The sequence below is a fragment of the Scleropages formosus genome, chromosome 2 (assembly GCF_900964775.1).
Source record: "Scleropages formosus chromosome 2, fSclFor1.1, whole genome shotgun sequence".
Taxonomy (NCBI): Eukaryota; Metazoa; Chordata; class Actinopteri; order Osteoglossiformes; family Osteoglossidae; genus Scleropages; species Scleropages formosus.
Window position 1 is genome coordinate 864,891 of NC_041807.1, and position 135,932 is coordinate 1,000,822.

Consider the following 135,932-nt stretch of genomic DNA (forward strand, 5'->3'; position numbering starts at 1 on the left):
AGGGGCGGAACGCACACACACACACACACACACACACACACACACACACGCGCACAGGCTCTGCTCAGCTCACCAACCTGGCCAAGTGAAGATCTTACTCATCAGCACGGAAACGCGCGCTTTCGTCTCAGTTCATTCACAAGCCAAACACGCTGACGTTACTAAAGTTTTCCAACGGAAATAAGATTTTCCGAAAAACACGGAACGCGCCGACTGTTTTTAGCGCCATCGAAGACGGGAAAGGTGGAAGCGATATCTTTGATGCAACTGAACCTTGTTTTTCCAGCAGCGTCAGGTTCTGGTCCTGTGTGTATGCTCGCTTTCATATCAACCCATTCCCAGTTGGTCTAATTAGCAGCTATTTATTTGTTCACTTTATACCAATGCATTTCCCCAGGGCGGGGGTGCGGTGGAGCAGTGGGTTGGACTAGGTCCTGCTCTCTGGTGGGTCTGGGGTTCGAGTCCCGCTTGGGGTGCCTTGCGATGGACTGGCGTCCCGTCCTGGGTGTATCCCCTCCCCCCTCCAGCCTTATGCCCTGTGTTGCCAGGTTAAGCTCTGGCTCCCCGCAACCCCGAATGGGACAAGCAGTTCTGAAAATAAAACGCGTGTGCATTTCCCCAGACCGCAACCTTAAAATACGGCATTTCACGAACGCGCTGCGAAACAACTGCGATCATGGAACGCGAGCTGCTGAGTTAGCCAAGTTATCGTCTAATCGTGACAAAGGGTGGAACTGCTTAAATAAATAAGGTGCTGGGTTGACGGTGAGGCGGCCGACAGCACAGTGTCTAGCGCTGCCATCTTCGGATGTGAAGGTTGCAGGTTCGAGTCCCAACTGCTGGAGAACCCTGGAGCGAGGTGCTTAGTCCAAAGTGCTGCCGTAAAAATTACCGAGCTGTATGGATTAGGGAATCGCTGTGGATAGTTTAACCCTCTTGGCCATTCTGGAGAAATGCATATGCTACATGAATAAATGTAAACTTAATACAGAACTTGCGACCCAGCGGGAGTTTGACTCGACGCTGCCGAAGTCCACCACCGGTACAGGTGGGGTAGAAATGATGAGGCCTACTCTGCGTTCTCGCGCTCTCACCTTCGGATGTTCATGGGAGCCACGCCTTCCCAGGTGTTGGTTTTCGGGTTGTACCTCTCCACCGAGTTGAGGCAGCTGGTTCCATCGTTACCGCCGGCAACGTAGAGCATGCCCTCGAGGACGGCCACGCCGGCGCTGCTCCGGCGGCTCAACATGTTGGCGATGGCTGTCCAAGTGTTGCTCTGGCGGAGGAGGAGACGCGTTCAGCGCGACGTTCCCGCCGATCGTTTGCCGCGTGCCGGATAAACGAGGGGAAGCTGTAAGACTCTCGAGCAAACGGAACTATCCCGTGGACGCTGCAGCGGTGTCGTCTAGGAAAGGACGTCTCGCAACAGAGCCGCAGAATTTCAGGGCAGCTATTAACAAAGCACTTCGAAACAGAATTCGCCTTTTATGCCGAGTAATCAAAACACATATTCACCCTCCTCCCACAGCAGCGCACTGATTGTAAACGTGCTTCCTTTATTTAAAACTAAGGGCGGCAGCTAATCGCAGCCCCAGAAGTATTGCCGCAATTCAAAATCTGTTATTAAACTGACAATGGAAGGAAAGAGGGATTAAAATAGTGTGCAAGAAGGACGGTGCCTTCGCTGTTTGAGTTCACTTTGCTTTTATAATAATCGACAATGAGCGCAGCGAGGTGGTCTGCATACGCTGGCAAAATATCTTAAATTAGTATCAACGCGAGGGTGTGGTGGCGCAGTGGGTTGGACCACAGTCCTGCTCTCCAGTAGGTCTGGGGTTCGAGTCCCGCTTGGGGTGCCTTGCAACGGACTGGCGTCCTGTCCTGGGTGTGTCCCCTCCCCCTCCGGCCTTACGCCCTGTGTTACCGGGTAGGCTCCGGTTCCCCGCGACCCCGTATGGGACGAGCGGTTCTGAAAGTGTGTGTGTGTGTGTGTGTGTGGTATCAACGCAAGTCTGATCATACACTACTTGACTATATTGTCTCCGCAACAAACGATGAAACGGTTTTGATCGCTTCTCCTGGATTCGGGCGGGGCTACGCCAAACGGTAGGTGTCCGAAGGTTTCCGAGAGTCCGAGAAGTCGCCGACAACACACTCGTGTCGTTTGCTTGGGAATAACGGCGAGTTCCCTTACCTGTGGGTCATACTTTTCTACTGTCGCTAAGTGCGAGGAGCTGTCATATCCACCCACTGCATAGAGGTTGCCATCTGAAGCACAAGGATGGAAAACGATCTAAGAATACATGCGGTGGCACCGAAACGCCAGCTGAACCCGGAACGCCGAACGATTAAATGTGCGGAAACGCAGCGGCTCATTTTATACGCTCAAGCAGGGTTACCGCCTATCTCCGCGCACACCCGGACAGCACGACACGCTCCGGGACGAGACTTTAAAATTACCGCGTCTTAAGTGACAGATTGCAAAACAGAAAATGTGGGGTAAAAAATACTAAAGGTGTTTCCTACTCTAAAAAAAAAAAAAAAAACAGTCATTAAGAATTTTTTTTTGCAGAATGCTAACTGGTCACCGGAGGATGCAGTGGTGCAGCGGGTATGGCCTTTGCCTACTCTCTGGTGAGTCTGGGGTTCGAGTCCCACTTGGGGTGCCTTGTGACAGATTGGCGTCCCGTCCTGGGTGTGGCCCCTCCCCCTCCGGCCTTATGCCCGGTGCTGCCGGGTTGGGCTCCCGCTCATCGGGTCCCCGCTCGGGACAAGCGGTTTCAGACAAGGTGCGCGTGTGTAAACGGTCACTTTCAGTTAGAGCTGCATGCGACACTCACGTATCAACGCCTTCAACCTGCATAATGCGCAAGATTTTTACGGCGGAGTTTGTCAGATGACTCCTAACGGATGGCGGAACACAGACCCAGGGTGGCCACTCGAACGTATCTCCTCCTGGTGCTCATGGCCGCCACAGAGGTCCACGTGCCGGTCAAGGGGTCGAACCGCTCTGCGCTGAAAGGGCGAGAGAAGAGCTGCTCTTAGTAGTGCAAGACACAAGCCTGACTGCCATAATGTACAGACCTCGGCGCCAGATGGGGGACACACCTGTTTAAACACGAAGCCCCATCATACCCTCCCACAGCGTAGAGCAAGCTGTGCAGAACGGCCACGCCCAGGCAGCTGCGCCGCGTCCCCATGGAGACCTCCGGCTGCCACGCGTTGCTCACGGGGTCGTAGGACTCCACCGTGGCCAGGTCTGACGTGCCGTCATAACTGATTTGAATTTTTGGGGGCGGGGGAGGGGAAAGAAAAAAAGCATCAACGGCAGCAAATGTCGCAACCCTCCAAGAAATCTGGATCTCTTTACAAGTCGGTCATGACGACCTCAGCCACACCTTCAATCGCACAAAAGACCATTATGCCAGCTGACGGGGTATCCCCCGGGTGAGGGACGGAACGGTTCTCTTACCCACCGACCGCGTACAGTTTATTTCCTATGGCGGCCACGCCCACCCGTGCCCGCCGCGTGGACATGGAAGCCACCATATGCCAGCGATCCGTGCGCGTGTCGTAGGCCTCGCAGTCTCCGTGGATAGCGAACAGGCTGCCCCCCCCTGCGTGACAGCACGAAGAAGCAGCTGGCTGTTGGAATCATCAGATCACATCGTTTTACCTTCTTTACAGCGGTCCGAGGCGTAGCGGCTAACGAAGCGGGTCCGCGACCCGAGGGCTGACGGCCGAGAACCCGGGCAGAGCCGTAATTTGGCGCCGTTAAGAGGGACGCGAGCCGAAGAGCCCCGGCGCAAACGGGGGACGGCGCGAGCCCGGGCGACGCTTACCGACGGCAAAGAGCACGGGGCTGGCCCCCTCGCAGCGGCGCGGGCGCGTGCGGCTGTTGCTCAGGACCCCTCGCTGCTCGGGCATCAGGTGGTACTTGAGCGCTTCGATGAGCAAATCCTTGCACTCGGAGTGGTGGCGCACCAGCAGCTCCGTGTCCACGCTGCTCATCAGGAAGTCGCGCGTCAGCAGGGGCAGCCGCACACACTTCATGAGCTACGCGGAAGTGGGTTAAGATTCCCGCGTCACACAAACGTCGGCCGCACCGATGAGCTCCTGCAAAAACAGATAGGTGCGCGCACGTGCGACTAACCCTGGGAACGTGCTGCCGCCGGCCGTCGATGTCGTGCTTGACCCAGCTTAGCACCGCCCTGTACACTTCCTCCTCCGATGGCACGTTGAGGTTGTCGCTGGAGATCAGGTCCAGCACCTGGCCAGACAAACCCGAGCTGTCGATGCAGAACGACCCTCAAAACGCCCCCACCTCCACCTCCACCTCCACCTCCACCTCCACCTCGCGCAGCTTGTGACCGAAGCGATAAGGGCGTCCCGTGGACGGGGGTACGAGATCTCCGCGTCACATCTCAGGAGCGACCGGAGATGTCCGAACGAACGCGGCTACATCGACCGTCGCTTCCCACGCGCGTATTATTTTGAACGCTCTAGCGGCCTATTTCTGGATACGGTGGCAGGAACGTAGCTGGATGCGTTCTGAATCCTCCCAAAATCTCAGTGACAGGTGCAGCGTGCTATCAGCGTGTCAGTCGCAAGGACCGCTCTTCGACCTTTACGGCTCGGTGCTCCTTCCTCCCTCGCGCTAGGGGGCCACGGACCACCCAGTGGGTGTTACGAGCAGGCCGACCAATTTTCATCTGGCCGCCGGTTCGTACCAGCCGTCGTTACTCTCCGCCCGAACGCCGGCTCTAAGTAATTCGGGGAACGTTGGACCGCGACGAAAAGGCGATGACCGAGCAGCCTGGATGCTGGTCCACTATTCTTCGGCTGCTTTGCCTACGGCTTTTGAAAGGCCGCGTGCCGTGCGTCCGCATGAAACTGCGCATACGCTTTTTTTTCCGAGCGCAGCGGAAAAAAAGCCAGCGCTCGTGTGTGAGCGGGCACAGTCCGTTAAGCCCTGTGCATCTCATTCCAGCTGAGCCAGACACCAAGTTTAGATGGCATGCTGACTTCACCACCAATTACTCTGTGTCGGAGCACGGGGCTATAAATAGCGTCCTTTCAGCTCGGAGAGCCGCTGCGCCCCGATAACCCCTCTGTCGGCGCACAACCAGATGTTCCTTCCTTCCATAGAGGCTGAAGCGATCGCTCATTCCCTCACCGCGGATTAAAGCCACCGCATCACTTTAAATCGCATTACGGCGCGTGCGGCGTGGGACACAGCGGTACACAAACTGGACCTGAGACTGGAGGATCAAATCTCAGAGCAGAGCAGCCCGCATGGGTTCAGAACACATCCAGCTGCAAGGAAAATAATACTGTCTTATATGCGGATGAACAGCGTAATACCAATCCACTGCGTGATTTTACTTTGTATGGGTGGCACAGCAAGTAGTGCTGCCGTCTCACAGCGCGAGGGTGGTGCGAGAGGACGTGGGTTCGATCCCCGCTCAGTCTGTGTGGAGTTTGCACGTTCTCCCCGTGTCTGTGTGGGTTACCTCTGGGTGCTCTGGTTTCCTCCCACAGTCCAAAGACATGCTGTTCAGGTTCACCCATAGTGTGTAAGTGATGGAGAGTGTGTGTTCCACTGATGTCTGGATGAGTGACCCAGTGTAAGTAGTGTATCTAGCAGTGTAAGTCACCGCGGTGAATAAGGTGTGTGGGCTGATAACCCTACATAGAGTTCACTGGAAGCCGCTTTGGAGAAAAGCGTCTGCTAAATAAAGATATAATATTCCAGCCCTGGAAGTAAAACACATGAAGAGTGCATTCTGGGTACTATAGCCCCCTTATCCCGCTATCCGTTCTACCCTCGCTGTGTACCCGCCATTCCATTCCTCCTCATCAGGTTCGCTCCAACACCACCCCCCCCCCACCACCCCCCATCAATCCCGTACTACTCCACATTCCCCACACGTCACCCCACCTGTTTCAGTGGCAGCAGCATGAACTCCTCGGTCTTGGACACCTCCACGAAGTGCTGCAGCACGTACTTGTGCGCCGACTTCAGCAGGTCGCTGCAGGAGTGCGTGTCGGCGAAGCCGCGGATGCCTAGGCAATTGGAGGGGTCCAGTTGGCTTAGCAGGAACTTGCAACAGGCGTCCCGCACACCATTGAGCTGAAGGAGGCTTGCGGCCGGAAGGAGAGTCTGCAGGAGTCGGTAAGGTGCGACAGCACAGCGACACAGCAGACTGAAAGTGGTGAATCTGACAAATCGTTATTTTCACCGCTCAATCCCTTTCGGTACAGACAGCGAATCACGTTCGCAGCATGAATTCCACCGGCGACTGAGCCTCTGTGAAAGAGCGACAAGGAATCGGGTCTTTCACAGCACAGATTTCAGCACCGAAGAATCGCTTCTCAGAACTGGCAGCTAATTACGTGGCCAAGAGGTCCGGTTTCATTCAGCAGAATTGGAAGACGAAAATGCAAAAACAAAAAGCCCCCCGGGGGGATGTGGCGGCGCAACGGGTTCAGCGGCGTTCGCTGTGTGGTGGGTCTGGGGTTCGAGCCTTGCTTGGGGTGCCTTGCGCCGGACTGGCGTCCTGTCCCGGGCGTGTCCCCCTTGGCCTCGTGCCCTGCGCTGCTGCCGGGTTAGGCTCCAGCTTGCCGTGACCCCACTCGGGACAAGCGGTTGTTGATGATGGATGGATGCATGGATGGATGGATGGATGGATGGATGGAAAACTGCCCAAATGCACAGCAAAAACTTCCCTGTGTCTGTACTGGGAAAACACGGGCCTCAATAATACTTTCACGAGAGTTAACCCAAAGAAATGCATCATTCTGGTATTTGCTCAAAAACATCTTAAGGCAACAAAACAAAACAGAATCTGCGGCGCTCACTCGGTGCTTTTTAGAGTTCATTTGAACACGTGGGAATGGGAAGATGTCTCGCTGAACTTTTCCAGCTCTACCGTGTAAGTACGAGCCTCGGGGGACATGTCAGTGCGAACGCTTCATTACGTCTGATTTTTTTTTTTTTAAAAAAACACATATGTATGATAATAATAAAAAAATGGACCAAGCACCTCCTGCGGTCTTTTATTCGGAATTTTTCCGACCATTCGTGTGCTTGACGGTACGGTACGTGCCGAGTCGAAGCCGACCCATAGCGGCCGCTCGCGTGGTTTTCATGGCAAGTCAAGGGAGGAAGCAGAGGTGGGAGGCCAGGTCCTTCCTCTGCATGGCGGGGGAGGCAAACGCGGGGAGAAAGACGGGGCCGCCGCACCCCAAGCGGGACTCGAACCCCCAGACCTGCCACGCAGCAAGGCACCGGCCAAACCCACTGCGCCACTGTGCCGCCACACCCTTTCCTACTTGATATATCCATCAAATTACTGAATATCACCTTTTTTTTTTTTTGCTGAATTTGTGGTCACAAAATGAGTTCCATGAAACACGGGAGTTGAGAAAACGTTACACTTAATGTGACGCTCCAGTGTTTTTTCGAGCGACACATCACAGAAATGCACGCTGGCTCGCGTCTCTCACGGTCAGGTTTCGGCAAGCCTTCAAACCGGAACAGCCTCGGACCTCTGGCACAAGCTACGCAAACGAGCGCGCGGCACGCAAATGCATCGCTCCTAACGTGACGAGAGACGGGCCCACCTGCACGTTGCCCTCCCCCACCACGATTTCCGCAGTGTAAGCGTATTGCACCAGCTGTTCCAGGGCCTGCGGGTCGATGTCGTGGAGGGTCACGTGGGTTTGGCGGCTCTCCGACATCTCATCTGCACGGCACAGAAACGGGACCCGTGATTAATAACACCTCGGGGCCGGTTTGAAATAACAACGGGAACTACTTCTCTTTTTAGGAAGGGCTTATTATGGATGTTTACTACACGGAACATTTGCTAGAATTAAGCTCCTCGGGCAGAAGGGCCTCCCTCTCCCGTCTTCCCACCGTCGAGCGACGGAAGGACAATTTTTAGAGGAGATGCTCCGGGCTTCCGGGTTCTGCTGCGACGTGACGTCCGACGTGGCAATCTAGCCCTTTCCGCTAAAGTCTTTCTGAGAAAAAGAGCAGCGGTGAATTTATACGCAATCGCTGGTCATGCGAAAGCAGCCTTTTGAATGTTTCCCGTCGAGCAGATTTGCCTTAACTTGCTGAAATTCTTCGGAGAGGGTTAAGGGCGCGGGCAACGCTCAGCCGCGAACTCTCCTCTTTTGCGTAATGATGCTACCCGTCACTGTTCCGCGGAAGAGAAGAACGAAATTGGTTTCATACGTGAAGCTGAGAAAACGAAACGAGAGAGGGAGCGACCGCGGTGCGGAAAGTTTTAACGTGGAGCCGGAGGAGAAACGAGAGCGTGGGGGCACAAAGTGCACCGCACCGGGGACAAAACCGGGAAAGATATCCCGCTACAATTGAGATCAGGAGCACGAATGAGGAAGGAGAAACTGGGTTTCCTAAGTAGACCGACGGTGGACGGAAGGGGCGGCAGAAGGGTTGAGCGAAGGGCGGGACTTACTTGTGAACATGGCGTGGAAGTAGGGGCTGCAGGAGGCCAACACCACCTTGTGCGCCTTGATCTCCTTGCTGGCCACGTGCAGCACGATGTCGCACAGCAACCCGCGCTGGCGCATCCGGCTCATGGACACGAAGGAGTCGTGGTAGTGGCGCTTGGAATTGTGCGATATGCTGTGGCCATCGCGGTTGAGGAGCTGCATGCCGCCTTCCATCTTGGGGCAGCGGTCCGGGGCCTGGTCCTTGCCCGGCCTCGCTCTTGACAGCTGCGGAAAACAAGCGCGTTGCTTGAGCTGCGCCGCAAAACACACTTTCGCGAAACGTGCCGCCCTTCGGAGTCGACCGAAAGCGAGACGGTCGGTCCGGACTTGCGGGGAGTTCGGTTCGGCATCGCGTGAAGACGGTCGGGCGAGGAAGAGGATACGTTTCGGTCCGACGCCGAGATCCAGCTGTACCTCCCTCAAACACGGTGAAATCGACGACAAACAGACGCACGTCCGGCACAGCTTGGTTTTTAAACAACGTGGGCCGCTGGACTGGTTCCAACCTGAAGACCGTCGCCAAGCAGCGAGGCGACGCGTGCAGTTCAGCCGGGCCGACACTTTAACCGTTTGCGGTCACCTGCGGTGATGAACGAAGCTTAAGACCGGTGAAAACTAAAAAGCAAAAAAGAAATTTCTGCATTTCACTTATTTTGGAGAACTTCATGCATAAACACACAAGAAGAAACAATCTTTACTAACGACGGGGCAGCTGGTAACACGGTGGTTAGAGCTACTGCCTTTGGACCCAAAAGTTGCAGGTTTGAGCCTCACCTCTGGTTGTAGTACCCTTGAGCAAGGTACTTACCCTGAATTGCTCTAGTAAAATTACCCAGCTGTATAAATGGGCAAACAATTGTAACCTCGACACTAAGTCACTTTGGAAAAAAGCATCAGCTAAGTGTAATGAGTAGAAATAGACAATTTCATAGTTCATTAGTTACTTGACATTCAAAAATAAAGTCATGATGGTAGTTAGAGGTTGGACTGTATAGGAAGTGGAAGGGACAAGTGCTAAACTGCTGGTTCTTCCTCATATTCCCAGATCAAACCTTAGTGCTGATGGCTGTTTACGGGAACCGCTGTCCCCTGAGTTGCGCACGGGGCGCCTCCTCCAGGGAAGGACTGCTGTGCACAACCGCCTTACGCCGATACTCCTGCAGTTTATGAACGCGGCACCCGGGCCGCTCCGCATACGACCCAAGTCTGTGACGTTCGCGGACAATTTGCCCTACCTTACGCTCTGTGCCTCCTAGAATTTCTAGATCACGTGCTGCACCAGTCAGGGACATGAACCTGGAACCTCACAGTTGCCAGTCTGAGCCCAGCTCCCCCTCCCTCTACCGCTGCAGTGGATTTTACTACGGTACTTATGCGTAACTGATATAGTTAGAAAACCCAGCTGCATATATGGGTTAACTACTTTAAATCGTGGAGAAAAATGTCAGGTAAGAAATAAAGTAACCAGATTATGGGAGTATAAATAAGACCTACGGACCGAACATGTGGCGGAAAATCACTGCCATACCGTCCCTTATCAAGCGGACGCTACACATCGACTCTGACTGTACAGCATTTACCCTTGACCCATCTTGTTGAATGTCTAACTTTGAAAAACTTAATTTGGTTTTCGTACTAAGAGTAGAAAAGCACCAGGTGGACACACTTGTATATAAGTGAAATAAAAGAAATAAAGGTCTTCGCATGCTTGCTTCAAAAAATTCTGTCATGAACTGTCACTGTGAGCGTTTGACCAGCTGAACCCAGACAGCTACTTTATCGCTTCCGCCTCCATTGATTTTCTTTTTTCTTTCGGTAAAACGTCCTCGCTCGCTCACGTTAAACGCTTGCCCCGGTCGGGGCCGCGGTGGTTGGGAGCCCTGTCACTTTGCCCAAGCTGTCAGAAGCGCTTGGTAAAAATGAACCGGAGGAAGTTTCCAGGCCTCGACGGTATTCCTGTAACATTGCATTCCATGTTTTGGGACATCTTGGGGCTGACTTTTTTGCACATTGTTGATGAGGTTCTTGGCAGAGGCATGCTTACTAAGAGGATGAGGACAGGGGTGCTCTCCTCGTTGCACAAGAAAGGCGATAAAGTCAATCTTGCCAACCGGAGACCCTTCACTATGCTATGGACTATTCACCCTTCCGTGGACCCTTCGATGGACCCTTCACTAGGCTATGGACACAAAGATCATCGCGAAGGTCCTCAGCAAACGCCTGTAGAAGGTAAAGGTCAACCTGGTTCGTCGCAACCAGACGTGCGGGGTGCCCGGGTGTTCCGCGCTCTGGAACTTGCACCCGGTCCGGGACGCGATTTCCTGGGCGGAGGACCGAAAGGTCCCTCTTGCGCTGGTCAGTCTGGACCAGAAGGCATTTGACCGAGTAGATCACCGCTTCTTCTTTAACGCCGTGAGCAGATCAGGCTTTGACCCCAGTTTCCCGAGGTGGGCGCGTACGGTTTACACCAAGTTAGGTAGCTGAGCTACCATCAACGACTCTCTCGGGGGTGTGTGGCCCAGCTTAGCGGACTGAGGCAGGGCCGTCCGCTCCCCTCGCTCCTACCAGGAATCACTGGCTGGACAGGTTTAGAGGGGGTACATCACAGTTTAATGCATCCAAAGGCATAAACACCCACACAAAGTGAAGCGGACTGCTGTTAACAGACATCACAAAGAGGCCTGTTTTTAAAGATGACTGGTGAGCAGGTGGTCAGCCCACCGGTCAGTCTGACTCCCTTCCACCTGCAGACATCAAACGCGGTAGCTCCAGCATCCACCGCTTCGGTGTCTTTCCTCCGGCGTTCTCTCACCCCGAGCAAGCGGATGAGTCACTTACACTACGCTGTCTAGCAGGAGCCTGTCTCCAGCCTCCGAGTGACTCGGAAGGGCCCGTGGGCTGTCAGCTCTTCTAAGTGTATTAATGAAGTGCTTGCCGGGAGGACCCGAATCACAAATATCCATTCTGCGGAGATCTGGCTGCGGAGGCAGGTGCTACGGGGAGACGTGAAATGCGTCTCGCGATCGACACCATATCGATGGTTCCATTATGGATGAGCTGGACTGAAAAAAAAAAACAACTACACATTAGTGACATAATAAAAAAGAAACGGCAGCAACCTGTATAAGAGAGTATTTCATTAAAAGAATAAAAAAAAAAGATGTCATTCCAGACGAACAGCTGGTTCCCTTCGCTGAATTTAGGTTACGTTATGAGGGATCGCATTGCTGCACATTTTGGGTTCTCAATCCCCAAGAGGGATCTTTGCTCTGTGAAGAAGGGACTGCGTTTCCACCACGCGGAAGAAACGGAGCAGAACGCAGAGCCTCCGGTTCTTACGCGCTGTCACGGAAACGCCGATCGTGTCACCCGTTAACATTCGTCAGCGAAGCACTTTGCGGTACGAATGAAGAATGCAGACACGCGTCAGAGGGAACGTCCCTGAGGTGGCATCTCCAGGTGAACTAGGTAACTGACGGAACGAAATGGGGAAAGGTACCCCAGCTCGCAACGCAGACCACTACCGGCGACTTGACCAGAGCGGGTACGCAAGGATTTATACTATGGTATTTGATTCATATATGATGAATTTATACATCTTCTCAAGGTGAGACTTAAACGTAGCCATGCCGAGTAATGAGTTTGCTTATAAGCACAAATCCCTCTGCAAAGCTTTAATTTTTTGTTGCGAAACAGACACCCAAAACGACAACCCTGCCTTCGTTTTCGGTGTTCAATGTTCCCACCAACCACTTTAATAATTAGGAATGCAGTAACCGATCAGCGTCAGCAGCCGCTCGTGCCGGAGCCTCGCCCGACCCACCCTGGACGGGGCACCGGTCCGTCACAGGGCACCCCGGGCAGACCTCGAACCCCAGGCCCGCCAACCGTAAGACCCTACATCAGCGAGAAGCACTATGTTCAGAGCCATTACACTGGCCCTGTTTTTCAATTTATCTTGGAAAATGATTGATGTAATAGCTTGGAGCATTTAATATTTAATGGCCATATAGAGCCAGTAGCAGGAAAAGCTGGACTAAACAGAGTCTTACCGAAACTCTCCAGTCATATACATTAGTCCTTTTTGGCGAACTTTCCGCAAAATCAACTTACAGCGTTGCGATACTAACATTTGTTTACCAGTTTATGTCTCTGGGTCAATTTTACTGGAACAACTTAAGGTAAGCACCCTGCTCCAGGGTACAAGAGCAGCACACGGGATTCCAACCTAAGCCCTTCAGCTCCTACCACGCAGTACCATGCAATACACCCATTAACACCACTGCCGTGTCTTGTTACCATCCGGTTTACACCGCTGCCATGCAAACTGACATCCGCGTCGTAATAAAACACCTCTGCGGACTCACCGAGAGGGGAGAAAGAGAGGACCAGAATGATGACATTTATTCATTTACCCTTACTCATTTATGAAATGATGAATAATGAATGAATAATGATGAATAAAATGATGAATAATGAAAAATTAGACCAGAGACGCGGAGTCTTTACTGCCTGCTGGTTCCTACGTTGCCCTTTTTTCCCCCAGATCCCACTCAGTCCTGTGCTCTTTGCAGAAGCACTTACTGCTGGGTTCCACACACCGGACTGGAAGTGTCATCCAGTGGTAAAAAAATCAGGGAAGTGTCAGTCTGCAGGGGACATGCAACTGTTCTTTTCCTTTTCTCGAATGTCTCGTATATATGATCTACATGTTCAACGTGACCTAGAAGACTCGATTCTTACCTGGACTTTTTTTGCGACTAGACACGGTATCATGGTTAACATATTACCTAAATTGATAAAATGTTAATGTAAATTAAAAAATAAAGAAATAATTTAAAAAGAGCATAAATACTGCAGCACATCCTGAAGTATCAACGGGACCCTATCAATTAATGAGACTGTATCTTCTCAAAATCATACATTTTGGACCACGGGAAAGAAAAGACAAACTTCAGGGTAGCTGCGACACGAAGGTACACACATTGTTCTGGAATATTCCTTTTGCTTAATTTGGAAATAAAATAATTATTTCAAAGGGGGTTTTGAGAGCTAAACGTTTTACTAATGTGTCTAAACCGAATCAACTGATGTCGTGGAAGAACGATATAAACGATCGGCAGAATTTCATCTGAAAGTAATTATTGCTCTTCTATTTTTTTCATTTAGCTCATGCTTTTCTCCAAAGCAACTTACAGTGTTAAGTTTACAATTACTTTACACAGGGGGGTAATTTCAATGAAGCAATTGAGGGCAAGTACCTTGCTCAAGGGTACTATAGATGGAGGTGAGACTCAAACCTACAACCTTTGGATCTAAAGACAGCAGCTCTAACCCCTATACTACCAGCTCCTCCTTATTGTACTCATTCTCCATGACTTCATGCTATGCGCAGAGTTCATTGACACCAGTTACCACTTTCTTCCAAATGTACAGGACGGTAAAGACACTATTCTTCCACATGACTCATATCAAAGTCTTCAAATATTATTTTACCCAGTTACATGAGGACTGCGCCGACTTACTGACTCTAAACAAGGTGCCCCTTCTCCTTGCAGGATACCTCCCAACAATGCAATTCGTCGTGTGAGCTTTGGGAGATAGCTTTTCTAATTTACTGTCGTTATCATCTGTATCATGATATTCTTATTTATTATCATTAATTATTCATTCAGCTGATGTCCTTCTCCCAAGCAACTTACACTGCTAGGTTTGTGTACTAAGCTACTAACAATTATTATTGTTAGTATGACAATGAATGATATGTATCTGTATATGACAAGATGACAATAATACGGCATTAATATTTTCTACGAGACGTACGTTGCTTCGGAGAAAAGCGTCTGCTAAATGAATAAATGGAAATGTGTTACCCATGCATGTAAATAGGTCATTTTTACTGGAGTAATTTGTGGTGGGGGGGGGTGGTGGCGCATTGGTTGGACCGGGTCCTGCTCTCTGGTGGGTCTGGGGTTTCAGTCCTGCTTGGGGTGCCTTGCGATGGACTGGCGTCCCATCCTGGGTGTGTCCCCTCCAGCCTTCCACCCTGTGTTGCCAGGTTAGGCTCCGGCTCCCTGCAACCCCGTATGGAACGAGTGGTTCAGACAACGTGTGTGTGTAATTTGTGGCGAGTACCTTGCTCAAGGGCACTACAGCAGGGGCGGGGATTCAAACCCGAGTCCTCCAGCTGCAAGACGTCGGCTCTAAGAACCACGCGGCACCATTCTGGCAAAACGCTGCCATGCCGGGGTTGTACGGTCACTGCTGATGGCAGCACAGGTGCCCCTGAGCCGAAAAAGGGATACGTGCCGTGAAATATTCAGTCGCGCAGAACAATTCATTTGTGATTTATTACACCCGTACGTGTGCAGGCAGTGCTGCCCTCACAGTAGCTGTGCGGTTTTCATTTACAGCACCTCCGCAGACAAGATGGAGTTTTCCGGAGCTCTGTCTCCTACGGCGTGTGATCAAGACAGCCTTTACGCTGTCTTCATTCGGCAAAGCGAAAGTTCCCCAAATCAAGGTCACATCACAACTTGATTCTCAAATTTTTTTTTATTATTCCTTTGCAGCCAGTGGCAAAAGATGGAAAAATTTAATCAGGTTTAAAGTATTCTTTATGTTCTGAAAATGCACGTGGGAATGCAGCATGCAGATATAGTGTCCCTGCCAAGAAAATATAAACAACAGCGAAGAGTTAGAAATGCAATGGGCTTAAAGTAACTGAAATCCTGACATGTCACTGTGGGTACCTTCTATTACCGTCTTCATCAAAACGGTGAGAAACTTTGTCACGCAGCACATTGGCACTAAAATGTGTCTTTTTTTGGATTTTCGTATGCTGGTCGAGTGGGACACAGAATGCAGATGTGTTAATATGTGGTTAAACTCGTGTTGTTACCTAGCAGGAGCATCATTTGGCATAAAGCATCCTCCAGGATTTTGTGTGTTTCGCAAGGAAATCATCACTAGGAGGGACATCACGGGGACAGCTGGTAGCGTAGTGGTTAGAGCTGCTACCTTTAGACCCAAAGGTCCCACGTTCGAATCTCGTAGTACCCTTGAGCAAGGTACTTACCCTAAATTGCTCCAGTAAAATTACCCAGCTGCATAAATGGGTAAATAATTGTAACCGCAACATTGTAAGGTGCTTTGGAGAAAAGTGTCAGCTAAATTAAGTAATGTATATCATAAATTTAGTTTTTTTTACAGATCTGCCACCAAGCTTAGACTGTAAGAGCAAAGAAAACTGGTCATGCTATTATTATATTTTTATTATCATCATCAATAATAATAATAATAATAATAATAATAATAATAATAATCCAACCATTCTCAATAACTACATGTGTACCACAGGATTATGGTCATGTAAAGTGTGAGGCATGGTACACCCTGGATGGGACAGCAGAGCACTGCGGGGCAATCATGCATGTGTAACACACACACACACACACACACACACACACACACACACACACACACACAAGACAATTTAGTGACCAGTTGACCTGAAGCTCATCTTCAGAAGGAAACTGTTGCTCCTGGAGGAAACGTACACAAACAAGGAGAGAACACTGCAAACTCCACGCAGACTGAGCAACATTCGAACCCACAACCCAGGCACCGTGAGGCCTCGGTATTACCCACTGCACAACCGTCCCACTCCGCAAGTACAACTATTGTTATTACGCAAAGCTACCGACACTTGCGCCATCCTTTTGACTTTGAGTATTTGCTGAGGTCCTCCAGCCGAAGACCAGTCGCCTGCAGAAGGTAATCTCTGGCTCACGAGACCCACTCCTTACCCACAATCCCACCATCTTCTGACCCTTACACAGGAATCTGCTGCAGAAAACAGGCTAGAAAGTCATTTTGCCAGCTAGGGACACAATATTTTTTTCCATTTCTAAATCTGCCCATATGTCTTATCCTTGTAAAAATAAATCCAAGCGCATCTAAAATAAGCCCCACTCCCTCTATTTTGTGCATATGTGCGTTGAAACTGTTCCCGTGTCCAGGATGCTGGTTTGAGCCCATTTATTAGCGGTCATCAATCAGAATCATGTTTGGATTCAAATATTATATATGAACTATTAACCAATACCCCAAGAGAGAGGAGGCCCATATTCAAATTTGGTATTTATTTTGCTTGACAAAGTTCAGACTTTAATGAGCATTATCTAGGCTTTCACGAGATGATGATGGCTACATTACAGTAGCCGCAGTCTGCAGTTTTTGCTCCGACAACCTCGGTGTATCCAGTCACCGCCGGTTACCCATTTCAGTACGGATCAACGCAAGCACATCGCCACCGAGGGAGTTACCGTCTAGCGGCAGCGGGCCTGCAAAGTGCCTTACGTCAGGATTTCCGCTCGTCTTTGACACCGAACCAGGAGCGGTCCGCTCTCTGAAGTGCCGCACCGCCACACCAACCACACGCACGTAGACACACACAATTATGCAGATACACTAGAAAGCTGCCCTGGGACCACAGGAATATGTAAGCATCCAGAGGGAAGAGGCGGTTTAGATGCAACAGTCCATTCCTGTAGACCATCAGAGACATCCCAGTACAGACAATAGACATGTTACCCACCATCAACAGCTGTAAGACACGCTTGGCGAATAAGTGCCGGGTGCTTTGATGCAGCACTACATGTCAACGTAGCCCTTTACTGCATTTATTCTCCTTCCCTTCACTGCATGACCCACATCACAAATCCTAAGACTGCACATTTGCTGCTTCATACCGAACGCATGACAGAGATCTTGCATTTGCACGTGCGCCGAATTTGCTGGCGCGGCAGCACAGGTGTGTTCTTTACTTACATACATATGTCAGAGCAGTCCATGCATTGCTTGAAGCCCTTCTTTTCCCTTTCCCTTGGCACTTTCCTTGTGCGGTATGCTGCTGATCTTTGTGCTTTGTCCAGCAAATCAAAAACCAGTTACACAGCTGACACCTCATAAGCTACCAGCTATGTCAGATGGTCTCTCTCAACATATTTTCTGCTCATACAGCTGTCTTTATTGTAGTGTAGGCACAGAGCATCGCCTGCCTGTCAGTAATGCTCGCCTCCTGTGTTCTCAGCTGATCGGTCTGCAGAGCCACGCAAAGGGTTAAATTAGGACGCCTGCCCTTTAAGTCCGCCGTCGACGTCCTCGTAAACCGAAGAACTGCCCACATTTATTTAAGGTGGACTGCGTTAGGAACGCAGCGGCGCCAGGGGTCTGTCGCACAGCCACTGTTTGACAAACTACCTTAAGAAAGGTAATGACGACAACATCTGCGCAGTGTTTTCAAGGAAGCTCATAACCTGCTTTCTACTAGTGTAGTATTAACCTTAACTATCTATCGCGACACAATTATTCCAGCGCATCCACATGACATGAATATGGTCAATAATGATGGTGCTCTCGGTCATGGTTGGCCGTAATGCCGGTGGTGCCACCCGAATTTTGCAGCTCGAAGTACTGTTTCAGGAAACGCGTAAAAATAGTTAACATGACGGTTAGCGCACAATAATAATAAGAGCTTGTTGTTGTTATTTTCCTATAACTGGTTGCGAATGATTCCGGCGAAAAGCAGCAGCTGCATAACGCCGGCAAAGAACGAACGGGGCAGCAAGCAAGGAAGGAAGGAGGGAGGGAGCCCGCATACTAGTTCGGTCCGCAGGAGGGTCACACAGTGAGAGCCATTCGATTCGTCCAGAGAAAAACAACAGTCAGCTGAGAAGGGAGAGAGAAGAAGGGATAATAAGGATGTCAGTCACATCACGAGTTAGACGGGGGAAATGTGCAGTTAGAGGGACTAACTGAGCGCCAGTCGAGTCAGCGGAGGTCCTTCGGCGCCTCGTCGGCTCTGGAGATGTGATGAGGCGATCGCGGATCGGTCGGGTCGATCGCGCTTCTCGACAGACACGCTGCGCTCCGCCGGCTGGTCGCGCTACTGTCCTAGTTAGCTGCGGTGGAAATAAAGGTGGAAACTCACCCTCCCCCTCCGTTCACTAGTTACCTACTCTGGTGTCCTCTGCGAGGCGCTGGGGTTCGTTCGAGGCTGTGCTCCGGCTTGGAGCTCCTGCTCACTCCCTAGCGGGACCGAAGCGAGCGCTGCGCTCAGTGCGCCAAAGGCCGGCGGATCGGGATTATTGTGCTGTTTCTCGTCGCCGCCGCCCTCCTCCGAATCGCCGCGCTGCCTGTATCTCCCGCCCAGTGCTCGAAACACACACACACTCACTCACTCACTCTCTCACTTTCCCTCCTCGACGCAACACATCGCGGCAAAGCCTCCTCCTGTGTGCGGAAAATTCTGGCGATTTTTCACCTGCTGGGGTCGGGAAGCGTGGCCACAGTCAATAGGTGTTAACACGAGATGAAATAAATGAGAAAAACTGCATTGAGAGGGAATTAAACTCCTTTATTATTATCATGCTGGTGCCCCACAACTCCCGAGTCACTCAGTCTGCGGAATTGACATGATGTTCTTGGTGTGTGTTCGCTGTTTCCTCCCGTACTCCATGCCTGGTGTGTGGGGGGGGGTTGCCCTGTGATGGACTGGCGTCCCATCCCCGGTGAACGCCTGGAACAGGCTCCAGACCACCGTGACCCTCCATATGTCAAGTTCTCATAAATGATGGATGAATGGATTTCAGTTCCTTTGATGGAATATTTACGAAATATAACGCCGTATCTTTCCCAGGTGACATCATAGTCACAAACTCACAATACAGGCCTGAAACCCAAATGTGAACACCAGTGGAGATCAATGAAAAAAATAAGATACTTTGTTGTCACTCTCTGCAATACAATGGAATTCTGTGTAGCAACCCCCAGAAGAGCAGCGCCAGAAAGAACACTTGAGACAAACAAACAAGTAAACAAATAAATATTAGATTGAACTTTGGGCTCTTTAGTCCTTAGCATCCATTGACGGTGGATGTAGGGGGGTAACGGAGGCGGCGTTGGACAGGGAGGGTGTGATGGAGACCACAGCGCTGGGAAAGAAGAAAAAAAGAATAAGAAACTGCTCTTACTGCTGGAATGCAGCACATCTCCTGTTCATCGCACAGGTCAGAATGATGACTCAGGTGTAGAGTTCAGTGTCCTCAATCCTAAGTGACACACAAATTGTATCACAGTGGTTGCCGAAATTCGATTAATCTTGCTTCTAATTCTCGATGCTTGCAAAAAGTTTTGATTATTAAATAAGTGATAATGTTATTTTTCTGGAAAAATGTGCACACACACACATCTTTATTTGTGATAAGTATTGGGTCAGATTTTACCACCCAGCAAGCACTGGACTACAAATGCATTTTTTACTATTTTTTTTCTTTCTATGTAGGAATAGAAAGAAGGAGAAAGGAATGTAGTGCGATGCGGAATATTTTCAGCCCTTCCCTGACATTTCCAGCTAACATTTGGTGCATCAACCAAAAGACCAAATTGTTGTTGCGCTCCCTGTCCCAGTGTATTCTGGGAAATTGATGCTGTGTTTGACTTCAAGCATCATACTGTAGTTTCCGCTCATGAAAATGTTTAAATTGACACAGGGGGCACAGCAATCCAGAGGATCCTCTGGCAAATACAGAAAGTATGAAGATTATTATTCTGATTAAATAATAAAGGGCAATAATTATTCTGAATTTATGTAAGATGGTCTTTAGGTGGTCCGCAGAGAACCTGGCTTCTCCTAAAAGGCCAAATTTGGAAAGTTAATACAACATACAGTGCCGTGAAAAAGTATTTGCCCCCTCCCTGATTTTTTTTGCATATTTTTCACAGTTAAATGATTGAGATCATCAAACAAATTTTAATATTACACAAAGATAACCCGAGTAAATACAAAATGCAGTTTTTAAATGATGATTTCATTTATTAAGGGGAAAAAAGCTGTCCACCTACCTGGCCCTATGTGAAAAAGTAATTCCCCCCCCCCTTGTTAAATCATGAATGATCTGTGATTAACCACATTTTTTGGAAAGCTGAGTTAAATTTCATTTGCCACACCCAGGCCTGATTACTGCCAGACCTGTTGAATCAAGAAATCACTTAAACAGAACCGCTAAAAGATCTCAAAAAGTAACACATCATGCCACAATCTAAAGAAATTCAAGAACAGATGAGAACCAAAGTAATTGACATGTATCAGTCTGGAAAGGGTTACAAAGCCATTTCTAAGACTTTTGGACTCCAGCGAACCACGGTGAGAGCCATTATCCACAAATGGAGAAAACTTGGAACAGTGGTGAACCTTCCCAGGAGTGGCCGACCTACCAAAATTACTCCAAGAGCGCAACGACGACTCATGCAGGAGCTCATAAAAGAACCCAGAACAACATCTAAAGAACTGCAGGCCTCACTTGCCTCAGTTAAGGTCAATGTTTGTGATTCAACAATAAGAAAGAGACTGGGCAAAAATGGCATCCATGGGAGAGTTCCAAGGCGAAAGCCACTGCTGACCAAAAAGAACACAAAGGCTCGTTTCACATTTGCCAAAAAACATCTTGATTATCCCCAAGACTTTTGGGCAAATATTCTGTGGACTGATGAGACAAAAGGTGAACTTTTTGGAAGGTGTGTGTCCCGTTACATCTGGCGTAAAACTAACACAGCATTTCATAAAAAGAACATTATACCAACAGTCAAACATGGTGGTGGTAGTGTGATGGTCTGGGGCTGCTTTGCAGCTTCAGGACCTGGACGACTTGCCATAACTGATGGAACCATGAATTCTGCGCTCTACCAGAAAATCCTGAAGGAGAATGTCCGGCCATCAGTTTGTGACCTCAAGCTCAAGCGCACTTGGGTTATGCAGCAGGACAATGATCTGAAACACACCATCAAGTCCACCTCTGAATGGCTCAAAAAAAACTAAAGGAAGGTTTTGGAGTGGCCTAGTCAAAGTCCAGACTTAAATCCAATTGAGATGCTGTGGCATGACCTTAAAAAGGCCGTTCATGCTCGAAAATCCTCCAATGTGGCTGAATTAAAACAATTCTGCAAAAAAGAGTGGGCCAAAATTCCTCCACAGCGATATGAAAGACTCATTGCCAGTTATCGCAAACGCTTGATTGTAGTTGTTGCCACTAACGGTGGCAGAACCAGTTATTAGGTTTACGGGGGCAATTACTTTTTCACATAGGGCCAGGTAGGTTTGGACAGCTTTCTTCCCTTAATAAATGAAATCATCATTTAAAAACTGCATTTTGTATTTACTCGGGTTATCTTTGTGTAATATTAAAAATTTATTTGATGATCTCAATCATTTAACTGTGACAAATAGGCAAAAAAAATAAATCAGGGAGGGGGCAAATATTTTTTCACGGCACTGTTTGTGACAAAGAGAAATAGGAAAGTCATTTTTAATAAACTGCACAAGAGAATAATGGCACATTTTCTCTTCTTACTGTTTTATTTTCTTTTTCTGACTTGATCTTGCCCAAGTAGTACTTTCTTGACACATGGAGCATGTATAAATGGTGTTATACACTTTTTTTAGAGGAAGCAGGAAAGAACAATAATACACATTACAAATATATTCATGTAAAGGGATCCAAGGCACTTACTGGTGATTTAAGTGCTTAAATTTTAGGTTGGTGAATTTTGTGCCGTGGGCATCTTACGGCACACGCTTTATGAGCAATAGGAGGTTTGCTGAAAAGTTCAGCGGAATGGTGGCACAGCGAGTACTGCTCTTGTTAAATTTAAATATACTACAGCAAGACTGAAAGTAACTGCAATGCCCATCCCAGGTGCTCCCCTACTGGAACATCTCTTGCTTTTACTGTTGGCACTGTGGTGTTGGGCCAGAGCGATACTTTAGTTAAACAAAACTGACACAAAGGAGCCTTGGAAACAGTATTTGAATACAAGCAAAGCACACTGCCGGTGGAACAGCATCCCCTTATTCAGCAAACGTCTACAGAATCCAGAAGGCCTGAGAACCGGCCATTTCTTCGAGTCTGCTTTGTCCTCGGACGTTAACAAGAGACTCAGCGGAGCCAGGTAAGGATAAAAAAATTGGAGGCGGAGAAAAGTGCCGAACCATCCATCCATCTTCTGTACCACTTGTCTTAAAAGGGTCGCAGTGGCAGCAGGGAGAGCAGAGAGGCCCAGCCGCCCCTGTCCCCCGCAACTTCCTCCAGCTCAACCTGGGGGATCCCCAGCCGTTTCCAGGCCAACTGTGAGATATAATCCCTCCAACAGGTCCTGGGCTAACCTTGGGGCCTCGTCCCAGTTGGCCGTGCCTGGTATACCCCAAAAGGGAGGCATCCAGGGGGCATCCTTATCAGATGCCCGAACCACCTCAACTGGCTCCTCTTAATGTGAATGAGTAACGGCTCTACTCTGAGCTCCTCACCCCGTCACGGAGAGTGAGTCCCAGCACCCTGCGGAGAAAACTCATTTCGGCCGCTTGTATCCGTGATTTTATTCTTTCGGTCGTCACCCAGAGTTCATGACCATAGGTGAGGGTAGGGACGTAGATCGACCGGTAAATGGAGAGCTTCGCCTTATGGCTCAGCTCCCCCTTCACCACTACAGTCCGGTACAGCGACCGCATTACTGCTGCCGCTGCTCCCAGTCTGTGGCCGATCTCACGCTCCCTTCTTCCCTCACTTGTGAGCAAGACCCCACTATACTTTAACTCCTCCACCTGGGGTAAAAACTCTCCCCTTACCTGGAGGGGGGATACCATCCTTTTCCGTGACAGAACCATGGACTCAGACTTTGAGGTGCTGATCCTCATCCCCACCGCTTCACACTCGGCTGCAAACCGTTCCAGTGCGTGTTGGAGGCAACTTTCTGACAGTGCCAAAAGGATAACATCATCTGCAAAGAGCAGAGACGTCACCTTCCGACTCCCACACAGAATGCCCTCCTGAATTCGACTGCGCCTTGATATCCTGTCCATGAAAACCACAAACAGGAGCGGAGATAAGGCACAACCTTGGCGGAGTCCAACACCCACATTAAACGGGCTTGACTTAATGCCGAGTATGCGGACACAGCTTTCGCTCCGTATGTACAAGGACCGAATGACCCGCAGTAGTGGCCCCGGTACCCCGTACTCCCGAAGCACCTCCCACAGAATTTCCCGGGGAACACGGTCATAGGCCTTCTCCAAGTCCGCAAAAAACATGTAGACTGGATTAGCAAATTCCCATGCCCCTTCACTGATCTGTGAGAGGGTAAAAAGCTGGTCTGCTGTTCCACGGCCAGGGGGGTATCCGCATTGTTCCTCTTCAATCCGAGGTTCAACTATCGGCCGGAGCCTCCTCTCCAGCACCCCGGCATAGACTTTCCCAGGAAGGCTGAGAAGTGTGATGCCCCGATAGTTAGCACACACTCTCCGGTCCCCTTTCTTAAAGATAGGGACCACCACCACCCCAGTTTGCCGACCCATGAGGGGCAAATAAGGGCACACGTTTAAATAATTTAATCCTTTGTCTCTTTTACATCTCAAAACTCCTAGTAACAAAGAATTAGTAACACAGTCTTGCACAGAATTAAGGTTATAAAAACTCATATTCAGCTCTTTTAGAAATGCGCTCAGTAAATGATGCGTTCAAGTGCTACTGTATGTGCAACGCATGAAAAGTCAAGGCACCACAATGATAAAATTAGAGCTGTGAATGTGGATGGGCTGTTGGCACAAACACATGGGACATGTTTCAATTAGTACGAGCTCTTGATAATTTATGTAACTCTGATTTGTTGCTTTTCTTGCACAAGAGTGGGCGTTGGGTTACAAATACAAGAACGGAACAATGAGGACTGTGGAACTTTTAGATGATTATTACGTTGTTGATCAGCTGATCCAAAGCAAGTTACAGCATGCGATTTATTTATGGAGCTCGGCATTTTCTCTGCAGCGGTTCGGGGTAAGTACCTCGCTCAAGGGTTTGACTTCAAGTGGCAAATAGCGGTGAGTGTGGCTTTAACACCAATCTTTTCGGGTTTAAGTCCGCGGTGCTACCTGTCGCCAACCTAAATCATCCCTAGTAATGCTTTTGTTATACTGTTTCTCATACTTTTATACTCCTGTATAGCCTCCTGTCAGTTCTTACTTCACAAGTCTGCAGAATAGTAAATCAGATGAGCTTAAAGGTGTTGTAATGCGATACCTGTCCAGTTACCCTCACAATACTCCTTAAAATACAATTTGCCAAAGCTTTCCCACATGTCTTCTCTCCCTCTATTGGCTTCCTGTAGCTGTCCATGTCAAGTTCTAGACTCTGGTTATGACCTACAAGGTGGTCAAAGGATCTGTCCTCTGATGCCTAGAGGACCTGATCACTCACTACACTCCAACCAGACTGGTACGCTCCTCCACCTCTGGTTGCATAAGTTTTCTGCATTGGCTCCACTGTGGTGGAATGAGTTACCTCTCTACAACAGAATTCACACACAATGTGTGCAACAGCTTGTCCCGAGCAGGGTCGCAGCAAACCAGAGCCTCACCCAACAACACAGGGCGCAGGGGACACACCCAGGATGGGATGCTAATCCACCGCAAGGCACCCCAAGCACGGCTCAAACCACAGACCCGCCACACAGCAGGCCCTGGCCAAACCCACTGCACCCCCTCCTATAGAACTGCTGAAACCTTTTCAATGTTTAGGAAGGCTCTGAAAACCCATCTCTTTTGGACCTACTTTTCTCCTGATGATCTCACAGCTCACAGATAAATTTGCATCACACTGTCATGATCGTATTCCATCTCCTATCGGACTCAGTTCTATAGGCAGCTACTGGTGTGTTATAGACAGAAACAGCAGCATCACACACGCATTTTCAGAACCGCTTGTCCCATACAGGGTCGCGGGGAACCGGAGCCTACCCGGTAACACAGGGCGTAAGGCCGGAGGGGGAGGGGACACACCCAGGACGGGACGCCAGTCCACCGCAAGGCACCCCAAGCGGGACTCGAACCCCAGACCCACCAGAGAGCAGGACCCGGTCCAACCCACTGCGCCCCCTCTACAGGGGCATCAAAGAAACAAAAAACAGTGTTTCGAAAATCACGCATCTGGATCTACTCTTCACCTCTTGTGAAATGCACTTTTGTTTACTCCGAGTTGATGCATGTCACTTTGGAGGAAAGCATCTGGTAAATAAATAAATGTAAATGTAGACGGGTTGCAGGTTTGCAGCATCAGAGGATATACAGTACTGTGCAAAACTTTTAGCACTTGGGGAAAAAAGCTGTAAACTGAGGATGCTTCCAAAAACAATGCTCTTAATTAATCAACTTCCTACAAAGCCCAGTAACCATCCATCGTCAACAATCGCTTGGTGCGGCGGGTTTGGCCGGGTCCTGCTTTCTGGTGGGTCTCGGGGTCAAGTCCTGTTTGGGGTGCCTTGCAATGGACTGGCGTCCCATCCTGGGTGTGTTGCCTCCCCCTCCAGCCTTGCGCCCTGTGTTGCTGGGATAGGCTCTGGTTCACTGTGACCCCGCTTAAGACAAATGGTCTCAGACAGTGTGTGTGTGTGTGTGTGTGTATACTTTCTCTCTTTAACGACATACAAAACCCTTACTATAATACTATAACTTTTTGCAAAAGGAATGCTTGGAAATCTAAAACATGCGTGTAACACGCCGAGGCGGGCAGGGAGGGGGGCGGAGTCCGGGGTAAGCCAGCCGCAGCTGGGGCTAATTGCAACCTCTATTTCTCCCACCCTGGACCTGCCAGTGAGGAGGAGAGAGAGAGAGAGAGAGAGAGAGAGAGAGAGAGAGCGAGCGAGCGAGCGAGCGAGCGAGCGACCTAAGACAGCCACTACCTCAGTCCTGACCACAACCCCGAAGCACCACCCTGCTCTACCAGTTCCCGGTTCCCCCCTTTCCCCCACTGTTGTCTTCCCCTGCACCGCCCTAAATAAGGACGCCGAGAGGCGAGCGCCTCACCTGTCCTGCGTCCTCTGTCACAATGCTCTTTCCCATTGACGCTTATGGAGAAGACATTAAATAACCATCTAAAACAAATATTTTTGTGAAACATCCAAGTGCCTAAGACTTTTGCACAGCATTGTATACAAAATAAATTGAACATTTCGTGTGCCCTTATCATCTTCTAAAGCATTCTGAGCTCTTCAGCGATAGACTGGCACCAGAGTATGAGCTCTAGAGTGGTTTTCAGACCGAAAAACTTCTCTCTCCCTCAGTGTGAAGAAATGTAGTGCATTAGATGGATTGAACTGGAATCTGGTTTGGTGTCTTGGGGCCACGGTGGTGGAAATTTTATTTATCTCCCTTCAAATTAGTCCCCTGGAAGCTCAGAGAAGATTCCAACATTGACGGTCTAGTTGCTATAATATGTTTTCTGGTGGATTCATGTGCAGATCCTGTCATCTCCAGAGCGTGTTCTCTACTGTGTGATCGCGAGTGCCGTGGTAACACTTCCCTGCAGTAAAGAAGAAGATGACGGTACATTTTCAGCACCCAGCACTGCATGCTAATAACAGCTTTAGGGTTAATTAATGAAATGATTTTAAACAAAAAAAAAAGCATCCAGATTTGGCAGAGGAATTTAGCTGTGTCCCAGTCATCAGTTCTGCACTGAAAATCGATTTCACAAAGTCAGACAGATGAAGAGGAAGTTTAGGACCAGTCACTTCACATGGGAGTGTTTGTCCAGTCAAAATCTCTCTAGAAAAGCATGTAAATGAAGTGTATGTATTAGCGTGTCCTGATGGCTGTGACAGGGAATCCCAAAGAACATTCTGGTCTCTGTCATAAAGAGCTGCTCTTAATCTTGGCCCAGTCCTTCTCTCGACTGGACGTGGGTAATAATTCCACTTTCAAAAATCCTCTTCTTGCTTCTCATCCTTCTTGCTGAGAAAAGAGCCACGGCAGACTTATCATACTCTTTTTTTTGGTCACCGTCAGGGCCTCAGATCCCAGATACCATAAAATCCTTATACATACACAGACACACACACACTTTCTGAACCGTTTGTCCCATACGGGGTCGTGGGGAGCCGGAGCCTCACCCAGCAACACAGGGCATAAGGCTGGGGGGGGAGGGGCCACACCCAGGACAGGACGCCAGTCCATCCCAAGGCATCGGTAGGCTCCTGGTGTGTGTGTGTGTGTGTGTGTGTGTGTGTGTGTGTGTGTGTGTGTGTGTGTGTGTGTGTGTGGCACAGCAAGTAGTGCTGCTATCTCACAGCGCCTGGGTGGTGTGAGAGGACATGGGTTTAGGCCCTGCTCAGTCAGTGTGAGTTCGCATGTTCTCCCTGTGTCTGTGTGGGTTTCCTCCCACATGCTGTTCAGGTTCCCCCATAGTGTGTGAGTGACACACAGAGAGTGTTTTCCACTGATGTATAGATGAGTGATGCAGTGTAAGTCACTGTGGTGAATAAGGTGTGTGGGCTGATAACACTATGTAAGAGTTTGTTAGAAGTTGCTTTGGAGAAAAGTGTCTCCTAAATAAATGTAAAATATTCTGAATGCACACTTGACCAACATCATTGTATTAGTTACTCTTTGACTACCTGTAGAGAAGGGGTGCTGGGTTCAAACAAGTCGAAATGTGACCATTTTCTATCCCATGCTGAAAGAGAGCTGACACTGACATCAGAAAGAATGAACTCATTATTGGTTATGTTTTTTGCACCCATAACACATGTATACTTACCATATCCAACATTCTGACGAAAGTCTGTAAAGCTGAGGAGTTGCTCACCTTGAAAATATCGTTTCATATGAAAAACATTTTTATTTTTATTTTTGTTGAGCCTTTTTTCTACTGGGCTACCACTCTTGAGTAAGACCGTAAAGATGCAGAGTGGCGCTCGGCCCAGATGGGCACACCTGGCTCAGCCAATGAAGAAGTTATGAAGTTCTGCATTATTGCTTATGATACGCACTGCTGTGATTTACTGTATGTCTTCATGTAAAAATAAAAAGATTGTTTCTGGAAATGCAGACCTAATTCGTTGTTCAAAATCTGTTAGTAAGCACTCTGTTCACATAATGAAGAAGCCCTTTCTGTTATTTTTCAAGGGAAGACCTGCAGCGGTGAGGGCTGCTCTAAGCCCAGCTGCCATACCTAGTGTGGAACACCGAGGGGACTTTGTGCTCCTGTCTTAGTGATCAGCTTGTCTGGAGTTACTTACCTTCATTTACTGGATTTCTTTACCTTACCCCTTTGTTAGTCTACTACTGTCATCTGACCTTGGATCAACACTTCTTACTGCACCTGGATCCACCTTAACCCTGTCTGTTGTCAAAGACACCTGTTCCCCGGAAAATGGTCCAGAATCATTGTATCACTGTAAGATTATCATTATTATTGTTGTTGTATTATTGCAATATAAGGAACATCCTCCTTTCTCACACTAGTGATTCCTGTTGTCATATTTCATAAAACTCACCTGCTGGTGTGACTTTCATGTGACTGAAGTGAGTACTCTTCTTATTCTGCTATACACATCATTTACACACACACACACTGTCTGAAACCACTCATCCTAAGGGGGGGGGAGGGGGTTGGGGGAGCCAGAGCCTAACCCGGCAACAGAGGGCATAAGGCTGGAGGGTGAGGGGCCACACCCAGGACAGGACGCCAGTCCATCACAAGGCACCCCAAGCGGGACTCGAACCCCAGACCCACCAGAGAGCAGAACCCGGCCAAACCTGCCACACCACCGCACCCCCTTCACATCATTTACATTTACATTTATTAATTTAGCAGACACTTTTCTCTAAAGCGACATACATCTCACGAAAAATACAATTTGGTCACTATCTCAGGAGAAAGAGACGTAGCTGCAGATGTGTGACTCTTAAGTAGTTTTCCTTCTCCATATGCACCGACATTCATCACAACAGTAGTTGCATACAACTTTACGAGAATATTGCCACTTCAAATCACCTTCCAAGTAGTTTTTTTATTTACACATTTAAATACAATTTACATTTAAATACAAGGATGTAATTAATGGGAAAAAGAAACAGAACAGTGAGCCATGAGCCACTGTTGAGCCCTGAGCCACTTTCAATTGAGGTATGTGTTGGAAAAAAGAAGGGAATCTGCTCTTAAAAAAGTATTATTACTGTTACTATTATAATGTTATTAATAGTATACTGTTAATGGTACTGTTAATAAACTATTGATAATGTTCCTATTATTTTTTCTGCACATCCAGCTCTATTTCCAAATGAGATAAAGGTGGTGTTCAAGATAACCAGCAGGTGGCGCTGTTGACCAAGTCACAAATACTGTTCAGTGAGTGAGCTCAAGTCCAGTTTATTTGTAGAGCACATTTTCCAACTCAATGGTGATTCAAAGTGATTCACAGAAATAAAGAGGTAAGATAAATAAAATGCATAAAACAAAAATAGACATCAGTAAAAGCATAAATTAGGAATAAATACAAAAATTAAAAGAATATACATCTACATTTATTCATTTATCGCACGTTTTTCTCCAAAGCAGGGGCACGGTGGCACAGCGGGTTTGGCTGGGTCCTGCTCTCTGGTGGATCTGGGGATTGAGTCCTGCTTGGGGTGCCTTGCGATGGACTGGTGTCCAGTCCCCGATGTGTCCCCTCCCTTTCCAGCCCTACGCCCAGTGTTTCCCGGTTCAGCTCTGGTTCGCCGCGGTCCTGCTTGGGTCAAGTGGTTTCACTCTGTGTGTGTGTTCACTAAGGTGACTTACACGGCTAGATACACTATCTACAAAGGATCACTCATCCATACATCAGTGGAACACTCACTCTCACACTATGGGTGAACCTGAACAGCATGTCCCCTTCCTGGATCAGGGCCTTGGCGTGGCAGAAGGGCTTGTGTGATCTAGGGATCTCCAGAGCTATGTTGTCGGGAGCATTATGCTCCTGGTAGGGTCTCCCAAGGTGATCAGGTCTGGAGTGAAGATCCAGACTAATACGATCCAAAAACCTCCATGAAAAAAGTAAACAAGAGAACGTTTACCCTGCCCAGAATAGGGTCACCGGGATCTACCCCTGGAGCCAGGCCTGGGGGTAGTGTTCCTAGGCGAGCACCTGGTGGCCAGGCAGCCCACGTAGCCTGGCTGGGCTCAGCCCGAAAAGGTATCGTGGGGAGGCCATGTGGGCCCACCACCTGCTAGGTCCAGCATGGGGGTCCGGTGCTATGTATACCTGGCGGCGAGAGGGGGCGGGGTGGCACATGGCGTCACAGCCCCTCGCAACGAAAACTGGCTCTTGGTACATGGCACGTCACCTCACTTGGGGGGAAGGAGCCGGAACTGGTGTGGGAGGTTGAGAAACACCAACTAGATATAATTGGTCTCACCTCCACTCACAGTGTTGGCTCCGGAATCAAACTCCTCGATAAGGGGTGGTCCCTCTCCTACTCAGGAGTTGCGCGAGGTGAGAGGCGCCGGGCGGGTGTGGGGATACTCACAAGTCCCCGGCTTGCTGCCATACAGTTGGAGTTTGTCCCGGTGGGCGAGAGGGTCGCCTCAATACGACTTAAGGTTGCAGAGAGGAAAACTCTGACTGTTGTGTGTGCTTATGCACCAAACAGTAGTTCAGAGTATTCAGCTTTCTTGGAGGAGGTGGGTGGGGTTCTGAATAGGGCCCCACCTACAAACTCCATAGTCCTGCTGGGGGACTTCAATGCTCACGTTGGCAATGACTGGGAAATCTGGCGGGGGGGTGATTGGGAAGAACGGCCTGCCGATCTGAACCCGAATGGTGAAATGTGATTGGACTTCTGTGCTAGTCATGGTTTGTCTATGATAAACACCGTGTTCGAACACAAGGATGCTCATAAGTCTACTTGGTACCAGAGCTCCTTGGGCCAAAGGTCAATGATCGACTTTGTAGTCGTTTCTTCTGACTTGAGGCCACATGTTCTGGACACTCGGGTGAAGAGAGGTGCTGTGCTGTCAACTGATCACCATCTGGTGGTGAGTTGGATCAGATGGTGGGGAAAACTGATGGACAGACCCGGTAGGCCCAGACGTTTAATGAGGGTGTGCTGGAAACGACTGTCAGAGGACCTTGTCCAGAATGATTTTAACTCACACCTCCAGGAGAGCTTCTCCCATGTCCCGGAGGAGGTAGGGGACATGGAGTCTGAATGGATCCTGTTCAAAACCTCCATTGTGGAAGCAGCCAGGCGCAGCTGTGGCCAAAAGCTTGTTGGTACCAGACAAGGCAGCAACCCGAGAACCTGCTGGCGGACACCGGTGGTGAGGGAAGCCATCAAGCTGAAGAAGGAGGCCTTTAGGGCCTGGTTGGCTCTGGGGACTCCTGACTCGGCAGACAGGTACCAGCAGGCGGAAAAGGCAGCAGTGGCTGCGGTTGCAGAAGCAAAATCCCGGGCATGGGAGGAGTTCGGAGAGGCCATGGAAAACGACTATCGGTCGGCTTCAAAGAGGTTCTGGAGAACCATCCGGCAGCTCAGAAGGGGTCGGAGGAGTTTCGCTCAGGCTGTGTTTAGCAGGAGTGGAGAAACTCTAACCTCTGATGAGGACATTGTCGGGAGGTGGAAGGAGCACTTTGATGAACTCTTAAACCCAAGTGATATGCCTCCCTTACAGGAGTCAGGGCCAGAGGCTTCCGGGCTATCAGAGTCCATTTTCCTGGTGGAAGTCACTGAGGTAGTTGGTAAGCTCCACAGCGGCAAAGCACCGGGGGTGGATGAGATCCGTCCGGAACTGCTTAAGGCCTTGGATGTTGCAGGGCTGTCATGTTTGACACGCCTCTGCAATGTTGCATGGACCTTGTGAACAGTGCCCTTGGATTGGCAAACTGGGGTGGTGGTCCCTATCTTTAAGAAAGGGGACCGGAGAGTGTGTGCTAACTATCGGGGCATCACACTTCTCAGCCTTCCTGGGAAAGTCTATGCCGGGGTGCTGGAGAGGAGGCTCCGGCCGATAGTTGAACCTCAGATTGAAAAGGAACAATGCGGATTCCGCCCTGGCCGTGGAACAGCGGACCAGCTTTTTACCCTCTCACAGATCATTGAAGGGGCATGGGAATTTGTTAAACCAGTCGACATGTTTTTTGCGGACTTGGAGAAGGCCTATGACCGTGTTCCCCGGGAAATTCTGTGGGAGGTGCTTCGGGAGTACGGGGTACCGGGGCCACTACTGCGGGTCATTCGGTCCTTGTACATACGGAGCGAAAGCTGTGTCCGCATACTCGGCATTAAGTCAAGCCCGTTTAATGTGGGTGTTGGACTCCGCCAAGGTTGTGCCTCGTCTCCACTCCTGTTTGTGGTTTTCATGGACAGGATATCAAGGCGCAGTCGAATTCAGGAGGGCATTCTGTGTGGGAGTCGGAAGGTGACGTCTCTGCTCTTTGCAGATGATGATGTCCTTTTGGCACTGTCAGAAAGTTGCCTCCAACACGCACTGGAACGGTTTGCAGCCGAGTGTGAAGCGGTGGGGATGAGGATCAGCACCTCAAAGTCTGAGTCCATGGTTCTGTCATGGAAAAGGATGGTATGCCCCCTCCAGGTAAGGGGAGAGTTTATGCCTCAGGTGGAGGAGTTCAAGTATCTTGGGGTCTTGTTCACAAGTGAGGGAAGAAGGGAGCGTGAGATCGGCCACAGACTGGGAGCAGCGGCAGCAGTAATGCGGTCGCTGTACCGGACTGTAGTGGTGAAGGGGGAGCTGAGCCATAAGGCGAAGCTCTCCATTTACCGGTCGATCTACGTCCCTACTCTCACCTATGGTCATCAGCTCTGGGTGATGACCGAAAGAATAAGATCACGGATACAAGTGGCTCAATGAGTTTTCTCCGCAGGGTGCTGGGACTCACTCTCCGTGACAGGGTGAGGAGTTCGGACATCCAGGAGGAGCTCAGAGTAGAGCCGTTACTCCTTCACATTCAGAGGAGCCAGTTGAGGTGGTTCGGGCATCTGATAAGGATGCCCCCTGGATGCCTCCCCTTTGGAGGTATACCAGGCACGGCCAACTGGGACGAGGCCCCGAGGTCGGCCCAGGACCCGCTGGAGGGATTATATCTCACAGTTGGCCTGGGAACGGCTGGGGATCCCCCAGGTTGAGCTGGAGAAAGTTGCGGGGGACAGGGGTGGCTGGGCCTCTCTGCTCTCCCTGCTGCCACCGCGACCCTTTTAGAACAAGCGGGACAGAAGATGGATGGATGGATGGATGGATGGATGGATGGATGGATGGATGGAACAGCATGTCTTTGGACTGTGGGAGAAAACCAGAGCACCCAGAGAACATACAAACTCCACAGACTGAGTGGGGATCGAACCCATGTCCTCTCACACCACCCAGGCACTGTAAGACAGCAGCACTATTCACTGTAAAAGTACCAGTGACACAATAAAGGTCAAAGAAATCAATTGTGTATAGGCAGTAAAAAATGAAACAGTTTTCTTTAAGGACTTAAAAGTAGTAACATTGAGAGGACACTGTAAGGTGTATGACAGTCACCAGTATGGTAAATCCTATCACTTAAAATTTTCATCAGCATTGTAAATTACAAGTACTGTCAATCTTTTATTATTATTATTATAATTATTATAAATGGTTAAGTTTCAGTAATTCGTTACTTACACCAACCAAAAGTACACACACACACACACACTTTCAGAACCGCTTGTCCCATACGGGGTCACGGGGAACCGGAGCCTACCCGGTAACACAGGGCGTAAGGCCAGAGGGGGAGGGGACACACCCAGGACGGGACGCCAGTCCGTCGCAAGGCACCCCAAGCGGTACTCGAACCCCAGACCCACTGGAGAGCAGGACTGTGGTCCAACTCACTGCGCCATCGAACCCCCTCCAACCAAAAGTACTTTCATGTAATTTTTTTTTTAAATATCCAGTCAACCTGTTAGGTCTCCTGCACTCACAGTACAAAATTGCACATGTGGCTTTAAACTGACATTAAATATGATGACAAACAAGCTTCTGTAGTTGATGCTTATGATGTATGACCACTTCTCCGACCATAATTAACGCAAACGGGAGGCCATCCGTACATTTCGACGGTGCCTCTGTTTGGAACGGAGCGGAAGGCGGCCGGTTGCTGAAAGGGCCGCGCTGTTCACACTCTGCACAGGACCGCTGTCAGTGGGGTCCAGCACGGCGGATGGGTGTTTCCGAACAACCAGCGAGCAGCGGGAAGCCAGGAAGTGTGTGTGTGTGTGTGTGTGTGTGTGTGTGTGTGTGTGTGTGTGTGTGTGTGTGGGGGGGGGGGGGGGGGGGGGCGACACGTTTGTCAGTTGGTGTTCTATATTTAAAGAAGCCGCGTTGATGAGAGCCTTTCAAGCGCTTGGCCGCATGCCTGCGCACAGTAACCGAAAAGCAGCCTCGGGTGGAATCTGAGAGGCACAAACACTCCCCCCACCCCTCCACCCTTCGCTGCCCCCACCCCACCAAGTCTGTGGAAGGTGTGTGTCGGGCAGGCGGCACCTTTGTTATCAGGTGCGACAAAGGACAGCAACTGCCAGCACTTTCCATGACCCCACCCTGGATGTGTGTGTGTGTGTGTGTGTGGCTGCTGTCCATGCCCTCCAGCATCGGCTGCCGTGCGAGCAGTTCCGTGGGGGGTGGGAGCGAGGCGAGGAGGTCGCGCAGACCAACGGAAGGCCGCAGGCCGGAGCCTTTTTTGGGACCCGGTGCCTCCGGGGGCCGACGGTGCCGAGCTGCAGTGACCAAACTGCGATAAAGACGGCGGGCGACTCGGCTGCGAGGGGGGCGGGGGTGGTGGGCCTGCGGTTTCCACTTACTGTGACAGTGCCTCACACACCACATCCTCTCTGCCTGTGAGCTCGCAGCACCATAGAGCCCCCCGGTACCTGATACACACAATCGCACACACGCGGCCGCACACACATTCCGTACGCGCACCGAGGGCCACTGAGCCTATCTTGAGAAAATGAGTCACATTTCAGAAGCAGAGCAGCAGGTTTCCTACCCATCGAAGCCTCCCTGGTGCTCGTCCTCGTATGCAGAAAGCCGATAGGACCCCCTCCCACCCCCACCCCCACCCCGACCCCCGGTCCCCCAGTGCCCCTCAGTCCTATCGGCCCGAACCCAGACGTTACCACTTGACTCGGAGCGCTTCCCCTGGCCTCCCGCAGGCCGACACCACATCCGATGTTTACGCAGATGCTGGGGTCCGGGGCCCCGGCTGCTACACATCCCCCCTATCCCTGCGTGACCTCTGGTATGCAGGCTGCAGTAAACACGGGTTCGCAGCCCACAGACTGCGTGCTCCGGGCCTGCAGGAAGCGCTTATCTGCGGCGGCGCTACGGCCGCGTCTGTCTGCCGAAGCCCGACAGCGCAACCTCGGACAGTGCAAGCGTTTGTTTGTTTTCGTGCCGTTTCGGCCTCGACGGGGGAGCGCGAATGTGTGCGCTCGCCGCTTTTCGTTGCGGTTACCGTGCTGCGGATGAACGCAGATTAGGGCGAACAGCGTGAGAAGGAGGTCAAAAGAGTAATGCGGAGGATGCGGAGCTTTGCTCGCACTGACGTAGCAGTTCGCCGGGTGTTACGCGTCGTCCTACGCCCTGCCGCGCTCGTGATTTCGACCTCCATATGTCCGTCGGAGATCAGCCAATCACGGCACTCCGCGAACAAAGAGGGGCAGGTACAGAAGAAAAGAGCTCAGCATTCTATTATGGGTCATCGGGAGAGGATTGCAAATGAGACACTAATCTTCTCCTTGGCACCGTCACCACGTCCACCTGGAACAGTCCCACGGAGAGCCGCATCACTAGCATTTGTTTAGCTGACACCTCTCTACAAGGCATCTTGCAATGCTAGCTTCTTACATAAAGCTGCTTACCACAATTTAGCCATTTATACAGCAGGTGAATTTTTGCTGGGGCAATTAAGGCCGAGGGCCCTTTGTCAAGGGTTCTACAGTCAGAGCAGGGATTCGAACCCAGATCCCTCCAGCATGATGGAACAGCGCTGCCTACCAGGTTCCCTCGATTTTCCCTCTCTCCTATGCTCATACTTCCCAACAGAGTGAACTTCGTGCATGTTATTCGTTGGTCTCAGTCAGTTTCTGAGAAGGAGCGCGTCCTCTCATGCGTGCAACCTGGAAGTCGGGAGAAGTTTCACCCGTTTTGTAACATGGGAAGGGAGGTGTGGCACTGCGAAGCACTGTTAGCTGTTTCCGTGAGCAGTCACACGGTGGCCGGGGTGGGGGATCTGTGCTGCGGCCCACTACGCTCTGGGATACCCCATTTGAGCCCCCGGTCCTGCAGATGGAATTCTTCCCTCACTCACATGTCCCAAGATGACACACGCTTTGATCAAACTGTTTTTTATCTTATCTTATCTTTTTTGCATATGATTGGCTACAGCGTCATGAGAACGCAGTCCGCTGACAGCACCGTGCAGTAAAACATAGTACACGGTCAATAAGCGTGCCTGTTGTGGGGCCACAATACTACTAACTAGTAACTAGTAACTAGTACGAAATTATCCCTCCTCATTAGTGAGCGTGAGGCTCCATTGTTACCGGTCACCAAAACGCTGCTGAAATGATGAGGACAGGAAGCGGGGCTTTTAAGCGCGTGCCGACGGCCAAACTCCATGTGCGTAGACATCTCAGTCCGGAGGGAGCTGGGCAGCATTAACTTAGATGTTTATTTGTTCCCTGCACCACCACCGCCCCCCCCCCCCCCCCCCCCAACCCAGCCTGCAGCTTAAATCCATCCTGGAGGAATGCAAAGTGGCCAATTACCGCGCGCAGATCCGGCAGCTGTGCGGAAAGTGCCGGAGAGTGTGTCCCACGCCGCCGCTGAGAGACGCGAGGCCGGGCGTCTCTGGCGCCGTCTGCGGCGGGACCGTGTGCCAGGAACGGCGGGCGTGGGCGGGCCACCAGGGCAGGGTTCAGCCCGGGCCTGTCGAGGCAGCGCTCAAATTCGGCTGCGCCCAGGCTGTCGCCACGGCGATCCCGTGAGCTCCTCCCAGCTCCGCCGTGCTGCCGCTTCCAGTCCACCGCCGCTGGCTCCGGCCGCCTGCGCTGACATCACCACGCTTCCCACTTCTCCTCTCTTACTCATGTGTGAACGTGGTATTTTTGTTCCGAGCTAAAAATTCCGAAAGAAGCTCCCAGTTCAGAATTCGGAGCGATCGTCCGTCCCTCCGCGCGTCTCCTCATTTCACCTCGTCCCAGCGCATCCCATTGAAATTCCCTTTCATAGTTTGTCCCCAAACCAGGTAAACAAGGTAAAGTAAATCACCACACATGTGTACCACAAGCTGTGCAACATCCCATTGAATTACACCTGGTAGCATAGTAGTTGGTACTGCTGCTTTTGGACCCAGTGGTCACAGGTTCAAATCCCCCTTCCAGCTGTGGCACTCTTGAGCAAGGTTCTTACCCTTAATTGGTGTGGTAAAAATTACCAGGCTATGTAAATAGCTGTAAGTTGCTTTGAAGAAAAGTGTCAGTTAAATGAATAAATGTATATCAAGTTGAATCAGAAAGCTGATCCTCATAAGGCTGCCCCCCCAATTTTGCTACCTCTCCCAGTTACTGGAGAGAAGGCATGGCCATCACACCTTTGAGTACAGAACTAACTCTTTATTTATCTGCAGCTTCTTTATTTCGGTCCTGCCTTGTCCAAATTTGACATCTTTGTTGTCCTTTTTATGACATATGCTTTTGAAAAAAAGGACCGAGGAATCCATTGCTATCGGCTGATACGGCTCCACCTGTTTATGGGAGGCGGCACGTGGAAAATTGACGCAGCCTATAGCAGGAGACACAATCATTTTTAAAGCGCTTTTTTAAAAGTGCTCAGTTCTCCAACCGAGTGTTGAAATGTACCTTAGTGAGAAGAAGGAAGGCACGTCTTCACCACGAGCTCCCTTTATTCCCATGTGCATTTACATTCGGGACGGCACGGTGGTACAGCACCTGGGTGGTGCGAGAGGACAGGGGTTTGATCCCCCCTCAGTCTGTGTGGAGTTTGCGTTTTCTCGGAGTGCTCTGGTTTCCTCCCACAGTCCAAAGACATGCTGTTCAGGTTCCCCCATAGTGTGTGTGGCAGAGAGAGTGTGTTCCACTGATGTATAGATGAGTGACTCAGTGTAAGTAGAAGTGCTACATATTTGATTCAGGGTAGACGGAGGTTAATAACAGTGGTGCAGAAAGTGCAAAGTAGAAGAGCAAGTGGACATCCTGTCCCATGTCCTCGAAGCACCACTCTGAGTGGAACCCGTGAGCATGTGGACCAGCTGGGTCCGCGTTCCTCTCTCTTCCCCACATCCAGGGGCCTGCTGTGTATCGCTGCGCCCTGTTGTTGCTGAACAGGGTGCAAAGACGATACATGCGAGGGCGGCGCGGTGGTAGAGGGCGTAAAGAAGTCATGTGCTCCAGACAACAGGGCACCGGGAATTACAAAGGAAATATAATGGAAAGAGGAAATAGGATGTATCTCTCTGCACAACCACCCGCATGCGTCTTTAATCCCTTTACAGACGTAAATAAGGCTAATGTTGCTGAAAACTCTTAAAGCGTTTTCTGCCTTTAATGTGAGTTTGTGCGTGATGTTACTGTGAGAACACAGTGCTTGGAAAGACATTTTCCACTTGGGCTTTTCAATAGGATGAGATAGATAGATACACACACACACACACACATTTTCAGAACCGCTTGTCCCTTACGGGGTCACGGGGAACCGGAGCCTACCCGGCAACACAGGGCGCAAGGCCAGAGGGGGAAGGGGACACACCCAGGACGGGACGCCAGTCCGCCGCAAGGCACCCCAAGCGGGACTTGAACCCCAGACCCACCGGAGAGCAGGACTGCGGTCCAACCCACTGAGCCACCGCACCCCCGAGAGATAGATAGATAGATAGATAGATAGATAGATAGATAGATAGATAGATACCTCCAAACCTTCATCCAACTTCTTACTTCTGCCCCTCCACCTCCATCAATCTATCAATCAATCTCAACCCTTCTCTTCCTCTTTCAATCCACCTCCATCCCTTTTCTGCCATTTCTTCTTCCATCCCACCCCTTTTCTCTTCCCCCGCGCTCCTTCTTCAGCGCTCTGGTCTGCTCAGCGCTCTTTTATTTATTTTCTCTGTGGCATTTTAAAAAGCAAGGTAGCTGAGAGTCCAAGACATAATAAATATACACGTTCTAATTTATACGCAATACTCACTCGTTACATTTATGTACATTATGTTCATCTGTATGTAACGGAAAGAGTCAAACAATGGATGTGCCTCCTCTTAATCACTTTGCCCTGGGTTCTGTGCAGTCATTCCCTGGCTGATATGCTTTTTCTTTGAAAATATCTGACTGAAGCTGTTTTTATTTCTTTTAAATAAATAAAAAAAATAAAAAGATAAATAAATAAATAAAAATAAATAAATAAATAAAGGCTTGACGCTCTGCTCCGTGTTGCCGCTGTGATATATTATTCATGCTTGGCTTTCATGTTGTCTCTCTGACATCCTGGGCCAGGCAGACGCTGCTCCCCCCCTTCACCCCCCACGAGAGCCACACATCCGCTAGCGGTGTTCCACGAGCGTCACAGCTCACCCCCCCCAGCCCCCCCGCACTCACCACCCCCTACACGCGTCGCCCCAGGGAGGCCTGTGACTGGACTCGTACGCCTCCATTCCATCATTTGCTGGAATTTCAGGCGCTTCAGCCAAGTTGGTCGCTGGGGTTTGAGCAGAGCAGCCTTGACAGCCAATGCAGATGAATCAGCGGTTCCTGCGGGGGTTTGGTGCGCTCTGCTCAACACAGAATTTCATCTTCCACGGGGCCTTTTTGCCCAGCTGACTCGGTGTAGCAGTGCTGCTGTATATTTCTTATTTGGAGTTGAGGAAGTAGTTGCACATTTTGGTACTGACCTGTAGAAGTTCTGCCTGCTCACCTGCCCCCAAAAATAAGTACGTGAAGCCCTGCTACACATACAGCATCCGTTACAGCAACCGATACAGCATCCGTTACAGCATCCGTTACAGCATCCGATACAGCATCCGTTACAGCATCTACAGCATCCGATACAGCACCCATTACAGCATCTACAGCATCTGTTACAGCATCCGTTACAGCGTCTGTTACAGCATCCGATACAGCATCCGTTATAGCATCCGTTACAGCATCCGATACAGCATCTGTTACCGCATCCGGTACAGCATCCCATACAACATCCATTACAGCATCCGTTACAGCATCCGTTACAGCATCCTGTACAGCATCCAATACAGCATTCGATACAGCATCCGATACAGCCTACTTCGTTTTCCAGCTAAATTTCGAACTGTAAAAATCGGTACAATTGTTTCTTTGGATTGAAAGCAGTGGGGTAGCAGGGGGTCAGAAGACAGTTTAGCAGATGTGCACATGTAACCTGAGCATTGCTGGATCAGGCTCCACTCCCCTGAACTACTGTCATCATCTGGAAAAAAGTTCTTACTCTGAATTGCTCCAGTAAAGCAGCTGTTGAAAATGAGTGAGATTCTTCAGATTGCTGGATAAGCAGCCTAGTGACCGTTTGAACATCATTTCAGTAACAGTTACAGCTTCCAGCATATGTTACATCTAAGTTGCATGGTCTAAAATAAGGATAAAGCAATTTAACAGTCCAAAAAAGGATTTTTAGTTTGAGATTACAGTTTGTATATCGTTAACACATATTTTACTCTACATCAGACAGCTAAGACCAAATACAACCTTTAGCCCAGGTGCCCTTAACCGCTGTGCCACCTGGTGTCTGTCACTTCCAAATCACGGAGGGTTTCAAGGTGTCCTGCCAGTCAAGGCCAACACGGGCGTATAGCCATGAAAAACAAAGATCAGCATGACAAAAAGATCACTTTGACAAATGAAGACACTACATTAGGCCGTTGAGTTTGATGCATTCGGTCCTGGTTGTGATTACACAACTTTGAGCATATTTCTGTAAAAAGCCATGACAGTCATTTAGACATGAGTACGCGCAAAGCTCAGTTACACGTCTGCGTATTATTTTTTGCTTTCTAGTTTCTCTTTAAATGGTCTTAAAGTTTCTTTTAATAACAGGGTAAAACTGTGGTATCATTTGGGGGTAAGGAATGCATTAAAGTCTTTCCCATGAGAGATACTGCAAAAGACCTTTAGAAAATTCGTGTAATGGACAAGTTTTACGAAAGGAATCGGAAACAATTCTTAGAAGTAGCAAGTTCTACTCATTGATTTTCAGGCCACTTTGCTTGTTGAGGGTCAGAGTGGCAAAAGTTGAAGCAGGAAAGTCCAAACTTCCCTTTCTGTAGCAACAGGTTCTAGCCTTCCTGCAGGATCCCAAAGGTTTCCCCCGGCCAGACCAGGGATGCAATCTGCCCAGTATGTCCGGGATCTTCCCAGGGCTTTCCTCCCAGTGGGACATGGTTGGTAGACCTCTTGCAGGATGTGACGAAGAGACATTATGTAACTTGAAGCTGAAAACATCTTATCTGGCTCATCCTGATCTGGAGGAACAGCAACTCTACTCCAAGGGCCTCCCTGACCACTAAGCTCCACATCCTCTTACTGATCCCCACCATCTCTAACAGGAACCTCATTTCCACTGCTTGTACTTGTTGTTTCCGTCACTTCTGCAAGCTCAAGACCACATGTGAGGATGGGGATGCACGCTGAGCAGCGAACTGTAAGTTTTGTCCGAGGTCTCAGCTCCTGCTTCACCACCCCAGTTCTGAACGTTAGCAGTTGTTGACCCAACTTGTTGGTTTATCTCGCAATTTCCCCCTTCCGGCACTAAGAAAAAGGGCCCTGAAGTACTTAAACTGCTCCACCTGGGGTAGCTGGAGAGAACAACTTACTTTTTCGCTCATGAGGACCATCACTTCTGTTCTGAAGGTGCTGCCCTCCATCCTGACCACATCGCATTCAACTGCAAACCACTCTAGTGCATGCAGAAAATCACATTGTGACGAGGCTAACAGAACCACATCATCTATAAAACAGCAGTGATGAAACCCCGCTATCATCTCCAAACTCCAACTGCCCCTTGATATCCTGCCCACGAACACTGCAAACACAAGAGGAGACAAGACACACCCTTGGCAGAGTCCAGCACCGAAGGAGTTCAAATGAACTCGCGCAGCTCTTGCTCTCTGGGCCAAATGGCATGTAGACGCAGTCCTGATACCCACACTCATACCGTACCTCCCACCTGATCCAACTCACCGCTAGATGGTGTTTAGTTGACAGTTGGGGACTCATCTTCAGCCAAATATGCAGGGCCCACGGTCTAAGATCGGTCAACACAATTACAGTTTTGGTCATTGACTTATGACCAAAGTTATTGTGATCGCACTTGTGATCTAATTTGTCCTCTGGCGGGGTGTTTGTTGAGCCAGTCCATGACTTGCACCGAAGTCCAATAACAACTCACTGCTTGGGTTAAGATCAGGCAGGATCTGATCTCAGATGTTCGCCCCGATGACACCCGTACAGGTTTCTGCATTGGGACGACTTCCAGTTATGCAGCCCCCCGGCTGTGGGATAGTGAGAATTCCCACACCTGCACAGTGCCTCCCATGTGGGGCAACTGCGGAAAAGGTGAGAGACATACATCCCCAATCAGGGAGTCTGGTACCGGAGCCAATATTGTCTGCGAAAGTAAAGATCTACAGTATCTCATCTGTAATTTTCTCCCCCTGGCACAAAGTCCAAGTCCTTTCCTACCAGTATGGTCATATTCCAAGTCTCAAAAGCCAGTTTCCATTGTTTCAGTCTAAGCCATGCTGATCTGTCCTGTCTCTGCCTGTCACACTTGGTGGGTGGTGAGCTCAAAAGGCAGGCTCTTCTTTTGGGCTCTTCTCTGCCAGGCAGCCACAAGGTACTCGCTGGAGAACACAACCTCTAGGCCTGGCTCCAGGTGTGGGTCACAGCGAACCCAATCCGTTCACTATCCCACTATAACCATTTGGAGTATTTCCCAGAGTCAATGATTTGGATCGGTTTTGTCTTGACCTTCACGTCCGACCGCTTTAAGAAGATCAACCCCACCAGGCCCGAGTCTTCGAAACGGAGCTCTCCAGATCCTCAGTGTATTCCAGCCCCTCGACCATTGCACGTTTACAACCCATAGCGGGGCAAATAACACGTTTCTTGTTATTTTTCCAAAAAGAAACTGAGAGGCAGACAACTGGAGAACCGAATTAGACCTGCTCCTGGTGACGCAGCGCCTGGGTGGTGCGAGAGGACGTGGGTTTGATCCCCGCTCGGTCTGTGTGGAGTTTGCCTGTTCTCTGGGTGCTCTGGTTTCCTCGCACAGTCCAAAGACATGCTGTTCAGGTTCATCCATATCGTGTGTGAGTGACAGAGAGAGTGTGTTCCACTGATGTATGGATGAGTGATGCAGTGTAAGTCACTGTGGTGAATAAGGAGTGTGGACTGATAACTACATAGAGTTCATTGGAAGTCGCTCTGGAGAAAAGCATCTGCTAAGCAAATAAATGTAAACCTGTACACTGTGTTAGTATTGTCTTCATGTGTGCTGAGCCAAGTGTCTACTTTAGCCCTGAGGGTGAGATGCGACGGCTTTTTGGATATACCCTCAGCCACTTAACAAGACAGCGTTACTCCGGAATGAGCCAGAGACAGTAGGGGACCAGCGGCCTGGAAGAGTCCTCTTGAACCACGCACCGGAGGTACCTTTACAATAAAGAAGAACATCGCCGCAGTGCTGCTGTTTAATGTGGGTTCATGGGAAGGCATGGCAAAACGGCGGGAAGTAATCCCAAAAATGAGACAATCTGAATGGTCCTTTTTCTGAGGAAATGTGTGCTTTTTTAGTGCTGGGACCTTCTCTACTGGATGTTAATTGGCTGTAATTGCAATGATCGCCTCTACGTTGCGTGAATCAACAGTGGAGAAACTATGTTTTTGATATGCCTGGCCAGACCTTATTTCTTGCTTCCACTTTGCGTTCACATGGAGAATTTGGACTTCCCCGACATCAAACACATACAACTACAAGAAAGGAACGCCAACAACAGGAAGGAGTTTAAGGAGCACTTTCAATCCGAGAAAGACTCTTGATCATGAAAGGCCGAGATTCGAACCCCAGGGTGAAAAAATATGACACGAGGAGATTCTCCCGCAGTAAAAGGTAGTTTTTCACTCCTTCTTGTGCCTGGAGTGGGTCACCTTGTCAGTTATTTGTGGTCTTTATCTAAAGATGGGAAACTACCAATAGACCACTTTAACCGTGACTGTGCAGCTTGAGCGTAAATGCATCTAATTTTATACCCAGGATTTATTATCAACGATCGTTGAGCTGGAGCCTTTGTCCAAGGCAACTAGCAATGTTAAATTTTTGTTTCGGGCATTTTCGTACCGTTGGGTAATTTACATTGGAGCACCTGAGGAGAAGGACCTTTCTCAAGGGTCAGGATTGAGGATTTATGGCATTTAGGTCCGTCGACGGCAACGACCGTAACCCTATACTATGGTAACACCGGTGTGCTTCCAGAGCTGTTCTTCATGACCTTGCCCAGTCAAAGCAGATCCTTCGCATGGACGACGTGATGTTCGTGATGTTTGCGCCGCCCCGGCAATGACACAGATGTACGTACCGCAGTAATTCAGGTTGCGTACTCCACTCGAGGGCACAGGAGCAGTTTCTTTCTTGGGCACCTCCAGCCGTTCGCTCACGAGTCCAGAACTCTACCGCCGCCACCATCGCCAGCACCGCCAGCACCACCACCCCTTTGGAAGTCTCCTGTTGTTTTGTTTTGTTGAGAATCCATAAATGATGGGGCACTGCCTGGGGTGTTGCTGACGAGCATAAAGGAACCAGCAGGCACCAGCAAGCAGCCCTCAAAGGCAAAAGCAGCAGAGGAGCAGTGACACGGAGCTTCCTTTGACCGGCCCCTCTCCCCCGAGGGCGAAGGGTGATGTGCGAAGCAGACAAACAGGCCTGCGCCGGTTGGACGGCTCTCGGGGTGCGGCGGCTGCCAGGCTCCGCTGCTTCTACTTCTGCTCACGCCTGCCGTATTTCCCGGCCGCGGTTCCGGGCGCCAGTCGGCCAGGGCCAGACGAGGGGGGTTTCAGCGTGCGCTGTGTAGTTCTCGGACCCCCCACCAGGAGGGGCTCTCACATCAACCCTCCACGCCTCAGTCCTGAGGGGCGTCTGTCTGCTGAACGCGTGGCCTACGGACTCAGATGTATCTGCGCGCGCAGTTTGCACGTGTTCCTTGCTTTTATTTCCCACTTCCAGACACGTGCTGCTCATGTTTGAACCCCTGAAAGCGCAAACACGGAGGGTTTGGTTCGCATCCCTCTCGCAGCCTCCCGCCGAGTCCTCGTCTCACAGACGGGCGGAGGACTCGTCGCACCGTGTTCCGTCTGGGCGAAGCAGCGCGAGACACGGCGGGAGGCGAGGGCCTCCGGGCGAAGGGGACTTTGGGGGCGGCGGTCGACGCGTTTACGGTGCGTCGGCCCCGTGCCGCCGCGGCGTGAAACACGAGCCGTCGCAGAGGGGCCCGAGAGCTCGCCGCATGGCTGCCGGGGCCACGGCGCCGGTTCCTGGAGGTCCGTGTCAGCGCCGGGTCAAGCTCGGGACACACGTCTCTGCAAAATACAGCCCGGAGGCTTTCCAGAAGAAAAAAAAAGCGGCAGTTGGGGCCTGGGCTTGGGAGGTGGGGGCCGGGAGGGGAGGCGGGGGTTCTCTTCCTGCATCTGGTATCCATTGTGTGCGGCCCCCGCAAGCTCCCTGCGAGGCGGGCCCTCGCCCGCACAGGAAGCGCGCCGCTTTTCGCAGGCTTGGATCCTGGCGGGGGTCCGTAATTCAGAACAGTTGGCCGGGAGAGACGCTGGCGGCCCGCTCCCCCGCTCCCCTGCGCCCGCAGCACGCGGCTTAGCGCCCCCCCCCCCCCACCGCACTGATCCGTAACGCTCTGCGACTTGGCAGCGCGTCCCGGCCCGGCTGGTGGTAGACTGATCAAATAGTTGTCATAGATACAGCCGTGGCCGGGGGGGGTGGGGGGGGTGGGACAGGAAGGGAAAATGGAGGGACAGAGTGTTTTATTTCCATTTTCATGTTTACTAATTAGCCCTCCTGTCTTTTTGTGTGGCTTTTTTTTTTTCTCTCTCTCTTTTTCTTTTGGGGGGGTGGAGGGGGTGATTTAATCTCATGTAGATTTGGAGGGCAGACGTTGGTTACCAACTGTCGCCCCGACCCCTGTCTGGATAAGTGCAGGCGGAAAAAAAAAAAAAAAAAAAAAAAGGCGGAGTGAATGCCGCTCGGAAGTCGTCCAGCGAGTTCTCTGAAAACAATTAGAGGCTTTTCATGTAGCGCCTCCTCGGGGGGGGGGCGGGGGGGCGCCTGGCGGAGCGGCTGTTGCCGGGCTCCACTGCCTGTGGGGCCAGCAGCGCGTAATTAGAGATTCTGTGGCGGCGGCGGCGGCGGCGGCGGCAGTGGTGGCGGCGGCGGCGGCGGCAGGGACGGGGACTGCCATAGGGGAGGGTGAGCGACACACACCCACACCCACACCCACACACACACACACACACACACACACACACGCACACACACAAGGCCAGACTCAAGGAAAGGGAGATTAGGAGGGGTTCCCATATGGGCTCAGCGTTGCCTTATATTCCAGCCTTTCACTCGCTGCCTGTGCCAGTTCCTTCACCGCAGAGTTGGGCCCAGGCCTTGCGTGAGCCCGGGGAGCTTTTTCGTCTCTTTGGGTCGGGATCCCCCGTCGGTTCCCGGCACCGCGGTACCCGGAGCGAGGGAGCGCCCGCTCCGCGACGCCGCGCACGGCTCCGTGTGAAATCCTCCTTCAAAGGGCAGGAATTTCTCCCCCTTCCTGTCGGAGCGGCTAAGTGAGACGCGGGGAGTAACTAACGCTTTGGCTCCGGGATTAGGGCAGGTTGGGGCAAAAACCCGAGCGTCTCCGCCGCAGATGGGAGCGGCGGACGGATCGACGCAAATTCGCCCCGTTTACGCCTCGAAGTCGTCCGCCGCGCGACGAGTTTACTGTCTCGCAAAGGGACAAATATAGGCTTCCAGGCCGGTTTAGGCCGCCCTTAGTGGGTGTTTATGAGGGGCCTTTACAGAGAGCCGTTCAAACGCGCCGCTCTTTAAACAGACCGGGTCACGTTTGCGATGGAGGTGAAGCTCTCCCGCCTTTTCCGAAACACCGGGTTCCGAGGGGGGCCTCTTCCTCCGCTCACACGCATGGGGAAAGCACAGACACACACACACACTCATGGACTCGTACATGAACGTGATCATTTGGACTCGTTTCCCCCCAAACGTAATAATACTCGAAAACAGAGGTCCCAAACACCAAGGGGGTTCTTATATTCTGCTCTTTAGCGTGTGTTGGCCTCTGGCCCCGGGTTCGACCGAGGATAGGAGTCGCGCGCAAACAGGTTCGGTCGCCACGGAGGCCCGTCGTCGAGGAGCGGCGTGTCGAGCCGCTCGTCTCCTATCGGGCCCGGTGCGTATGGTCGCTCCCGGTGGGCTCAGATGGCTTCGTGGCCGGACGCACGTGACAGCGCTGACCTCGGTGCCACGGTGAACGAGGGCGTCTCGGGAAAGCGAAGCGTCCGCATTGTTGCGGGGCGCCGGGCGAAGGCGGCCAGAGGAAGGGATCTGTCTGATCCAAATTAAGCCACAGGATATTGTTTGTTTTGCTCACATTTCTTCCCCTTTCCAACCTCCTCTCTGTGCTTTTGCGGAACGGCACGGGAAGCGAGAGCACGGTCTCTTCCCGGCCGAAAGGTGGGGTGGACCGAGGCCGTGGGGGGGGGGCAGGGGCAGCGGCTGGACTTGGCGGCGGGATGCCGAAGGCATGCGGAGCCGGGGCTGTCCTGCCCGGGCCGGTGACGAGTCGCTTCCACCCCCCACCCCCTCCCCCCGCCTGCGTCTGGGCCTGGAACCACAGCTGGATTTGTGCCCCAGCCACGGATGACCACCCGTTCGGAGAATTTTCTGCGACCGCTCCGTCTTCAGAACAGTTTGCTAAATGTTTGGCCGCTGAATCCGGCAGCACCGCCGACAGGTTCAGAATCACTTGCTTGCGTTTGACTATGATGTCTGCTCCTCAACTGCTACGCCACCTGGCAGCGACTCATATTAGTACGGCTGGGAAAGAAACGTCCCTTTTACGGGCCTGGCGGTTCGTTCCAGGTGACCTACGGAGAGCAGGCTCCAATTTCGCGGCTTTCCTCTCATCTCCTCCTTACCTGTACGGCACTCTCTCCGGCGACAGCCGTGCCGTTCACCTCCTTCATTTTGGTTTATAAGCCCCTGGCTCGGAAATCCGTCCCAAGTCTTCCGGGGGGACGTAAAACTGCGGCTAATGCAGAGAGGGCCGCCGAGCGCTGAGGAGCGTCTAATCGAGCCGCTGATTGGTGTCGGGCAGGGCGAGCGGAGAGCAGGTGGAGAGGGCCTGAGGAGGAGGAGGAGGAGGAGGAGGAGAGCAGAGCAGAGCAGCGGGCACGGGGCTCGTCGGCTGGGACAGCGGGGAGACCTTTTGACGGCTTCTTCGGGGACGACGCGCCGGGGGGAACGCGCGCCGCCATTAGTATTCTGACTTCAGTTTTCCGGCTCAGCCTGCAGGGAGACCCGCCGGTGAGGCTGCAAACTCGGTCGGATTAAGGAGAGGAGGAAGCGCTCGGAGCAGCTGTGGGGGCGCAGCTCAAAGGAGTCGCCTGGGAAGAAGAACCCAACGGAGGCCAAAGGCGGCGTCCTCGCCGTGCGTGGCGCGCCACACGTGTACGGTTTACAAAGCCAGACTCCATACATGCGGAGCGGAAGAGCTCGGACAGCTGGTGGCATAGAGGTTAGAACCGCTGCCTGTGGCCCCTAAGGTCACAGGTTTGAATCTCACCTCTGGCTGCGGTACCCTTGAGCAAGGTGTTCACCATGAGTTATTCCAGTCAGGTTACCCAGCTGGGTAAATCATTATAAGCAGCTTAACATTACAAGTCATCTGGAGGAAAGTGTCTCCTGAATGAATAAAGGGAGGAGTGTTTATGTGTCTGTGTTGAGTGAGAGTTACAACGAGGCCAGCAGGTGGCGCAGCGGTTAGAACTGTGGCCTCGCATTGGGAAGTTGCGGGTTTGAGTCCGCGCTCCTGCTGTAGTACCCTCGATTAAAGTGCTTACCCAGGATTACCGCAGTAGAAATTTCCCCGCCGTCTCAGGGAGTAACTAACGGTAAAGAGGGTTCGGTTCAAACCCCGCTTTTCAAATAGCCTTCGACAAAGGTGTCGGTTAATAATGAATGTCATGAGTGTACAGAGATGCTGTACAACACTAAGGGGGGGTTGGGTCTTTCCGGAACCGTGTTGACACACACGGGTCCTGGCTGTTGGAGGCGCCCCCCCCCGTGAAACGCACCTTTAGAAGGGGATAAAAATGAAGAATTTCTGCCGTTGGGCCTCAATGGCTGAAATGAAAGTTATTAACCGCTCTTTTAATTTTAGCCCAACACCTGGAAGTGTCATTCAGCTGGATTAAACTGTTTGCAAAGGTATCGAGGGCATGCGTAACGATCCGGAGGTGTCATAAACAGCGCACGTAATTACTGCGCGATGTATTCGGCTTTCGGATAGAAAGGAACTCGAAGGAATCGGGGCTTTGCTGCGAGAAACTTCTCGTGCGCGTCGCCCATCCCTCCGCGTGCGTCCGCGTGCGCGTTCACTCGCGTCCGTGCCTTGCTGACCTCGTCGAGGCATTTTTTAATAAAACGTCATCGCGAGGGTGGTAAACCCCGAAAAAACACACTGCGGTCGCAGATACGGATGAAAATGACACGAGTCAGTCGGCCTGTTTTAATAAAAGGGGCGGGAATTATTAGATTTTTAAAAATTAATTTTAACATCTTAGCAAGGTCTTTCGGGGTGTGATTATGAATCATTTACTGCTTTCGGCTTAGAGCCGGCAGGAATAGGAGCGTGCGTGAGTGCCCGGGTGTGCCGGAGACTCGGCGTGCGATTGCAGCCGTGTACGAGGGGGACCGCGGATATGTGCGCGAACGCGTAGGTGTGTGACGGACCCTGACCATGGGTATGAGACTGTGTGTACTTGTGGCTGTCTGTGTATCTGCGCATGACTCTGTATGTGTGTGTGCGTGCGTGCGTGCGTGTGTCTGTCCTTGCCTGGCTGAGAGCGGAGCAGAGGGCCCTGGGGCCTTGCCCAGAGGCACCGTCTGCCAGGCCCGGCTGTGATCGGCTGCCAGCCCCTCTCCCCGGGAGGCAGAGCGGGAACAGAGAGCGCGGTGTTCCTGCGCCAGCAATTCCCCCGAACGCCTCCCCCCCAAATCCATCTCCTCTACATCGCTCTCCTTCCCTCCTTCCACCCCTGTCGTCGTCAGCCTTTAATTCTGCGAAAAATCCAGGTGCCGCGCTTGTGAAAAGCGCCGGCCTCTTCCTCACCGCAGGGCGAAAGGTCGGATCCCCCGTCTCTACCTGTCTCTGCCTCTCGGATGCCCCCCTGAACTGGCGAGAGGCAAACTGTACCCAGCTTGGCCACCGAATGGGAAGCGCTAAAGGACGCGGAGGCCGCGAAGCGGGACGGCAGGTGGTGCGGCGGTCGGGGCCGTAACCTTGCGGTCCGAAGGTTGTTGGCTCAACTCCTGCCGTTTGACCCTCTACCGAGGCATTTACCCTGAATTGCTACGGTGAAAATAAACCATTGTGTAAATGATCGTAACATTGATTATCAAACGCTAGAAGTCACCTTCACAGCCTAAAGAGAGGTTAAGAATAATAACTGCCTGATGTGAGATGCGAAGGACAGTAAGGTCAGTATGTTGTCACCAGTGAAGTAGCACATTTGAGCACTTTTTCATAACCAAATATATATACGGAGCTGCGTGACAGTGTGTGAACCTATAGGGATGGTCATTATTCTAAGATAAAATATTAAAATCAACTTATAAAATGCCAATCTTAAATATTAAGCTGATAAAAAGAATAAATGATTGATTTACAGCCCGATTCTACTCACCTACTTGGTTTAACCAGTGCAACACGGGTGTTAAGTATTTTTACACCTGCACTACTTGCGTGTTTCTACTACACACGATTTCCTCTAAAGCAACATATGGAATCGGTCTTTACGCACCTGTTACGTCACATGAGAAACACTGATTCTCATTCAATAACCACACGCACCGGCTGAGGCTGCTTGTCCCAAGCAGGGTCTCGGCGAGCCGGAGCCTAACCCGGCAACACAGGGCGCAAGGCCGGAGGGGGAGGGGACACGCCCAGGATGGGACGCCAGTCCATCGAAAGGCACCCCGAGTGGGACTCGGACCCCAGACCCACCGGAGGGCAGGCCCTGGCCAAAACCCGCTGCGCCACCGCTCCCCGTTAAATAACCATTTCATGGTAAAACTAAGGGACAAAAGGGGTTCACACATTTTCAAGTAGAGCTGTACTGTATCAACTTTAATCTGTAATATCAGAGTTTAAAGTCAAGCTTGTCTGCCTCCTATAAAGATGAGGGATGTTTGGGTCTCTTGTCTTGCGTCCCTTTCTGTCTCTACCGGGCTCGGAAGGCAGTCCGCGTGGACGCAGGAACCTCCGACCGCCCACGGGAAAACTGCGTGCAAGCGTGCGAACGTTCATCTCCTAGCGTTCGCGTCCCCCGAGCGTTTGTCTTCGCTCCCTTTGTTCTGCGCGCGTCTTCGACAGCGCCGTCGTTTACCGCGGATGAGGTAAGCGCGAATGGTGCGTATGACATGGATAGGATGCGAACGTTGCGTGGCGAGGGAGGGGGCGCGACCGCGTGCGTGGTTCGGCGCCCGCATTTGGAGCACATGTGCGATCGCACACGTGTGAGCACGCTCGCGGGGCTCGAGCGCACGCCCACGAGCGAAGCTGCCAGCGCCGGCAGGCGTCCGCGGCAGACAGCGAGCGTCTCTCGAGGCCGGATCCTCTCCGGGTGCGTCTGGGGTTCGGGGCCGAAGGGGCCGCAGCCTTCCCGGCCTTCCAGTCGCTCCTGACCGGAGCGCGGCACCTGCTGCGACGTGAACGCGGCCCAGGGAATTCGCCGCCGTGGGGTCGATCCCAGAACCTCTCCGGCGGGGGTCGGAATGCGCGAACGCGCTCATAAATCAGCAGCCGTCCGTTGTAAACAGGTCCAAGGAAACCCTTTGAAAGGGATTCATTCAGCAGTTTATTTCGGCAGGGAATTCATAAAAGGAGGTAAAAACACCGAGGATCTGAATGGGAAACCGACAGACCGTTTTAATTTAACATTTTTCGTTTTTTTTTTCATACAAATTCATAACGGATTCAAAGATTTGCATAAAGAGCTCTGCGCCTTTAATTCCCCTGTAACAAAGAGAAAAAAAAAAAGAAAAAAAAAAAATAAGGTTGATCTTTGGCATCCGTTTAAAGGATGAATAACTTTATACCAAAATTATATACCTACTGTATCACATCCACCTAGCTACAACAGAAAAAAGTTATAAATATTTTTTTTTTCTTGGTTTTCATATGTATTTGCTAGGAAGCAGCATTAGAAGGTAGGGCTTTTAATATTACAACAGAATAAGTATCAAACAGAAGAGTTGAAAAACGTACCACCGAAAGTTAGCAAGTCATATTTTGTTCAGTTATGAAAAAGTAATGCGTGCAACTAACACTTAACGAAAAAGTACCACTTATGCAACCCTCAGGACAGCTCTGCCGTCTCTGCCGCGCGGCCCCACTTAGTCCGGAGCCGCGTGCTCGTGCGCTTCAGCTCGGACGCGCCGGTTGTGCGCGGTGCCGTCCCTAAGGCGGCCGCTCCGGCTCAACAGTTGCTCTGCCGGGGGGGGGGGTACGCCCGGACCGAGGTCAGCGCCGCCCGTCTCGCTTTCAGGCTGCTGCGAGTCCGCTTGTCCTTGTGTCCGACCGCACGGTCACCGGCCCGTTTTTGCCGCCAAGCGTCGTCCCTTCAGCAGGCGCCCGCTTGGCCGCGCACATGACACACAACGTTACGCTGGATCACACGTCCCTCTTTGGTATTGATCCACAGAATGCATAGTTGCGGAAGTCAGTTCCTCTATGGAGTGGCGTAAATGTTGGAGGGTGTGGACGGGGGGGTCCCATTTTCCCCTTTCACTTCCCGTTGTCATCGGGGTGTGGGGGAGGGGCGCCGCTGACCACTTAGCGTTCGGGTCATGAGCGAGCAGCTGCCGGGACCGTCTTCCTCCGTTCCCTTCCACCCGCCTGCCGAAGAGCCGCTGTCCGCGTGTGTGCCGCGCCCACGTCTCCGGAGCGTCCGCTCCGCACCCTCCCGCCGCGCCCCCCTCGTCTCCCCTCTCCACGGCAGGCGCCGAAGCTGTCCCGAGGGTCTGACAGCTCTCCGCCCTTTCTAAGAAGGTGTCTTCGCGACATCGCAGGCTCCGGCGGCCGAAGCGCCTCCGTTCTCCTGCTTGGGCGAGGAGCGTCCGGAGGGCGTGGCGCCGTACGTGGAGGGCGTGCTGCCGGCGGACGTGGGCCGGGTCTCGCCGACAGCAGGGTCTCTCTCGAGGGGGCGCAGGGCCGACGGGGGCAGCGGGAAGGCCAGCGGGAAGCTGTTCATGTAGAGGACTCGGCCGATGCGGCGCGCCACCTAGGGACAGGTCGCATTTCAGAGGCAGCCCTGGATCCCAATGCACCGAGAAAGATGCGCACGGAATGACGGAGCGCCGCGGCTTCACGCGAGCGACACTGCCAGCTCCGCACTCCCCTTGCCACCGCATCGTTTCGGCAGCTTCGCCCAGACGAGGAGAGGAGGAGCTGGGGAGCGTGCTCCGGGAGACGGCGCACTTACCTGGGAGCGGATCTTGAGCGCGGGGCCCAGTTTCAGGCCCATGTTATTGAGCAGGTGGTCCTCGGTGAGCAGCGGCAAGGTCTCCCCATCGATAGCCTGCTCCCGGAACACCTGGACAAGGAGAACCGGGACGCACGTCAGCCGAGGCCGTCGACCGAGAGACCGTAGCTAATTCCGCCCGGGGGTTTCGACGACTCTGATTGGACAGGATCGCACCGGGAGCTTTCTAGAAGGCGTAATGTAAATACGCATCCTAGAGCCCCTACGGCCGGAGATATAATGCAGGCATGAAGGTGACTGTTGTCATGACAACCACAGCGAAATGTTTCGCAGCGCTTCAAGGTTGCTCTCAGAAGTTTGGGGAGCGGAAACATCTTGTTAGTCGGGGATGTGACGTAAACCTCCCTCCCCCCCGCAACCGGCGCTCCCGCTCACCTGAGCGTACTCGCCGCAGCCGGCCAGGCCGCCTACAAAGCCGCACACCTCTTCCACCGTCCACTTGCTGATGTCTTCCACGGGCCCTGCTTCCTCGCCGTCCAGGAACACACCTCCCATGGGCCCTGCAGAGGGGAAACGCATCGCTTCAGAGTACGCCAGCGGTCCTGCTTTTCCCATATCAGCCAGGGATGAGGTCACCGCCCCTTCCTGATGGATGGGTCGCCCAGAGAAGGCGGTGCTTCTGCTTTTATGTGAACGGGAGGGAAATCGTGGCCGATTCAGAAAGCAAACACGTCTCTGACTACAAAGCGCAACCGGATCTCCGCGAACGCATCTACACGTTCTCTGAATGTATACATGGAGCAAGACCGAAGCTTTTGCGTTGTTTTATCTGGGATGTACGAGAAGGGAGTGGAGAGCCCTCGAGGGAAGCTGACGTATCCCACGCGCGTGACCACGGCAGAGTGAGGGACCCGAGCCGGACCGAGGTGCTCGTTTGGGCGGTGATCGTACACGGCTTCAAAACCCGTTTTAAACGGTACCCAACGTTGCTTCGCATGGTTGCCGTGCCGACCGGTTCAACCGGAGCAACTTACTCCTTTACTTGCTTATACAGCCAACATTTATACTGGTGCGCCCCGGGTGAAGTACCTTGCCCTTTAGCGCAGAAAATAAGCGCTTGCAGTAATAAACAGGTCAAAACCGGAATCAAACCCAATAAACGTTTTCCAAGAGTAACTGCTTTTTCCCATAAAACATGTAATAATTAACAAGAAGCGCGCTCCCACGTTTCCCGGCAGCGAGTGACACGAGTGTTTCTTTTCGCACGGGGCAAACGGAAACGCAGTCGCGGGGTCTTACCGGCGTGGAAGTAGGGGCTGGAGTACGGGAAGCCGAACGGGAACATCTGGGTGGGCAGCGGGGGCACCACCCCGGGGGGGATGTACTTGGCTTCGCTTTTGCCGATTCCAGGCGTGAAGGGGCGGTGGCTGGGCGAGGGGGGCCCCGCAGAGCTACAGGGGGCGCTCAGTCGTCCCGACGGCTCCCCCGGCTCCCGGCTGCCCTCTCCAGGCTTTGCTGCCTCTTTGCCCGGGCACAGCTCTGCCCTGTGAGCGTGTCCCTCCGCCTTGGCGCGCCCATCGAGCCTGTCGTCGGCCCCCTCCGCATCGCTCTCCGAGTCCTTCATCTCCTCGTCGGCTCCGTCCGCCGCTCCGTCGTGGGCCCGGCCTTCGCCGTGGAGATCCTTGACCTCGGAGGGGCCCTCCTGCGGGTCGCTGCGGCCGTGGCCCGCTTTGCGGGCGCTCTTCCGCGCGCTCGACTCCTTGGCCGGACCCTGGTGGTTCAAGGAGAGCAGCGGAGTGCTGTTGTGGCGCAGCACCAGCATGGCGTTGCGACGACTCAGCTCCTCGCGCAGCGGGTGGCCCTCGGGAATGTCGTGCAGGCTGCGCAGGGCCGGGTGCTCGGGGGGCAGGCTGGGGTGCAGGCTCAACGGCTCCCCCAGCAGCCGTTGCCTGTGCAGGCTCTCCAGCTCCTTCTGCCTCAGCAGTTCGGCCGACATCTCGAGCCTGCGGGGCGACAGCATCCTCAGCCGCCATCCTCGGCACAGGCCCTCGGCTCTCTCGGAAGCGGCGCGGCCAGAGCGCGCGTTCGCCTCGCAACAACCATCCATATTTATTGCTATTACAGTACCCCGCGATTCACGCTGGCAATTCTTGTACATTCACCCCGGCCCTTGCGCATCAGGTAAACGGAATGAGGAGATTTTGGCCTCCAGCCGTCCCACAATACCTTGCCAGGTTCTGTTTTCTCAGCATCTCCTGCTGGCGTGCAAACATCTCAGCCTGGGCGGGTTGCAGAAAGCCATATCCTGAAAGAGGAAGGAGCTCCGCATGTTTCCATCTCTTATGTATACCGTATATCCCGAGCTGCCGCTTTAGCACTCGTCTATAGGGCCGTGCGTGTCGCTACGTGCGTTTGCGTGCATAACGTACATCCTTTTTCATTCTGTATTGCATGAGGGGGAAATACGAGAAAAATTCCGGAAAAAATCCTCCGCTGTATTTGTTCTGTATTACAGCTGCGATACTCGTGCACATCTGGAGTGCTTCCTACTGCGTGTTCAGAAAAAGCATTTCGTGCACAATGGCGAGGGGGCAGGACAGCTCACCTGGCGCCTGGCATAAGGCGGAGGGCATGCCCAGGAAGGGGGGCCGCAGATGGGGTCCCAGGGCGATGTGGGGAGCGTTCTGAGGCGACAGCAGCGGCGGAGGGTGCGATATGTCCCTGCGGTTGGAATACACACAAGAGATAACATTTGAAAAAGGAGTAAAAAGAGAAATATTACTCACTCTAGCCATACCGTCACATTACATTCAAGTACTAGAGCCGAGGCCGTAAGGCTGGGGTGAGCACGGGGAGAGCGCTGCGCAGGAATCCTGGGACACGCCGAGGGCTCAACGCACAACGGAGCGAGCGTGCACCGCGTCACGCCCGTGCCGTGTCGCTTCTTTCCTCTCCTTTCGCTCTGCGCCTCGCAACAAGGGGACACCCTCTCCGGCCACAGCAGCGGACAAGGTGGACGTCGGCCTCGTTTCCGCAGCCGGAGCGGCCGTCCTCCCGCCTGGCCGGGTCGCAGCACTGGCACGGCAATTCGCAGCCGTGCCTTAGGAGAGCCATTAATAGCATTTCTTCCTCTTTTTTTCCTGACCGAAGCAGACAGTAATCTCTGGGTAGCGACACAGCTTCCAACTTTCCAGAGCAGCAAGGAACTGCCGGTTTTGGGGCGGGGGGGCAAATGGGGAGAAGGGCTTTTTCTGGACTTGGGGAACAAAAGCAGAGAGAAGGAAAATATGTGAGATCCTGGAGGTTTCTGGGGGATGGGGGCTGGGGGAGGGGGGGTGTGTGGATGAACGGGCTGCCCAGGGGTGTAGAGAAGGGGGCTTCGCCGGCACGTAAGAAGCTCTGAATGCGCCCTAAAAAGAGGCCAGCACCCCTTCGCCGACCGCACCCCTCCCCGTCCCCGCCCCAAACTCTCCCCACATCCCGACAACCCCACCCCCCTGCCGGCACCTCTTGCGCGGCTTTTTTTGTCTCCCCTCTTTATTTTTCCTCGGGCCTCGGCGGCCTCTGAACCAGACGGCCCTTGTGTGTTTTAATAGCCACTCGCGGGGGGGGGGGGGGTGGCGGGGGTCCGGGGGGAAGAACAAGAGGAGCGGCTGGGCGGCGAGGGAAGGAAGGCGCGGATCGATCCGCCCGCTGTTGAAATGTTAATGCTAATCGCATCGCCGCGCCGCCACTGCGCCACGCTCTGCTGGCAGCACCAATTAATCTCTGGGGGTGCGGAGGCGGCGGGGAGGGGGCGGCGCGTGACCTTCGGCCCGGGGCCGGCCCGGCGGACGACGCTTATGTAATTACACTGTGAGATGTGTAATCACCTGGCCTAATCCCTGAGGCCGCACAATTAGGCCCGGCCTGCCAAGCGCCCGGCGCGGCCCCGCGGATGAATAACGGTCAATTAGAGCTCGGCCGGCCGCGCCGGGAGGCGTCCGCTCCATCCTAATTAGCCGTAATCACAGGGAGCGACGGGCCGGCAGACGGCCGCTGCAGTTTGAAGGAAGCCATTCGGGAGCGAAGCCGACCGTTAACCGTTTCCCCGCGAGACGGGAGGCGGCCCCGTCCCTTTCGACCCCCGCGTCTCGTCAACGACCGGAGTTTGTCGCGCGGATCGCCGGCTTGCGCGTAAGCGCACGAGCTATATTAAATACATTATTTATACGTCTAACAGATGCTGCGGGAGACGCGTTAAAGGGAGCACGGCGAAGGCGGATGTGACAAAAGGTATGAAAACAGCAATCTCGAGAAGAATATGCATTTGCTTTCCTTATTCTTACCAGTTTCGCACTTTTAGCGCTAAGTGTTCAACGTGGCGAAGACGGGGGAAAACGCTCTTATCGCCTAATGTTTCTCTCCCATACGCGCGTCCCTCTGGTGACTGATCGCATTGCACTGTATAATTTATGCACTTACAGAAAGTTACTGGGTTGCTGCAGAAAGTGCGTGGAGCCATAGCTACTGCTCCTCGGTGAGCAACGGAAGCACTTTTCCATCGAACCGCTTTCCTCCCCTCTGAGTTCTTCCCGCCCTTCGCATTTTCGGAGCCTCCCGGCGACGAGGCGTAACGGCGCGCCTCCCGGCCTTTCCGGAACAGTCTCGAGGCAGGTGCGGCCTTCGTAGGAGCGCTCGGTCGCACGACGTGGGGGCAGCAACGTCCCGCCTCCCCCCCCGTTGCCGGAGAGCGCGGCCGCCCCCTCGCCCCAACCTCCCGGCCCCCTGCGGAGCCATTTGGCCCGTGGGGTGAGCCCACGGGCGGCCCTTAACGACGCAAGCGCGGGACGGATTAGGACCCCGATCCAAAGACAGGCATTTACACAGGAAACTCATTAAAATGTATGAACCCCCCCCCCGCCCCCCGCCCCCCGCCACCCCGACCCCGCAGGACTAGAGTGCCAAACACATTAGGATTTGCCTTGCAGATTACTAAAGGGGATCTGCTGTCTAAGCCAAGACGAACAGCCCGGCGCGCTCTCAGAATATCGATTCCTGCAATGATTTGTTTTTAACAATACGCTTTAACGGATAATCAATTAGGAGGAGGCGACATGAGGTTGGAGCCCCTTGGCTATGACTCACCGCTCGGTCCCGATGCTCCGCACGCAGCGTGAGGGGAGCAGCCGCACGCAAGCCTGTGCTTTAACCGTGTCGTTCCCGCATTCGTGAAGCGCAGAGACGCACGCGCTCGACTGTTTGTTTACCCGTCACCGTGGGGACGTCGCGCCGCAGTAAATGCTCATCTGAACCCGATGAAATGACAAACGTGAAAGTTGGCGAGGTTTTGCTAATTCTCGAAGCATTTTGTTTCACAGTGTCCAGAACACACACACACACACACACACACACACACACACACTCAGGCACACAAGCCCACGCCACAGTCCTGTGTGGCTAATTATTCTCTCCAGCGATTCCTGCGGCGGCCCTAAGACCAGCCCCACACTGCGCTCCCGACAGGAAGCCGGCATGGAAATTGGACACCCTCGTGCCGGGCGGCTCGGCCTCCTCCCGCCTAACCCATTATTGATACTCCTGCTCCCCTTGCCATATAAATAATCGACAGCCAATTACCCAGGCCGCTCCTGCTGCTGAGGTTTGCTTTGGGGGAGGGGAGAGCCCTGGGCCGTGAGGATCGGAAGGGGGGGGGGGCGCATGGAGATTCGCCGCAGCTCCTGACAGAATCACACCGAGCGTGTGTGCAGAAGGACAATGCAAAGGTCACATTTCATTAACGTGAACACCCATGTGCTCCCTTGGTTCCTCCATCCCGAATAGCATGTGGTGTTTCCAGAGCTCATGCAGTATTCATCCACGCAGGAGCTTGTGTTCATTATGAGCATAAAATATTTATGCCATTCTATTGGTTTTTTTGTCCTTTTCTCTGCTTTTTCTGAGGGTGGGAAGCCGTGAGGGGCCGACATATGTTTCTGCCTTTGTGCAGAGTCTGATTCCTCACTCATGTCAAGTGCTGGTTCTCTGCGGGCCGTGTCCGGCGATCTGGTCAGTCAGAGTGTGTGTGCGTGTGTGTGTGTGTGTGTGTGTGTGTGTGTGTGCGTGCGCGCGCGCGCGCGCTTCTGTTCACAGCGATCAGCAACCTGCAGGCTGTGTCCGACTGTTCGCACCCTGACTTTAGAGCCCCTTGGAGTCGCTGTCCAACTTCCCACGGACTCACCGCTCCACTCACCAGTCCACCCGATGAGAGCAACTTCACCCCGAATGAATGTCCTCGAGTCATTCCTGCTGAACTGCTCAAAATTTGTGGATCCTGTTCGGCGCGTGTGCGCGAACGCACGTACCGTATACACGAGTGTGTTTAGAACCATGTGACTGTGAGCGTGCGCGGCGCGTGCTTCCCACGGCACGCGCGCGAATGTCTGTACTCGTGCGTGTTTGCACGCGGCTGACCCCTCCGAGAGGCGCGTCTCTCTCTGTGTGCCTTACCTCTCCGAGAAGTGCGCGTCGCGATGCTGAGGTAGGCCTTGCTTGCGGCGCTGGCTCGACGTGCCGCCGGCAGAGGACAGGTGGCCCTCCATGGCTGCTGGGTTCCTCACCACGGCAGCGGCCTCCTGGCGCGCCCGCAAGAGATCTGATGGTGGGGAAAGCGGTCGGGGATCTTTCAGCGTTTCAGTGGCGGACAAACACGCAAATGTACGATAACGCGACGGAGCATCCGAACAATGGATATGAATGACGCGGAGTACGGAGCACGAGGACCACGGTGCACGCCGACTTCGAGACGCACGCCTCTATTTCCCATTTTGTGGTTACCCCCAATGGCACGCGACCGCATCGCGAAGATTTCGTAGTGGACGCTTCTGCTAAGCGAACTCAAATTCCATCCAACGTTTATTTTTCGCCAACAACGCCAAAGGTCTCCTGCAGTCAAGAGAGTTACTGAGCAAAGTAGTGAAATTACACACACTTTCACACGCGGGCGTACAGCGTTCTGTCATAGCACGTCTTTAAGGCCTCCGCAATTCTGAGGAATTCAAGGAGCAGCTAGGGTAGCTCGGGGTGATGCTCACTACTCCGTTTTGCCGGAGTGACACACCTGCGGTTAACACGCTGAACCTCGAACCCTTTGAGCGGCATAAAGTGTAGGATCGTATGAGACACAAACACAAGAAGTCATTAAGGGTAAGACCACGAATCTCCAGAAATGCATCTTGTTTCTTGGCATCTAAGAAGGAAGCAGCAGGTAGCAGAGTGCCTCGTTGCATGGCCTTTGACCCCAAAGGTTGCTAGCTCAAGGCCCAAACAAGGGGCCCTGTTTGCATGCCTTTGAGCAGGGTGCATTACCTCAACCGCTCCAGAAGTATAACCAGCAAGGCTGTACGCTGTTTTGAGGAAGGGTCTTGGCTAAGCAACAAAACAATATCTATAATAAGAAGTCCCTCGCAATGGTCTCCCACAGAGCTTGTAGGCAAGAGGCGGCGCTCGGGCGAACCGTCGAATCAGATTCCACACATCCAAGTGCGAGGCCTGCTCTTCGCTGGACTGGGACCCTGCGTTGCAGGGATTTACATTATTCTCTTTCATGTGCAACAAAACATATGAGTCGCTGCGCTACCTAGGGCCTGCGCCCAGAGAGAACCGCGCGGATGCGGTGCTGGGGGGAGTCTGAAGATCAGCTTCTCTCGGGGATTTCACATCGCGGCGAGGAACACGGCACGGGGTCCGGAGCACAGCAGCGAAGAGCCTCTGCTCCTCTCCGCAGGCCCCGCCCCTTCGCCGCCGAGCTTCCGGCGACGGTTCGGCGTCTCGCCTGAGCCCTCGCTCTGCCCACGACACTTATCGGTCGCCGCTGACAGCAAAGCCAACGGAGGGAAGGACCCAGCCACGACCTTGCACCACCTGGCGCTGCCCCCAATAAACAGCATCGCTCACAAATCCTCTTGGCGGAGCTCAGGTTTCCCGCGGGAGGGGACAACGCGGTGCGGCGGGAACGCGGCCGGGAGCCAACCGCAGCGCCAGCCTGCACCAGCGTGTGCCGGCACGTGCCGGATTCGGGCAAGCCGAGCGGATCGGATCATCGGCGGCACATACAAGCGTCCCAATTGCAGGCCGCCTGTTTGCTCGCCGTTCTGAACACACCGTAGGCTGGTGCAAGTAAGAAGAGCGCAAAAACAGCACACACACGTTTCATTAAAGTGGAGAAATTGTGGGCTGTTCATAATGGTAAACCCCCCCACCCCAGCGAAAGCAAGTTCGGGTCTGACGGTTCCGAAGCACGGGAGGCTCCCCTTCCAAAGAACCGCCCACCCCCCATCCTCCCCATGGCCTCCCACAATCCCCTACACCAGGCCCACAAAGCAAACACCTAACGCCCCCCCCAACCCCACCATCTCCACCGCAACACAGCCTTTCATTTCAGGGCCCCAACTTCAAAGGCTGAAGAAGGCGTTCTGCAGAGACCGGCGAGGGTGGGAGAGGAGAGGATGGGGAGGCACAAGAAGAAAGAATAAGAAAGAAGCTCTGTGTTCAGAGGGTCGGGGTGTCGGGAGGGGTGGGGTGGCGGCGGGGGTCTGAGGGGCAAAAGGAGGGGGCTGCTGGAGCGGCGTCACATCGACATCAAGAAGCCTGAAGGAGCCGTCCTGATCGATATTGGCCTTCTGGGTCTATCCCACCACTGTGGCCACAGGAGGACGACATACAGCACAGTCTCAGATAAGAGCACAGGCCAGTGAGAGGTTGTGGTCAACACAGGTGTGCGTGCGCACACACGGGAACTAAACCGTGAACACACTCCTCATGCGGGAACCGGTCCACCGTGAGATCGAGCAGAGGAGACTGGCGTTAACGGCAGTTGTCCCAGGTGTCCCGGTGCGGAGACACGCCGTGCAGCAATCACAGGCGGCACCGCGAGACCACACGGTGAGGACGGAATGACCGCGCGCGATCCATGTGACCACAGGAGAACAAAGTTCCCGTGAACAAGCCCAAGACTCGAGCGGTCTTCAGTGGGGGCAGAAGAGTCCGTGGGCTTAAACGCCACCAGATCCCGCCCGCGTGCATGAGCGGCAAGCATCTTCAGATCCAGAGGACAAATGCAATTAGAACAATTGTGATCGTTCCCCCTGGGCTTGCTAGCAAGCAATGAAAACACATTACTGGTCACATTAAAATCAAACTTTTATCTTCTCAAGCCTGCCGATTACACCAGAGCCACTCGAAGGAGTCTTAAAATTTTTATTGACGCCAATACCTTTCTTTTCAGGATGGAGCCTGTTTAAGCATGGCTGCCCTCACAATGTTTAAAATATTAAATGATATCTACAAATCCATATCCAGACTACGAACATCTGTTCAGCCCCTTACGTGCTGAGTCCTTTGTAATTGTTTCAGTCCTCGGCTCTTAAATGTGTACTAGTTAAGGAACGCAGAGGGAAAAAAGCAAACTTGTGGTTTCCATAGCGTCAGTAATTTAGAAGGCCGGTCTGCAGCCAATTAAATCAGTGTCTAATAAAGCTTATTCTCCCTCACGGCTCCTTTATTTACAGTGCTGCACCTTGTCGGTCGGAAATCACACAGACTGGCCTTGTGACACATGCGCGTCGGGCCTTGGGAACGCATCCACTAGTCTACGCTAAAAGGCCAAGAGGAGATGGGGGGGCGGGGGGTGTGAGGTCGCAGTGGTTAAGAAAGTGGAGCAAACCGGAGATCTGCAGGCTGAAATCCCCGGAAAGGAAATGCCGTTGGACCCTTCGCTACGGAATTGCTCCAGAACCGCACCGGTTGTCACGTCCGCGCCCGCAACACAAGCAACAACACCTGACTCCGCACTAGCTCGTGAGTAATCGCTCACCTTATAAAGGCCCTCTTCAGCTCCCGTACCGTTGCGGAATCTCGTTTGGGACAACCGCCCTTCCTCGTGTTACTACACTCTCGCTCTGTCCACGATCTCCGGTTTTTTTGACTCCTCGCTTCGTTCTCCGACCACGTCCACGGATCCTCGTTCCCGTCCCGTTCGCCGATCGACCGACCCCGTCCCCGGTTTCGAGACCTTGCCTCTTCCCTCAACGTCTGACGAACAACGCCGCGCTTGGGTTCAGCCGTCTCGGCTCCCTGTGTTCCGCGCGACACCAGTGAGCGAACGGGTCTCTGCGTCGGGTCAGACGTTTTCTTGGCTAAACAAAGTCGTGAAGAAAACCAGTGGCAGCCGTGACGGACGGACAAGCGTCTGCGCCTGTGTGAGGGGCTCGGTCCGTGCGGTAACCTTTTATGGCTTATGGAGGCTCCTCCCAGGGCCATCGGCTCACAGGACTCTTCATTCCAGTCGCGCGTCTCCAGTTCGGCCCAATTCCCCCCTGCGCACCGAAAGGACCCCGACGGCACACCTGTGGACACCGTCCACGCTGGGGAAACACAGCTTCCTTCTTCTGCCACCATTGCAAGTCCAGTGACTTTATCCACAGCGTGACTTTCAGTAATAAAAATCACCCTAGACCCGAGGAGGAACGAACCGGAGTGGTTCTTCAGCGTAAGCTGGATGAATCATATCATCAGACTACGTGTGCTGACACACAGCTCTGTGATTCTGGTCTTAACGGAACCCAGTTCAACACTCGCCAGTAGTTCCTCTTGCTAAAGTTATAAACTGTTCTCAGTTGCGTAATAGCGGAGGGTCGCATGCGTTCTTCTCAAGCTCTAGATCCGTCACTGGGCGCAGCGGGTGGCGTGGTGCTCAGAGCCGCCACCTTGCACCTCAAAGACGGGGCTTCTAATCCCACCTCCTGCTGTAGAACCCCTGGCGAACCTTCTTGTTCTAAACCGACGTGGTGAAAACGACCCATGTATGTGAATGAGAAAACCATTCTAAGCATCGGTTAAGCCACACACACACACATTTTCAGAACCGCTTGTCCCTTACGGGGTCACGGGGAACCGGAGCCTACCCGGTAACACAGGGCGTAAGGCCGGAGGGGGAAGGGGACACACCCAGGACGGGACGCCAGTCCGCCGCAAGGCACCCCAAGCGGGACTTGAACCCCAGACCCACTGGAGAGCAGGACTGCGGTCCAACCCACTGCGCCACCGCACTCCCCCTCGGTTAAGCCAATAAACAGTAAAATTAGTCCAAATAACAAATCATGACCAAGGCAGCCAGGTGGGATACTGAATAAAGTGAGTGAAATGACTCATACCCAAAGAGTTGGTCAGTTTCTCCCTTTGTTTTTAATCTCCATTTTCATAAGCGCAAGATGCATCACATTATTAAATGTAATCATTGCTTTGATTACATGCAACATCGCTGCCACTTTAACCCGAACTGACTCAAAAAGCATTGATACGAACAGCAGGTGGCTTCCGTGCTAGGAATAAGCACACCTGAGAAGAGGGACCCCGGAAAAGAGCCGACAAAGCCATCAGCGTAGCGTCACCATCACCGTAAGGAACGGTGTTCAGGGGAGGAAAGTCGCTTCAATACTTTTGTATAGTGCCCTTCCCAACAAGCTGCCGCAGGGCATTTAAAAAAATAATGACGCACGTAAGCGCAGCCAAACGCGTGTGTTCCACAGCACCAAACAGTGGTTAAAGGGTTTCCAAAGAGCTTTGGTCGGAGGCCTTTTCCAGCGCTGGGCAAAACGGAACAAAATGCCGCACCTATATACGTAACACATGATGCGTTTCTGCCGAGGAATGAAAAGCAAAGAAAGATACTGATTTTATAAGTGTTCTTCTCTTAAGGGAATAAAAAACAGTCTACCTTCACATCTTGGAAAGAATTACTTTAACTGGCCCCAAGACTTGTTCAAACGCACAACAATCTGAACTGTGAAAAGTCAGTCGGTTCCATCACCAAGTCTGGAAAATAAGTTTGCTATTAATACGGTAACTGCGGCACCCAAGTGAATAATAATAATAATAATAATAATAATACGTAGACCTGGTTAATTTACTTTGATTTCATTAATACCGTATATAAGAAATAAGTGAGATTTCTGAAGCTATGTGAAGAAAACAACGCTATGGAATAAACAGAGAGCTGAGGCCAGCCTACGGCTGTGGACAGGGGTTTGGTAGCACCCCCTACATGTAAGATTTGCGCACCAGCCTCAGCTGAGGTACACCGACGGGTACTTTCCTACGACTCCGGACCAGAAATCTATGTGCTCCGGCGGGCCTCAAGATGTAAAGTGTACCTCCCGTGTGAGGAGTCTAAAGGAATCGTTTTCAGGTCGTTCGCACTCCTCTTTTCTGGAAACTCTCATGACCACATGCACTACTTGAATTCAGAAGGGAAAACATGACTAAACACCTGTACCGGCACCCAGGGGATTTTACCTTCAGTCGAAGCGCAGCACCGTCGGGGACTCGGAGCCGACGTGTGCGGACCGATGCGCGGATAACGATGAACGGCGATGAAAGGGCGCGGCCCAACGAGTTTAAATCGGCGAACGCGACGCGCCGCGTTACGGGAGCGTCGTGTGAGCGGATAAGGCGCGGGGCTCACTCACCTCCGTGACTGGGGACCGCCATGCTGTTGGCCAGCTGGAAGAGGCGCTGCTGCTGCTCCTCATAGGACCCCTGCTCATTTAGCGCTGACATCATCCGCCGGTAATGCTCCTCCGGGGTCATGTGACTGGCCAGAGGCTCCAGTGCTGGGGTGTGGGAGTTCTCTGGTGAGACAAAGACATTTCCCCTTTACTCATCATCTCCACGTAGGCAGGACAAGAGCCGACAAACTGAACGCGGGGGACGGTCTCAAGTTTAGATGCACAGATGGGACGATGCTGGGAAGACATACTGTACATACATATACATTCATACGCATACGAAGATAGATACACACACGCACATACATACATATGAGCTTTAGTTCTAAGAAACCTGTGTGTGTGTGTGTGTGTGTGTGTGTCACAGTTCAGCAATTACACCAGGAGGGATATTTTTCCTATACACAAAAAGTTTGGCTTTGAGGTGCCACATTGGAGCCATACCGAAAATGGGGAGGGGGGGGACACGTAGACTGGGTGGAAAACCAAGCTTTGGCTAATCCCCCAGAAGGATGTGCGCGCGCACGCGTGTGTGTGTGTGTGTGTGTGTGTGTGTGTGTGTGTGTGCGCTAGCGTGCGAGTTTGTCTCTTTCTGTACGGGCTCGTGCGCTGCGGGGGGTGCCAGCTCCGCCGCTTAAAGTACGGATTTTCCACTGGGAAATCTGCTTGTTTCCCTCTCCCCGCTCAGCCCGCCATAATTCCGGCTCATTTGCGCTTTGTCGCTGTCTGCTTTAGTCGTTAAAGGTAAACCCTCACGCGCAGAGACCTGCTCCGTCTCCAGGTGCCGGGGAGTCGCTGCCCAGATGGATGCCAACCATTGCTACGGGCTACGGCCACTGGCGGTCGCGCAGGTGCCGGACAGCGACCGGGACTGGGCAGGAGTCCAGATGACAATCACAGCACATTAGTGCAGATCAGCACAAAATATGTAATCTGCACTTATCTGCTCATGTGGGCCAGCAGTCGCCCCCCCTCCACACACACACACACACACACACACACACTGGGAAACTTTACTGGTGGGGGGAGGGGAGAGGCCCTGGTTTCCGCACATCATTAGTAATGGCCGCTACAGTGCATCGACACACACACCCTGAAGCCGCGCACACGCTGACGTGATCACACGCCGATCGCTCACACCGACCGCAGACGCCCCCTCGGTAAGCCTCCGTAATAAATGCATTTTATATCTGCAGTATCTATTATTCACAGGCCTGAGTAGGGGAACTCATCATTCATTCATGAGGCAGACTGGCGTGGTCAGGGCGAGCTCGGCGTTGCTAGTCTGGCCACTCGCTCTCCGGCCTCGTGCGCGTGGCCCGTGGGCCAACCGCACCCCCACGACACCCTCACTGCTTTCCGCCCGGCACAACCGGCTGTTCCGCTCGGCAGCCCCCGTTCATCCGTGCCCGAGACTGCGACTCTCATCTGGGCAAAAAAGAAATAAGTAAAGCTATTTAAAATGTTCCCAAATCACTTCTCATCGGCACGATGGTATTCTGAGAAGGGTCGTGCGGACAGTGAGGATCCCAACAATCCGGGACCCGTCGAGCCGCCGAGTCCGGCAACCATCCAGCGACCACGGTCGTCCAACACCTGCGGTCCAAACCGAGAGCGGGCTTCCTAAGCGAAGCACCATATGGCTGATGGAGGGACATGAGAGGGATCTCGTGGGAAGGGTCTAGCATCTCACTGTGGGCCACCCAACATCTCCGTCTCACAAAGCGAAAGGTGAGCGCTGCATCCGTGCCATGTGGCATCACGGGTGCGTGCGAGTCGCCTCGTGGCGTTCCGCAACAGACCACAACAGGAGCGATTTGGTCAAGACATCTGGAAGAACATGTGTGGCCAGAAAAAAAACCACAGGTGTGGCTCACTTATATAAAAATTCACATATTCCGATTGAAAAGAATGCCTGACTGTGTAAGAAAAAAAAAGCTGCATAAGAGAAAAAATGCAGATCTGGCTTCATGAAGAGAATTCCTGCAGTCTGTTGATGCACGAGGTATGTACCTGTCAAGGAGGCCGGACGGCACACATCTGTTTTCTTGCCATTTTCCACAGCTTCGTCCTAGTTTATATGTAAATTTGCACCACCCTTGGTTACCAGGGAAACATCATTTAAGAACCTCGGTGACCGTACGCTAATTTAGCGTCCAATATCCATCGCCTGTTTCGGCAGCTGACCTTGGGTCTCGACGTCTGTGGTTATCGAAAAGTCCGATATAACCGAAACGCCGGAGCAAAATCATAGTAACTGCTCATTTTTGTGTTTAGCCCCCCTGCTCTGACCCCCCCCCCCCCAAGTAGGAGCACCTGAAAAGGAGGAGAGAAGCACTACGTTTGCTTTATTTTTAAGGATTTCATAAATCAGAGATCGCAACTGCGTGTATGTGTGTGAGACAATGACCACAAGTGTGTATTTATGCCCGCGTGTCTATGGATCATGTGTGTGTGTGTGTGTGTGTGTGGCCCACAGGAGGCGCAGCCTTCCTGTCCAGCCGACTCCTTCGGTGTCACGCTTTCCTTCTTTCACTTCCGTGCTTTTCTCGCTCGTTCACCTCAAGGAGCGAAGACGTGGACCCCCCCCCAGACACACGCGCAGAGACACACACACAGACACAGACACACTTGGGAAGCGAGCGCTCCTTACCTTTGGGAGACACGCTGCGGGACTTCTTGCTCTCCGAGGGACACTCGCTGCTGCTGCTGGGGGAACGGGCTCTCCTCTTGCCTACTGTGTCATCTGTTGGAGACAAGAGTCGACGTTGACAGTTGGCTCCGCGCTCCACACGCAAGAAGAGCAACCGATTGGCTCATCGCGCTTCGGGGAACTCTGCACGAGGAGCGTGAGCGCGGGGAGGACTCGAGAGCGGCCGTGCCGTCGCACGGCCCGGCTGAGTCAAAACGGGCCCGTGGCGACAGGTCTGGTGGTTAGTAGCGTGTGGTGCAGGGGGTGGGGGGGGTGGGTCTGCGGCTCTAGTTTCACAACCACAGTGTATTTCCCGACGCTTGATGCCCCCCTTCCGAACCTCACAACCTCAGCAATGCGAGACAGATAGAGCAGAGAGAGAGCGGAGAGAGGGGAGAGAGAGAGAGCAAAGAGAGAGCAGAGAGAGAGAAGAGAGAGAGCAGAGAAAGAGTGGAGAGAGCGGGGAGAGAGAGCAGAGAGAGACTGGAGAGAGCAGAGAGAGAGAGCAAAGAGAGAGAGCGAAGAGAGAGCGGAGAGAGAGAGCAAAGAGAGAGAGCGAAGAGAGCGCTGCCCCTGAGCCGAGAGTGGCCGAGATTCCCCACCTGTCACATTCACCTGCTGTGACACCTCTCCTAGTGAGTCTTATTCGCGCAGCTCGTGACCTCCCTCTTCTCTCTCTTTCAGCCTCTTCCGACTCGCTCTTTGGCTTTCTCCCCTTCTCCCAGCGCGCGCGCACACACACCGGAGAGGAAACTTCACTAACCCTGGGCTAACCTCGTTCTAACGCCAGGGAGAGCCCTTCGGTCTACAGCGAAACCCTCCTCCCCGAAGTAGATTCGGAATCAATACGTGGCTAATAAGGGAGAGCGTGGGGGCGCCGCGAGCATGGCACCGCACACGAGCAGGAAGGAAGGAGCCGTTTGTCATTGAATTCCTCTCTCTCTCTCTCTCTCTCTCTCTCTCTCTCCTTCTCTGAGCACTCCTGTTAAAGTCGCAGAGATGGCTTCCGCCCGTGCCGCTGCTCGACGGCGATGTGTGACCCTGGGCGACCGGGGAGCGACCAAACCGCACAGAAAAACAGGCACGCATCGGCACATGCGGTCACGCATCCCAGCGCGGCCCGGCGGGTCCTCGGCCTCCTCTCCGAGCGACGAGCACCTCCCCCCTCGGCGCGCGGGCCTTTGTGGGGCCGCGGCGGCTGCCGGGTGCCTCCGAAGAGCGTCGCGCCACTAATGATGCCATTTGATGTGCGCTCCCGGGGGAGGCGCCGTCGCTGCCGTCCCCGAAGCGCAGCCTGCTGTGAAAACCCGTGCTAATGGGACCGGCTTTGACGGCGCCGCCGCCCCCCCTCCCCCGGCGCCCGGCACAAATGGCTGATCAATTGTCCCCCCCCGCCTCATCCCAGCAGCTCCCTCTCCGCCGCCCGAAGCAGCCAACAAGGCACCGCCGCTGCTCACATGTTTCCGCCCCGCTCGGGAGCACTTCGCGATCGTTCGCGCCGCTCCACACGGAGGGCAAGCGCTCGCTTTGCCGTTGTTTCCGGTTGCCGAACGCTCCGGTTTCGCACTCGCCATGTCTCCGGACATCCGGCGACACGTTCATTTAGCCGGCGACTTCCTTCGAAGCTCCTTACGGAGACCCGTCCATTTATACGCCTCGGTCATTTTCGCTGTACCCCCTGCAGGAGGAGTGGGATCTGAACCGGGGAACACGAACATCGGAAGGCAGCGGCCTTAAGCGCGGCACTGGATGCGCACGAAACATGCGGCACGGCGACGAATAAATGTGTCGAAAAATGATATTTTCCGCTTTACGTTTGCGGGATGTGAAGAAACCATGCGCTACGCCATCAGTTGGTCAGATGGGCGATTCCTCCCCATCCCGGCCGCGGTATGCGGTGACAAGCGGCCGGCGACGGCGGGGCTTTGCGGAGGTACACAGGGGCGAGAACTCGCATCTTGAGCACGCCAAGGGAGGAGAGCGGAGCGGGGCCAAAAGCGGAGGCAGTAGCTCTTCTGCTCTGACAGGCCCGACAGCCCCTTTCCTCTCCTAATCTGTCATCTCCGCCTGGCATGGGGAAGGGGGGGCTGCCGCATGCCCCCAACCCCCCACGCTCTACGATCAATCTCCATATTAAGGCTGACAGAATGGTGCTAATAACTTATCGATCCCGGCGCTCGCCGGCCCCGCCAGGCCACTCAGGCCGTCATTGATCAGCCGGGGAGGACGGAGGGCGGGCGCTTCCGCCGGCCAGGTGGCCCCGCTGGGATCTGTCTGGGAGCGAGGGGTCCGGGGAAAAGGGGGGGGGGGGGGCTGTGGGTGGGATGCGGATGGACGGCGACAACAGTCTTCAAGAATAAACATCGTGAAAAAAACAAGCGCGGATAAAAAAGATGTGCTTCACGGTTCAGCGGAGGGTGCCGCTCGCAGGCGGCGGCGACAATGAACAATCACAGGGAAGGCAGAAGAGGGAGATAAACACGCGGCGAATCCCCATGACAGGCGCGTTACCGAGAATGCGCTACAGCTATATTTCCGAGCGCATCTCGGTCAGCCGCCTCCTTTATCTCGGGTACGGGAGGCGGGCGAACGTCGTGGAAAAAACGGACAGTGTGCTGTACGTACGAGACCGCATTCCTGCTGGAAGCAAAGCTGGAAAGAGGAAACGCAGACAGTTGGTAGCACGGTAGGCAGAGCGTCTGCCTTTGGAGCAGAAGGTTGTAGGGTCGATCCCCACCTCTAGTGGTAGTACCCTTGACCAAGGTACTTATCCTCGACTGCTCCAGTGAAAGTATCTAGTTGTATAAATGGGTAAATAATTCTAAGACTGTAGCCTTAATGGTGTAAGTTGCTTTGGAGGAAACTGTAACCTAAATCAATTAATGTAACATGGTATGGGGGTGGGTTGGTGCAGTGGGTCTGGGGTTCAAGTCCTGCTGGGGGTGCCTTGTGATGGACTTGCATCCTGTCCAGGGTGTGTCCCCTCCCCCTGCAGCCTTATGCCCTGTATTGCTGGGTTAGGCTCTGGCTTGTGGTGACCCTCCTTGGGACAAGCAGTTGTAGACTGTGTGTGTGTGTGTGTGTGTGTGTGTGAGTGTGGCCCAACATGGGTGATGCTCAGTGTTCTAGCTTTGAGCTCAAAATGCACAAGGTATATAATTGAGCCTCCTGCTCTGCTCTAAGGTTATGTTTGTGACTGAGATGAATGATGTGGGCCCTGCTGCCCAACTGCGGGGAAGCAGAGGAGGGGCGGCGATTAGGAGCGTACCAGTAACAGGGGTTAACTCGGCAGTCACATGATCCAATTAGCCCATAATGCAAAGCCCCCTTATCACACCCTCTACGCCTCAGTGAAAGGGTCGGGGTTCCGCTGAGGAGCATTGTCCCCCATGTGGAGCCGGAGCCTCCGGTGTGCGACGCGGAGTCTGAGAGCCAGACAACCCGGGGGCCCCGTCAGCCAATAGGCTGCGGCCGGGGGAACGCGGGTCGCCTCGGCCCCTTTCCGCCGACGCCTTCGTCGCGTCTCCTGTCTGGCTCCTGAAACGCAAGTACCGCCACGCCTCCCCCCCCCGACAGCGGAGAAGGCGTCCTTCACTCTGACACTACTGGGCACGTCGACATTCTGCCCCACCGGGGAGCCCCGATCCTCTTCCTTTGGCTGCATCTATTTGGAAAGGCGACTACGTCGGCCGCGCAAACGCGTCCTCGGTCGGCTGCAGGAATGCCGGGAAAGCATCCCCGCTCTCGACTGCGTCAACAAATGTGACCAAGCGCTTCTGTACTTGTTTGCGTTTAGCCAAGTGTATATATTGGAAACCTGGGGGCAGAACTGCAGGGAAAGGGTAGAAACGTGGAAAAAACTGGACCGAGAGACAAAAAAGCAAGCGAGTTATACAGCAGAAAAATACTAGAAGCTCTGTGAAAAATACCACTGGAATGAAACGGAAGGGGAAAAAAAAACAAAATATCCTGCATCACAGTCGAAATTGACTTTTCACTGGTTTGGCACGAACGCACAGCGGAAAGCTGCTCCATCAATTTCGTTTTGGGTTTTTGCGCAAGGAAATGTGAATGAAGATGACCTCTTACACACACACACACACACACACACACACACACACACACACACGCACAGATGTGCACCTACAGCCCCAGGAGCCGGCAGCAACACGTTGGAAGCTAAGCTGCCAAATCTCATTCTTATTTAATTTGTCTGTATCTGCCCATGCAGCATCCCTGCGGTTGCGTCACTTTATTTATTAATCAACGTGTTTTTCCAGAACCCGGATCAGGTCGCACATTTCTCGGATAAAGAGACCCTCAAATCTGCCCATCAAAATTTAAGATGCTGGACACGTGTCGGCGGTAGCGCAAGGCACGCCTTTCACACGGGTCGCATGACCGAAGGGTCAGCGGGCGCTTGCCGGCCGGCTACAGGGCACAGGCTCGGGGACAGCGTCTTACTGGCTGTCTTCTCCTTCGTGCATCCATACCCTCCCGCGTCCCCAACCCCGAGCCCGGTGCCGTGCCCCAGTCCAGCTCTCTAATTTCACCGACAGACGGAATTAGATGCTCCGGGACACCGGCTGATGGGATTGGACTTGTTTACAGAGACGAGGCGAGCCGCTTAAACGGGCTCCTAAATCTGGGTTTAATGTGCCAACTGACAGCTTCCAGGCCTCCTCCCTGGCGGCACCCCCGCGCCGCTGGTGTCTCCCCATTAACATGCATATCTGCTGATGGCGAGCGCCTTCCAGAAATCCCTCCGCACGGTGAGCGCCGCAACCCCTCGAAGCTCACGTCGGCAGCGGAACCCACCAGAGGCCGCAGAAGCGACCGCTCGTCCCGGGGCCACGAGGTGACCCGTGACCTCGACCGGACGCACCACCCTCATCGCAGTGAGGAGGGAGCCTCGAAAGCGCAGAGGGAAACGGCTGCGCGGTCCGCCGAGCGCGTCAGACAAAGTTAAATAGAGTGAGACGTACGTACGTCGTTCGTTCGTTTCTCTCCTGCAGGTCGAGCTTCGCCCGAGCATCGGCGATTATGTCGTATTTTCGTGATTATCATTTTTAAAAGGTACGAGGAGCTCACGTTTCGGGACGTGGGCATTTTTTAACCGCGTCATCGTTTCTCCTTCATCGACGCCTGTTCCTGCGGAAAGGTGAATGAGTCACTCGGACATGACTTCCAGGCTATCCCTCCAGGGAAGAATAACGTCAGCCGCTGTCTCCGAGCCACCATCTATCGCAGCGGCTCCGGGGCTGATCAATACTGCTCTTCGCTCGCAAATGCCGACCTGGTTATCCGTCACGCTCCGCTCGCCCACCGCAGCCACGGACAGCGGAACATTCTGGACACGGGTCGTCCTTCCCGCTATAAGTGGCTGTGGTGTCGAGCATTTCAAATCAATTGCTCCAAGGTGGGAATCAGACAAACTCCCAAAAATCTTCGTTTCCACTGGATGATTCATAAAGCTGTATTTAATAAGCTGTTCCGGTCTCTTTGACCAAAGCACCTTATACGTTCGAGTTTATGCATTATGTACAGTACTATATTATACTGTACCACACTATATTACAGAGTGCCATTTTATTTCTATGCAGCACAGTATATAAATTCCTATATACTTAATAATTCTTCCAGTACCAATTCAGCATAAACGCCACGACGGGAGGCAAGGCGACCGCACTAGCCACCGGTCTACCGGCTACAGCCTCGTCTGATGCCCAAAATTGGAATTTTAAATTCTTGAAGAACTGCTGCAGCGCTTCTTCCCGCAGCGCGCCTGGAGCTACTGGTGAACGCGCAGCCGCGCTCTGAAAACCCTTCTCCCTCTGAGCTTGAGCCACAGCTAAAAAGCCTGACAGATAAAAATCTTGTAATTAACACATTCAATTACCCAGCTCCTCGCTGTCTCTGTTTGGATCACACTGGATTACTCCCCCTAATAAACCTATTTATTAGGGGTGGGAATCTGAAACAAGTCAGCGGCCCTCCATCGCGAGCGAAAATGTCAAACGCACATTAAGTAATGAGCTAGAAGCGGACGCAAAGGGATGAGCAATTAATTAATTATGCCAGTTAGACCGAGTACGGCAAATTAAGGTGCTAATTTTAATAGGTACGGAAATGAAGAGATGGAGGGCGCGCCGCAGCTCCGATAAGGCACACGATTAAATAGTGCGTAAAGTGATGAAAACAAATCACAGCGATGCAGGAAGTAGGCCGGACAGGAAGCGGCATGCAGCGCTGCGGAGGGACGGGGCACCGTACCTGCTGCTCCGGAGGCGATCTCAATGCCGTTGGTCCTGATGATCTCGCCGTAGGACTGGCCCTCGGGCATGCCGAGCTGTCGCGTGTGGTGCAGGTTCGAAATGATGGTCGTCAGGTCACTGTCGCGGCTGGAACACAAGCAGCTGGGCGGTCAGCTCGTTGCGGGAGACAGGTTGCAGGCGACTGCGATTCCAGCGCGTGGAAAAATCTCCACTTTTTCCGACGAAAAATAAAATTCGACGTTAACGGCACAACGAAAGCAAACGGCCGCCGCCCCATTCATCACCTCGCAACTTTTCAAAACGGTACAAGTACAGTTGTCGCGTAATCGCGCGGAAGGGATCGATCCATTTAACGGTGCGCAGTGGCGCAAGGGAGAGGCGAAGGGCGCAAGTGCCGAACGGTCGAACTTACGGCGGCGCGGCAAACGGTGCCCTCCTCATCAACCGGGAGCACATGGCCACGGCCAAGCAACCTCGTTGCTCAAGTCCGCTCCCTTGTTTCCATGCGGAAGGAGAAATTCATACACACCCACGGTTCAAACGTTCCCAGCCAGGCACCGGTGTGCTCCGCAAAGGTATATATTTTCCCCAAGAGTCCCTCCGCCACCGGGTCCCCGGAGAGACGGGCTCTTCGGTCCCTTTCGTCCAGTCTTCTGCTAATAAGACTGCTCGGAGAGTCCCGCGCCGGTCCCCCGCGTCCCTCGCAGCGTTCCCAAACGGTGGCGCGGCAGAAGTTGACGAGGGCGACGCGCTGACAGCCCGCGGCTCCCACGCGGCCCACGAGTGTTCGCCGCGGCGGCGCTTTGCCTATTGTTATATAACGGACGGAGGGGCCGGGGAAGCACCGTCGCTGGATAAACCCTTCGTAACACGCATGACACAAGCACACGCGATAATCACCCTCAGGAACGTCTTCAGACAGGGGAAAAATGACAGACTACTGTCCCAAGCAATTTTGCGTCTTATCCTGACTTATCTTCAACCTTAAGAGACATTAATCAACACTCCGAGGATTCATAAGTGGTTTATGAGCTTAAAATGAAGTGCTTAGAGTTTTTTTTATACCATCCCCAAAAATCAATAAGAGGCAGGGAGGTGCACAGGACAAGCTTGGAGGAGCGTTATCTCCCGGAGCTGCGCGACGCCAGGCGGAGACGACAGCTCCCCGCGTACGTCGGGCCCGCGCCCCGTACCGTCCTCCGTGTGCGGCCGCACCGCTGTCCCCAGCGAGGATGCCGCGGCGACCTAACGCTTCGAGCTTCAAAGCGTCTGCCTTATTTCGGGTCTTGAGCCGATCGAGGACTTCTTCCGGTTGTCTCCTAACTCGCCAAGATCTGGCTTTGTGCCCCGCCTTCTCCTGCTGCGGTGCCCACCCTGCGCTGCCCTACAGCCCTGTCAGATGGCACCGCAGCAGGAGAAGGGCCCCCCGTCCCCTCTCAGCTCGCAGCCTCGGGCTTCAAACCTCGAGACGTTACCAGGAAGGAACTTGAATTGTCCAGGAAGTCACGGACCCCAAACGGTCTTTCTGTACTTCGAGGTGCAACGGGAGAATTTCGAGGCGCCTTCTCGGTTACCGGTCGGAGCAGGGGACCTTAACCCGGGTCCACGGATAGATCCGAGGGGGTCCGGGAACTCGGATGGGAAAAACGACGTACATCTTTATTTCACTAACCTCTTTCTGAAATTCAGCATTTCCTTCAATTATGGGTGGAGTTAACTTCCTCTTCTCCTTGTAGAACATCGCTGAGTAACGCCCCGCAGTTTCGCGTTCAAGATAAGTAACAGCCTTCGCGCTGATATCTTCAAAAAGTAAAACTGAATACCAACGGGCCCATATTTCAAATGCATACTTCTGTTATTTAATGTACTAACAAATAAGCACATATATTACTATGTTAAAAAATTGTTTTTTTTTTTTTTTTTTTATATATAATTGGCTTCTTTCGCAACCTTCTGTTTTTTATTTTATATGCTGTATGTGAACACAACACTCCGAGAAGGGGCCCATAGGCTTCGCCAGACTGCCGAAGGGGTCCGCGCCATAAAAAAGGCTAAGAACCCCTGTGCTGACACGGTGCTGTGCTCCCTTCACGGCAGAACCGGAATGCAGCCCAGCGTTCGCCGAAACACCTTGCTCTCGTGACTCCAGCACAGCCGAGTGGGGGTTAACCGCATCCCCTGCCCCGGTACGTTTTGCCACGGATCAGTGGGGGCTGATCCCAGATGAGGGCGAGTCAGCCCCGGTGCTCATGTGACGCCCCCTTCCCCCGGCCCCCACCCGCACTCCAGGGTTTAGGGATTAGGGCGAGATATGTCGGCCTGCCCGTCAGCCCTCATTAACACCTCTCTTACCCATCCCCTTACCCCGGCCCCGAGGTTCAAGCAACTGTGTCATGGGGGTATTTCCCTGAAATCTGATTACGCGTCCGATCTCCTTAACCAGCATAATGTTGTGCAATACCATCTGAGCTTTTGGGGCATATTAGAATGTATCTCAGTGTGGCCAAGAGCCCAGGGTTGGACACGCAGGTTACAAGGGGGATGTGCATCTCCAGCGCGTCCGCTGCTGCCGGCCACGGGGAGCCAGCTCTGTCCGCCCGCAGCCCCGCGGCCCCGCAGCGCCCAACAGTCGAGTGGCTCCACCGGTAGCAGGAGGCAAAACCACAGCACCGAAGGCCACAGATTACACGCCCCGGCACAGTAATGCCCGCCTATTACACGGAGGGCTGTTTTCAAACCCTGTGGGGTAATCAGCCACCTTCAGGGACACCACTTAAAAACAGCCTCCGCACGAGAAATGTCGGTCCACCGGAGGAGAGATCTAAGGACGTGTCCCCGGGACGCAGCCCTAGTCCTACTCTTTGTAGCCTTCGCATATTTCCAGTCTCATTATCTGCACGAAACTGAGCCTAAAAAAGAGTAAAGGTGCTACAGAGGAAATACTAACACTATATATAGGATTTCTTGATTAATTTAGAATTTCAAATCCACGCAAAGGCTGGCAGTAATTCAAGTTCAAATATTAATATCGATTATGCTAATAATAATTGCAAAGAAATGCGCGGCCGAGGAAAGTTGCCACCAGAGTGAGAGATTGCGATGGATTTTCCGCAGAGCTGGTTAAACTGGTTAAAGCCCTTGGAAGCGTCTCCGAGGATCATCTACTGACACCCACTTGGACCGCAGGTGCGTGACGCCCTGGCTCCGGCACCGAGGGACGCCGTGGAAAAGTCCCGAATCCCTCATATCCGGGGAGTAATCAGAGTCGGGGCTGCGGGGGAGACGGGGAGTGGGCTGGCACGGTAATTAAAGGCCGAGCGCGGGCAAACAACAGCCGCCGCGCTGCCGCTCCAATTAATTCCCACCTGGGGTGTGGGATGGAGGTGAGCTGTGCCGAGGGTTGTGTAATCACTACAGGGAGCGCACGACACACACTCGCGTTTCCAAAATAAAGAAGTGCTTCTGCTCGAAAAAGGCACCGAACGAAAATACGGAAAATGGGAATCGTTGGATTGAGCTCGCGGCGGCCGCCCTCGGTGTAGAAACGCTGCCGTTCGGCGACATCGAACCGTCACGCTGCCTTACTATCGCAGCCCAAACGCGTGAAAATAATAAAGCGCCACAGAGAACGAGCAGAGCCGGCCTCAGCAGAGTCTAGCACGCTACCTGTGTTTCGAAGGCGGCTGCCCTGGCAATATGATAATGCCATCCTGAACTTCCAGCCTAAGCAGCTTCTCGTCCCCAGGAGAGACCTCTTTCAAAGGATCTGTGCTAAGTCCCATCAGCAAGGGCACGGTTGGCCTGGGCTAATTAGCACACTTTCGCCGTGCTGTCCCAGTTCAGCCCGCTAATGAGGGGCCCGTGGACAGGCAGCCAAGGTCATCACCTGCGTCAGAAGAGGTAAGACCTGGCCGCCTGACTCAGCGCTCCTATGCAACAGGGTGGGGTCGGGGTTGGGGGTGCGGCGGCTTGCGGACGGGCAACTCCACCGAGAGCATTAAAGCCCTCTTATCAACAGGCGCACGCCGGTCACAGTGGCCATAATCGTATCCTTAGCCTTCTAGAGCCAACCGCTCCCGCGATCCGCACGCCGTCAGCCCCGGACGCTGCGCGAACCCTAGTCGGTCCCCGGGAAACACTGGCGCGCCGTCCCGTCGGACGCGTGTACGATCCCGACGGACAATTTCGGGCAGCAATAAGCAACGCCGCCCACTAATGCGTAACGGTCACTTGCGTAGCGCTAACGTTAATTGCTGCAAAAACTGATACGGCTCACTGACTCATTGCTCTGTGCCCGTTATGCAAAGCGACCTACCGGAGTTATACTTCTCCCCTTTGTTTAAACAGGCAGCTACACAATGGAGCAATTATACAGTTATCATTATTTCATTTCACAATAACAAAGTGACCCCAGCTTTTGTTGGCATAGGAATTATAGTGCATTTTCTATCATCAGCAATTTTCTGTTCAATTCTGGGCACTTTGCAGAAAAGTTATATTTGAACTTCAGCACGTCAGCGTCTAGACGCGCGTCCCTCCGCAGCCGTAGACACGGTCTGCCTTGTTGCATCGTTGCGCTTTTGTTGGGGGACTGCATCCGGAGAGAGGAACCTGCCCCCGGAAGCGACGCGCGGGCAGGCGGCGAGCGGAGCCGAGCGCAGGATACCAGCCGAGGCTGGCGCGCACAAGGCCGTGCCACCCCTCCGTTGCCTTGACTGGCACCGGGCTCTCGGGCGCCGATCGCTGCCGGGCGTGGCCGCCCGTCCGGACTGCCAGAGGGCGCCGGGCTCAATGTCGAGGATCTGCCGGCCTGTTTCGGCGACAGAGCGTTTATTCAAAGGTCGGAGGCTGATGGGGACGAACACGGCTCCGGCGGAGCGAACTAAAGAAGAAGCATCATCTCTCTCCGCTCACGGGTTAAAAAATATTTCAGGAATTTTCAAATTCTAATAGGGCCACTTAGCTGAAAAACAAACCGACGCTGGGCATCCGCAGCAACGAGCCACATGTGAGAATACCTCTGTGAGCTGTTGGATTTGTATTTGGGTTTTTTTTTTTTTTTTCCCCATTTTTCACCTCCGCCGCTAAAAAGGTTCCGTTCATTTCCTATCTGAACTGACAAGACTACCGGAGAGGAGGAGCAGGGAGGGAGGAGGGATGAGCGGAGGCAGAAACAGATAACCTATTAAATAAATACCCACAGGCTTCCCAGCTTATGAGGTCGTCCCCGCTGCAGGAGCGTGCTGCCGTGGAGGTCAGTCCAGCCCCTGCCGGCTGGCCCGGAGCGCCGGAGGAGCCCGATCGCGTCGCCCCGTGGCGACGATCGATCCGTCGACGGCGAGCGAAAGCGTCTCATCTGGCCGAGCTTCAGATTAGAAGCGTTCTCCAAAAACTAGCTTTTGGAAACACCGCCATTATAGGCCACTTTTGGAAGAAATAGTCCCTAATTATCCTTACAATAAAGAGAAGCAAAACGACTTCCCATGTTCCCAAACAGTAATTAGCCCTTCGTTTTTTTTTGTTTTTTTTTTTTTCCCAGGAGTTGTCGAGAGTTTGCTGGTTGCAGCACTTTATGAGGACGGTATTAGGTCTGTCGGGAGGTGTAGCCGACCGGGAGGAGCGGACTGCGGGACAACAAGAGCACCGCAGTCAGTCTGGGGTCCTACTTGAATGTATCTTCTATTTTTAATACAAAGGTCTGACAAAGACGGCACGATATCCAGTACCATAAAAGATTTTTCTTCCCGTAAATGATCTAATAAGCCTTTTAGGACACGTTCTTGCCCTTTTGAGATCTTCACTCTGAAGGGCAGCAGATCTGTCCTGGAAATCCGGTGCCGTGGAGACATTTGCGATGCCGGGCGCGATGACCAAATTGCTGGTTTTGAACGATCCCTCGGCTGTTTTTGACGACAACAAGAAACGAAAGTGCACCCACGTAGCGTTCTCGCTAGCAACAGCTGCTGCAGAGGAAACCCTGCACCCTTTTCTTTTTTTGCAAGCTGGAAGATAAGAGGGTGAAAAAAACATAAATCTCTTGTTTTTGTAGTTTTGGCATTTCATCCGCCCCCAGCGGTGATGTCGGCTGCTGGTTCCTGGAGGTAGGACCCGGGGAACCCCACGCCTTACGAGCCCAATTCTCAGCAGCCGCAGGCAGGGGAAGCCTTCCTTCGGGGGTGCCGCGTGAGGGACGTCGCACCGGGCGCAGGCGTATTGAAACTGGGTCTTTTCCATCGCCCGACGACACGGGACTACCCCCGCCCCCAGCCCAGGGGCATTCACCCTCTCGCCAGCCCGCCAAAGTCAGTCCCCTGCGCCCGGGTACGCCGTTCCGTCAGTCCGATGGCCCTGACACGTCTCGTTGGATCCGACAAAACGCTCGAGAGCTAACGTACACGTACCTCTTAACGCGAACCGACGGTACGTCCGTACAGCCGCCGGCACCGAAGGAGGCGAGGAGGTGTGAGCTCAAGACTCTCACCGAAGCGCTCTGGGACTAAGGGGTTCCACAATCTGCGTTCGGCTGCGTTACTGTACCACTTTGTGAGAAAATGAGATGTCTTTCCGTTGGCTACACAGTGGGCGCTGATAGAGCTTTTCTTAGAGTCCCGTCCACACCAATTACTGCGCCCGTGACGCACCCGACGCCCCTCGCCTTTGCGCGCCACCAAGTATAAATCTCACTTAATAAAATACAACAGAAGGACTCCTCTTCCATTATGCCAAGGCACTGCTATAATACAAAGGGATTTCTCATGCAGAGAATTCAGGAATCCGTTTTTTATTAGTCTTTTAAGGCCATTATTTAAAATGATGTGAGGTGTCACATGCCTGTATCACCTGATTCAAAGAACAGATTAGAAAGATCACATATTTTTACATAATTAGCAACTTAGCAGTGCACTCAGTCAGCTAATAGTCCGCAGTAATGGGGGAAAAAAAAAAACATTCTCTGAAATACATTGAAGGAACGCACCAATTAAAGTTCTCGAACCTCGAAAAACCTTTCAGTTTTAGGAGCCCATGGACTAGAAATGAAAACGATTAAAAATACATTAATGCGTAAATCTACTTACACTGAGAAAATGACTTACTGTTGATCTTGGTCATGGCGCACGGTGTCACAAAGCAACGCTCAGAAGGGAACATTTACATATATTTAGAGAGCTAACGCTTCTCTCCAAAGCGATTTACAACAAGTTACTCATCTGGGTAGTTTTTTTTCTAGAGAAACTGAGGGTGCGCACGCTGCTCAAGGGCACTACGGCAACAGGTGGGATTCGAACCTGCAACCTTCACGTTTGCAGCCCTGACGGCCACGCGACCGCCGCCCCCGACGGAGCCGTGACACGTACGGCAGCATTCCCGGCAAAGGGACCTACCGGCGCAGAGCAGAGCGATCCCCTCGGTCCCGCCTGGCACCCGGCCAAGTGTGGCCGGACTCTAGAGGCTGTGACAGGTCAGGGGCCCGGTGCCGCCGAATCGCACGATCGGTCCCGCGGCGAGCGCCCGGCAACCTCTGTAGGCGAGCGAGGAGAAGCACGCGGTGTGGTTGGGGCCACCGGCATGTCTGTGCAGACAGGTTACACCCTTCTACCTTTACGCAGGATTTATAGGTGCAGATTTAACCGGGTGTCTGAAAGGCAGCGCGAAGACGGCAGCTGCAGGCTCACTCCTCCCGCACGGAGAGCTCTGATCCTCCCGCCGGCACTCCTATCAGTTCCCCATCGGTACGCGCCAAACGCACCTTCGGCTCAGGGACTCGTAAAACCTAAGCGGCCGACAAACTGCTGCTTTCTACCGTTGCTTCCGCCGGAGCCCCGGCGTTTACCGAACAGCCAGGCGTGCGTCTTACCCGAGCGCAAAGGAGGTCCTAAGGGCGATTTTGGGAGTGCGTTCGGAGTCTTCGGGATGTCCCTTGTCAGCAGATGTAAATGATTTAATCCGTCAGGGTACCTCAGTAATTACTCAGGCTAGTAGTCAGCACTTTTTAAACTGAAGGCCGGTCTACACATTCCAGGCAGAGGCAGACAGGTACGTTTCGACCAATTTCATTTCGAACTTTAACTTACAATAGTAATGGCAAAAAACAAAGCAATCTAGCAGTTCCAAAATTGAGCAGGTAAAGTTTCCGGTTTCCTCTAGCCGTACTAATGCCGATTTACGTACAGGTATTTTAATTGGTGACATTAGGTTACAAACAGAGCCGTGCGGTGTCACCTTCCTTCGCCGGAATGAAAAATGATAGCAAAATCTAAAAGATCAATCACGTACGCAGCGGCACAATATTTTTATCGGCGCTTCATTTTTACTCGACGGACCACGCGACACCATTAACCTTGCCCTAAATATTCTGGGTGCGCATGCTGTGTTCTCCCCAAGTGCACCAACCTGCAGTGGACCAGACACTAATCGGCTGTACAGCTCAATGGCCGTTAACATTAATCTGGTTAAAAGATATAGTGAGTTATACAAAAGTTGACATCCCTTTGGGTGAAGGAGGAGCAGGCTGCAAAGCTAGTTTCTTTAAAAAAGTGCCAAAAATGTGATGACCCCCTGCCCAAACCTTAACCATTCGGCACCGATGCCGATAAGCAGCTCAGGGATGTAATAAACGGACATTTAAAGGCAGAACAGGATGACGTGAAACCAATATTTAACGTCAAAAAGGGATGATTTGACAACACTTACAACAGTAAATGTAGCAATGTTATGTATGACGCACGATACAACATAGCGGGAAACGATTACGTAGCAAAGGGGACAAACAGCCCCTTGTACGCCGCCGAGGGGTCACAAAACCATTCATAAGCGGAACCAGTCATTCATTCTCTTTTTTAACCATCGGTCGACAAAATCCAATTCGTTTCGACCGGCCTTTAGCTTACTTAGAGCGTCGTATTCGATGGCAATCTAATTTCATAGATTGAACATCCTATTATCCGTTTCGTTCAAGCCCACATTTAAGCAAAGCAGGGATGAACAGAGAGTCTCCAGAATAGACTGTAGACGTGGCTCCATCATGCCGGCTGCCTCCTAGAGGGTAACGGCCCCCCATAACGGCTCTAAGTGTTCTCTAAATTCATTAGCAATTTAACACAAGGCCGCTAGAAGTGTCAAGTAAAAACCTGTGCGATAAGGTCACTCAAACCTTTTCTACGCCCCACTTTTGTTTTTAAAATAAACGCGGCTTTAGCGTGACCGAAAATTCGGAAAACGTTTACTTCTATGAAATCAAGGGACATCATTCTGCAACGAGCCTAATCTTTCTCTTCCAGGTGTGCCGTTGAAGTTTTTATACATTTATATGTTTAAAATGACAAATACAAAGAACGCACGCATATTCAGTGGGGTACTGAGTATGAGAGTGTTGATTGCATTTAGAACCTAGAGCACAGGGGGTATAATAAATTTTTATGATGCCTTTTTGAACATAGGGAAAATTTTTAACACGTAATTCATCAATACATGCCACAAAAACAAAGTTGCAAACCAGAGCGCGCATTTTACGTCGAATAAATCATTTCTTCGGCGCTAAAATATAGCTTCAATATTAGGATCCTTGACTGTTCTTCATGCTGCGGGAAGGCAGCGTAGAGATGGGACGCTGTCCTCTTCGCCTGAACTCATTAGTGTCCCAGTAATGCAGTGCCCTGGAGGGTACCCCAGTGCATTGTGGGAATGTCAGTGGTACGTGAATCGGTGATTAGACACCCATGGTGACATCTTCCCAGCGCTATCCTGCTCAGCACATTTCAAGCCAGGGCCCCAGAGCTGCCCTCACTAATGCCTGCCCTGGTGCACCTACCCAGAGGACCTGGCACATGTCCACGCGAGAAGAAGAAGAAGATGCTACTTAAGAGGGAGGTTTGCGAAACCAAGCGGCCGGCAAACCAAGACGGACACATAAACAATTAGGCAGGGATGGGCGGAGTCCGGTCGAAAAGGCCGATGTGCCGAAAACGACGAGTGGGAATTACGGTGGCACGCGCCCGCCACGCGACGTGCGCTTCGAAATCCGCTCGTGGTTTGATATGAAGCACCTACATTTAAACCTGGGCAACTTACCACTTTGTTAAAGCGGTAGCCAGTTTAACACAGGTCTCTATTTCTGACTATTTGTACAGTATACCACCCATGTTGCTCAGCTCAGTTGTTCTGCAGCAGAAACTGTTCCTTCGCAGTCCTCAAACGCACCTCTCCATCAGTTCTACACCTCCCCACACTCTTGACTGGAGATGGCTATGTGTCTTACCTTCTTGAACCCCATGCACGGCCCCCATTGAAGAGCCTGCCATTCGGTGAAGATGTAGCCCATGGCTCATGGACATAATGTTCATAAACCAAAAGGGAAGGGGTGACACCTGCCCAGAGCGGTGCCTCAGTGACCACAGCTCCGATGTACATAAAGTGAAAACCAGCCCTAATGTGGACTATTGAACAGGTGACCTTGGGTTAATAATGGCAAATCAATAGTTGACCTTGACCCTTGGCCCTAAACCAGCAACGCGCACCAACTCTAGCGCAAACCAATAAGCAATGGCTGCCAACGCTAACAAATACCAAACTGGCAGGAGGCACCAACTTTGGTGTTGGCAAAGCAACCATGGATACCAACCCCAGCGCACACCAAAGAGCAGTGGAAACCATCAATCCGGTCAAGTTCCTAGACAATACCAGGCCTGCTGTAAACCTCCACGCATGAGGCTGTCATACAAAAGGAGCTCATCGAACCCAACTGACAACAAGGAATACGTAAAGCTGAGGTACACCGAAGGAAGTATTCCGCTTCTCCATAGTCCTCTACATGAAGCAGTGAAAGAGAGAGTTTTCGTCTCGGTGTGCGAAGGTTAGTCAAACGAGAATGCAGTTGGAAATTTCATCCCCGCTGCCCCTTCGTCTGCCACCACAGGACCTCTCTGGGGGGGATGGGTTGTGAGGACATTGACAAATATGATTATAAGATACATCACCATACTGCTGCGGTCACCAGGGCCAGGGGTTGCAGCTCGCCTTCTGATGAATTACCCCTTCATCACCGAGGACCAGGGGGCTTAATTGACCTACAGAAACAATTCTTTCACCAGGTCCGCCAGCACGCGGGTCACCGCACGTGCATTAGCGGATGTGATGTCCTCCGTTTTCACTATGTTTTCGGACGACTAAATCTCACCGCTTTATTGTCGCCATCCAGTTGCGCATGCTTAAAATGCATAAGGCGTATTTTATGTATAAGAATTCCTGAATATCTTTGGACCTTGGATCTTTGGGTGCGGCAATTACCCGTGTTCCCATCCTACCTGCAAAGACACACCCGGACACTTTTTAATGACTAAAAGTCGAAAGATCTCACAGAGCCCAATGTGTCATTAAGTTAAGTAAGAGTCATTAAGTGAACTGGCAAACTAACAGCCAAGATGCGGCCAGGTATTCAGATTGCCCTCTAGCTAGAAAGCCGACGCTATGACGGGCAATAATGAGCGAAAGGGACCTGCTTCTTTTCTTCACGTGGTGTCGACAGCTTTTTGGAGCATTTTCTTTCGGAAGGGACGCTTTGTATTCGTCCCCAGAGCGCTGCCGGATGGGGGCTCCCTGGGAGAGAGTCGCTGCAGCGGTTAACCAGCGCGACGTCTGGTGACTGCCGATAGCATCGTTGCCAGGGCGCCTTCCGCAGGCGTTTCTCAGAAGCCAAAGCATAACGCACATCTCTGTGTCGCACCACCTAAGCGCTCCAGCAGCGCACGTAACGCGAGTTTACCAGCCTTTCTTGCCGCTACATTCACTACAGGTAGTTGTCGAGGGTCCTGTGCGATCTGTTACCATAGTCACAAGAAGCATACGCAAACACGCTCGTACACGGTTATACACCGTTCAAGGTTCGCGTGTCCTGTCTAATAGTTCTAAATAACCCGACCGGAATCTTTCCTGTTCCTTCCAGTCAGTCGGCTCAAGCGCATCCTCCCGACCCTAACCCTCACGTTATTGTATAAAAATGTCTGCACGCCAGAAATTAAGTGCATTTCCTTGACTCTAGGAAACATTAATGTCATGTAAATGACGAGTGAGGACGCACGGAGGGAACACACCCCAGTTCACAGCAGGCTTCAGCACTTCATTCGAGGGTACGCTAAGTACACGCGTGGACACGTGCATCCACCTCCGTCGCTGGAAGTAATGGCTGTGGCAATGACCCCAGAAGTGCGCCGATGACCTCTCGGAGGTCACCGTGAAGCAACTGCACTTATGGCTTAAGTTGCAGTTTCATATCCCAAATAGAGAATATTCACTTAATCTCTCACACATACAAACTGAACCTGCTTGTCAAGCCAGAACCTAACCCAGCAACGCAGGGTGTAAGGCAGGAGGGGACACCGATCCGTCCCAAGGCATCTCAAGCAGGACTCGAACCCCAGACTCGCCAGAGAGCGGAACCCAAGCCAAACCCGCTGCGCCACCGCGCCCCCGTCACCCGATCACTTGAAATTTAATTCAAACCTTCATAACTGGGTAGCAAGTTGCTTTGGGAACAAGTGACTGCATGAAAAAATAAATGATTTAATGTCATGTTATGCTGTGTTTGGTGAGGTTTCGTAACTATAAGGTAAACTATACAAGGCGGGAAGCAAAGTTGGACTCTTACCTCTTTCTCATGATACTAAAGGGCAGCTGATCCTCCTGTTTGATGTCACCATTCGCCCTGTCGCTGCCCTCGCTGTCGTCGCTGCTGAAGGCAGAGGTCAGTTCCTTCTTGGGGATGCGCGTGGGGGGCAGGGGGACGGTCCGCTTCTCGGCCAGTCGACCACGGTTCTGCGTGCACGCGGAGGGCAGAGAGGGTCACAACTCGGGCCTCCGAGTCACATGTACATCACAGTGCTTACAGACAGCAGTCACAACACGGAGCGGTCGCGGCACATAACGCTCGTCCGCACCTCTCTGGATTTGCATCTATCGCACACATAATGACATCACTTACACACAGCATTTTGACTTTATAAAGCACCTATAGGCACAGCACTCATACACATCCCATAACACACAAACAGTGCTCATAATACTAACATGCAATGCTCATATCGCTGACACGCACCATATACGTAGCTTACACACGTAACACTTGGAGCTCGAATATACACGCACGTTGAGGCCTTGCACGCAACACCTTGATTTCCCCAGTTGAAATCTTACTATTTCAAAGTTGAAAATGAGAAATAATAATGTTATTGTGACAAAAAGCATGTCCTTGTGCGCTTAGATAGAGTTACTGAGCGAAAAATTGCCTATAAATCTATTACTGAGGTACACGTGTATAAACCGAATCAACTGATTGACCCAACTGTCACCTTTTTACTGGCCGATCAGCTGAAATTAGGGAAGCTTAGAATTCACGGGTGTGTGCAGTATGCTCCCTCGTTGTTATAATGACCTCTTATCTGGTATTTACTCTGCTTGTATTCAAGAGCGCTGTGAGAGGTGGCAGCAGGCGGAACCACGAGAAGGGCCGAGTCGGACCTTGATGGACAGGACACCGGCTCCTGTCCCGTGCCAGATTAGTTCAGGCGATGCAGACCAGCCGTGACAAGATTATACGGACAATCAAGGGCTGCAAATAAGGCAGCAGGTCTGGAGGGTGGAACAGGATGAGGAGAGCTGACATTGTGGCATTGCCCAGCGTATGGCGGTATGGTAGATTTTCGGGTTATTTTGGGCGTTTCTGTTTGCCACTTGGCATAAAGGACGGTCTTCTATTTTTAAAGGGTCACAAGGGTGCCGGGTTAGAGTAGTAACCTACTCCAGCCCCACAAAGGGCCACATGTTAAATTACAAACGTATAACTTTTGGGAAATGACGCATTAATGAAATAAAAATTTTACAAAATTCATGCATTTTTTTTCATTATGTGGTGCAGTCAATAAGTTCTATGACTGGCCGCCACGTGACGCTGCTGTTATGACGATACGGCCGTTATATCATTACAGGTAACACTCGCGCGCCAATGGCTTACAGCCACAGCAGCATCCCACGGCAGCCGGTCATACAGCTTACTGATTGTGACACGTATTTTGTATTAAGTGTAATATTTTTTAATTAAGTTTAGGTTTTATGCAAATTAAGTTATGATTTAGATTCCAGTACTTTTGCTGTTACCATTTAACCCCCCCCCCGAGGAACAAGGCAATCAATAAATACAGGTTGAAAAAAGTTTGTGGCCCTGCACTTATTCGCTAATAAATAATAGTGTAGAACCTCTTTCCAACTATTTTTCGCCTTGCTGAGTATTACACACACACACACACACACACACACACACACACACACAAAGTACAGTAAGGAGTGCGACAGCTCAGTAATATTTTCCACAGTCACATGCATGAGAAGAGGGGAGGGCTGACTAACTGCTCACTGAGCACGAGAGTGAGCAGACTAGGCGGAGGGGGGTTACGGCAACTGGGACGGGAAAAAAAACACGTATTCTCTTCTTCCTCTCTAATGAGGAGAAAGGGAAATGAGAGAGGAGCTGGGGCCCTTGGGTGTTTGCTCGGTGAAACCGGGCGACCTTTAATGTGACCTGAAGAGGTCGGTGCAGATTAACGGGCTCTCGGGGCTTCTCCGCCGCCCGGCACCCCCCCCCGCCGGACGCTGCGGAGCCCTCCGGCACCCCTCGCGCCCCAGCCCCCTCTCTCCACGCATGCCGGGGAGGGGGGTCAGAATAGCCAGGAGGCAAACAGGTGCAGCCCTTTTGAATTCTCTTAAATGACATACTTTGAAAAGGACAGAATGATGAAACGTGACTAGAAAATCGTTCTAAAACCAGTTGTACTGTTTCTTACTCGGTATTTCCTCCTTGGATCCCCGAGACCAGGAGTGGCAGTGCACACAGAGCTATTTAATTTTTTACGAAGACGGTCAACGCTGGGACCCCCGCTTTATAAAGAAGTTATCCAGCTCGGTGTGGCACTGGCAGACTCGGCAAGACTCAATTTTTTCCGTACAAGTCTCGAATGCTTCAGAGGATGTTGAGAGAGTGGGACAGTAAAGAGGGAAAGGCAGCCGTGGATGCGAGGTGCGGGGTGTTAGATCAACGCTCTTGATCTGAAGAGGACAGCAACGACTCTGTTCTCCTCAACAGCCTCTTATCCTGTTGCAGCAGCCAATAGTCCCAATCCACTCCACAGTCTGAGAGGGACAAAGGGGTTTCGAGGCGTACGCTCGAGCCCTTCGCCCACCGGCTCACCGAGGCCTTCTGCAAAGGTCCTCGGTGCGACGAGCCCTTCGCCAATGGACAGTTTTTAATCAGAGCGCGTCCCAGAAGCTCAAACCGGCACATCGGGTGACAAACAAGGGAAGTCCTTGCAGCGGACGTCTGGCTTCAACAGGCTCCATGGCTCTAGGAAGACCAACGTGGCCCAGAAAGAACCCCTACGACGCCACACGGGACTGCCGCTGACCCTCCGAGAAGAGAACAGCACATTTTTGTGAACCGAACAACCAGCGTGATCGCCGTTCCCCCACCGTTGTGCCACGCAACTCAGCAACCCCTGCATCCCCTTTCCTCGGCCGTGCTCATCGACCTCCAACATGCAATCCTTGGACACCATCTTCAACCCTCCCTCCTCCTCCAGCACAACACCCTCCCCCATCCAGGGTGGGCTCCGAGCAACACGGTCGCGCCAAGCTAGCGCGCTAGCAGCACAAGAAAGCATCCCACGCACACGCCGCGCACGCGGCAGAGAGCCGCGATGCTCCGCAGCCCAGCGCCATGCGCGGACGACCATCCGAGGACCACGGAAACAAAAATAGCTCTGAATTTCCAGCGACGCTCTCTTTGATGAGTAAGCCCTCCCACCTTGAACGTCTGCAAGCTGTAGGCAAAGATATATTTAAACATGCACATATAACCGCTTTGCATGCCAGTGTTAATGTGACTGACAGCAGCAAGTGCTCACGACTCCTACTGCTGGGGAGCTAAACGAAAGACGTGCGTCTTGAGTGAGCTGCTTCTATGCCCTTAATCAATAATCAAAAAATTTGTAACCGATGTTCTTTTCCTTTGTGCATAACCAATGGATGACTATCGTATTATAACCTCAATTACACTGATTAAGCATCCCTAAAAACACGAAAAGTAAACATCCAAAAGTTAGAAGCTACGATTGAACCATTTTACCAGAGTCAAGCCCTAAGGGGCGTAAAATCCCAGTACCCTAAGTCAGCTGGAAACATGACATGCCAGTGTTCAGTGCTTGGAAAAAGGAACTGGGATAATGAAAATAGGTGGCTTCCGAGCACAGGCACAGTTTCGACTTCAGTTTAATTCTAAAGCATTAAAACTCAGCCATTAATATTTTTTAAACTTGTAAGTTTTTCCTATTTCTGTGCATTAACATTCAATGACTCTGTGATGTTAACATATAGAAACGAATGTGTCAGATACCTAATAGAATGGATATTTTTCCTCTAGGCATGTCCACATCAGGGTTAAGTACCTTGCTATGCAACTATTCTATAGTTAAATCACAACCCAAACTCCTTTCTTGATGATGCTATGGTATATAAACTGCATACTCTTACATACTTGGCAAAGAAGAGTATTTTCATGTTGCTGTCTACGCAAGAAGTTCCCTCTAAATATGTGGACACACACATACACACATTTTCAGAACCGCTTGTCCCATACGGGGTCACGGGAGCCTACCTGGCAACACAGGGCGTAAGGCCGGAGGGGGAGGGGACACACCCAGGACGGGACGCCAGTCCGTCGCAAGGCACCCCAAGCGGGACTCGAACCCCAGACCCACCGGAGAGCAGGACTGCAGTCCAACCCACTGCACCACTGCACCACCACACCCCCTACATGTGGATATGTTTAAAGAAAAAATTACATTTGATTTGTATGACAATTCCAATGAATTCTGGAATATCTGGGTATCCTTCCAGTAGTTATTACAAAGTACTGCATAATCATACCTCTGATAAACAGTAAGCCTTTCACCCTGGACCATCTATGTGGTCACAGTTGCTTTTCTTGTCGTACTGTCTATCTGTATGCTGCTGAGAGCACAGCCTGCTTCCAACCAGCTGGTAGTGTAGGGGCAAGAGCTACTGCCTGGAGACCCAAAGGTTGCAGGTTCAACTCCTACCTCTGTCTGTGGTACCTCTAAGAAAGGTATTTATCCTAAATTGCTCCAGTAAGAGATACCTAGCTGCATAAATGGGTAACTAATTCTAAATATTGTACTTCAGCATTGTAAGTTGCTTGGGAGAAAAATATCAGGTGTATGTAAAACCAATTTAAAAAGTACCTTGTTCATGTAGTATTCAACAAGAGGTGGGACTTGACCTCAGGCCCTTCAGCGGCAAACTGCTGCTGTTAGGAAGACCTTTGCTGTTAGCCTTGGATCAGGACCGTTCATGAGATTAAAAAACTCCGCTCAGAAATTTGTCATTCTATCTTTTACAAATGATCAAGTAAAGGGAGCGTAAAGTATAATCATAACACACGTTTCCAGAATTTTCCCAACATGAGTATTTCAATCAACAAGAACAAAAGCTTCTCACCTCCTCAAAACGAACGCAGTCCGACTCAGTCCATGCAATTTTGTCAATTAAAAATTTGAAAATGAGAACCGAATCGAGAGCTCATCTGAAACGAGACCAATGGCTTGGACCACAGTCCCACCAGGACCAGAACTGCGAACTGCTGGGCTCCATCAGTACATCCCACTAAGTCCAAACACTTCTCTACCTTAATAGTGACGCTAACAGCAAAGTGCACGCAAGGGTCAGTCAAACATGGTTTACACAGAACTGCAGTGTTTTGTTTGTTGCTGTATTATAGTTTAAACATCATTATTTGGTCATCGAGCAATCGTCAGCACAGGACAGCAATTGAGATCAGGGCATAGAAGCGAACTCCTTATGCGAATTGCTCAACTTGACTTGGCGGAGGCTTAGACCTCATTTTTGATACCTTCTTATTGATCGTTCTTGTTCCTACGTCCCATTTTCAGCAGAAAACACTATTTACTTGCATTTGAAAAATATTTATTGCAGAGATTCCTCACAGATGAAGTGTCGAAATTCACTTTCTGCAGCTTCGCAGCAGTCCAGTGCCTTAACCGCTGTCCCACCTGCAGCCGCCGCTCTAGCGACTCAACGCACCGGTTCCGAACGTGCCAAAGCAAAGGGCGCGATCCCAGCGTGCGCAGGGCCGCTCCGGAGGTACTTTAAAGGGCTGCGGGTTCGCAACTGACGATTCGCAGGGATCAATTTGCGGCGGCAACGGAACCCATGCAACTTTTCATAAGAAATGCATTTTACTAAGACCACTAATTCAACCAAATTGCGAATTACACTGCGAGAAAGCCAAAGGAATCTAAAACCCGAGACCACTGCACCACAGACAGAAATCAATGTCAGCAGTGCCTAGCGCCTGTCGATGTGCTTCCTACTCAGCGGAGTTCCGCTCGACCATAGAAGAGCCCGAAACCCACGGGACCGTCGCAGGCTTTCCTCCGAGACGCAGGCGTGTGCCGTCGACGCGCCGCTTACGAGAACTGGAAAAAAAAACGCTCGAGCTATTAAATGTCCCGTTGCAAAAAAACTCGGGCGCATACTAACACGCACGCACACGGCTCACGTAGACTCGAGCACACACGAGCGCACTCAGACACGCACCCAGCAGTAGCTGGCAGTGGATTCCATTAGGTACACAGAGCTCCTCTGCCGTCGCTGCCCCCCCCCCCAACGCCCATCTCCCCGCAGATGCATGCCTAATGAGTCACGCGCCGCCAGTCGTAACCTCTCGGTGCATGCGTGTGTGGGTGGGCCGGCTGGTGGGCGAGCTGGCAGGCGGCCTTGGCGCGGGTTCCTCCACCGGGGGGAGGCTGAGGGGGGGGCCCGCCGTTGCCACCCTGGCTGGCTCTACTGGCGCGTCAGATTAAAAAAGATAAATACCACACTGTGTTTGCCAGAGACGGCAGCCAAACGGCTAAATCAACACCTTTCATGTAAGCGCTGACAATTACCCCCTCAGTTCCCGTACCTGCGCCGCTGGCTCCGCCGCCCGAGCTTTTACAGGCCGTGGAGCAGGTGTGCGCATACGGCTAAGTGCGCGTGCTCGCTGGAAGGGCGCGAACGCGTCGTGTGGGTTTCTTATCTTGCGAAAAATCAAGAGTAGGGTGGAAAAAAAACAAGCGAGGGAAACGCACGCTCGGCCACTGCTGGAGGGAAAAAAAAAAAAAAAAAAAAAGGAAAAAAAACGGCTGAAAAACGCTTTTAAAAGCCCTGTGGAGGCACTGGCGCCAAAAGCACCCCGTCAGCTGCGGCCCTCCGCTCCGCACACACTCGCGTCGTGTGCCCCACCCCCGCGGCCTACGCCGGGGGCCTGAAATCAGCGCGCTGGGGCACGAAGGCCCCCCCCAGCGCTGCCACTCCGCAGGTTCGACCAGCAGGTCACCCGCAGCAGGGGGTCACGAGCAGGTAACGGCGTGGGCCTCGTCCCCCGACAAAAACAGGACGAAGGACGACCTCGGAGTCGGCGAGACAGACGGCTGCGGGGGTGGCTGCTTTTTTCTACGAAAAATGAGAGGCAGTCAAATGGTCCCTCATCAAAACAACAGCGAAACTGGAGCAGAACTGGGGTTAAATAGGCGTCCCTGGATTTACAGCGAATTTACAGCGCTCCTCACGACAGCCCTATCGGCACTCGGCGAGCCGCGGCCTACGGAAAATAGCGCGCACCGCCTCATCGTCGTCCAAAATGTATTCTGTCCCGCTGTTCCCTGTTTACAAGGAAACACTTTTTTGCTGATTGAATGATCACATAAATCCATCAAATGGAAACAGGCTGGCGGTAGCCATGTCAACGCTGCATGCGTCACTTGGTCGGCCTTTTAATTTAATTATATTGCATTAGAAAAACCGTTACGTTTTAGCACCCGCACATTCATTTCTACAATTCCCGGAAAGAAGGATTTAAACACTTTCTCATTCACCAGGCACTTTTCTCCAAAGCAACTTATAATGTTAAGGTTATAATTATTTACCCCTTTCTATAGCCAGCTAATTTTATGGAAGGAAACTAGGGTAAATACCTTGCTCAAGGTACTACAGACGAAGGAAAGGACTGAACCTACAACCTTTAGATCCAAAGGCAAGAGCTCTAACCACTACACCACCAGCCACTCCTTTCAAGCACTTCATGGTGATGTATCTTCACACATCATGCTTCACGGGCCGACAGCATTACAGCTTTAACCGAGACTGTTCGCTTAGCCGGTGCTTTTCTCCGTAGCGACTTACATTGTTTTACTCATCTATACAGCTGAGCAGTTCTTACTGGAGCAATTCAGTGGTAGTACATTGCTGAAGGACACTGGAGTAGGAGGCACGACTTGAACCTTGGAGTGGAGGGCAGCACTACTAACCACTGCGCCCCCTACCCAAAAGACGAAGGTAAGAATACTGAAACTTTGTCCAAAGTAGCCATTGGTTGCACAATAGGGACAAAACTCAAACTACATCTACTCACTTAGCTGAAGCAACTTAGAAGGTTAAAATTATTTACCCAGGTGGTGAATGTTACTGGAACAATTTAGAGTGAACACTATGGTCAGAGGTGGAGATCAAACCTGCAACCCTTGGGGGCCAAAGGCAGCAAGTCTAACCACTAGGTGTTCGCCCTACAAAGGCTCAAAATACCAGAGGTGTGGTCTTGAGAGAGACTGATCATGGGCAAAGGGGTGAGGTGTCAAGCCCAAGTCCAGCGGTTACCAGACCTCAGCACAACCCTGCCACTGGCTCACGTACGAGCGTGCCACCAGCCCCCAGCACGCCGCCCGGTCAAAGCCGGTGCGCTCCGCTCTCCACACACCCCAACCCCCGTGGCTCAACTGATCGTGCTATCCCGTCCTCCGGTTTTCCACCTGGCTCGGATTCTTTTCCAGCGCCTGCCCACCAGCACCACCACACAATAACTTCGCCGGCAAATAATATCCGGCACAGCCCTTTCCTACACAAATAAATGATAAAATTCAGCGGCTGCGGTGCAGTACCATCTCCGCTGTGATTTATCGGGAAGGAGAGCGCACCGCTTACCGCCGCGGCCTCACGGTCAAAGGACCCGGGTTTGGATCCGAATCCCTGCTCCAGTGCTGCTACATATTTCAGTATGTGATTCATTGCGGGTGTGTGTGTGTGTGCGTGTGTGTGTGTGTGTCTGAGTGAGATGGCCCTTGGCAGACCCTTGGGGAGAGGGGCTCGTGTCCACTTTCTGAACGAGAGGCTTGGCGTCAATCTGCCGCAAGTTTTCGGGCGTTATCTAATTTCCTCTGCCTGAGCTAATTCATAAGGGCAATGGACTGCTGGGAAGAGCAGAGGGGAGGGCTGGGGTGCTGGGGAGGGGGGGGTCTGCTGTTGCCATGGCAGCACAGCCACAGTGCCGTGGGGGAGAGGAAGCTGTGGACACCAATCCCTCTCCCCCCTTAGGCACCCTCACACTTCAAACATACACATGAACCCATGTGCACGCAGATGCACTCACTCGCTCGCAGACACACTCGTACACACCTACCAGCGTGAACACACACACACACACACACACACACACACACACACACACACACACACACACACCTTCCCATGCAGGCTAACGTTCTCTGGGGCCCACAGTGTCTCCAGTGACCCGTCGCGGACGAGCGCCCGAACCGCTTGTTCCTCTGGTGTTCCTCGCGACCTTGGACCTCCGGACGAATCTGTGCCCATCAGCAAGTCTGACTGCGAAAGGCGGCGTTAAAAGTTACCCTGCCTTCTACTACGCTCTTGTGTGTTGGTACTGATACAACTAGTGAAATGTCACTTGTAAATTAAAAACAATATTCTGCACTGCTAAATATTCTTGACTTATTTTCCATTTTGTGTTGTTTTTCAGATCTTGGCATTTCTCGTGTTTCTTGCGCTTTCATGAGAAAAACGTTAAATGTGAACATCCAACACGGTCCGCAGAACAAGAATCACCGAACAAGGCAGACATTATTGATGTGGCTTTTCATAGGAGGAATTACCTTTTCCAGATCGCACTTACTCTTCAGCGGAATACTGTTTTTCGATCACTAGAGAGGACGCGGTCGCCTCACGTGCGCTGCGGATACTGACGGCTAACAAGCAAGTACTCGCTCAACAAATACAGGAATCAGCTGCAGCCGTATTTGGGGATGTTTCTTTCTCTGCACTTTGACATTCCCCATTTACGACCTTTAACTCTCAACACCTTCAGTGACTCCATCTCAAATGCACCACACCTAATTATGGATTTTTATTCCTTTGGAAAAATACGGACGGGAGGTCGAAATGTACTACCACGTGGACGATGGGAAGTCACTGCAGGTGAAATGGAGTGAAAAGCCAAACTTTCTCAGTCAATCTTTTCTTCCCGCAAATGACCTTGATCTTTGCAAATCTCAACACTTTTGACTCAACCTAATAGCGGAAATTATCTTATTACCTTCTCCTTCTCTCGGCTGTTGACTGAAATAGAAGCTGAAAAGTGACAAAAACACTCTCCCGTCACACTCGCGGCCCCCCTAGACCAATCCCCCAAAGTGATCTTTTTTAATATCCCTACCCAGCATGCATTGCGGGAAGCCCTGACTTGGGGAGATATTTACGAGACAGAGGAGAGTGTAATTTCCTCCCGGCCGCTGCAGGTTCCGCTGAAATAACAGAGGGGAGGAAGTGCGCCGCTCCTCGGGGACGGCGGAAGGCAAGGCGGCCGGCCGGAGGCTTTTTAAAGGGCCAGGCGCTCCACCCTGACGAGCAAGTCGCGCGGTGCTGTGACCCCTCCCTCCGATGAGTTCGCTGCAGAAACACACCGCCTCCGTGCAGACACGGGCGTCGACTTCCAGCACGGGCCGAAATGCATTCTCGGTGCCGTGGTTTCTGGTTCCTGCGTCCCGCCCTCCGCGAGCGTGGAGACCGAAGCCTATTCTGTGCCTCCATTCTGAATGAGCTGGATGAGGATAAGGAAAGAGGCGCACGGAGAAACTGCCCGCGTCGAATCTACACCGGGCCGCCATGTTGGCTCCTCGGTGAAGTTCACTGGCCCCTCATTTAAAAAAACCCGTTTGCACCTCTTCACTGTTGACTACATCTTTTCATCGCAAGTTTATCTGTTCATTTAGCTGGATTTTTAAGCGCAGCAACAGCTTCGGGATGGAGACTTTTCAAGCTGCCAACTTGGAGGCCTACACGAAAAGTTGTCATGAGCCGTGACGCTACAAGTCCACCACGGACGGTCCCAAGCCCGGCTGAGAAAGGAGGAGGGTTGGGCGTGGGGATCGCTACCCCACGCGGTAAAAACCTTGCCAGCTACAGAAACGCCAACAAGGAAACTTCATGACCTCTCAGCTCTTTGGGACGCTTGGAGAGCCCATGTTGGCAGCCTACGCCCCAGGAGGGGTGGAAGGCATGAGAAGAAGAAGGTGGCACTACGAGTTATGTTTTAGATGATGTTACACCCATAGCCAGTGAACCCGGGTGGAGGCGGCCACACCTGAGACAGCGCTGCACGATAAGTCGTGATGAAGCGGAAGGAGGGAAGGAAGGAAGGAAGGAGCCGAGCACAGAGCCTGACCGAACCCTGCCGAGACCCTGACGGGACCGCCGCCCGGGGAACTGCCGTTCCGCTGCTGCCTGCGTCAGAGGCTCCATCGATCAGCAACATAACAGGAACAGGATCCATCCAGCCCTAATCCACCCGCTGGCGTGGCAGGTCAACTCCTAGACGCATACCGCTTCCTGTCGCAAGCACCATTACTTGAGCAAGAAAGAGATTTCTCTTCTCCAAAAAGCTCATCTCTCAGCGCTGACCGTGTGTTTGTTCCAGCAAACAGTACTTAACAGCCGTAATGGTTCCCACCATTTTCAAGGGCTCCGCACACCACGACGGTATTCACTCGATATATTTTCGTGCAATAAATAAAGTGGCTGGAACAAACCTCCGTTCGGAATCGAGGCGAGATGACCCATGTGGGACGCCAGAATAAGACCGGGAGAGCAGCTCCGCCGTGTTGGCGAATCTCCCGCGAGCGAAGCACGATGCCACAAATGACGCAGGCCACATGGACTGCACTTATTTATTTTCGAAGGAACCGCACCGTGTTGAAAAACGGAACGCTTTGTGGAACCGCGTAGAGATCCGCCACGTATCTGCTAAGCTGCCTTTGTTCGCCGAATAGGTATGTTATATTTAGTTAAGGATGAGAATTTCTGACACTTTGCCAGAGGCAATCTGTGAAACAGTGTTGACATAATTATATCTCATCCTTCAGCAGATCCGGAATATCCACTTGCGAGCGACTGGCTTCTTTGCCCATATAACAGTCTGGAAATGCATGTTTTGCACGAGCCATCTCATCCAAGAGGCCCCTTCAAATCCATGATATACTTTGCTTCGTATGTTGCCGAATTTCAGGGTTCCGGTGCTCAGTTATTTCCTTAGAAAAAACAGCACTCTGTGCCCGGATAAACATGCTAATATCGCAAAAGATAACTGAGAATAAAAAAATAAGCTTTCAGTTTGGTGAAATACTTCCTTAAAACCTCGGGTAAAAATAGGAGCTAATACTTTAATATCTGACACCTTATTAATTTGCAAAATTCGCTATGTTTAGACCTGAATTCACACATAACTGATTGGAACAAGTCACGAGGTTCAAAAAATATATATAATTAAAAACCTGAATATTAGATGCTCCCTCCATGGCTTATTTGTGTGTGTGTGTGTGTGTGTGTGTGTGTTTGTTATGCCTGTTTATTTTGTCTCTCCAGAAGGCTCTAGCTTACTTCAAGCTTCGAAACCCCCCCCCGTGTGTGTGTATGTGTGTGTGTGTGTGTGCGTGTGTGCGCGCGTGCTGGCGCGCGCGTGTGTGTCTGCCTGTTTGTGCATCTTTACGGCGGCCGTATCAGTGTGTCTTGTTATTGCTGCAGAGCGGTGCTCCGCTGTTGCTGTGCCCTGAGGGGGAGTAGAAGGGCGACGCCAAGGCAGGCGAGACAAGCCGACAGCCCCCCGCATGCACACACTCACACACATACACACACACACACACACACACACACACACACACACACACACACACAAACCCACGCCTCTCAGGAAACCAGTGGTGGCCTGTAGAGCGAGAGCGAGAGCGAGAGAGAGAGAGAAAGAGAAAGAGAGAGAGAGAGCAAGGAGATGGGGGGGGGGGGTCATGTGTAGCGGCTCCTCCAGAGAACTAATGAGGATGGACAGATGGAAACAAGAGTAAGAGGACAGAGACCTCAGTCACACATCTTCAGTAAACAAGGATACAGCCAGATACACAGCTAGACCACGAGGTTAACGTCAGGTTAAGTGCCACTATTAAGGCTAAAGTTAAGTACTGCTATCAAAGGTACAAGAGCAGTTCAGTGCCATCCTAGGAGCTGACATTGCAGCCTTTTGGTATCCCACCCAAGCAGCCTCCCATCCACTAACCCGCAAAAATAACGCACAAAAGGAGCTCCTCGCACTGCCCAACACCGCAGCGGTGCAATCTGCTCTGCGCTATATGTCACGTTGAGCTACGCAGCATGTTTCCAAAGGCAATAATCTGACTGCAAACGGGTGGACGACAGGCAAACGTTGTTTTTCAACTCGGAGGATAAGCGTGGACTTTGTGGCCACGCACACGCTCGTACGAGAGCTCCCACTTCCGACAGACAGTAAAGATACAGTAGCTTCAACGTCCCTTCCTGCAGAAAAATCATCAAAATGACCTCATGTACATGGTGCACGTGGTACCTCAATCACAGCCTTCGCACTCGGGAGGCCTCTATCCTCGCTATTATACAATAATCGATCCCGTAACTCTGTCCATGCTCTGGCTATCTCTTGGGTGTTTCAACCGAACGATGGCAAGCGCTTCCAACAGTGGTCGTGACGTAGCCATCGTCGTGATCCGGCCGCCTCGCTCGGAGGCCCTCGGCCTTCGGAGCCTGTAACGACCCCCATTAGCTCCATTAGCGCAGGAGACTAGAGTTCAGCTGACAACACGGCTGTGCACGGAAGGGACTTTATTAGACAGTGTAGCGCGGCGGAGCTGACGGCGCTCCTGTCCACGGTGCGCGGCTCGTTCTCCGTGTCTCTGTGGATTTCCGTCTAATCTGCGATTTGAGCCGAAACAAGGGCATCTCCATTAGCTAGACGGCCTGTGCCGCGCTCAGTTCATGTGACTGTGCGCTTGCTGCATGACCACGATCACGTTATCGTTGCTCTGGTCGAGCGTTTCCGTTTACACGCGGCCTACTTGCGTCCAGTCTTTTCGGAAGGGCAAACCCTTTCCAAGGCAGGACCTTCGTTTCATCGCATTTGCCCGCTCTTTAACTAGCACAAGCAACGCTTTAGCTTTCGCTTACGAAAAACCACAGCGCTGCCAACAATTCAGGCCGACACGTAGACTTCTGCTGGCGTATACCGTGGCCCCCGAGCAGCAATGCCAGCACGTCGTGAGCTTATGTGAACCACCTGGACATTGTGAGATCCACGAGCAGTAATCTGGAGAGCCACGCTCAGCAGAGCAGTAAGCCTCTTACGCTCCAGATTAACCACAGGAGGCAGAAACAATGAGCGCCTCGCCGTTGGGGAAACGCGCCCCTGGCATCGGTACGCTGCCCGGCCACCGGCCAAGGCCTCCGACAGCTCGCGGCACGCTCGACCCTCCGAGGTCCGGAGGCCAGGCTTGGCGTCAAGCCATTGACGGTACCGTGCCGGAAACAGGTAAGCGATGACGCGCGGCAACGCCAACGAGTCGCTGCGGAACACACAGCGAGACGCTTGGACGCATCTACACTGAGCTGCACAACAGCGGTGATCCTATTTGTCTTTAATTAAAAGCCTACAAGAAAAACTCACAGCTCTCGGAGAAAATTAAAGATTTCAAGTGTTTACAGTAAAACGGCAGGCAGGGTACCTCGTTTTTAAAGGCTTACAATATTCCGTATAAGAGAAGCCTGACTGTATGTAGCCCCTACAATGATGTAAGACAGCTTGTGTTTTTGTTTTGACAAAATCGACTCTGGAATTCCGCTACTGCCAAAACGCGCAGGTCGGCGTAACCATGGGCCATTCAGCAGGAAACTACAGAGGGAACCAAGCATGGCCCCACGGGCTCAAGTCCCAGCGACCGCACTCACAACTTTCACCCTCCACACCCACAAAAGCACAGATGTTGAGCTCAAGTGACCTGCTGTGTGTACACAGGTTTTGGCCACAGCCTCAACTCCTAATGTTTTAATTAGCACCATTTGGATGGCTCATCTTTTCAAAAAAAAAAAAAAGTTCATTTCGTGACAACTACTTTTATGTGTACTCAGAAATGTTGTGTTTGATGCTGTATTTTTGGGAAATATGTACCTACTGAAAAGATACAGATAATGAACCGACCCGCGGTTCAACGAAAACGGGCTGGTGAGATATGAAATACTCTCGATTTAAAATTATGCAGAGAAAGAGCATCTTTGCATCCGAAAGCCTCTGTGAGAGTTCTGCCCTCCTGCTGCACTTAATTACAACATCCAGTGGACTGACCTGTACAAAATAGCCACAGTCCGTTTTTCGAACTGAGAAACTTCTTCCGTTGATCTTAGTCAAGATACGTTACGGCTAATCTAGTCAAAATACTGCTGATGGTCAAAGGAGGACCAGTTAATGAAGACATCTGCTGCAGCGTTTACCATCATATCCAAGGGGTATCGGGCATGGATTTCTAGATCTGACGTTATCTCTCGGTCATCAGGACGGACCATCTCTTAGACACAGCTCCACGACACACAGTTGTCAATCAACACATCTGGCAACAAAGCATCCCACCCTTTGTTTCAACCAAATCCCTTAACCTTTAGAAACAGTATAACATCTTCAATGCACAAAGAACATTACCCATTTGTAAAAAATAAACAAATAAATTAATTAATAAATTAATTAAAGCAAAAAGCATACTGATCAATGCAAACATGTATGATAAATACATTCAGACTCATATCTTTGCTCAGATGATGTTAGAAACCCAATGCTCCACAAGATACAAAGAGCAAGTGAAACACTAGTCTGAACTGTACTCTTACCACTGGAGACGAAATTCGACACCCAGGGCAATCACAGATTGGAGGATGTACCTGTAAGATTCCTTTGGACATAAGGGTCTTCAGACTTTTCCCTGCGTAACAGAGTGAGAAGGAGGAGAATGAGGAAGGGCAACAGTAACACACAAAGCCCACAGAAAGTCAATGAACACATGATCAGAGCTTATCCTGGAATGCTGGCTGCTCTTCTAAAACATCTCCTTGTCTCATGAGTTGTGTTTCATGAGAACCTCGCTGATGATGGTGCTCCCTCTTTCTTAAAGGGTGTAACAAGGTCAGGTACAAGAGGACCCTTCAAGGAGGGTGATCAGGCCAGAGAATGAACCTTCCTGATCAGCAACCACATACAGACGTCCTCCTGAAAACACACAAGCAGTGTCACCTCCCTGTCACCTTGTCCCTCTTCAGGCGCCCAGTGTTTCGACGCAAAATCTGAACACACACACACACCTCGAATGAACGGAATCCGTTTGACGGTCGGATTTTTTTTTTTTTTTTTTTTTGGGGGGGGTATTACCCAACACACACACACACACACACACACACACACCCTCCTCCACTTCCTAGACCAACCCGAGCCCATTGCATTGCAGTCAAGGAGAAAAGACACACAGACGTTGCCGCACATGTTCGTTTTGTGCGCAAACTGCCAAACCGCATCGGCGCTTCATCAAATTCCCAAATTGCAGGGCCGTGACAACATTTGATTAAAAACTCACTTTCGCAGTGTGGACACTGTCCAAAAACCTATTATTATTATTATTATTATTATTGTCTGCTGCGGAACTCGTCGTGCTCATCGATCTTGCAAGAGCCCGAAGTCGAAGTGAAAATAAGAGTAAGAAGAAAGAGCGCAAACAAACTCGAGCAGCTAAAGATCATACAACAAAAGGAAAAAGTGCACGTTTCAATTTCACGCTGAAGTTTCACCGCAGAGACGAGTCCGTGTCCCGGTCCGTGCGCTCCAGCGCGGTAAATCATGTGCGGTCCGGGGTCCGGAGGTCCTCCCGACACCGATCGCATCGGTAACACAACACACACACACACACACACACACACACGCAACACACGGAGAACGCAGCCAGCGGCGCAACACGAGACACAAATTAAAAGCGAAAAAACGACGCGGTCGAGTGAGTCACCCGAAGTCCGGACGCGTCCGTGCGCGTTACAGTCACCTCGATCCAGGGCTTCCCACGGACGGGTCCCCTGCTCCACCACGGATCACGCGCGCCTGGCAGAGGGACGGTCGAGGGTGCGGGCGCGCGCGCGCGCCTCTGTATGTGTGCGTGTGTGTGTGTGTGTGTGTGTGTGCGTGTTTGTGCGCGCGCGCGCGCGCGAGTCGAGTGTGTGTGTGTGTGTGTGAGCGCACGCGTGAGTGTGTGCGTGTTGCGTGTGTGCCCGCGCGTGTTTCAAGTGTAAAAAAGCGCGCACGGGAGTTGGAGTAACCCTTATCATGAACAAAAGAGCCCGGACCGGCGGGACGACGAGGCGAGTCGAGTTGTTGAAAGGAAAGGAAAGGAAAGGAAAGGAATAAATGAATGAATGAATGAATGAATGAGTGAGCGAACGAACGCATGGCACGACGATCATCACGATGTGCCGGCGACGATGTCACGGTGATGATGATCATGATGATGTGACAGCTCTCCACTCACTCAGTCACTCACCCTTGTGCCTGATGCTGCGCTTCCAGTCCTTGGCCGTCTCCCTGCCGCTCACGAACTGGAACTCGTTGGGGGTGAGCCACTCGCCGCGGTGCTTGATGGAGGGCCCCTTGCTGCCCTGGCACAGCTTGTTGATGTAGAGCAGCGCCTTGTTCTCGCCGCACTCCACCTCGATGCACGGCTCGCCGCCGTCGAAGAAGGGCTGGAAGTCGGGGATGGAGGAGAACCTCTCGGGCGCGAGGTCCTCGGGGTGCGGGTGCTGCTGCTGCTGGTGGAGGTGCAGGTGGTGCTGGTGGTGGTGGAGGTGCAGCGGGGGGTCCTGCAGTCCCAGGTACGCGCGGTGATGGGCGAAGATGTGCTCGTAGGGCGGCGGATGGGGGGTCACCACCGGGAGAGCGCCGGCATTTAAAGGGGCCAGGTAGTCGGGCTGGTTGAGGGCGGCTGCCAGAGCCATGTCGTCCCCATCCAGTCGCTCCTTTTTGATCGCGGGCATCGTCCTGAGTCTGAGAGCGGAGCCGACGCGGCGAGCGGCTCCCGGAGGCTCCCGGAGGCTCCCGCTCCTCACGACACTTCTTCTTCACTTCGCTCACACCAGTCTAGACTAGCTGTGGTAGTAGTGCAGCTCCTCTTCTGCGCAGTTGCGCCCGATCCCGACCCCGACCCGGGTCCGAGGCGTGCGCGCGCGCCTCTCCGCGTCGCTCACTCACTCGCTCGCTGTCCCGAGGCGGAGCGGCGAAGTTCACGGGAGCACCTCCATAGTCCCGCGGCGTGCGCCTGTGTGTCTGCGTGCGTCTGTCTGGCACTGCTGCGCGTGTCACTCAGCGTGTGCAGCGTGTGCAGCGTGTGCGTGTGCGTGTCGTGTGTGTGTCAGTCAGTGTCGGTGTCCAACGGCACAGTGCTGAAGTTCGCGAGCGCACCAACACACTTCCATTGAGCTCCCAGCCCCGTGTGTCCGCGGACTCGCTCTGCGTGGGGCTCCGCCGCTCCCCTGCCCACCACAACTATAATCTCTCACTGCTAATACGTGACATGCTCGAGACCCGGCAGCAAGCCGCACGCGAGACCGCACCGAACAGGAATCGATCCCATGTCCGCCTGGCTCCGCCGCGCCGGCAGCGATGTTTCCTTTCGCAGTCGAGTCGCTTACTTTTCACTTCCTGGCTTTATTTGTCTTTATAATTATGTTTTCTGCTTGATACTGTAGCGGGGCCGGACCTCGTTGTTCCGCCAATCCAATCAATGTGTCCCTCCCTCGCCAAAGTATCGATAATGAGAAATAATCGCTACATATTTTCGATGCGGTACCGGCGACGGCACCTCAACTTGCTGTCGGCACTGTCATACTGAAACATTACTCATATTTTTCACGAAGTTCTCGTTTTCTGTCGCCGAACTCTGTGCCCGGCGAGCTCACTTTTACTTTCCTTATTCGAGCGTTTGTCTAAAATATATTTATGTGCTGCATCGGGGGGAACGTCTGGGGGTTGTTTTTAACCCTCTCCGCGTGCGCCTCTCTCGAGTCACGCTTTACTTCAGAAAACCAGACCAAACAAGATTTGCCGTCTCCGCCGCGTGCCCCATTTAAAACAGCGTCGGCTCCGCTAATGCGAAAACAGCCAAGGGGGGTCTCGACGGACGTCATCCGTGCGCCTCACGTCGGAAGAGCATGTCTTGCGCTAATAAACAAACCCAGAAGTAAAGTACAACGCAACTCATCGGCTTTAAAACATGAATTTCTACATAAATCTTTGTTGTGTGAAGATACTGAAATTAGAATAATGTCAAAGTTATGGCAAAGCTTTCATTTGTGGTTCTTCTTTCTTGTGAATTTCAGTGTCGGTGGGTGTTATTTATAGGACGTCATCTGCAGAGGACGGAATACGCTCATCATTAGTTATTAAAACAGATTTATGAGTTAATATGAAAGGTGATGATGTCATTAGGTACCGCTTTTTACTGGCACTCAAGGGTCTTTTCAGAATACTATAAGTTTAGTAGGTGTTCGTTAATGATGAGATGACACTTTCTGTCTTGAACAGAGCTTCCATTGTGCTCAGTCCGCCCAGAAGAGCGTATGTCTGTTTCCCATATTGTCAGATCATTTTCGGACCATTCACGGTACGGCTGGCGTTCGGCATGATGGGGATCTTATCCACGTGCCTATATCTTGCCACTGCCGCACTTCCACGTCTGGATGTTAGTGCGGCGGACACTCTTCTGTCTGCCTTGTCATCCTGTGGTAGCGCTTCAGTCACATGTATAAGGCCGTCATGACTGAGGCCACAGGCCGATGACCTTGGGAACGACCTTGTCATTATGCCATTTAACCAAGCCAAAGTCCCAGTAAAATCTAACATTGTATAACTGCATTAACGTGTGCTGTGCTTTTTGATAGGAGAGGGGAAGACTGCCAAAACAACAGCAAGCAGTACCAATGTCAGTGTTAAATGACCTAATGTGAAGAGGTATTTAATTTTTGTCAAGATGCAGAAACCTTCATTTATGTTTTTGCATAATTATGCTCCTCAGTACAGCCCAAGATCCATGCGCAACTATCTTTTTATCACTATGTATCTTAACATTTTAACTCACCCCTGCTTTCCTTATGTGCTTTTGTGTTATAAAACAATCACACTCACAAAGGTGGGTGGGTGCAGTTAATCTGACTTTCCATTGTAGGTGCAAATTCTATAGTACTCGTCTTTTTGCTCAAACACACTAGAAGGCCAAAGACGGAAATGTGGGCAGTGGGTTCATTTTTCCATAGAAAGGCTGCTGATGAAGATTTAAAACATTTTTGATGGAAGAACATAGAACTGCTTAAGAGGAAATGTCTTTTTGGAATGTCACCAGTCCAGCTGTTTGGTGTGTTTGTCCTCCAACATCATTACACGAGAGTGTAGTGTCTGCACAAAACAAATAAGCAAGCATAAATTCCATTTTTACTTTTACCTGACTTTTACATGACTCCAACTCCAAGAGTTCACAGACCATAATCTTTTCAGGCCAAAGCAATGAATATTAGGATATCTGATTATCGAAATTATCATTTCTCCGCTAATGCCAGTAGTTTTTTCTTTGGTTTTCATTACCGTAGTCTGACATTTAGAACTGTTAAAAAACAATCGAATGCACGGTTTAACTGGTCTAAAACAAATGCTTCCTGCTTCATTCCTCCCCCAGAATGTCTTGGCTAGGCTTCAGAACTCTGAAACAACAGTAGCAGTGAAGACTAAAGAAAGGACAACAAATGGACAGCAAAACTCATGGGGAGCATTATGATCGCAATCTATCCACATTTTAAACATTTTCATTTGATCCGAGCGTGTTGGTTTTCGGTACGGTCGGTCGTGATCAACGTGATGCTTCAAATTAGGAAAGGTGTTGCCATCATCACATGGGCCTATCACATAGGATTCAATCCACAGACCTGAAGACGTTATTATGGACTACTTGACACTACCATACTTAAAATGCTGAGCATATAATGCACTGCACATTTAGTACAAGAATATATGTTAACTATGACATATTTTTATTTCTCACACAATCACGAGACACCATTGTCATATTTTCCTCCAAAAAGGCATAGCAGGTAATATAGTAGTAAAAGTTACAAAGCCTTGTTGATAAAATTTAAATTGGAACTGACCATCACATCCCAAAATGCAGGGGCAAGTAAAATATTTTCCCACTCGCACATCTGAAAATAAACAACGTAAATATCCAGAACAACACGTAACAGTTCATACAGAGGGTCCTAAAATTTCCACACAGGAAAACACATTTTCGTGTTGGTTTTAACTTTATGAAATGTCCGTGTTGTCTCTCTGTAAAAAAAAAAATGCATCGGATCGACGTGTGCAAAAATTTCATGAGTTACACTAGAGGAGTTTGAAGCCAAGAGGTTGTCAGGACAGGTCCCAGCAGTGGCATTGCTCTTGTAACCTTGTGTAAAGGGTCTTATCCTACATCCCTTCAACGAAGAGCAGAAACGATTGAGTGAAAAGCACTGTATAGGCTGTTCCATTCACGTTAGACAAATAATAACGCGTGTAAGGTACAACAATAACAACAAACACATCGAAAGACTCAACACTGCCTTCACCCACTAAACGCCCCGCCGTTGTTTGTAGGCTTCGTCAAGCTTCTTCCGCAAAGCGCCCCTACGGGAAGCGACCTGGCAGCTCGGAATTGAAACGAAATGCTAAGATTTGTCAGGTTTGTCCTCCCTTCGTCGTATTACTGATCGGGTGCTTTTTTGGCGCTCCCATCACGGCCTCCGTGGCACCACTTCTGAAACATCTGCGGCGTCTCTGAGGAGCCGCTACGTGTTTTGGAAAGACTCGGCAGCGGTGAGCCGTGGGCCACGGGTTTCCCCTCGGGTGGGCTGGGGGCAGCCCTTCCCACTCGTACCCGGGGCCCACGCCGGCTCTTCCACGGCCCGTGACTCAGGCCTTCCGAAGAGGGGACTCCCTCTGAGCCGCGAAGCGGGAGGTTCCCTGTCCGCTGCGGGATCATTTCACCTCCAGCTCTCGCAGTTACACGGAAGCGGCTCCACGCGGCCTTCTTGCGGCACAGATTTCTCTCTTTTCTTATTTTTGTTTCCAGGGCGCGTGGGCACAGGTGCGAGCCCTGCACAAGGCCTCTGTCGCGCAGGCATCTGTCTTGCGTGAAGAACCAGATATCTGAGGGGAAAATACCTTTCTGGAGGTTACTTTCATATTTATACTGTAGGTTGAGTGCCAGCAAGATAAAAGTTTTTGAAAAAAAAAAACATATTTGTACGCTCATCGCCGTTGCCATCAGTTCCAGGAGAACTTTGGTTTTAAAATGTACCCACGCGAAACACCGCGCGGAACTGAACGTGATAGGAACGGAGCAAAACAGCGCGCAGCGGACACGCTCGGAGCTGTACTTCAGCTACGTCGGCTGTAGAGAACCCCCTTCGCGGGGCCCCCGCCCCCGCGCCGTCGTTGGCGGGAGCCCCGGAGCCGGAGCGCTGCCGCCGGGGAGGAGAGGTAATAAATAACCCGGGGAGAGGAGCGGAGACCGGCGGGCGGTGCGCGGTCTGACCTGACAAACACTCGGTGGAAAACCGGCAGACAGAGAGACGGGGAGAGAGGGAGCGCCCACCCAGCCCTAGAGCGTGGAGCCAGGCTGCTCTCAGACAGCGCCACAAATACAGCCGAGCTGGAAAAAGCGGCCTGTCTGAACCCCATCCCGCCGTTAGGTCCGGTCCGGTCCGGTCCGCTGCAGAAACACAGTTCCCCTCTGCATTTGTAGTCAAATCACATCGTTTCAAGTTGTTCTTCCTAAAGCAGCCGCTTTTTTTGCCGCTCTCACTGACGATATAGCCGGAGCTAATGCGAACTAATAAGAAACTGAACCGTAATGATCAATTTCCTATCGTGAAGTATTAAGGATTTCGTAACATAAAGCAAATAACGCGTCTCTCTTTCCTTACTACGCGTCTCTTTCGCGCTCTTTTTTTTTTTTTTTTTTTTGCGTCGGTCGTTTTGCTTTTCCGAGCTGCCCACTTTTTCTCGAAATCATCACGTTGTTTATGTAGGTTTGTGGCGAAATTAATACAGCGACGCCGAGGCTCCGCGCACAGACGGCGTCGATACCGAAAGTCGCGCGTGGATTTCGGAGTCGGACGCATTCGTGTTTATCGCACAGTTTCCGCGCACAACCCTAACTTACACGCGGCCGGCCGGGGCTGTTGTTTTGTAGCCCGGCGTGGATTAAGCGCCTTTTCTTCTTCTTCTTCTTCTTCTTCTTCTTCTTCTTCTTCTCTTTCTTTAAATAAAGGGAAAAAAGTCGCTCCATTTAACATTTAGTCCGCAGCAGTAACATTAGACACGCAGCGGCTCCGCGGTTTACGATGTCCCGCTGGCGCCCCGCCGCCGCGCTCGGCGGATCTAAGGGGTCAGGCGGCCGCCTCTGATCCCCGACGGCGGCTCTTACACATCGGATTTATCTCCCCGCCGGACGGGTTGCCAGCCGGCCCTGGAGGATATTCATTTTAGACCAGCGTCTGTAGCTGTCAACGCCGAGGGAGGGGGGGGAACACATGACACCCGACCCCCTGGCGCAAGTCCCCAGACACAAACCCCCCCTTCTTTGGAGCCACACACTCAGTCGCTGACACACACACACACACACACACACAGGCTCCCTTCCCCATTTTCCATGCCTCCAACTGTCCAAAGTTCGTGATTCTATAAAGGAGACGAAGTAAAACCCAGAGGTACACGTTCCCGCATTCGGGCACGGCCGTCGTGTACCTTAAAACGCAAGGTAAAACCCGTAACGCTCGTGTACGTAGCCGGAACGTCTTAGGCTGACCATCCATCCTGGGTGCGAGTGGAGAGAAGAGCCCCGTGGGCTAGATCCCGTAGCACTTTGCAAGACCCTGTCTGTTTGTGCGTGAATCCCATCTTCTGGCTGAGCGCTGTGGGGTGTCGCCGAAACCCCTTTTTAGCAAGACTGCTATTACGTGCGTTTCTGCAGCTATGTTTAATTGAAGGCGCCATCCCAGATTCTAGGGTCCGGCCGCCTACAGCTCCACGAGTGACTACGTGTCTCCGAACCACACCGATGGCTACATGAAAGAGATCGCTGAGTCGATGGTCACTGTAACATGTCATATAACCCAGGTATCCAGTTAATGGCACGTTTCGGGAGGGACTGCGCGGCACTAGTCAACATCCGTGTTCTGTCGGACGGCGGCTGGAGTCCACATCTTGTCGTTGACCTGCACGGCAGCTCCCTGAAGTTATAGGGGCGACGTTGCCCGGTATGGAGGCAGATACTGCCTGAAAGAACTTTTCTCGAGGGCTGCGCCTTTCCGTAACACAGCCTACCTCGCGAAAATGCGGATGACTTACTCCGATGTGATGCGATCCCTTAGTTGTTCCTCATCGGCTAATTTCTTAGGATGCTGAAGTCAAAATACAGTAACAGTTTGGCACTTCCGGTTCAGTATATTGCTTTGTTGCTTTGCTTTATTGACACATTGCAAAAGGGAGACTTTGCACGGCGACGCTGAATTTCAAAAGACAGAAACTTTGAATCGTGATGGTGGCAGCCAGCGCACAATCGGAGCGGTCGGCATCGCCGTTGGTCTCCTATGCTTATAACCACGAAAGTGGCCAGCTCGGGTACAAGAAGGGGCCCTTGAGAAAGGTTAAAACACCGAACTGATGTATTGCGCTGTATGAAATGGGTTAAATGTTCACTTGCTATGGATATCCTTGTCAGCCAAGTAACAAAATGATAATGATATTGAGGAAGGCATTATGCTATAGTTCTTACATTCTTCTTAGCTTTATACCGCTTTATAATTTCGTGCAGTGAGAGATTGCATGTCTCTCCGAGTTTGTGGGAGTTATTGGCACACGTTTTTCCACCACACTGGTGCAAGGCAGCGATAGGAACATAAATTATTAGTTTCTTATCTCCTTTCCAATCCATTTTTCATGGGGTTCATTATCTGTACCGTGTCCCTGAGTTTCAGAGCCAAAAGTCAGCCTTGATCAAAATTAGATTTACTGTATGGGATCATCCCATAAACCAACACCTTTTAAAGCATCCAGCTACTTCATTAATTTCACGAGATATTTATAAAATAAATGTAAATCATGTCAAGTAACCTGTTGGTCTTCACCAGGGGCTTCAGTTAGCCTACGTTATGGATTACCAGCTGTCTGAGTGAAGAATGGGGCACAGCAGGACTCTTGCTAGGAGAAGTGCAATTTTCTGCTCTGGATATCAGCTCTACATACACTTTTAAGTCGTACCAATTTGAACAACCTCTTAACCTCTCTACCCGAAAGGTTACCGAGGGGGAAGCGCCGAGTCAGGGCTGAGGCAAGCTCAACAAGACAATGTAATAAATGAATTGCATAACAACAATACAATTTTATACATCATATTAAATTAGTTATGCTGCTCTCTTTCTGCCCCTTCATGTCAGCTTTGCTTACCCTCAAAAAAACGAGCATTGCAAAAAGGGTTAAAATATGCGTGGAAACAATAAATTCCTGATCTCCCAGCTCCTATTGATTTTTTCCTGTGTGATGCGAAACCGGCAATCAGCTTTGCAATTAGAAATGGCCCTGAAACCAGAGCCGAGACGCTGATGAGCCGGCGACACATTTCAATTAGCGAGCCGCCCCGGCCGGTCTGTCCCCTGGGGCGCCAAGGCTCAGTCACGGCCTGCCGCTGCCGCCGCCGCGCTCCAGGAGGGCGGGGGGGGGGGGGGGGAGGCTGGGGCAGAAAGCCATGGAAGAAGCATAAAAAAGAGAGAAGATATTATTCCACCTACTCGCAAAGGGTACCGCTGCCGTTCCCTGTCCTGGTTTTTCCACTCATATTTCCTGCAATTATCTCTATATCGCCAGTCCTGTTTTGGTCATCAAGCCAAAGCGTTCTTTTTTTTTATTATTTTAAATTTGCTTTTAGTAGTGAACTTCTTGATATCGGCGCATAGCTGGAATACACTACATTACCATCCTTCCTCAAGGTCGATGGTTGCTAACGCTCTGAAAAAAAGGGTGGCTCTAAAGCAAGGCCACACGGGATCTATTTTTTGTTACTAATGCTGACTTTGTATGTGGCTGTATTTGTATTTTTGTGCTAAGTCCACTGGAACACCATAGGTGGTGCCTTCATGAGAAACCTGCAGTTAAGGGATTGGGCAGCAAAGTAAAATTAAGTATTAAAAAAAAAAGAAAAGAAGTAAAAAGAATTCAAGCTGAAGTTGTGTCATTGTCTTCTGCTGTCAGTCTAGCCTGGAGGGCACTCCGGTGCCTGGGCCGAGGGACCGCACCGGTGTCTGCCAGTGTCAGCAAGGGCCTCTGGCGATGCTCTGAGGAGACTGGGCCGAGGGGCGGGGGTGAGTGGGGGGGGGCACAAACGGGCGCCAAGCACCGCACCGGTCCTGAACTGGAACCCACAGAGCAGCCAGAGCACCGAAACGAGTTTTTGTGAAGCATCTGCACAACCTGCAGGCTGGAGGAAGGGTTCTTCACAGGTTGATCTCATTTTCAGATGGTAAGAGGACAGCAGGACCGAGAGCAGCCTGCTACCGTTCACAGACGACTGCCACTTCAATCCGATGGAGTTTAACCAAGAAATATTTACGGAGCATACCGTATTTTGAATCCGCTTTCAAACGAAGAGCATCGTGCCACGTCGTCCATTGTGAAAAGTGCTTCTCTCAAGCACCGGCACACCGTGGCAAAGCTCACGATCTCCGGTGGGTTCAGCTGTGGGTCGTGAGGTCGCGCTGGGCGTTGACTGTAGAGCGATAAGTGTTGCCGGTGCTTGCAGACGGTGGAACCTGGGCGGGCTCCGCAAATAAGGGAGAGCGCATGTTCATCTGCTCTGCTTCTCTGCCATCCTGTAATATAGGTGGCAGACTAATGCGGAGACGGGCTGAAGTACGTTCCAAATGAGCTCTGCTTCCACGCGTACGTCCTCTTGGAAGAACACGGAGATGAAACGCAGCTGCGCTGAACTATGGGGAACGTGCCACCGAGACGCACCGGATACGCAGCACGTGTTAAATTGGGGAGAGCCGGCGGGCAGTCGTCCAAAGAACGCGTCCTGTTCGAGCGCGAACGCTGGTAGCGGAGCACACGCGCGCAGTCTCACTTTGTGTGTGCGTATGAACACACGTGAGCACGCATGGGCAGGAGCGAGGAGGTGGCAGAGTACAGCTGCCTTTCCGTCCGTGTGTGCGCGCGTGTGTAAACCGACGTGGCGGCACCGGAGGCGGGGGCGATTGGGGGGAGGGGGTCTTCGCAGGGTTTTGCCGGCTCTCTGGGGGTCAGCGTTTCTCCTGACCCTGAGCCGCCCTGCTCCGCTCCGACACTTCCCATCAACAACAGCCCAGTGCACAGCGAAGACACGAGAGTGATGAAGGGCGGCAGCGGAGGGGGTGGCAACGGCCCACTGGCTGCCCCAGACGATCCCCTGGCCCTGAGCCTCTTCTCTGTTTCTCTCTCTCTCTCTCTCTCTCTCTCTCTCTCTCTCCTAGGGCACTACACTCACCAGTCCACCCCCCACCCACCCCGACAGATCGATAGCACACTTTGCCTTTCATCTGACCGATGCTGGGGGGTTCGGCCCTTTGCTGGAGAGAACCCAATGCAGTGTGGAGCAGGAGGCACCAGCCCACAGGCTCACTCCCCCCTCCACCCTCTGCAACACAGCAGGTTATTGCGGGCTGCTGAGGCTCTTCCTGGTGCTTGTCCTGCTGTTAGTGCCGCTGAAAAGTGTCCATCACAACCAGCCGGAGTGTGTTTGCGTGTCTGTGTGCCTCACAGTGGCTTTTGAACACTGAGATGATGGTATATGCTTTAAGTTCTTGTATAAAGTTGAAGACATTTTTGGTAAAAATAAATTCACAGCTCAAGCAAGGGTCCAACAGTGGTCTCCACCATGTGTATCTCTGCCAACTTCTGTAGTTCAGAGAACCTCACATACAGGACATACGGAGCAAACTATGACCGCAGCCTTCTTTGTCTTCTTATAAAATTACTGGAAGCCGAATCAATGAGTTATACAGCGAAACCTTTCGTGGGCTGACGTGTGTAACCGTGTCCATCTGAAGCCTCTTTGATGAGCTCAAGCCAAAGTTACCGAACCGGTTGTATCCGTGTAACAGCGGTCAGACTCAAAGTTACGATGTCACGTTATCATTTTGTCTAGCAAAATGGCAGTTGTTATTGATATGGGGGATGTATTGATTTGGAGCAGGGTGTGTACAGTCATAAGCAAGCAGTCGACATCCCCTCGACGAAGCAGATTTATGCACGTGTTCAAGCAATGGTATACTGGACTAATGCCCATCGTGACCTTGAAGAACACACACGCACACACGCACGCACGCACGCACGCACACACACACACACACACACACACACTGTCTGAAGCCGCTTGTCCCGAGAGGGGTTGCGGCGAGCCGGAGCCTAACCCGACAACACAGGGCACAAGGTGCACACCCAGGATGGGACACCAGTCTGTCGCAGCGCACCCCAAGCAGGACTCGAACCCCAGACCCACCAGAGGGCAGGTACGGGTCGAGCCCGCTGCACCACCACACCCCCCACCCTTGAAGAACAGCATATTTAAATATTTCAATTAATCAAATAATAACTGCATTTTTTTCTTTTTCAAATTTAATTACTTTAATGGGCATATATAATTGCAGCTGTTGATACAGTTCTAACTGGAGCAGCTCAGGTTAAGACCTGTAACTGAACTGTATCTCGGGGTTCTCTCTCAGGTTTGAGCAGGCAGTCTAAAGGTTATGAGTTCACATCCCAAACCACTACACCGGCTGAAGTAAGGGCTTCGGGTCCCGTCGAAAGGAAGAGGGGCCGAGTAAACAAGAGCCCACCGCAGCTGCACCCATCAGAAGATGGCCGTGTCCCCCCCCCCCCGCCCAATGCAAATAGCGTCCACTTTGTGGTCGCGAGAGGAAATGTGCCAAAGTCCCTTCGCACCCTGTCTCGCCTCTGAGATTCTTCTCCTAAACAGCTCCCCCCGCCCGCCGCCAAGCTCACCCCCACCTCCGCCAAAAAAGTCGAGTCGCTGTCCAAACAGATGTTTAGTCTGCAGAGCAGGCCGCCGTGTGTTGTTTTTATTGGAGACTTGCGTCGAAGGCTTTTCCCGAAACTGTAGGAATGGCGTCGTGTGTGCAGGCTGTTTCCATTACAGACGTGGCGGGGGGGTGGGGTGGAGTGGGGCGGGGGGGGGGGCGGAACAGGATGGAGGCGTTAACGGGAGCGGAGGCAGCTGCCAAACCCGCGGGGGAGCCGACCCAGTGCTATAAAAACACTCCGCAATGCCGCGATTCGGGGTTTTATGGCTGTTGTTTTCCAAAACGCAGAGAATGCCCCCCTTATGCTCTCAAGTGACTCACACTAAAACACAGCGTGTTGAACCGTTTTTAGAGAAAAAAGCCACACATTTCATACCAAACCTGGAAGGATGCCAAGTGCCAAATTAGAGAGGATCGTTAGCAACTTTTTGCCGTGTTCTTCCTGAGAATAAACTTCATTTAGGACCCTTAGACTTTATCTCGTGCTCGTGAATTTGATGCACTTGAGCTGACTTCATGTAGGTTTGTAGGCGTGATTTTGGAGGCGCTTGGTCTCACGCCACGCCAGACGTCAGCGCTAACACGGTGAATGACCGTTGGCTCACCTGAGGGCAGCAGAAGTCAGTGAGGAGACGACACATTACTCACTGCTCGCTTGGAGTGTTCGTGCATCACGTGCCGCCTGCGTGTGCTGTGCACCAGGTCGGTAGGAGTGACGGAGCTTCTCCGCCCCTCTGCAGGAACAATGGACGAGGCATTTATGCACAAGCATGTCTGCGGGCAGCATCTCACTGTACCGCCTGGGTCCTGCACGAACATGCCTGGCAGGTTGTTTCGAGTGCCTTCTGGAGATGGGGCTACCCATGGTGCTCTGGGTGGAGTGAACACTGCTATTGGCGTAACGGACAATACACTGATAGTACCATGCGTGTACTGATAGTACTATCTATACAATGATATCACCATGTATACACTAATAGCGCCATGTATACAATGATAACACTATGTATACACTGATAGCTCCGTGTATATAATGACAGTACCATGTATACATTAACAATGCCATGTATATACTGATAGTACCGTTTTCACACTACTAGTCCCATAAATATACTGATAGAACCATCTATACAATGATAGCTCCGTGTATATACTGATAGTAGTGTGTATAAACTGACAGCACCATGTATACACTGAAAGCATCATGTATACACTAATTAGCCATGTATATATTGATAATACCATGTATACAATGAATGCACCATGTCTATACTGACAGAACCATGTATACACTAATAGTGCCTTGTATATACTGAAAATACCATGTATACACTAATAGTGACATGTTTATAGTGATTGTACCACATATACAATAACACCATGTATACACTAATAGTACCATGAACATACTGATTGCACCATGTATATACAGTACTGATAGTACCATAGATACACTGAAAGAACCATGTACATAGTGATAGCACCATGTATAAACTACTAGTACTGTGTATATATTGATAGCACTATGTGTACAGTAATAGCGCCATGTATATACTATTAGTAGCATGTATACACTGATAGCACCAGGTATATCCTGCTAGTACCATGAATGCAATAATAGCACCATGTGTATACTGATATCACCATGTATACACTAATAGTACCATCAATACACTGATAGCCCATGTTTACAGTGATAGTACCATGTATACAATGATTGCACCATGTACACACACACACACATACACACACACACACACACACACACACACAGTCAGAACCGCTTGTCCCATACAGGGTCACGGGGAACCGGAGCCTACCCGGTAACACAGGGCGTAAGGCCGGAGGGGGAGGGAACACACCCAGGACGGGACGCCAGTCCGTCGCAAGGCACCCCAAGCGGGACTCGAACCCCAGACCCATCGGAAAGCAGGACTGTGGTCCAACCCACTGCGCCACCGCACCCCCGTATACACAAATAGCACCATGTATACACTAATAGTACCATGTATATGCTGATAGTACCAGTATACCCTGATAGCACCATATATATGTCATGGGTGGCCGAGAGAACCGGGACGGCAGGACCCAAGTGCGGAGTTGTTCATTTGGACTCAGGGGATCAGGCAAGTTCTCGGTGTCGGGGACAGGCGAATGGTTGGTCGATCGGCGGTCGGGGTCAGAGTGGGGATCCATGGGCGAGGTAGGAGACAAAGCAAAGAGTCAGCTGATCGGCAGTCGGTGTTGAAATGAAGATCCGTGGACGTGGTCTGGAAACAAAGCAAAGGGACGAAAAGCAGAAGATGAGAACGAAGAACAAGTGTTGAGTGTGCACTGGACATCACGAGTAAGGGCGGTTGTCTCTGATGAGATTCTGCAAAGGTATGGGAGCTGAGGAGGGTCTTTTAAAGGGGGAGCAGTTAATCAAGTGCTGGAGCAGAGTCAGGTGCTGCGGTTGAGTTGTGGGCGTGGACATGACAATATATACACGTGGTCCTCAATTTACGATAAGGTTACGTTCGCCGAAACCCAGAAGTCGAAAATTTCGTACGTTGAAAATACATTTGATACACCTAATACACACCTCTGCGTATCAGAATGGGAGATGTGGGTCATTGTCACTGCCCAACATCACAAGAGAGTATCGCACCGCATATTGCTTGCCTGGGAAAAAAATCAAAATTCAAAATTCGAAGTTCAGTTTGTACTGTATGTCTATTGCCAGCTCACCATCGTAAAGTCAAAAAAAATCGCAAGTCGAACCATTCTAAATCGGGGACCACCTGTACTGAAAGCACCATGTATACACTAATAGTACCATGTATACACTGATAGCACCATCCATCCATCTATCCATCCATTTTCTTGCCTGCTTGTCATTCTAGCATCGTGGTGGAAATAGGCAGAGCATAGAAGTCCAGACGTCCCCGTCCCTCGCAACTTCTTCCAGGTTAACCCGGGGATTCTCAGCCGCTCCCAGTCCAACTGGGAGATATAATCCCTCCAGCAGGTCCTGGGCGTACCTCTGGGCCTAGTCCCAGTTGACCGTGCCTGGTATACCTCCAAAAGGAGGTGCCCAGGGGGTATCCTTACCAGTTGCTCAAATTACCTCGTCTGGCTCCTCTCAATGTGAAGTAGTAGGGGCTCTACTCTGAGTTCCTCCCAGATGACCAAACTCCTCACCCTGTCACAGAGAGGAAGACCCAAGACCCTGCAGAGAAAACTCATTTCAGCCACTTGTATCAGCTATCTTATTCTTTCGGTCATTACCCAGAGCTCATGACCATAGGTGAGGGTTAGGGACGTAGGCCGACCAGGAAATAGAGAGCTTTGCCTTATGGCTCAGCTCCCCCTTCACCACTACAGTCTGGTACGGTGACCACATTACTGCTGCCACTGCTCCCAGTCTGCAGCTGATCTCATGCTCCCTTCTCCAAGATACTTAAACTCCTCCACCTGGGGCAAATTTTCTACCCTTACCTGAAGTGCCATCCTTTTCCATGAGAGAACCATGAACTCAGACTTTGAGGTGCTGATCCTCATACCAGTCGCTTTACATTTGGCTGCAAACTGTTCCAGTGTGTGCTGGAGGCATCCATATGACGGTGCCAAAAGGATATCATCATCTGCAAAAAGCAGAGACAATCACTTTCTGGTCCCCACACAGAATGTCTGCCTGCCCTTGGCTGCACCTTAATGTTCTGTCCATGAAAACCACAAACAGGAATGGGGACAAGGCACAACCTTGGCAGAGTCCAACACGGACAGTGAATGGGCTTGACTTAATGTTGAGTATGTGGACGCAGCTCTCGCTCTGTGTGTACAGAGACCGAATGGCCTGCAGTAGTGGCCCCGGCACCTCATGCTCCCGAAGCACCTCCCACAGAATTGCTCGGTGAACACGGTCATAGGCCTTCTCCAAGTCCACAAAACACATGTAGACTGGATTAGTGAACTCCTACGTCCCCTCAATTATCTGTCGGAGGGTAAAAAGTTGGTCCACTGTTCCACAGCCAGAATGGAATCCACATTGTTCCTCTTCAATGTGAGGTTCAACTATCGGCCAGAGCCTCCTTTCCAGCACCCTGGCATAGACTTTTCCAGGGTGGCTGAGAAGTGTGAACACCCGATAGTTGGCACACATTCTCCGGTCCCCTTTCCAAAACACAGTGAGCACCACCCTAGTTTGCCAACCCAAGGGCACTGTCCTAAAGGTCCATGCAACATTGCAGAGACGTGTCAGCCATCACAGCCCTACAAAATCCATGGCCTTAAGCATTTCTGGGCAAATCTCATCTACCCCCTGTGCTTTGCCACTGTGGAGCTTTCCAACTATTACCTCAGACCATGTGGCCTCAAATCAGATGAAATGACTACAAAGTCGATCATTGACCTTTGGCCAAAAGAGCTCTGGTACCAAGTACACTTATGAGCATCCTTGTGTTTGAATATGGTGTTTCTATGGACAAACCATGGCCAGCACAAAAGTCCAATAACATTTCACCATTAGGGTTAAGATCAGGCAAGCCGTTCTTCACAATTACCCCACTACAGATTTCCCAGTCATTGCCAAGGTGAACGTTGAAGTCCCCCAGCAGGACTATGAAGTCTGTAGGTGGAGCCCTGTCCAGAACCCCACCTATTCTCTCCAAGAAGGTCGAATACTCTGAACTGCTGTTTGGTGCATTTTTACACACAACAGTCAAATTTTTCCTTTCTGTGACCTTAAGTCGCACTGAGGCAACAAACTCCAACTGTATGGCAGCCAACTGGGAGCTGATAGTACCCCCACACTGTGCAACTCCTAAGTAGGAGAGAGAGACCACACCCTATCAATAAGTTTGGCTCCAGAGTCAACTCTGTGAGCGGAGGTGTGCACAACTACATCTAGTTGGTATCTCTCAACAAGTTCCAGCTCCTTCCCCCCCAGTGAGGTTACAGTCTAGGAGCCAAGAGTCAGTTTCTGCCACGAGGGGCTGCGACACCACACGCCACCCTGGCCCCTCCTGCTGCCTGAAAGGCATCACATCCAACCCCTATGTTGGACCTTGCGGGTGGTGGACCCACATGGCCCCCCACGTTGCCTTTTCGGGCTGAGCCCAGCTGGGTTACATGGGCTGCCCGGCCACCAGGCGCTCGCCTAGGAACACTACCCCGAGGCCTGGCTCCAGGAGTAGGTCCCGGTGACTCAATTCAGGGCAGGGTAAACGTTCTCTTGTTCCTATTTGCCATAGGGGTTTTGTGGATCGTGTTAGTCTGGATCTTCACTCCAGACCTGGTCACCATAGGAGACCCTACCAGGAGCATACTGCTCCTGACGATATAGCTCTGGAGATCCCTAGATCACGCAAGCCCTTCCGCCACAACAAGGCCCCGATCCAGGAAGGGCTGATAGCACCTTGTATATCCTGATGGGGGGGGGGCGGTGGTGTGGTGGCGCAGAGGGTTTGGCCTGTGCCGCTTAGGGTGCCTTGTGATGGACCGGCATCCTGTGTGTGTCTCCTCCAGCCTTGCATCCTGTGTTGCTGGGTTAGACTCCAGCTTGCCACAGTCCCACTCGGGATGTGCGTGTGTGTGTGCGATATCCTGATAGTACGACGTCCCCCCAGCTGGGCAAGTAGTTTACATAAGAATCTGGACGTAAGGAAAGGTGGTTGGCGCGAGGACTCTGACCTAAAGCAACAATGGAATTCTGAGACAAAAGCACGTTGGACAACAAGAAATGATAATAACTATTATTATTATTATTATATGGGGATGCGTGGTGGCACAGCGGGTTCTACCGGTGCCCACTGTATGGCAGGTCTGGGGTTGGAGCCCTGCTTGGGGTGCCTTGCGACGAATTGGCGTCCCATCCAGGGTGTGTCCCCTCCCCCTTCGGCCTTGCGCCCTGTGTTGCCGAGTAAGGCTCCGGCTCGCCACGACCCCACTCGGGACAAGTGGTTTTTGACGATGGATGGATGGTTCCTGTAGTTACTGAAATTTTAAATGTAAATGCAGCAAAGGAATGAATCAAATGAAAAGAGATCAATTTTACATAGTACCACAAACAAGCTTGCATGTCAACAGTGTCCCGTAGCAGCTGAACACACTGCACTTCAGGCTCCCTTTCCTCTTTCCAACGGACAACTTCTGCTCAAAAACCTTTCTACCAAAGTCCAGGTGAACATGTTCACGTTCAGCCTTCACTCTCAAAGAATCCCCAAACAGCTGCACTGCACCAGTTACACTGGTGGTTTCAGCTCATAGTGCCTGTTGAACCTGAAGGCTGTGGGTTCAAGGCCTGGTAGAGAAGCACTGAGTTGAATGAAGGGCTAAAGCTATAGGTTTGCTTTGCGTGAAAGTGTCAGATAAGCCTCTAAATATGTCAGTAAACACAGGTTCCGTGTCTGAGCCCTCTGTTGCATCATTGACTTTCTTACCCACATGACACTGTGGCACCGCAGCCCATCAGTGCAATATATTCAAATTTATTCAGGCCAGAGACAAACTCTACTGTACAGTATCGGTGGTGTTGGGCTACTTGATGGTTGAGGAGGCGTGTGCCCTTTCATTTTTTTATTTGAACAATGTAAATGAAGCTTTTTTTTCAGTTGAATTTGATACCCCCCCCATTCCTCAAACGCAGGAATGAAGCGCCGCACGTCACAACACACCTGTCTGCTCTCCAGAACCGTACCCCACCGCAGGTCCCAGAACGTTCTGGTCAAATGTCAGTGAAGAGAGCGCTGTGTTCGAAGTACCGTGGTGCAGTATATAGTTAGAGGGAGGCAAAGGTGTTAAGTCAGTGATCCATGCAGAAAAGTAGCGATGGACATGGTGAATTATGAAATATCACAGTTATGACCACAAATATTCCCACATTTACGTCCCCGTCAAAGTATGCGAAGTACTTCGTAAGAATTTCGGTTGCAGCTGATTGGTGCGAATCGATGGAAGTTCAAACGGAAGTTTGCACAGGTCCCCGAGCTGCGCGTTCTTCGCTTTTCCACGCACTCTACACGCTGTACCTTGTTCTCTGTTAACTTGCTTGCCGCAGCAGTAAACTATTTTCATATGACCCATCAGGTTAATTTAGCATCATAACGTCTTAGTTATGTCACTGCGCATACATTTCACCTGCAGAATGAAAAATGGCATTTTGACATTAACTACATATTGCACAGTTTAAACGTCATATGATGTGACTAATGAAAAATCTGCTTGATTGAGGATTAAAAGAGATATCAATCTTAAAGAGTAATTAAGCAGCACTACTCAGGGTGTGAGTACTACCGGGCGCTATGGTGGCACAGCAAATAATGCTGCTGCCTCAAAGTGTCTGGGTGGTGCAAAAGGATGTGGGTTTGATCCTTGCTCAATCTGTGTGGAGTCTGCATGTTCTCCCTGTGTCTATGTGGTTTCTTCTAGGTGCTCTGGTTTCCTCCCACAGTCCAAAGACGTGTGTGTTTGTTCGTTCTACTGATGTATGGACGAGTGACCCGGTGCCAGTAGTGTACCTAGCAGTGTAAGTCACCATGGTGAAGGAGGTGTGTGGTCTGGTAACACTACATAGAGTTCATTGCAAGTTGCTTTGGAGGAAAGTGTCCACTAAAGAAAGAAATAAATGTAAGTAGTCATCAGAGTCTTCTTGCTTCAGGTATGCTGGGTGCCTTACATCAGTTTCATGTACAGTACCATGTTACAGTCAGACACCTGTATCTATGGCTATGCTCAGGTATAAGGTGTAAAATTTGTACCTCCTTACATGAGAAAAGGCCTTTGGGAGTGCAGCTGTGCTGAGGGACAGGGACGTGCGCTCAGGTGCAACAGAGGTGTGTCTGCTGCCCCCTGCTCTGCATTCAGTTTAATTGTGTGCGCACTGGTATGGTAAATAAGGGATTACTCGCGTGAGTGCAGTATGTGTACGAATAAACACGAGTCGCAAGCTGAGTTTTTTCTTTTTTAAACAAATTAATGTGTATTTGCATTTGTTTGTGTGTCTCCTTCAGAATAAACAGAGAAAACAAACAGTCCCTGGTTCACACACACACACACACACACACACACACACACGAGGCAATCAGCATAGTGTGACAGCAGAGCTCCCCGGACATTCAAATCTATGTAAATACTCAGACCACCACGGATTAACTGTCAGGGCAGGCGACGCGATCAGCAAGCAGCACTTTTCCCCGCATCGATTTGCATTTCCCCACGCATCCGGTGACAGTGGCACGAGCGCGCATGGGGACACGCGGCTAATGAGCAGATTGTGGGAGGCTCGACGGGGCGTGTCTGCGCTCGCCGCGCGGTCATTTGTCCTCCCTGTCACGGGGAAACCGATCAATTATCAGCCGTCCTCGCTTTTGCTTTCTGCTCATTTATACCGGGGTGCAGAGGTGGGTGCGGGTCACGAGGGAGTGGGAGGGTCCGCGCCGTGTGCCCGCCGCCGTAGGCCGCTCCCTCCTGCAACGATCTATATTTCATGAGCATGCCACGCGACACTGGGCCCAATTAATTACCAGATCAGGTAGAAGCCCTTGAGCGGCGGGAGAAATATTTTGGCAGAGTACGGAGCAGACAGGAAGCCACGGACCCTCGGGGCAGCCTTGGCGCGCTGCGAGTCTCCTGCCTCTTTAGCAACAGCCATCTTTATCCCGATGACAGCGCTCAATTAGTGCCACCGGCTGTGCCCACTGCCCACGTTTGCCGTGGCAAGGTGAGTACGCTGTGGTGTCGCCCGTGTCGACACCCGAAGGACCGAGCGGAAGGGCTCCGTATCCGTCGCACGCCCAGGGACACTCCGGAGCCCCTGATGCAGCCCCTGGCAGACCCTGCCGTTAGGTCCCTGCCGCGTCCCCCGGGGAACCCTGTCACCCGACCCTGCTGGAGACCCCAGGGAACCCTGTCACATGTCCCTGCCATGGGCTGCTGAGCCACAGCGCTTCACTGCTCGCCTCTTGGAGGCAGCGCACCTCCTCGCTCTTCCCTCCGCTCCGTTGGCGGGTCGTCACGTTGTCGGGACCGGGGCCCTGTACACAACGGCGCTGTGTCGATTTTGTGTCACTCGCCCCCCTCCGCACTCACAAAACCGATCCAGCATAGTGCGATTCTCTTTTACTATTAGCTAGACAGTCACCGGAGCAGCTGGTGGCGTAGTGCTTAGAAGTGCTGCCTTTAGATGCAGATGTTGTAGGTTCGAGTCTCCTCTCCAGCTTGAGCACCGTACTCACTCTAAAATTACCAGGCTGTCACATGAGTCATTTGCTGTAAGTACATTAACATTGTAAGTCACTTTGGAGTGAATTGCATAAATGATATGATTGAGCACAAATAAACAGTGCTGTGAAAAAGTATTTCCCTCCTCCCTGATTTTTTATTTTTTTGCATATTTGTCACAGTTAAATGATTGAGGTCATCAAACAAATTTTAATATTACACAAAGATAACCCGAGTAAATACAAAATGCAGTTTTTAAATGATGATTTTATTTATTAAGGGAAAAAAGCTGTCCAAACCTACCTGGCCCTGTGTGAAAAAGTAATTGCCCCCTCCCCCCTTGTTAAATCATGAATGAACTGTGATTAACCACATTTTTTGGAAAGCTGAGTTAAATTTCATTTGCCACACCCAGGCCTGATTACTGCCAGACCTGTTGAATCAAGAAATCACTTAAACAGAACCTGTCTGACAAAGTGAAGCACGCTAAAAGATCTAAAAAAGTAATACATCATGCCGCAATCTAAAGAAATTCAAGAACAGATGAGAAACAAAGTAACTGACATGTATCAGTCTGGAAAGGGTTACAAAGCCATTTCTAAGGCTTTGGGACTCCAGCGAACCATGGTGAGAGCCATTATCCACAAATGGAGAAAACTTGGAACAGTGGTGAACCGTCCCAGGAGTGGCCGGCCTACCAAAATTACTCCAAGAGCGCAACGACGACTCATCCAGGAGCTCATAAAAGAACCCAGAACAACATCTAAAGAACTGCAGGCCTCACTTGCCTCAGTTAAGGTCAACGTTCGTGATTCAACAATAAGAAAGAGACTGGGCAAAAATGGCATCCATGGGAGAGTTCCAAGGCGAAAGCCACTGCTGACCAAAAAGAACACAAAGGCTCGTTTCACATTTGCCAAAAAACATCTTGATTATCCCCAAGACTTTTGGGCAAATATTCTGTGGACTGATGAGACAAAAGGTGAACTTTTTGGAAGGTGTGTGTCCCCTTACATCTGGCGTAAAACTAACACAGCATTTCATAAAAAGAACATTATACCAACAGTCAAACATGGTGGTGGTAGTGTGATGGTCTGGGGCTGCTTTGCAGCTTCAGGACCTGGACGACTTGCCATAATTGATGGAACCATGAATTCTGCGTTCTAGCATAAAATCCTGAAGGAGAATGTCCAGCCATCAGTTTGTGACCTCAAGCTCAAGCGCACTTGGGTTATGCAGCAGGACAATGATCTGAAACACACCAACAAGTCCACCTCTGAATGGCTCAAAAAAAAAGAAAATTAAGGTTTTGGAGTGGTCTAGTCAAAGTCCGGACTTAAATCCGATTGAGATGCTGTGGCATGACCTTAAACGGGCCGTTCATGCTCGAAAATGTGGCTGAATTAAAACAATTCTACAAAGAAGAGTGGGCCAAAATTCCTCCACAGAGATGTGAAAGACTCATTGCCAGTTATCGCAAACGTTTGATTGCAGTTGTTGCCGCCAAGGGTGACACAACCAGCTATTAGGTTTAGGGGGCATTTACTTTTTCACAGAGGGCCAGGTAGGTTTGGACAGCTTTTTTCCCCTTAATAAATGAAATCATCATTTAAAAACGGCATTTTGCATTTACTCGGGTTGTCTTTGTGTAATATTAAAATTTGTTTGACGATCTCAATAATGTGACAAATATGCAAAAAAATTTAAAAAATCAGGGAGGGGGCAAATACTTTTTCACGGCACTGTAGAAAGGTACGTATTATTTAGGTACAGGCCCGTTTCCCCACACACTTTATACCTGTGACCCCCTGGTGCTGAGAGACTCTTCCTGCCAGTTGTTTCCACAGACGAGTGCAGGTTAGCATCGAGAGAGCCCTTCTCTCTGCTCACACCTGCGTAGGTGATCCGGTTCGATGTTTTGTTACTGCACGGCACTTGAAATAAAGCAAATATTAAAAGTGATTACATGTTATTCCGTGCTGTCGGCGCCCAGCATCCGACATGTAAAGCTGAATGGAGAGAGATGTAAGAGTAAGTTTAATGACGCGCTCGCTGAAGGACAGGTGCAAAGGCATCTACTGTATGTGCCCAGGATACGGTAAAGATATCGATTCAGACCCCCGACGGGCGACACAATTTCAAGTCCTGCCACAGGAGTGGGAAACCGAGGAAACGACGGCCAGACTAAATTCCTTCATCGGGTCTTGCGAAGGTACAAAATACAGCTAAATAATGCTGTTGCATCTGGTTAATTGACATGCAGACAATTGCATGGGATTTTCACGACCATTTTAACTAATTTATATTTACACTTATCCATTTGGCAGATGGTTTCCTCCAAAGAAACAACAAAGTGAGAGTAAACCAAAGTGCATTTTAGGAGAGACACAGATTGCCACGTGATTCAGTTCGTCCAGTAGGGCCATCGCTGCCTGAATACATGACACTAGTAGATGCATGTAGAACGGACAGGGAGTATTTTTTCACGTGTGTAATTCAGCGAGGGATTATAGGGCGGATAGGAGATCGGAAGAGAAGACGGACCGAAAGGGGTATACAGGCAGCGCCCGGATTACGAACGAGTTTTGTGTCCTCGGTCTGTCTTTAAGTTGGATTTGTACATAAGTGGAACAGTTAAGTACGGTTCCCGTCTAACGTTAGTTAGTCAAATGTTTGTCTTCAAATACAGTATATCGTGTGCCTTTCTAGCCATAAAAAAACATTAAAGAAACACTTCCGGTTACAATAAAACGTCTTTAAAATAACAATACAGTAATAATAATAATAATAATAATAATGTTCATTGGCATTTCACCTTTTTCCGATCACTTTATTCTTTCCACTTTAGTTTCAATTGTGATCATTTTCCTTTTCTTTGATGCATCACCATCACTTTCATCACATTCACGCGTTGGTGCCATGGTTAGGAAGGTAAAAACAATAAAGCTAAAGCCAAATACAGTAATGCACACGAGACACTGTTAACAGCAACGTGGTCCATGTCATACTGAGCGGGCAGGAGACCGAGGTGTGCGTGCGGACCCAATCGTGGGATCTTTATCGCTGGTACACGAGGGAGCAGGCGAGATTCGTGGTCGGGGGCAGGCGCGGGTCGGTCGATGCGCAAACGTAGGTCTTGGGGAGAATCCGCTGTCGTAGCCGAGGAGGTGATGCGAGTGTCGGGAGCCACGGATGTCGGGAGCCACGGATGTCGGGAGCGGGAACGAGGGCGTACGGGTGCGGCTTCCTTATACCCCGCCGCTCTGATTTCGGACAGGTGTGGATGTTCGGGGCGAGGTCGTAGGCGTGACGGCCCGACCGAAAAGAAAGAAATCTTTGTCGTACTTTGGGCTAACGAGCCCCACCACGACCCGACGAACTGCTGTAGCCGCACAATTTCTTGATGCGCATCGCAAAGCAGCGCCCGTTTATCAGCACGAACCATTGCACGTAACTCGAATTATTAATATATGAGGCTTTGGGAGGGTGGTTCATAACTACGGGTTGTACATAACTCAGACGTTCGTAACTCGTAGACTGCCTGTATATTGTACTCCAGTTTTTACCATAGTAGAGATTTACGGTAACCAATTACCACTTCTTTTATTAGCTTACAGTACTGGACCAGACTGTACATGTTTTAGCAGTTTTTTACTGGAAGTAAGGCAGCGGTGAGCAGTTTGCTCAAAAACATTACAGCTTTAGTGAAGAGTGGGACTTGAACCAACAGCCTGAAAAATACAAATTAATGTCCTTAATATACATGCACCTTTCCTTCAAGTATGAATTACAGACATTGATATCGGACACCTTATTTTATTCTCGGGCATTTCTACCCAAGTATTACTCTCAGGAGTACAAGCGGGACACGAAACGGAAGCCTTTCGGTGCAAGTCTTTAACAAGTTTACACACAGTGCCATAGTCCACGGGTCAGCTGGAGAATCTCAGATGGGCAAACACAGACACACAGGCTCATGTGGTGTGTGTGTGTGTGTGTGTGTGTGTGTGTAAATGAAAACAATAAATAATTCAATTACTCCATAAATTAAATCCAGATGCATAATGAGCGGGGGTGGGGTGTCACCCAGCATCCGAGCAGACATAATTATTTTTGTTTGACTCCACTCTGTGCCATTGCCAGAATTTTTTTTTTTGTCCCTCACGTTCTAGATGACTTGTGGTACCTGGCAAAGACCACGTCAGGAGCAACGAACCCACAGCAGCTCCGTTTCTTCCTACAGACGGTGGCGCGCGTTCCGAGCCCCTGAGCCCTTCGCCGATCGTTCACTTCGCTCAAGATCTATCGCTTGCTTCTTCAGAAAGAGAGACGTGGGAGGGAAATGTCCTTCAGATGAACGTGCAAGAATCCCCCAGAGCTCAGGGCATCTGGTTACAGTTAGCGAGGTGACGCACTTCCCGTCTGACTCGCCACGCCGTTGAGCCACACGGCAAGAAAGCCAAGAATAAATACGTCAAGAGCGATATCTTGGGGGGCGGGGGACCGTGACCTCATACACGCATTTGCACATCTCGGCGCTTCTGAACCCACGGCCTCGGCGTGACGCTCGTGCGGACGGCACCGCAAGCCTGCCCGCTCTCCCCGTGTGTAACACGAGACGAGCGACACGCGCTCAGGCTCGCTTTACAGGTCTCTCCCGGAACGTCTCCCGTGTCTCCGCTCCGTCCCACGGGGATCTTTCACGTCTACGTCCTCGCCTCTCGCTCCGGTTCCACGTACGACCGCATTTCGACCAAACGTTGCGTATGGGAAATGAACCCGTGAGCTGTTTTGAGAGCGAAACACAAACGACAGAGTCACGAGCAGCGCCGAGTCCATTTGCAGGCAGCACGTAGCAAACAAGGCGCACGCGCTGACGCGCCGCGCACCGGGACTGTCGGAGGGCTCTGTCTGCCGGACTCCCTTCGTCACGACCTCTCAACCTCTGAGTCGCCGCACGGCTCCTGCTTCGCAACGGCTCGTCGCAAGCGGCGCGAAAACGCACGCTGCCCGTTCCGGCCGCGTGCACGGCAGCCGCTGTTGGACCCGCACCTCGCAGGCCTACGAACGCACCGCCGAGTGGAAACGCGGGGGAGTTGAGACGCACGACCCGAGAGCAGAGGCGAGGCGAGGCGAGGAGCGGAAAGTGCTCAAAATACACGCCGCCCCCGCCCGAGGGAAGCCCTGCGCTTGGGGTGCTGGCGTGCGTCGAGCCGGCGAGGAGGCGAGGAGGCGAGAACGGGGCCGCGCAACGAGCGTGCAAACGGAGGGCGGAGGGTTCGCCTCTAGGTGAGGGGGGAAGCCCGCCTACCTGCCTCGGGCCTGCCACGCGCAAGGGGAACTCACCTCGAAAGACCCTGTTCTGGAGGGATCTGTCAGCGAGGTGCCTTCTTTAAAAAAGGAAAAAATACAGTATATATATATATATTCGGGGCTGCTCACGAGCTAAAAGACGAGGTGTGGAAGTTTCCGTCTCATTCAATCTCTCGAGCGTTTTCAATTTATCTCCAACTTACCAACCGCCAGGCTTCTTATTCAAAACCGAAAGTGAAATACAACGATGACCCGGCAAGTCAAGCCTGCTTACATTCGTCCGACACTTTTATCCAAAGCAACTCGTGATGTTAATCTTCAGACAATTATTTACCCGTTCATACAGCTGGGTAATTTAGGGTAAATTCCTCACTCAGGGTCACTACAGCCAGAGGGGAAAGGTGAACCCGCAACCTCTGGGGCCGAAGGCAGCAGCTCCAATCACAACGCTACCGGCTGCCTGCTTCTTGACCGACCCCCTGCCGATGGGGCCACCGGTCGATCTGAAGGTTTTATTAGGGTTCTAATTAATTAACATTAATAAAAGAGCACGTACTGTAGAGAAACAGAAAGCTTCACACCTCGAAAAAAAGAAAAAAAAATGAAGGACTGATCTGTCGCATGACAACGAGCGGCCTTTGGGACGCCGGAAGAGAAAATGCTAAATTGTAAGGGCCAAACGCCGAACGGGCTTTAAAATGACGAATGAGTTTTCAGAACGTGTCCCCAGCCACATTTCCACTAACGGGCTCTCATTGGGTGTGACCGGCAGTCAGAAACGCGACGGTGCGGGTTCGAGCGCTGCTGGCACGGCGACGTACCGCGTTCGGGGCGGTAACAGGCGATCGGCCTTCACGGAAACTCGTGCGGCTCTGCGGAGAGAACGTACGTTCTTTCGAGGCCTAGAAACACAGGTGCTAAACGCTCCCCAAAAGAGGCGAACGAGGGTTCGAGCAAGGCGATAGAACGTGAATCGGCGCTCTGCCGTTTTATCCGCAGAGCCCGATCCGGGCCCGGGGTCCGTGGGCCCCGCTTGGTCGCGTAAGCTGGGCTTTTCTACACTTTTCTCCGGTAAAACACGCAGCCGCGTAAATAAGCACAATTGGAAGTTTCGACTACAGCAGGCAACAAAATAAAAAGTGCGCAGGATTTCCAAGCGAGAAAAAGAGAAGTAACCGGACCCCAGAATTCCACGTCACGTGGATTTAGAGATGAGAAAGCGCCGACGAGGAAGCAATCTCCTAAGCAACGAGCCTCTGAATATAAGGAGATACGAATCCAGAGGTGCAGCTAGTATCTCTGCACGGCTCCCTCCCTCCCGCCGTCTCTCTCTTTCTCTCTTTCTCTCTCTCTCTCTCTCAGGAAGGAAGCACCGCACTAACCCCCCTCCAGCAGTGCTCATATCCTGCAGAAGCCCCCAGGTTCCAGCCTGTCAATATCTCACCACACCACTTCTCTGCTCAGTTAACCCCTTTGCTGACTGCAGCTGCAGTGTACAAAAGATGAGATGTGTGTATAAAAACACAGAGAGAGAGAGAGAGAGCGAGCAAGAGCATGAGGTGCTGAAACATATACATAGTGTTGGTGTTTTGCTGTCAGTGTTGTTGGTGCAGATCGGGATGCCTCTGGGCCTATAGGGAAACTCCTTCACCTCTATATAACTGTAGTGTGTGTGTGTGAGAGAGAGAGACTCCATCTGCAGACTGAATGAACATAGCAGGAGAGTGAAGTTAGACGTGCGCGTGGAGGTTTGCACAAGACGCTCAGACTAGAGAACTCTCTAGAAGGACACACGCGCACGCCAAGATATGATGATGCTTCTCCGGAAAAGCACACGGAAGGTATGATGTTCCCGTGGCGCTGCGGTAGATTTCGGGAAAGTTCTCGGGTCTGGCGAGCCGCCGGGCCGTCTCGTTACGAATTCAGCCGGCGGCTCCCCATCCGTGGATTCGGATCAGATATTCACAGGATCTCCAGCCAGCCCATCCTCTCAGCGCTGTAGCCGCACCGCTAGTTCACCTGCAGAGCTGCTGACGGTTCCTCCAGGCAGGATGACCGAGAAGCAGAATGCCGTCCTCCTCCGACCGCACCGTTACTACCGATCCTCTGGTCTCAGCCCGGCAGCGTGGTGAGCGAAACCAGAGCAAAATGGTTCAGAAACCATATCGCTTGTGAGACGCACAGGCGAGGAGGTCTCTCACCTCCCTGCAGAAAACTGAGTTCTGCCAGACTGTCGAAAGGTCGATGGAAGCGAGGAACGGTGACACCGGGAGCTCACCACCCAGGGTAGGCCACAGGGGGCCGCGGAATAAACGAACTCCTCCTGAAAGCGATTCATCTGAAATCCACCGGCCGGGAGCTTCGCGAAAGGAGAAGTTCCGAGTTCGTTCGCTTACAAAACGTACAGGTTTACCCAGCTGGATTTTCACAGATGCATTCGTGCAATTCACATTAAAAACATTTCTCGCAATGCCCACAAAAGCCTGCATCTTTTTTGGTCACTAGTCCTGCTTTCCAGCAAAGAACGGCCTCGTTGTAGCAGGCAGCGGTTAGAGCCAGTGCCTTTGGAATGAGACGTAGGTTTGAATCCCACCGCTGGCTGTAGTAGCCTTGAGCAAGGTTCTTACCCTAAACTACTCCAGTAAAATTACCCAGCTGTGTAAATGGGTGAATAAGTGTAGGCAACTTAAGTCGCTTTGGAGAAGAGTGTCTGGCGAATGAATAAACGTGCTGTTCTCCTAGAACGTCGGCAGCGACCGCCACGTAACCCACAGTTCTGAAGTGTGTGTAGCACCTCTACGTTATCTTTTTCACAAGCCGAACGAACAGCCCAGTGCATGTTGGAGGATCCTCTTTCTGTACGAGCTGCTGTGTGTGTGTGTGAGCTCAGCTTTCCCGTCACCTTAGAAGCGTGCTCATGACCACGTGGCGTAGGACCAGGAGCCCGCATTTTCCACAAGCCGCGCACCCCGCATGAGCACCCCCCCGAAGGCAAACAAGCGCTAATGAGCTGGGGGAGCCAGTAGACCCACGCAGCCTCCGCCGCTAAGGCGCCTCGGCGACGCCGAACGAGCCGGAGACCTGGCGCCATACAGTTCGCACCGACGTGCCTGTAGACCAGCTCCTCACCGGCAGTTACCGAATTCTTCCAGGAAGACGATTCTCCACGGCCGTCCACCTTCACTCCGAATAGAATTTTCGCTATGAACAGGCGGCTATGTACAGATTGTGCTTCCGGCACCCCACGTCAGCTGCTGGTTCAGCACATACCATCTTCAACAGTTAACGTGTGCGCGACAACGTAGAACGGAGCTCGAGTGAGTACGCGAGCGATTCATGGTTATCCCTGAGAAAGCGGTTTAAAACGCTTGGTCATACATGCCTGGTAAGGGTTCGTAGCCTCGACTCCTCCGTGACCTGGCTGAGACCTTCCCCGTAAGGGTCACCGATGATGATCTGACCCTTCTATCTCAAGTAAACGGTCCACGTTCGGTCAGAACCACTCCTCTTCCAAAGGTCCGTCGCAATTTCATAGGTTCCTACACGGGTGTGGACTTTAGGATTTTGGACTTGGGTTTAATACGATTATATACGGTTTGTGGACTATATGGACTGTATGTTCCTATATGGACTTGGGTTTGACACAATCGCTAATAATGATTTTGACATTGAGTGCTGCACAAGCAAGAAAGGTGGGCTTAGCAGCAGTAAAAGCAGAAGGATTATCCAGCCAACAGATCTCCAGGCTTGGCTACTCTGCATTTTTAAGAACAAATCCTTGTATTCACCGGGGCGAGATTTACACCTGGGATGAGCCGAGCTGGAGAGCGCAGTTCATCAACCAGCTTCGATCCGGACCGCCGCGCAGTGGATTATCTCCCCATCGGTGCGGTAAACGCTGCAGTAATTATGGCTCGAAATGATCCCATCTCTAATTAGAGAGCACCTTGCCTTGTGTTCGCCAAGCCCACCTCCACCCCCCCCCCTCCATTCTCCACATGTTGCTTCACTCGCGGCCTCCCGCACAGGCGAGCAGTTTAGAGGCGGTTGCGTGTGGGCGGGGCGCGCCTCAGAGCACCCCGTTTTACGCAGACTCGAACGATGACGGAACGCTTTGACCGCACGTCGGCCGCGGGCGCCCGTCTGCGAGCGAAGGCTGCCGGACACCTCGTGACTCCGTGGCTCTGTACGCGACCCTTTGTGAGCCACCAAAACAG

At 51.7% G+C, this 135,932-nt stretch overlaps 2 protein-coding genes across 10 annotated transcripts in view; both read right to left on the reverse strand.

The window, feature by feature from the left end:
• klhl17 (kelch-like family member 17) overlaps positions 1-18,649 on the reverse strand; it is a 19,551-nt gene extending 902 nt beyond the window's left edge. The window contains exons 1-12 of one of the 4 annotated variants that reach the window (XM_029247276.1): positions 18,549-18,649; positions 10,594-10,597; positions 8,490-8,751; positions 7,627-7,748; positions 5,942-6,163; positions 4,154-4,270; positions 3,843-4,056; positions 3,473-3,617; positions 3,109-3,276; positions 2,927-3,015; positions 2,195-2,268; positions 1,095-1,276 (exon numbers count right to left, since the gene is read on the reverse strand). In XM_029247276.1, coding sequence (XP_029103109.1) covers positions 1,095-1,276; positions 2,195-2,268; positions 2,927-3,015; positions 3,109-3,276; positions 3,473-3,617; positions 3,843-4,056; positions 4,154-4,270; positions 5,942-6,163; positions 7,627-7,748; positions 8,490-8,700 — 1,544 coding nt within the window. In that variant the 5' untranslated portion in view covers positions 8,701-8,751; positions 10,594-10,597; positions 18,549-18,649. Of the gene's footprint in view, positions 1-1,094; positions 1,277-2,194; positions 2,269-2,926; positions 3,016-3,108; positions 3,277-3,472; positions 3,618-3,842; positions 4,057-4,153; positions 4,271-5,941; positions 6,164-7,626; positions 7,749-8,489; positions 9,089-10,593; positions 10,598-18,345 lie in introns of those variants that run through there. The other 3 variants (XM_029247265.1, XM_029247275.1, XM_029247269.1) reach the window with 3 other exon arrangements.
• Positions 18,650-52,483: 33,834 nt separating this feature from the next.
• LOC108933933 (sterile alpha motif domain-containing protein 11-like) lies at positions 52,484-106,231 on the reverse strand. 6 transcript variants are annotated; one of them, XM_029249088.1, is made up of 13 exons: positions 105,588-106,231; positions 103,951-103,991; positions 88,403-88,569; positions 75,761-75,888; positions 69,449-69,541; positions 66,757-66,918; positions 60,740-60,884; positions 56,856-56,971; positions 56,477-56,555; positions 55,550-56,253; positions 54,686-54,810; positions 54,251-54,361; positions 52,484-54,049 (listed from the first exon to the last, which is right to left on the reverse strand). In XM_029249088.1, the coding sequence occupies exons 1-13, from the start codon at positions 106,075-106,077 to the stop codon at positions 53,810-53,812; spliced, it is 2,601 nt and encodes an 866-aa protein (XP_029104921.1). In that variant the 5' UTR covers positions 106,078-106,231; the 3' UTR covers positions 52,484-53,809. The 6 variants fall into 6 exon arrangements, with proteins under 6 accessions (XP_029104921.1, XP_029104912.1, XP_029104926.1 ...); XM_029249079.1 differs by having other exon boundaries at positions 103,900-103,991; XM_029249093.1 differs by lacking the exon at positions 105,588-106,231 and adding an exon at positions 105,060-105,144 and having other exon boundaries at positions 103,900-103,991.
• Between the last annotated feature and the right edge of the window lie 29,701 nt (positions 106,232-135,932).

Excerpts from the sequence above, each read along its gene's own strand:
- LOC108933933 (XM_029249079.1), bottom strand. The coding sequence starts at position 106,077 with ATGCCCGCGATCAAAAAGGAGCGACTGGATGGGGACGACATGGCTCTG. Across the intron at positions 103,992-105,587 it reads GCGCAGCATCAGGCACAAGG|GGAAAAGTCTGAAGACCCTT; the intron begins GTGAGTGACTGA and ends TCTGTTACGCAG. Across the intron at positions 69,542-75,760 it reads GATCGCCTCCGGAGCAGCAG|ATGACACAGTAGGCAAGAGG; the intron begins GTACGGTGCCCC and ends TGTCTCCAACAG.